The sequence below is a fragment of the Rhinoraja longicauda genome, chromosome 38 (genome assembly GCF_053455715.1).
Source record: "Rhinoraja longicauda isolate Sanriku21f chromosome 38, sRhiLon1.1, whole genome shotgun sequence".
NCBI lineage: Eukaryota > Metazoa > Chordata > Chondrichthyes > Rajiformes > Arhynchobatidae > Rhinoraja > Rhinoraja longicauda.
Genome location: NC_135990.1, coordinates 2,210,856 through 2,355,034, shown reverse-complemented (window position 1 = coordinate 2,355,034; position 144,179 = coordinate 2,210,856). Strand labels below are relative to the sequence as shown.

At 44.9% G+C, this 144,179-nt stretch overlaps 1 protein-coding gene across 4 annotated transcripts; it reads left to right on the top strand.

The window, feature by feature from the left end:
• Positions 1-80,150: 80,150 nt before the first annotated feature.
• Positions 80,151-137,945, top strand: c38h15orf39 (chromosome 38 C15orf39 homolog). Of its 4 annotated transcripts, XM_078429886.1 has the most exons (4): positions 125,393-125,506; positions 129,238-132,871; positions 135,378-135,415; positions 135,537-135,697. In XM_078429886.1, exons 2-4 carry the CDS (start codon positions 129,274-129,276, stop codon positions 135,558-135,560), a joined length of 3,660 nt encoding a protein of 1,219 aa, XP_078286012.1. In that variant the 5' UTR covers positions 125,393-125,506; positions 129,238-129,273; the 3' UTR covers positions 135,561-135,697. The 4 variants fall into 4 exon arrangements, with proteins under 4 accessions (XP_078286011.1, XP_078286010.1, XP_078286012.1 ...); XM_078429885.1 differs by lacking the exons at positions 125,393-125,506; positions 135,378-135,415 and adding an exon at positions 80,151-80,191 and having other exon boundaries at positions 135,537-137,945; XM_078429884.1 differs by lacking the exons at positions 125,393-125,506; positions 135,378-135,415 and adding an exon at positions 112,668-112,807 and having other exon boundaries at positions 135,537-137,945.
• The last annotated feature ends 6,234 nt before the right edge of the window (positions 137,946-144,179 follow it).

Below are 144,179 nucleotides of genomic sequence, written 5' to 3'. Positions count from 1 at the left end.
AGAAGAGTGGGAAGACAGAGGATTGGGACTCTTTTAAAGAGCAACAAAAGTTAACTAAAAAGGCAATACGAGGAGAAAAGATGAGGTACGAGGGTAAACTAGCCAATAATATAAAGGAGGATAGCAAAAGTTTTTTTAGGTACGTGAAGAGGAAAAAAATAGTCAAGGCAAATGTGGGTCCCTTGAAGACAGAAGCAGGGGAATTTATTATGGGGAACAAAGAAATGGCAGACGAGTTAAACCGTTACTTTGGATCTGTCTTCACTGAGGAAGATACACACAATCTCCCAAATGTTCTAGGGGCTGGAGAACCTAGGGTGATGGAGGAACTGAAGGAAATCCACATTAGGCAGGAAATGGTTTTGGGTAGACTGATGGGACTGAAGGCTGATAAATCCCCAGGGCCTGATGGTCTGCATCCCAGAGTACTTAAGGAGGTGGCTCTAGAAATAGTGGAAGCATTGGAGATCATTTTTCAATGTTCTATAGATTCAGGATCAGTTCCTGTGGATTGGAGAATAGCAAATGTTATCCCACTTTTTAAGAAAGGAGGGAGAGAGAAAACGGGTAATTATAGACCAGTTAGTCTGACATCAGTGGTGGGGAAAATGCTGGAGTCAATTATAAAAGACGAAATTGCTGAGCATTTGGATAGCAGTAACGGGATCGTTCCGAGTCAGCATGGATTTACGAAGGGGAAATCATGCTTGACAAATCTACTGGAATTTTTTGAGGATGTAACTAGGAAAATTGACAAGGGAGAGTCAGTGGATGTGGTGTACCTCGACTTTCAGAAAGCCTTCGACAAGGTCCCACATAGGAGATTAGTGGGCAAAATTAGGGCACATGGTGTTGGGGGTAGGGTACTGACATGGATAGAAAATTGGTTAACAGACAGAAAGCAAAGAGTGGGGATAAATGGGTCCCTTTCGGAATGGCAGGCAGTGACCAGTGGGGTACCGCAAGGTTCGGTGCTGGGACCCCAGCTATTTACGATATACATTAATGACTTAGACGAAGGGATTAAAAGTACCATTAGCAAATTTGCAGATGATACTAAGTTGGGGGGTAGTGTGAATTGTGAGGAAGATGCAATAAGGCTGCAGGGTGACCTGGACAGGTTGTGTGAGTGGGCGGATACATGGCAGATGCAGTTTAATGTAGATAAGTGTGAGGTTATTCACTTTGGAAGTAAGAATAGAAAGGCAGATTATTATCTGAATGGTGTCAAGTTAGGAGGAGGGGGAGTTCAACGAGATCTGGGTGTCCTAGTGCATCAGTCAATGAAAGGAAGCATGCAGGTTCAGCAGGCAGTGAAGAAAGCCAATGGAATGTTGGCCTTCGTAACAAGAGGAGTTGAGTATAGGAGCAAAGAGGTCCTTCTACAGTTGTACCGGGCCCTGGTGAGACCGCACCTGGAGTACTGTGTGCAGTTTTGGTCTCCAAATTTGAGGAAGGATATTCTTGCTATGGAGGGCGTGCAGCGTAGGTTCACTAGATTAATTCCCGGAATGGCGGGACTGTCGTATGTTGAAAGGCTGGAGCGATTGGGCTTGTATACACTGGAATTTAGAAGGATGAGGGGGGATCTTATTGAAACATATAAGATAATTAGGGGATTGGACACATTAGAGGCAGATAACATGTTCCCAATGTTGGGGGAGTCCAGAACAAGGGGCCACAGTTTGAGAATAAGGGGTAGGCCATTTAGAACGGAGATGAGGAAGAACTTTTTCAGTCAGAGGGTGGTGAAGGTGTGGAATTCTCTGCCTCAGAAGGCAGTGGAGGCCAGTTCGTTGGATGCTTTCAAGAGAGAGCTGGATAGAGCTCTTAAGGATAGCGGAGTGAGGGGGTATGGGGAGAAGGCAGGAACGGGGTACTGATTGATAGTGATCAGCCATGATCGCATTGAATGGCGGTGCTGGCTCGAAGGGCTGAATGGCCTACTCCTGCACCTATTGTCTATTGTCTATTGTCTATTGTCTAAATCCTCTTTGAGTGACAAAATGTAAATTGTCGTCTGTATTTCTGTAATTCTCATTTACTAGTTAAAATCATTCAAATTCAACCCTATCGTAACTTAAAACATTAATATTGGGCATAGCAAAGACTTCAAGTAAGACCTCAGGAAAAAAAACTGCAGATCCAGGTATAAATTGAAGGTAGACAAAAAATGCTGGAGTCATTCTGGAATAGTTACTCCAGCATTTTTTGTCTCCGTTCAAGTAAGACCTTAATATAAACCTTGATATAACCCCCCTTCCCCGCCCCCCGGCCCACCTGTACTCACACCTCCTCCCTCCTCCCTATCCCCCTCCACCCACTTTCCTTCCTCTGACTTCACAATCTGCAACTCTTTGATCCTTTTGTCTCACACCTATTTCAAATCTCCAGCCTTTGTTCCAACCATCTGCCTATTGAAACTCCCCTTGTCTGTGTGCACCTTTTACCTGCCACACTACAGTCCTGAGTGTGTGTGTGTGTGTGTGTGTATATGTGCTAGTCAAGAAGCACATCTGCGCCCTCCTTCCTCGCAACATGGACCCACTACAGTTCACATACCGTCCGAACAGGTCCACGGGTGATGCGGTCTTCCAGGTTCTACACACCGCTCTCTCTCATCTGGACAGCCAGGGGGGCCATGTGAGGATGCTGTTCATTGACTTTAGTTCAGCATTCAACACAATAGTCCCCAGCAGACTGGTTGAGAAGCTGATGGAACTGGGGCTTAGCACCCCTCTGTGTGCCTGGGTCCTGGACTTTCTCATTGCCAGGCCCCAAGTGGTCAGGATGGGGGAACACACATCTAGCTCCCTCACCCTGAACATAGGATCCCCCCAGGGCTGCGTCCTTAGCCCCCTACTGTACTCCCTGTACACACATGACTGTGGGGCCAGGTTCAGCTCAAACTCCATCATCAAGTTTGCTGATGACACTGTGGTGGTGGGCCGGATCTCCAACAACGATGAGAAGGCCTACCGGGAGGAGGTGGCTGATCTGGCACTCTGGTGTCAGGACAATAGCCTCCTCTTGAATGTCACTAAAACAAAGGAGCTGATTGTGGACTTCAGAAGGGCTAAACATCCAAGGACGTACACGCCACTGGAGATAGATGGGTCTACTGTGGATAGGGTGAGCAGTTTTAAATACTTGGGAGTCCGCATCACAGAGGATCTGACGTGGGCAACGCACATTGCCGCACTGGTGGGTAAGGCTAAGCAGCGCCTTTACCACCTTAGACAACTGAGGAAATTCAGAGTGTCTCTGAGGATCCTTCATTGCTTCTACTCTGGGGCTGTAGAGAGCATCCTGTACGGCAACATTACAGTCTGGTTTGGGAACAGCTCTGCCCAGGACAGGATGGCCCTGCAGAGAGTAGTGCGTTCGGCAGAACGCACCATGGGAACTACACTCGTCCCCCTGCAGGACCTATACATCAGGAGGTGCAGATCCAGAGCAAGCAAGATCATGAGGGACCCCTGCCACCCCAGTAACGGACTGTTCCAGATGCTACGATCAGGCAAACGCCTCCGCTGTCACGCTGTGAAAACGGAGAGGATGAGACGGAGCTTCTTCCCACAGGCCATCAGGACTGTCAACTTTTATAACCCCAGAGACTAAATTTTTGTCGACACTAATTAACTTTATTTATATGCTGTAACTGTAATTCTTTTTGTGCACAACCCGCAGGCATTGCCACTTTCATTTCACTGCACATCGTGTATGTGTATGTGACAAATAAACTTGACTTGACTTGACTTGACATAGAATATAGAAATATAAACATTTGTGTGTGTGTGTGTGTGTGTGTGTGCGTGTTTGTCTGTTTGTGTCTGCATGTGCAGGTGTGTGTTTTTGTGTGTGTGTGTGTGTGTGTGTGTGTGTGTGTGTGTGTGTGTGTGTGTGTGTGTGTGTGGGTATAGGTGTGTGTGGGTATGTGTGTGGGTATAGGTGTGTGTGTGTGTGTGGGTATAGGTGTGTGTGGGTATGTGTGTGGGTATAGGTGTGTGTGTGTGTGTGGGTATAGGTGTGTGTTTGTGTGCGTGTTTGTGTGCGTGTGTGTGTATATGTGTGTGTGTGGGTATAGGTGTGTGTGTGGGTATGTGTGTCTGTGTGTGTGGGTATGTGCTTGTGTTTGCGTGTGCAGGTGTGTGTTTGTGTCTGCGTGTGCAGGTGTGTGTTTGTGTGTGCAGGTGTGTGTTTGTGTGTGTGTGTGCATGCGTGTATGTGTGTGCGTGCGTGTGTGTCCATGTGCGTTTCTGTGCGTCTACGACCTGGGCAAACGTGACCTGTGTGTCTGTGGCTACTGAACGTGAACTGTCTTGTTTGCACTAGGGACTTAGGCTTCATTTTGTTTTACACTCTATTGTCTATTTGATTTATTGAATATTTGTTGTTTATTATATATTACCTGTTGTGTACTGTGTCTACAAACCTGTTGTGCGGCTGCAAGTAAGAATTTCATCACTCTATTTCGGTAACATGAGAAATGAAATGCTCCTGGCTCGAGTGTCCACATATTTATTATTCAATGTACATTTGTACATGAAGTACTTGTGTGAGAAAGAGCTGTAAATCAAGCCTACAAGACAGGGCATTAATATTAATAAATTACTTACAGTTCGTGTAAATGCTGTATAACATTATTTAACAACACAGTAAAAGCCACCTCCCAAGTAAACACTTTCACCGTCCATTATTCTGTGTACAGTATTCTGATTGTACCGGTGTTACAAGCGGTGGTGAGACCAAACGTAGACTGGGCGATCATTTCGCTGAACACCTTCACTCAGTCCGCCTGGACCTACCTGGTCTCCCGGTTGCTAAACACTTTAATTCCACTTCCCATTCCCACACTGACCTTACTGTCCTAGAAAAAAAACCTGCAGATGCTGGTTTAAATCGAAGGTAGACACAAAATGCTGGAGTAACTTAGCGGGACAGGCAGCATCTCTAGAGAGAAGGCATTGGTGACGTTTCGGGCCAAAACGCTTCTTCAGACTGTTCTAGGTCTCCTCCATTGTCAGAGTGGAGCTAATTGCAAATTGGAGGAACAGCATCTCATATTTCACTTGGGCAGCTTACAGCCCAGTGGTATGAATATTGATTTTTCCAGCTTCAAGTAGCCCCAGCATTCCCTCTGTCTCTCCATCCCTCCCCCACCCAAGTCGTACCAGCTTCAAAGTCGTCTTGTCGAGTCTCATTGTCCGGGCGGCCGCCATTGGTGGAGCGGGAGCACGTGGCCGCTGGCTGGGTGAGGTCACGTGGGGCGCGGGGCGGTGACGTCACCTTGTCCCGTATTTGGACGGGAAGTTGGCAACCCTACTAACACGGGACAAGGGCGGTCCCGTACAGGACAAACCAATTTAGCCCAAAATGCGGGAAGTCCCGGCTAATACGGGACAGTTGGCAACCCTGCATCCACTCTATACATGAAACCTATTAATTGTTCGTGTTATCAGGTTGGTTGAAGTTCTGTTTTACCCTGAGCTCACACCATGATTTTGAAGGACTGACATGACACAAGCTATGTTGTGGCTCACTCAAAAAGACATAAAGTGATGGAGTAACCTAGCGGGTCAGGCAGCATCTGTGGAGAACATGGATAGGTGATGTTTCACAGAGTGCTGGAGTAACTCAGCGGGTCAGGCAGCATCTGTGGAGAACATGGATAGGTGACGTTTCACAGAGTGCTGGAGTAACTCAGTGGGTCAGGCAGCATCTCTGGAGAACATGGATAGGTGACGTTTCACAGAGTGCTGGAGTAACTCAGCGGGTCAGACAGAATTTCTGGAGATCATGGACAGGATAGATGACGTTTCGGGTCGGGACCCTTCTTCAGACCGGGTTTAATTAGCCCAGCTGAAAGTACTCTGATGTTAAAGTAACGATCACAAGTAGTATGATAACTCATTTTTAAAGTGATAATTCACTTTGTTAGGTACAGGCTTTCAGTCTTGGTGAGATTTATCCGAGTGCATATTTTTCCTTAAAAAGCCTAACTCACAACACGCATTCTAATCCCTCTGTATTTACAACAGTTTTGATCAATTAATCTGAGCAAGGCTGGGATACAACTGGCAGCGGGGGAGAATTCTCCAGTGCATATATAATAGGTTGTGCCATAAAACAGATGGCCTTGAATGTCGTGAACACCTTTCCACTTTCAAAACAAGTTGATAATGGAGGGCCTTTCATCAAAAGCTGACACTGTGCATTAAATAGGCAGCAGCTCAGTAGATCTGTCCTTTATCAATGTCTGTGTCAACATAGACAGAATTAAGGCCTTTGTCTCCTTGAAAAATCCTTATCAGTGCCCCTTTAAGAGTCAAATCCAGTTCAAGCAGCAGCTCTCTAAAGGGTGCCATTGTGTAAAGGAAGTTTTAATTCCTTCGAAGGAAAGTTTCACAAATTAATATCGTGTTCAACTCAGCGGGACAGTCGGCATCTCTGCAGAGAAGGAACGGGTGATGTTTAGGATCGAGAGCCGAAACGTCACCCATTCCTTCTCTCCAGAAATGCTGCATGTCCTGCTGAGTTACTCCAGAATTTCGTGTCTATCTTTGGTGTAAACCAAGTCTGAAGAAGGGTTTCGGCCCGAAACGTCACCCATTCCTTCTCCCAAGAGATGCTGCCTGTCCTGCTGAGTTACTCCAGCATTGTGTGTCTATCTGCAGTTCCTTCCTACACTTAATTACACTTAATTCCTTCTTTTATAGCCAATAGACAATAGGTGCGGGAGGAGGCCATTCGGCCCTTCGAGCCAGCACCGCCATTCAATGTGATCATGGCTGATCATTCTCAATCAGTACCCCGTTCCTGCCTTCTCCCCATACCCCCTGACTCCACTATCCTTAAGAGCTCCATCTAGCTCTCTCTTGAATGCATTCAGAGAATTGGCCTCCACTGCCTTCTGAGGCAGAGAATTCCACAGATTCACAACTCTCTGACTGAAAAAGTTTTTCCTCATCTCCGTTCTAAATGGCCTACCCCTTATTCTTAAACTGTGGCCCCCTGGTTCTGGACTCCCCCAACATTGGGAACATGTTTCCTGCCTCTAACGTGTCCAACCCCTTAATAATCTTATACGTTTTGTGTCTATGGATTTTAAATATGCTGCATTCCTCTTCATCTTGTAGTCAGACGAAGCATTGATGTACGTTTAAAAAAACTCCCTGTTCGCTGCACTTCACTGTGTGGTAATGTTGGATCAAAATTAATTTAAAAATGCAAAAAAGGTGGTGGGAATGTTAGAACAAGATATGTGGCTTGTGACAGGAAGGCAAGTATGTGCAATTCAGTGATAAATTTCATCAGTCTGAAGAAGGGTCTTGTGAGAGACAGGATGATTAAACCACCAGAGACAGGATGGTTAATACTTGAAGGAATGGAGGGAGGGGGGGGGGGGGGGGGGAACTGAGGGTCTTGTGAGAGACAGGATGATTAAACCCAGAGACAAGATGATAAAAATTTAACACTGCCTTTGTTAAGACACTGAGAGAATGATTGTGGACAGAGATAAGCTACACAATCAGCCACAATCTTAAGAAGGTGTCAACGAGGCAGGAAAGGGTTAAAATGAGTCATGTAGATAGCTACTGCGCTTGCTTAATGAGGTAAATGAATATTGCAAATACGCCCCTGATCCTGAAACTGCTAATTACCATTACCCTGGGCAGTACAGAAGATTGTGCACCTCAGCGCTCTGATTGGAAGGAGCACGAAGGGGAGGGGGATCCAACGAAGGGGAGGGAAATTCAAAGAAATAATATTGTATAAAAAGAAGACACTGTCTGTGTCTCAGTGTGTCTCGATTTGGAGAGGAGCCCGGCTCTGCAGACTCGTAAATAAATATTTCTTGTTACCACGACTTTGTCTCTGGCATCGTGATTGTGAGCACCAAAGTTACATCTCACAAGTCTGAAGAAGGGTCTCGACCCGAAACGTCACCCATTCCTTCTCTCCTAAGATGCTGCCTGACCTGCTGAGTTACTCCAGCATCTTGTGTCTACCAGTGATAAACAATGGGGATAATGCAAGGGTAGAGGTGGAAAGTAGAATGTTTGTACAGAATTACCAAAGGAACGTTGATTAAACGTTCAGTAGGACGGCGCGGTGGCGCAGCGGTAGAGTTGCTGCCTTACAGCACCAGAGACCCGGGTTCGATTCTAACTACGGGTGCTGTCTGTGCGGAGTTTGCACGCTCTCCCTGTGACCAGTAGGGTTTCCTCCGGGTGCTCCGGTTTCCTCCCACACTTCAAAGACGTGCAGGTTTGCAGGTTAATTGGCTTCTGCAAATTGTCCCTAGTGTATGTAGGATAGAACTACCGTACAGGGGGATCGCTGGTTATCACTGACTCGGTGGGCCGAAGGGCCTGTTTCCACGCTGTATCTTTAAAAATTGAAGGAAAGATATGAACTAAACATTGGAGGAAACACTCAATGTTTGTTGCAACATACTCAATGGACTTTGGAAAGCAGCAAGCCAGCTGTCTGGCCTGGAGTTATCTAGCCAGGGCTTCCGATGTGGCAGAGAATTCCTTTAAATACCAAGAGAAAACAGCAAGCCAGCACAAGGTGCTTCCTGATCTACAGAGAATGTCCCACAAAGGTCGTAGACTGGAGCTCGAAGCAATAATTGACATCAATAGAAGCAAACACGGGTGATAAGGGATTGATCACATCCTTACAGCAGGAAGGGTTAGGTTAACTGACACTCGATCATTCTCAGAGGTTTCCTGCCCAACTTTGCCCTGGAAAAGTTTGCTCTTGCAATCTACTCTGTACAAGATGTAGGAAGGAACTGCAGATGCTGGTTTACACCAAAGACAGACACAAAATGCTGGAGTAACTCAGCGGGACAGGCAGCATCTCTGGAGAGAAGGAATGGGTGGCGTTTCGGGTTGAGACCCTTCTTCAGACTGAGTCAAGGGAGAGGGAGATAAGAGATATGTGGAAGGGTAAGATAGACAATAGACAATAGACGCAGGAGGAGGCCATTCGGCCCTTCGAGCCAGCACCGCCATTCAATGTGATCATGGCTGATCATTCTCAATCAGTAAGATGTGAAAATGAAGGATCAAACCAGACGATGATCAGCTAACAATGATCCTTCTTCATTTCCTTGATTAACATCTGCTTTGATCTGTCGTTTTCACACCTTACCCTTCCATGTCTCTAGTCTCCCTCTCCCCGGACTCTCAGTCTGAAGAAGGGTCTCGACCTGAAACGTCACCTATTCCTACTCTCCAGAAATGCTACCTGTCCCGCTGAGTTACTCCAGCATCTACACTGTGCAAGGCCCAGTTTTGTGTAATGCCTTCCCATGTCAGAGCTCAGGTATTTACCATAGAAGACTCTGTTTTTTTTGTGTTTTCAGGCAGTCGAATGGTTAATGGACTCCATAGTGTGGTTGCTCACACCTAATCTGGGTCCCAGTCAGAAAAGCTTGAGATCAGATGTGAAAGTCATTGGTGTAGTGTTGGTCCTTCAGCCCAAATAGTCCATGTCAACCAAGATGCTCCAACTGCGCTAGTCCCACCTTTTAGTTTCCTTTAGTTTATTATTATCACGTACCATCTCAACAGACTGAGAGCTGGTGCTGGTCGTTGTAAAGTGACTCTCAAGAAGTGGGGTTATATAGACACTGAAAACATCATCTGCATCTGTGGCACTGAACCACAAACCATGGAGCACCTATTGAGATGTCCTCTATTGGAGCACCAATGCAAAGCTGATATATACCAGTGGTATGAACATTGACCTCTCCAACTTTAGATAGTTCCTCTGACCCTCTCTTCCTCTCCCCCTTCCCAGATCCCTCTATCTTCCTGTCTCCACCTATATCCTTCCTTTGTCCCGCCCCCCTGACATCAGTCCGAAGAAGGGTCTCGACCCGAAACGTCACCCATTCCTTCTCTCCTGAGATGCTGCCTGACCTGCTGAGTTACTCCAGCATTTTGTGAATAAATACCTTCGATTTGTACCAGCATCTGAAGTTATTTTCTTATACTAAAATATATATCTATATATATATAGAAAACTAAACTGATATATATACATATACAAATATACATTCACACACACATATATATATATATATATGTATGTGTGTGCGTGCGCGCGTGTGTGTGTCTGTGTGTGTGTATGTGCGCGCGTGTGTGTCTGTGTCCGTATGTTTGTGGGTCTGTGTGTGTGTGTGTGTGCGTGCTTGTGTCTCTGTGTGTGTATGTGCGCGCATGTGTGTGCGCCTGTGTCCGTATGTTTGTGGGTCTGTGTGTGTGTGTGTGTGTGTGTGTATGTGCGCTCGTGTGTGTGTCTGTGTCTGTATGTTTGTGGGTCTGTGTGTGTGTGTGTGCGCGCGTGTGTGTGTCTGTATGTGTGTATGTGCGCGCGTGTGTGTCTGTGTCCGTATGTTTGTGGGTCTATGTGTGTGTGTGCGTGCTTGTGTCTCTGTGTGTGTATGTGCGCGCGCGTGTGTGTGCCTGTGTCTATGTTTGTGGGTCTGTGTGTGTGTGTGTGTGTGTGTGTGTGTGTGTGTGTGTGTGTGTGTGCGTGCGCGCGTGTGTGTGTCTGTGTCTGTATGTTTGTGGGTCTGTGTGTGTGTGTGTGTGTGTGTGTGTGTGTGTGTGTGTGTGTGTGCGCGCGCGCGTGTGTGTGTCTGTGTCTGTATGTTTGTGGGTCTGTGTGTGTGTGTGCGCGCGTGTATGTGTCCGTGTGTGTATGTGCGCGCGTGTTTGTGTGTCTGTGTCCGTATGTTTGTGGGTCTGTGTGTGTGTGTGTGTATGTTATATTATATATCATCAGTGTATTTTGATTATGGACGTGTTGTGCTGCAACCAGTAAAAATTGGACTGTTCTGTTGTCGGTCGGTGCACATGGCAGTAAAACACTCTTGACATGTCCCTTGGCATTATCAAGAGAAACTGTACTGACAATGATCAATTGAGGATTATGACCCTTCTGACCCAAGAACTGATTAAAAAAACAACCATAAATTCCACCGAAACCCCATCAAGATTGTGATGATAGTAAAAGAAACATAAAGCCAACAATGATTTAATCAAGTCACGCCATCCACTTGGGCAACTACAGTGCAGGAAGGAACTGCAGGTGCTGGTTTAAACCAAAGATACACACAAAACGCTGGAGTAACTCAGCGGGACAAGGCAGCATCTCTAGAGAGAAGGAATGGGTGACGTTTTGGATCGAGCCCCTTCTTCAGACTAGCTGTAAGCAGGATGGAACCCGGGTCTCTGGTGCTGTAAGGCAGCAATTCCACCGCTGCGCCACCGTGCCGCACGTACACTAAATACACACAGCTGTGCAGGAACCATAGACAATTAATATGCCAATACTGCAAATAATTAGGATGGTGAATGTGTAGGGAGGAAACTGCAGATGCTTGTTTACACTGAAGATAGACACAAAAAGCTGGAGTAGCTCAGCGGGACGGGCAGCATCTCTGGAGAGAAGTGACGTTTCGGGTCGAGACCTTCCTTCAGAGAGAGAAACTAGAGATATGGAAGCGTGCAAAGGTTACATTCTCTTTGTAGATTTCCACATCTCTAGTTTCCCTCTCCCCTGACTCTCAGTCTGAAGGTAAGGTCTCGGCCCGAAAGGGCACCCATTCCTTCTCTCCAGAGATGCTGCCTGTCCCGCTGAGTTACTCCAGAATTTTGTGTCTATCCATGGAAGGTGAATGTCATTTTTGTGTCATATCATATCATCATCATATTTCGGCCCACCAAGTCCGTGCCGCCCAGTGATCCCCGTACATTAACACTATCCTACACCCACTAGGAACAATTTTTTACATTTACCCAGCCAATTAACCTACACACCTGTACGTCTTTGGAGTGTGGGAGGAAACCGAAGATCTCGGAGAAAACCCACGCAGGTCACGGGGAGAACGTACAAACTCCTTACAGTACAGCACCCGTAGTCAGGATCGAACCTGAGTCTCCGGCGCTGCATTCGCTGTAAAGCAGCAACTCTACCGCTGTGCTACCGTGCCGCCCTTTTGTAGCCCAGATGACCTCATGTGTTTCTAACTTCCACATTGAGTGAGTTGGTCGCATCATGGTACAGCAGGCAATGAGTTGGTACAGCAGGCAGTGAAGAAAGCCAATGGAATGTTGGCCTTCATAACAAGAGGAGTTGAGTATAGGAGCAAAGAGGTCCTTCTGCAGTTGTATAGGGCCCTAGTGAGACCGCACCTGGAGTACTGTGTGCAGTTTTGGTCTCCAAATTTGAGGACGGATATTCTTGCTATTGAGGGCGTGCAGCGTAGGTTTACTAGGTTAATTCCCGGAATGGCGGGACTATCATATGTTGAAAGACTGGAGCGACTAGGCTTGTATACACTGGAATTTAAAAGGATGAGAGGAGATCTTATCGAAACGTATAAGATTATTAAGGGGTTGGACACGTTAGAAGCAGGAAACATGTTCCCAATGTTGGGGGAGTCCAGAACAAGGGGCCACAGTTTAAGAATAAGGGGTAGACCATTTAGAACTGAGATGAGGAAAAACTTTTTCAGTCAGAGAGTTGTAAATCTGTGGAATTCTCTGCCTCAGAAGGCAGTGGAGGCCAATTCTCTGAATGCATTCAAGAGAGAGCTAGATAGAGCTCTTAAGGATAGCGGAGTCAGGGGGTATGGGGAGAAGGCAGGAACGGGGTACTGATTGAGAATGATCAGCAATGATCACATTGAATGGCGGTGCTGGCTCGAAGGGCCGAATGGCCTCCTCCTGCACCTATTGTCTATTGTCTATTGTCTATTATCATAAGTAGAATTTTACTTAAGTTGGTTTAATCGTCCTGACATGTGCTTCAATGTTGCCCCCTCTGGGATGTGTGCATCTAATTCGCAAAGTTCAACGCTCTCTTTTGAAAGAGAAACAAATTGGCCTCAGGATCTGCTTTGTGCTTTTTTCTGGGTGGATCCCACAATTAATATTTCCATGCCAAACTAAATGTAATGATCTCACCCTCCCTCGCTTCAAGGCAAAAATAACATCTCATATGTAGAACCACTGGCCGGCACGGTGGTGCAGCGGTAGAGTTGCTGCCTCACAGAGCCAGAGACTCCGGGTCGATCCTGACCACGGGTGCTGTCTGCACGGAGTTTGTACGTTCTCCCTGTGACCGCGTGGGTTTCCTCCGGGTGCTCCGGTTTCCTCCCACATCCTAAAGACACGCAGGTTTGTAGGTTAATTCACAAAATGCTGGAGTAACTCAGCAGGTCAGGCAGCATCTCGGGAGAGAAGGAATGGGTGACGTTTCGGGTCGAGACCCTTCTTCAGACTACAGGTTTGTAGGTTAAGTGGCTTCGGTTGTAAATTGTCCCTAGCGTGTGTAGGATCACTGGTCGGCGTTGTCGAGGATCACTGGTCGGCGTGGACTCGAAGGGCCTGTTTCCGCGCTTTAACTCTAACCTTAACTAAACCTTTTGGATGAGATTTGGCTTCAAGGCGTGAGTAGTGATATTTCAAGTTATAATTTCACCTTGATGATACTTTTACTGAGGAGAAACTCCTTCGCCCGAGTACATTTCACTGGTTTATTACCATCAAACTGGTTTACTTCTAAAACCAACTACACAAAAGATATGTCACAGTGGCGCAGCGGGTAGAGCTGCTGCCTCACAACGCCAGTGACTCAGGTTCCATCCTGACCTCAGGCACTGTCCGCTTGGAGTTTGCCCTTTAGTTTTAGAATCCTCTGCGCTTGAAAAAAACCGTGAACCCTCACTTATTCCATGTCCCTCATGATCTTGTAGGTCATAGGTGATAGGAGCAGAATTCGGCCATTCGCTGGGCCCAGCAGTATGAACATTGACTTCTCTAAGTATAAGAAAATAACTGCAGATGCTGGTACAAATCGAAGGTATTTATTCACAAAATGCTGGAGTAACTCAGCGGGTCAGGCAGCATCTCTGTCCCTCTCTTCCCCTTCCCAGTTCTCCCACTGTCTTCCTGTCTCAAGTCAAGTCAAGTCAAGTCAAATTTATTTGTCACATACACATACACGATGTGCAGTGAAATGAAAGTGGCAATGCCTGCGGATTGTGCACAAAAAAAGAATTACAGTTAGAGCATATAAATAAAGTTAATAAGTTACTATAGTGTAGACAAAAATGTAGTCTCTGGGGTTATAAAAGTTGACAGTCCTGATGGCCTGTGGGAAGAAACTCCGTCTCATCCTCTCCGTTTTCACAGCGTGACAGCGGAGGCGTTTGCCTGATCGTAGCAGCTGGAACAGTCCGTTACTGGGGTGGCAGGGGTCCCTCATAATCTTGCTTGCTCTGGATCTGCACCTCCTGATGTATAGGTCCTGCAGGGGGGGCGAGTGTAGTTCCCATGGTGCGTTCAGCCGAACGCAGTACTCTCTGCAGGGCCATCCTGTCCTGGGCAGAGCTGTTCCCAAACCAGACTGTAATGTTGCCGGACAGGATGCTCTCTACAGCCCCAGAGTAGAAGCAATGAAGGATCCTCAGAGACACTCTGAATTTCCTCAGTTGTCTAAGGTGGTAAAGGCGCTGCTTTACCTTACCCACCAGTGCGGCAATGTGTGTTGCCCATGTCAGATCCTCTGTGATTCGGACTCCACCTATATCCATTCTTTGTCCCGCCCCCCCCCTAACATCAGTCTGAAGAAGGGTCTCGACCCGAAACGTCACCCATTCCTTCTCTCCAGAGATGCTGCCTGACCCACTGAGTTACTCCAGCATTTTGTGATACCTTCGATTTGTACCAGCATCTGCAGTTATTTTCCTACACAATCATGGTTGATCTGTCTCTCCCTCCCAACCCCATTCTCCTGCCTTCTCCCCGTAACCCCATGACACCCGTATTTAATCAAGAATCTATCTATCTCTGACTTAAGATCTTGTGCACCTCAAAAAGGTCACAAGACACCACCTGCCACAACATTTCTCAAGAACGATAATCATTTCCCCAACAAAGGCCCATTGACTGGAGGCCAGTTTTCTGTGTCGGAAGCTGAAGGGTGTGACCAGAATTTCTTCACTGGAATGGTAGGGTGTGGACTTGAACCTGAATTACTGGATTGTACAGACAAAGCCTTGCTTTGCAACTTGCAAAATGTGGGGATGATACAGATTTATATCAGTCAATAGTGCAGATCCCATGGTAAACCTGGCAGAAGCCTAGCAAGAAAAGACACAAAGTGCTGGAGTAACTCAGCGGGCCAGGCAACATCTCTGGACAATATGGACAGGTGAATATTTCAGGTGGGGATCCTTCTTCAGACTGATTGTAGGGGTGGGGGTGGGGGAGAAAGCTGGAGGAGAGGAGGGACTGGACAAAGCCTGGCAGGTAATATGTTGATACAGGTGAGGGGGAGGGGGGAGGTCTGATCGGCAAACAATAGACAATAGGTGCAGGAGGAGGCCATTCGGCCCTTCGAGCCAGCACCACCATTCAATGTGATCATGGCTGATCATTCTCAATCAGTACCCCGCCAACAGTGGTCGAATGGCATACATGAAAAGGCAGAAGGCGTGAAACAAAAAGATTGAAAAGTTGTGAATTGTGAAGCTAGAGGAAGGAATGCAGGTGGTAGGGAAGGGGAGGAATAGATGTGAGTCCAGGTGTGACACAGGGAATGAGGGAGGGTTTGGGGGGAGAAGGGAGAGAGGCAGGGTTTTGTAGTTACCTAAAATTGGAAAATTCAATGCTCATACCATTGGATTGTAAGCTTCCCACAGCTTACAGTTGTTCATCCTTGCCCTGTGAGCATACACTTCCGAATCAGAAGACATTGGAGGCAACTGTTCCCACAGGGGACAACATCTTTCCTCTCACAGGGAGACCATAACTGAACATCTATACACTAAAACTCTCGTTTGTTAGTTTGTTTGTTCCTGACCCACAGCCAAAACGGTGCACGACAGCACGACAATTTTAGGCCCACCTTACTCACCATCGTCCCTTTGGTGCTAATGGAAGAAGTTTCATTGAAATCGGTGTTATATTTTTAAAGTTATTCACATTTTAATGTTTGCATCTATCTCCTAGGGAGGATGGGGGGGATGGATGGATGGAGGGAGGGAGGGAGGGAGGGAGGGGGTGTATGGAGGGGGAGGAGGGAGGATAAGGGGGGTTGAGGGGGATGCAGTGGGGGGAGGGGGGAGGAGGGAGAGGGGGGGAGGGGAGAGAAGGGAGGGTGGAGGGGAACGGTGGGGGCGAAAGGGTGCTGCACCAATGCAGGAGAGGTTTAGGCCCAACTATGTCTTAATGTGAACCGCTGTCTCACCTGGAAGGTCTGCTGCGATACTACCCATGTATTTTCCCTTGCCGTGGTACTTCAAAGTTTGGTTTAGCCCTCTAAATTTCCACTGTTTTCTTTTCCCGCTTTCATTGGCAAAATTAAACGAGTGGGAGTGCAAAGGATTATACTCCAAGGGAGCTTTTATGTATCGGAGTAGAGATAAAGTGCCTAAAAGCAGAGATCGGCTTGTTGGTTTTGGCCTCCTGAAGCCCTGTGATCTTTTGTTTGCTTTTACATACAATGAAATATTTCTAAAATGTGGTCACTGTGATAATTGTTGGAAAAGTTAGATCACTCCTTGCACAACAACCTCCCACGCACACCGCCACGTACTAATCCGGTAATAAATCAGACTAAGTGAAAGATATTGACCAGGACACATGAATAATAACCCATTCCCTCTCTCCTAGATGCTGCCTGACCTGCTGAGTTACTCCAGCATTTTGTGATACCTTTGAATAATTTCCCCTGTTCTTCAAAGAAAATTCATGGGATTTGTAAATAGTATCTTCAAAGGATACTATGTCTGAAGAAGGGTCTCGTCCCGAAACGTCACCCATTCCTTCTCTCCAGAGATGCTGCCTGTCCCGCTGAGTTACTCCAGCTTTTAGTCAAGTCAAGTCAAGTCAAGTCAAGTCAATTTTATTTGTATAGCACATTTAAAAACAACCCACATTGACCAAAGTGCTGTACATCAGTTCAGGTACTAAGAAACGAACATACAATGACACACAAACATAACAGCACATACATAAACAGTTCACAGCGCCCCCTCAGAGGGCCTCAAACGCTAGGGAGTAGAAATTGGTTTTGAAGCTGGACTTAAAGGAGTCGATGGAGGGGGCAGTTCTGATGGGGAGAGGGATGCTGTTCCACTAAGGATTCTTCAAAGGATTACAGCTTTTACAACTGCCTGACCAATAGGGCTCTTGGGTTGATATCTTACCTGAAAGACAGCATTTGAGACATTCTAGCACTACCTCAGCAGTGAAGAAGGGTCCCGACCTGAAACGTCACCTATCCAGGGGCCCAATGTTTGAAGAAGAATGTTCTGGCATTGGAGAAGGCCCAGAGGAATTTTGCAAATAATGATCCTCAGAATGACTGAGTTAACGTGAGAGGAGTATTTGATACCTCTGGGCATGTGCTCACTAGAGCTTAGAAGGATAAGGTAGGACCTCATTGAAACTTACCGAATAATGAAAGGCCTAGGTCTGGACCAGAGGGCACAGCCTCGGAACAAAAGGACATACCTTTAGGATGGAGATGAGGAGGAATCCCTTTAGCTGGAGGGTGGTGAATCTGTGGAATTCTTTGCCACAGATGACTGTGGAGGCCAAGTCATTGGGTATTTTTAAAGCAGAGATTAATAAGCTCTTTAGTAAGGGCGTCAAAGGTTACAGAAAGAAGGCAGGAGAATGGGGTTGAGAAGAAAAAATAGATCAGCCTTGATCGAATGGTGGAGCAGTCTCGATTGGCTGAATGGTGTAATCCTGCTCCTATGACATATGGTCTTATGTTTTCCAGAGATACCTCCAGCACGTTGACTTTCTCCAGCACTTCTTATCTTTTTTGTAAACCACAGATTGGACAAAAGGTGCAGGAGGAGGCCATTCGGCCCTTCGAGCCAGCACCGCTATTCAATATGATCATGGCTGATCATCCACAATCAGGACCCTGTTTCTCCCCATATCCCTTGATTCTGTTAGCCCGCAGAGCTAAATCTAACTCCCTCTTGAAAACATTACATCAGGTCTGTCACACAGTGACACAACCCATAGCTGGCAAGGCCATGAGGAAGGGAGGACAGAAAATACTCTCAAAGATCTGGGTGGTATTGCAAACATGTAGTTATCAAGTATTAGCCAAGAGGAAAGAACACACTGTTCCCACATCCTACTACATTTTTGTAAAGGAATTTACATTTTGTGTTCATTCACGAGACGTGGGCATGACAGGCAAGGCCAAAATGGATTGCCTATGACTGACTGACTCTGGAAGATGATGCCTCGAAGGGCTGAATAAAGGTAGAACATGTAGGAAACACTCAGCATGTCGGGCAGCATTGGGACAGAGGAATAGTTAATAACGTGCGACGACTCCCTCGTGAGATGAGGAGGAATATCTTTAGCCAGAGGGTGGTGAATCTGTGGAATTCATTGCCACAGACGGCTATTGAGGCCAAGTCTTTGGTATTTTTAAAGTGGAGATTGACAGATTCTGGATTAGTTCGGGTGTCAAAGGTTACAGGGAGAAGGCAGGAGAATGGGGCTGAGAGGGAAAGATAGATCAACCATGATTGAATGGTGGAGAAGTATCGATGGGCCGAATGGCCTTCTTCTGTTCCTATGACTTATGAATGTTTGAACTTTTGAGATGGTCAGAAACGTTTCCACATGCGAGAGGCAACTAAGAGCAGTGGGCACTGGTTTAAGGCAAGGTTTAGAGAATGGTTAGGCTGTGGACCAAATGTAGGTCAATAGACAATAGACAATAGGTGCAGGAGGAGGCCATTCGGCCCTTCGAGCCAGCACCGCCATTCAATGTGATCATGGTTGATCATTCTCAATCAGTACCCTGTTCCTACCTTCTCCCCAAACCCCCTGACTCCTTAAGAGCTCTATCCAGCTCTCTCTTGAATGCATTCAGAGAATTGGCCTCCACTGCCTTCTGAGGCAGAGAATTCCACAGATTCACAACTCTCTGACTGAAAAAGTTTTTCCTCATCTCAATTCTAAATGGCCTACCCCTTATTCTTAAACTGTGGCCCCTTGTTCTGGACTCCCCCAACATTGGGAACATGTTTCCTGCCTCTAACGTCTTTTAATAATCTTAATAATAATTATTAATCTTAATAATAATTATACATTTCGATAAGATCTCCTCTCATCCTTCTAAATTCCAGTGTATACCAGCCTAGTCGATCCAGTCTTTCAACATACGACAGTCCCGCCATTCCGGGAATTAACCTAGTAAATCTACGCTGCACGCCCTCAATAGCAAGAATATCCTTCCTCAAATTTGGAGACCAAAACTGCACACAGTACTCCAGGTGCGGTCTCACTAGGGCCCTGTACAACTGCAGAAGGACCTCTTTGCTCCTATACTCAACTCCTCTTGTTATGAAGGCCAACATACCATTGGCTTTCTTCACTGCCTGCTGTACCTGCATGCTTCCTTTCAGTGACTGATGCACTAGGACACCCAGATCTCGTTGTACGTCCCCTTTTCCTAACTTGACACCATTCAGATAATACCACCACATCCACGTCTCCACCACACCCTGCCCCCCATGTCCAGCAGCGGAAGGATCCTAGACTGTGGTCCTCCCCCACAGTGCCTTGGCGTTGGCTGCACCGAGCTTCAGTGCGTCCCTCAGCACGTACTCCTGCCTTCTGCAGCGGGCCCAGTCAGCAACATTCCCTGCTGAGCTACTCCAGCACTTTGTGATTTTTGCTCAAGGTTTAAGCATCTGCAGTTTCTTCTGTCTAGGGTTGGTATAGATAAGTTCATGTGATAGGAGCAGAATTAGGTCATTCGCCCCATCAAGTCTACTCCACCATTCAATCATGGCTGATCTATTTCTCCCTCCTAACCCCATTCTCCTGCCTTCTCCCCATCACCCCTGATGCCCCAGATAGATATCTATCTGATGGTCAGCACAGACATGGTGAGTCAAAGGACTTGTTTCTATGTTAGATACAAGTGCTTTGTTTTTGATTTTCATTCTTGAACAGTTGCTGACTTTGTGGTGAATTCAGGGTAAGGAGTTCTCGGCCTTTGACTCAGCAGCCTTGCAGAATGTCCAATTTACTCTGGTGTGTGGGTTAGTGATGCTGCCAAACCATACTTGGCAAGTTACTGAATGGAAAACGAAGATAGATACAAAGACCTGGAGTAACTCAGCCGGTCAGACAGCATCTCTGGAGAAAAGGAATAGGTGACGTTTCGGGTTGAGACCCTTCTTCAGACCCTTCAGTTTAAACCAGCATCTGCAGTTCCTTCCTACACAGGTTACTCAATGGACACTTTAAGCCATCAGTGAGAAGGCCTTTGAAGGCCAATATAGCTGAATCCATCCTTCTTGAGTTTGTATATAATGCCTTGGTCAGTCACAAAAAGCTGGAGTAACTCAGCAGGTCAGGCAGCATCTCGGGAGAGAAGGAATGGGTGACGTTTCGGGTCGAGACCCTTCTTCAGACTGAAGAAGAGATTGTCTGAAGAAGAGATTGACTGATTGACCAATTGATTGAAAGATACAGCATGGAAACAGATCCTACAACCCGCTGAGTTCACACCGACCATCGATCACCCGATCACACTAGTTCCGTGTTATCCACCTTTCCCATCCACTCCCTACACACTAGGAGCAGTTTACAGAGGGCCAATTAACGTACAAACCTGCACGTCTTTAGGATGTGGGGGGAAACTGGAGCATTTGGAGGAAAAACTTTTTCAGTCAGAGAGTTGTAAATCTGTGGAATTCTCTGCCTCCGAAGGCAGTGGAGGCCAAGTCTCTGAATGCATTCAAGAGAGAGTTAGATGGAGCTCTTAAAGATAGCGGAGTCAGGAGGTATGGGGAGAAGGCAGGAACGGGGTACTGATTGAGAATGATCAGCCATGATCACAGTGAATGGTGGTGCTGGCTCGAAGGGCCGAATGGCCTCCTCCTGCACCTATTGTCTGTTGTCTATTGAAACCCACGCAGTCACAGGGTTAACATGCAAACTCCACACAAACAGCAGCCAAGATGGGGAATGAACCTGGGTCTCTGGCGCTGTGAGGCAGTAGCTCTCCGAGCAGCACCACTGTGAAATTAACAAACAGTTTCATAATTTTCCATGGAGAAAGTTTCTTTTTGTCATCTCCTCGCTAACATTGCAGGATGGAGAAATTTGTTTCAAAATATTTTCTTTATTTTAATCATGAAATTAAATAAAGAACCACCCTCAACAATGGACAGTAACAAGATCCAAGAAAGTCGCTCTTGATTATAGTGCAGTTGTCAACATCAACGACCTATAAATAAGATTTATAAGAATGGCAATCTATTTGGCCTGAAATAAATAAGGAAAAACGCACAACAACCTAAATACATATAACACTGTTTTTAGATTAAAAAAGCTGGAGTAACTCAGCGGGACTGAAGAAAGGTCTCAACCCGAAACGCCACCCATTCCTTCTCTCCAGAGATGCTGCCTTTCCTGCTGAGTTACTCCAGTATTTTCTGTCTACGGTTTAAACCAGCATCTGCAGTTCCTTCCTACATAATAATGTTTTTAATATGTTATTGGTCGGACTACTCTACAGTCAGTCTTATCAGTCCATGATCTCTTCAAATGTTCTATTCGCCCTGAAGCTACAGAACTGGTTTTTGGTCTGTAGGTTATCGCAACTGATCAATCAAAAACAATTCTGTTTTATTTTCTGCTTTATTCACATGACTCTTTCCGATCATCGTGTTGGCGAACAAACTTTGTAAACCAACCTGCCATTGCTTCGGGTCACAGCTTAAGGATAAGGTGGATGTCTTTTAGGACCGAGATGAGAAAACATTTCTTCACACAGAGAGTGGTGAGTCTGTGGAATTCTCTGCCACAGAAGGTAGTTGAGGCCAGTTCATTGGCTATATTTAAGAGGGAGTTAGATGTAACCCTTTTTGCTAAAGGGATCAGGCGGTATGGAGAGAAGGCAGGTACAGGTTACTGAGCTGGATGATCAGCCATGATCATATTGAATGGCGGTGCGGGCTCGAAGGGCCGAATGGCCTACTCCTGCACCTATTTTCTATGTTTCCATGCTTGGGTTTAGGCATCTACCTCCCACTAAAATGAGCTTGATGCCATAAATACCAAGAGCCCACCTTTTTGACTATGCCTTCGATTAGCAGTGGTGGTTTATACTTTGGCAGGCAGTGAAGAAAGCCAATGGAATGTTGGCCTTCATAACAAGAGGAGTTGAGTATAGGAGCAAAGAGGTCCTTCTGCAGTTGTACAGGGCCCTAGTGAGACCGCACCTGGAGTACTGTGTGCAGTTTTGGTCTCCAAATTTAAGGAAGGATATCCTTGCTATTGAGGGTGTGCAGCCTAGGTTTACTAGGTTAATTCCCGGAATGGCGGGACTGTCATATGTTGAAAGACTGGAACGACTAGGCTTGAATACACTGGAATTTACAAGGATGAGAGGAGATCTTATCGAAACGTATAAGATTATTAAGGGTTGGACACGTTAGAGGCAGGACACATGTTTCCAATGTTGGGGGAGTCCAGAACAAGGGGCCACAGTTTAAGAATAAGGGGTAGGCCATTTAGAACTGAGATAAGGAAAAACTTTTTCAGTCAGAGAGTTGTGAATCTGTGGAATTCTCTGCTTCAGAAGGCAGTGGAGGCCAATTCTCTGAATGCATTCAAGAGAGAGCTAGATAGAGCTCTTAAGGATAGCGGAGTCAGGGGGTATGGGGAGAAGGCAGGAACGGGGTACTGATTGAGAATGATCAGCCATGATCACATTGAATGGTGGTGCTGGCTCAAAGGGCCGAATGGCCTCCTCCTGCACCTATTGTCTATTGTCTATTGTCAGACCACGTCAGTGATTGATAACACTCGGATGATGTGCCCCAGAATAGTTTTCAAGAGAGAGTTAGATTTAGCTCTTGGGGCTAACGGAATCAAGGGATATGGGGAGAAAGCAGGAACAGGGTACTGATTTTGGATGATCAGCCATGATCATATTGAATGGCTGTGCTGGTTCGAAGGGCCGAATGGCCTACTCCTTCACCTATTTTCTATGTTTCTAATATGTTTGCTATGTTACAAGGCGGTTTTTAAATAGAAATTGATGTTACGATACCATAACAATAATGCAGCTTTTTGAAATAATTGATTAGTCATTTAGATTTTTTTAGATTTTAGATTTAGAGATACTGCGCAGAAACAGGCCCTTTGGCCCACCGGGTCCACGCCGCCCAGCGATCCCCGCACATTAACACTATCCTACACCCACTAGGGACAATCTTTACATTTGCCCAGCCAATTAACCTACAAACCTGCACGTCTTTGGAGTGTGGGAGGAAACCAAAGATCTCGGAGAAAACCCACGCAGGTCACGGGGAGAACGTACAAACTTCGTACAGACGGCGCCCGTAGTCAGGATCGAACCTGAGTCTCCGGCGCTGCATTCGCTGTAAGGCAGCAACTCTACCGCTGCGCCACCGTGACCGCCGTACTTTATCGGCATGTACTTTTCCCCCAGTTTGACCTGATGACTCTCCAACCCAGTAGTGAATGCATCAACTATACCTGAACCTGATGCCAAGAATGACTTCTGTTGGGCTGAGGAGGTGGGATGGGATTAGGATGGTGTGGGTAGGGAGGGTCAATGGAGGAAGCAACCTCTGCCTTCTTGCTTCTGTTTGCTTTACCTGCTCATCAGATTTGGGATCGTGGTGTTTCAATGATCCAGTTATCAACGTGGGTACAAGATGAATGCATCAATAAGCCCTTTCACACCCATTTTTTTAACGTTGGTTTCGGTAAACCTCGCTGAAGTGAAACCAATGTACCTATTGAGTTTAACTGAGCATGGAACTATTTTATTGAAGACGTCTGTCTTTCTGTCTGTAATTCTGTCTGACTGATCTGCATGGGTGACTGGAATGTTCCCAATAGATAGATTGGTGTGCAATGGCACAGAACACTTCTGCATTCTTCTATGATAAGCTGAGATGAGGAAAAAGATCATTTCACAGATTAATATCAATCTCAGGTACATTCATATTCTCAGCACACCATTTAATGGTATTTGATGAAGAGATTTAGGACAGAAGGGCATTGTGAGGCTTGTAAACGAGAGGTTAGTCATTGAAATCGCTGCTCCAATTAAGATTTTAATTCTGTCAGTCTGAAGAAGGATCTCAACCCGAAACGTCGCCCATTCCTTCTCTCCAGAGATGCTGCCTGACCCGCAGAGTTGCTCCAGCATTTTGTGTCCATCTTAACAATCTCATTGTTCCGTTCTTGGTACGTATGACAATTAAATACTCGTTGACTCATCCCTAATTCTTGAAGTAGGAACACTGTCGACGTTTAAACAGAGGATAGAGAGATGCCTCACGGAAAATTGTGCAGAGGGATGGGATATACCAGGATCGCCACTGGTGGGACACTTGGGCATTTAGCTTGGGCAGCTTGCAGCCCAGCAGTATGAACATTGACTTCTCCAACTTTAGATAGTTTCTCTATCCCTCTCTTCCCCTCCCCCTTCCCAGATCTCCCTCTATCTTCCTGTCTCCACCTATATCCTTCCTTTGTCCCGCCCCCCTGACATCAGTCTGAAGAAGGATCTCAACCCGAAACGTCACCCATTCCTTCTCTCACAAGATGCTGCCTGACCTGCTGAGTTACTCCAGCATTTTGTGAATCACATACAATATGAATCTCTGAGGATAGTTCCTCACTAGTCCAAACTCCTCTCACTCATTGAGGGTTATTTTGATCATGTAACATTGTTGAGCAGGTGATGGCAACCAAGGACTTTCACTGTACCCAGGTAAGCTGGGCGGTACAGTGGTGCAGCGGTAGAGATACTGCCTTACAACACAGGGTTGATCCTTCCCATGTTAACTGGGGTTGCACTGGGCAAGTCATTGCAGATTGTGGTAGAGTACATGTCCGTTACTATTAGACAATAGACAATAGGTGCAGGAGGAGGCCATTCGGCCCTTTGAGCCAGCACCACCATTCAATGTGATCATGGCTGATCATTCTCAATCAGTACCCCGTTCCTGCCTTCTCCCCATACCCCCTGACTCCGCTATCCTTGAGAGCTCCATCTAGCTCTCTCTTGAATGCATTCAGAGAATTGGCCTCCACTGCCTTCTGAGGCAGAGAATTCCACAGATTCACAACTCTCTGACTGAAAAAGTTTTTCCTCATCTCCGTTCTAAATGGCCGGCCCCTTATTCTTAAACTGTGGCCCCTTGTTCTGGACTCAGGGCAGCACGGTGGCACAGCGGTAGAGTTGTTGGCTCACCACGCCAGAGTTGATGGATGAATCAGTGCGTCACACAGCGTACGGTTGGGGAAAGGATTGTTCATATCTTGGGTTGAGACCCTGCATCAGTGCTGAGAATACCTGCGTATCATCCTCCAGCATCTCTCTCCCGCTTCACCCTCTCCTCCCCAGGTTCCATCTGCCGTTCTCTCCTTTCACCCACCTGCCTCTGCCTCCCCACATCACCCATCCCATCTGCCCATCACCCCTTGCTCCCTCCTTCATCCCTCACCCCTCCACCCCATCACTTGCCATCCCGTGTCACTCTTGCCCCTCCCCCAGTTATACCAGCCATCTTCCCTCTCTATTCTCATTCCTGATCGGGCTTCCAAATGTTTACAATTATTTTCGCCAGATGCTGCTCAGCTCATTGAGTTTCCTCCAGCAGGTCGTTTGTTTATTGCTACAGATTCTTGATCGGCGCGGGCAAGCTGGGCCTGTTTCCACGCTGCATGACTCTATGAACACATGACTCCAAGTCAAGCCTAATGACTAACAATTGATTGATGCCATCACAAGGAACTGCAGGTGCTGGAATCTTGAGTAAAGCCCAAAGTGCTGGAGTAACACGGCGGGTCAGGCATGATCTCTGGAGGGGATGGACAGGTGGAGTTTCGGGTCTTGAATCCCAGTGTGACCCACGTACGAAGAATAAATGTTGACGTTGGGAAAAGTAGCACAGTGTTCAGTTAAACGTTCTGCACAATGAATAATCCTAATCAACCAAGGTCTACAAGTGATATTTCATTATGTTCCCATGCCCAATTGAAACAATAACACCATTGTTCATAAAACCTACACTCCCTCCTTCGTTTGGACCCAGATGTCAAAATACTGTCTAAACTCTATTTTCTACATAAGTTATATCCAGGCTGAATGGAATGAGTAAAGGTGCCCAACTGATTACAAGATAAAACAACGTGAACAATTCATTCACTGCAAAACCTCTTCCAGCACCACAATGCTCCATTAGAAAAGAGTTTCCAAATAGGAAGGATTAGCCCCAGCTCCATTACACAGCATTTAACTAAATAAAACCAGATTAAACGGACTTATCTGAGATTTACTACAGAACGATTGTGGCAATGGAATTCTCCAGCCAAGGAAAGAATCTGTTAGCTGGAGACATGAGAGACTGCAGCTGCTGAACTCAAAAACTAACCGGCGGGGAGGGGAAACGAGGAACTGTAGACGCGGGTTTACAACAAAAAAAAGACACAAAAGTGCTGGAGTAACTCCAGTCTGAAGAAAGGTCGTGACCTGAAACGTCACCCATCCATGTTCTCCTAACTGTTGGAGGAACTCAGTGTGCCAGGCAGCATCTGTGGTGGGAAATGGACAGAAACTATTAACTGTAGGAGTTATAGTCATGGAGTCATACAGTGTGGAAACAGGCCCTTCGGACCAACTCGCCCTTTGCTGACCAAAATGTCCCATCAGCACTAGTCCCGCCTGCCAGCCTATGTCCCTTATCCCACTAAACCTTTCCTGTCCAACCGTTTTTAAAATGTTGTTCTGGTGCCTGCCTCAGCTACCTCTGTTCCGGCTGCTTGTTCCATGCGTTCAGTTGCAGTTTTGGTCTCCAAATTTGAGGAAGGATATTCTTGCTATTGAGGGTGTGCAGCGTAGGTTTACTAGGTTAATTCCCGGAATGGCGGGACTGTCATATGTTGAAAGACTGGAGCAACCAGGCTTGTATACACTGGAATTTAGAAGGATGAGAGGGGATCTTATCGAAACATGAAGATTCTCGACCCGAAACGTCACCCATTCCTTCTCTCCCGAGATGCTGCCCGAACTGCTGAGTTACTCCAGCACTTTATGAATAAATACCTTCGATTATTAAGGGGTTGGACACGTTGGAGGCAGGAAACATGTTCCCAATGTTGGGGGTCCAGAACCAGGGGCCACAGTTTAAGAATAAGGGGTAGGCCATTTAGAACTATTTCAGTCAGAGAGTTGTAAATCTGTGGAATTCTCTGCCTCAGAAGGCAGTGGAGACCAATTCTCTGAATGCATTCAAGAGAGAGCTAGTTAGAGCTCTTAAGGATAGCGGAGTCAGGGGGTATGGGGAGAAGGCAGGAACGGGGTACTGATTGAGAATGATCAGCCATGATCACATTGAATGGTGGTGCTGGCATGAAGGGCCGAATGGCCTCCTCCTGCACCTATTGTCTATTGTTCAGCACCTTCTGTGTGAAAGGTTGTTGCTAAGGTTGCTATTAAATCCCTGTTGCCAGCTCCCAAGTCAGCAAATCCAATGCTGCCAATCCTACTCTAGCTTCTTCAGCCAATCCTTCAACGTTCATTGTCTCCACACCCCGCCACTAATCCTCTCTCATTTACACCGCCCCTTACACCCTCGCTCCCAGCAATACCTCTTGACTTCCGTAAGAAGGAACTCCAGATGCTGGTTTAAACCGAGGATAGACACAAAATGCTGGATTAACTCAGCGGGCCAGGCAGCGACTCTGGAGAGAAGGAATGGGTGACGTTTCGGGTCGAGTCCCTTCTTCAGACCGAAGACTCCCCGATCCGAAACGTCACCCATGCTTTCTCTCCAGAGATGCTGCCTGTCCCGCTGAGTTACTCCAGCATTTTGTGTCTATCCTCGTGAATTCTGTTTGTTATCAGAGCAGGAAGCTCATGGTCCAACGAATACAGCTGAAATGGTCGGGGGATTGCATCAGGTAGAAATAGTTGGAAGAGGAAATGTAAGAAGGGTGTGCAGTTGGGCGTGTTACACAACAATAGATTGGAACATCTCACTTTTATGTGTGAACCACATAAATATTATTTTCCCACCAATTTCCTGCCTTGCCCAATCTATTCTTGGTTGCCACAGGCAGATTTCCCATTTCACAATGATAATGAGAACATAATTAACGCTTGGCGATGAAGGGCCGCGGAAGGAAGGTTGGGTCGTTTGCCCTGCGTTCGTGGCACCGGATCACGTGAGATTGGGGCGTTGAGGGAAGTCGGTGACTGGGGATGTGGGTGGTGTTGTGAACAAGTGGCCTTTTGCTTCTGGGTGTAAAATGGTGCATGGGCAATTGTGGCAATGGAATTCTCCAGCCAAAGAAAGAATCTGTTGGCTGGACACATGAGAGACTGCAGCTGCTGAACTCAAAAACTAACTGGTGGGGAGGAGAAACAAGGAACTGGAGATGCCGGTTTACAGAAGAAAACGACACAAAAGTTCTGGAGTAAGTCCAGTCTGAAGAAAGTGTAAGCAAATAACTGCAGATGCTGGTACAAATCGAAGGTATTTATTTCACAAAATGCTGGAGTAACTCAGCAGGTCAGGCAGCATCTCAGGAGAGAAGGCATGGGTGACGTTTCGGGTCGAGACTCTCCAAGGTAAGTGAAGCTGGTGTTGAAAACTAGAGACCCTAGGTCTAACATGAACATGAAGGTTAAAACAATTTGAAGGATGCATCGTGCACATGAAGAGTAGTTGGTATCTGGAATACACTGCCAGAGGATGTGGTGAAGACAATGGCAGTAAATACATTTAAGAAGCATCGAGTCATAGAGTCGTCTAGCATGGAAACATGTTCTTCAGCCACCTGGTCCTTGCCAACCATACTTGGCTAGTCCCCTTTGCCTGCTTTTGGCCCATATCCCTCTAACCCTATCCATATATCTGTCCAAATATCTTATAAAAGTCATAATTGTATCTGCTTCTGTGCATTTGTACAGGTACTTGAATGATCAGGGTATAAAGGAAACGGAACTAGTACAGGGAAGTGGGATTAGAAGGGCATGATGGTCAGCAGTAACTTGGGTTGCCAACTGTCCCGTATTAGCCGGGACATCCCGTAGTTTGGGCTAAATTGGTTTTACCCCATACGGGACCGCCCTTGTCCCGTATTAGTAGGGTTGCCAACTTCCTCACTCCCAAATAAGGGACAAAGGGTGATGTCACCGCCCCGCGCCCCACGTGACCTCGCCCAGCCAGCGGCCACGTGCTCCCGCTCCACTAATGGCGGCCGAGTTTCGAGTCAAGACCTTTCTTCAGACTGAGAGTCAGGGGAGAGGGAGACATAGAGATATGGAAGGGTAAGGTGTGAAAACGACAGGTCAAAGGGGACGATGATCAAGGAAAATGTAGAATGTAGAATTATCTCCTCTATCAATGCATTTCATAACATAGAAACAAGGAAATGCAGGCTCTAGTTGACAAAAACAAGACGCAATGTACTGGAATAATTCAGCGGGTGAGGCAGCATCTCTGTACATCATGGATAGGTAGTTTTCAGGTTGGGACCCTTTTTCTGACTGACCAGCCTGAAGAAGGGACCCAACATGAAATGTCACCTGTCCATGTTCTCAAGACCCGCTGAGTTACTCCAGCACTCTCGGTCTCGTTTTTATGCATTTCATAATGCAGAAATAATCTAGCTTTCCATCAACATCTTTCTATCAGCAAAAGTTTCCATTTATTTCCTTTTCAAGTGCTTATCTACACCTACATTGGTGTAGATATGCACGTAGCTGGTCATAAAGATGGGCATCTTGCAAGTAAAAAGAAATGAACCACATTTATTTTAAGATGAGGGTCAAACAAAAGAAAGTGTAAAGAAGTATGTGCAAACAACTTCACAGCGACAAAACACAATCTACTTTAAAAATAACAATGTGCACAGAAATTTGAGACTTGTTCAGAATCTCTAGACAACATAACATGTGTCTCCATGTTCGACCACAGTCACGAAGGTAGTAGTAATGTAGTCATATCCATATATGAATATGTGTGGTTGGTTGATATCCTCCGCCAAGCTAGCAAAGGTCACAGTGGTTTTGGAGAACATAAGAACACAAGAAACTAGGAGCAGGAGTAGGTCACCTGATTCTGCAAAGCTGCCCTGTGATTCAATATATTCGTGGCTGTGAAGGAACTGCAGATGCTGGTTTACACCGAAGACAGATACAAAATGCTAGAGTAACTCAGCGGGACAGGCAACATCTCTGGAGAGAAGGAATGGGTGACGTTTCGGGTCAAGACCCTTCTTGAGACTGAGGTTCTATCCTGACCTCAACTCCTGTATCTTATCTCCATAATCCTCACTCACCTTCACTATCAATGTTTATCCATCTCCACCTTAAACATCTCCAATGATCTCGCTCCAGGGGCAGGGAATTGCAGAGGTTCACTGCCCCCTGAGGGCAGTAACATCTGCACACCTCAGTTTAAAGTGGCCAGCCCCTTAGCTCGTAACTATGTCCCCTCGTTCATGACAGATGCATCATCTCCACGTCTACCATGTCAAGTTTTCTTAGGATCTGTAGAAATAAGTAACTGCAGGTACAATGCTGGTTCCTTGCAGACCAAGGAACTGCAGATGGCCACAAGTGGTTGGAGGAACTCAGCGAGTCGGGCAGAGTCTCTGGACAATATGGATAGGCGATGTTTGGGGTTGGTCATATGGTCACTAAAAATATCCATCTCCCTCCTAAAAGAACGTCCTTTTAATTCTGAGGCTATGACCTCTAGTCCTAGACTCTCCCACTAGTGGAAACATCCTTGGGACCCATTATTCAGGGTTGAAGAAAGGTTGGGACCCTTCTTCAGTCAGATTGGCACCTGATTTTAAATATATATATATTTTAAAAAGAGAAATGGCCAGAACAATAAATTGGATTGCAGCTTTTGACTTTTATATCCAGTTGGGGGAGGGAATTGTGTGAGAATCGCATTCCCTTGCTGTGAGTCATCCTGTTAGTGAAAATGAACTCATCTTTCCTGGTTGTCTGGTTTTATAAGAAAACCAAAGCACCTGGAGAAACCTGTTAATGAAAAAAAAAACAACGGAAGAGGTGCATTAATTGGAGAAGTACTTTAACCCACAATGAAGCAAGGTTCTACAAAGCTCTATGGTCGATTCACAGTCAAGAAACTGTGGGTGAGTTTGTAGGTGAATTAAGAAAATTATTAGACAACAGTAATTACAGCAACACAGCCCCACAGATACAAAGGAGCAGCCTAGTGTGTGGAATCTACAAGGACCACAGTCAGAGGCTGTTGTCATCTGAAGCAAACCTAATGGAATGTTGGCCTTCATAACAAGAGGAGTTGAGTATAGGAGCAAAGAGGTCCTTCTGCAGTTGTACAGGGCCCTAGTGAGACCGCACCTGGAGTACTGTGTGCAGTTTTGGTCTCCAAATTTGAGGAAGGATATTCTAGCTATTGAGGGCGTGCAGCGTAGGTTTACTAGGTTAATTCCCGGAATGGCGGGACTGTCATATGTTGAAAGACTGAAGCGACTAGGTTTGTATACACTGGAATTTAGAAGGATGAGAGGGGATCTTATCGAAACGTATAAAATTATTAAGGGATTGGACACGTTAGAAGCAGGAAACATGTTCCCAATGTTGGGGGAGTCCAGAACCAGGGGCCACAGTTTAAGAATAAGGGGTAGGCCATTTAGAACAGAGATGAGGAAAAACTTTTTGAGTCAGAGAGTTGTGAATCTGTGGAATTCTCTGCCTCAGAGGGCAGTGGAGGCCAATTCTCTGAATACAATCAAGAGAGAGCTAGATAGAGCTCTTAAGGATAGCAGAGTCAGGGGATATGGGGAGAAGGCAGGAACAGGGTACTGATTGAGAATGATCAGCCATGATCACATTGAATGGCGGTGCTGGCTCGAAGGGCCGAATGACCTTCTCCTGCACCTATTTTCTATTGTCTTTTGTCTAATCTTTGAGAAGATAGACACAAAATGCTGGAGTAACTCAGCGGGACAGGCAGCATCACTAGATAGAAGGAATGGGTGACGTTTCGGGTTGAGACCTTTCTTCGGACCCGAAATGTCTCAACCCGAAACATCACCCATTCTTCCTATCCAGAGATGTTGCCTGTCCCGCTGAGTTACTCCAGCATTTTGTATCTATCTTCGGTTTAAACCAGCATCTGCAGTTCCTTCCTACGACTAATCTTTGAGAATGCACCAAGTCTTGCTCAAATAGTGGAATTGGCAAGTAAAATCATGCAGGACTTGTGAGCTAACCGGCCTGGGTTCGATCCTGACTACGGGTGCTGTCTGTACAGAATTTCTACGTTCTCCCTGTGACCACGTGGGTTTCCTCCGAGTGCTTCGGTTTCCTCTCACACTCCAAAGACGTGCAGGTTTGTAGTTTAATTGGCTTCTATAAATTATCCTTTGAGTGTAGGATGATTCAGCCACTCTACCACTGCACCGATGCTGGAGGACGTTGGTGGGTCACGTAGAGTCTGTGGAGGGAATGCACTGATAATGTATCAGGTCAGGACCCCTCTTCAAACCGATGGAGAAAGGGAGAGAAAGCTGTAAAAGAAAGGTAGGGGTGGGGCCAAGGCCTTGCAAACACTCTGAAGAAGGGTCTCGACCCGAAACGTCCCCCATTCCTTCTCTCCAGAGATGCTGCCTGACCCGCTGAGTTACTCCAGCATTCTGTGTCTATCTTGCAAACACTACATGGATACAGATGAGGGGAAGTGATTGGCAGACGGGTGGACTGTGACAAAGGCTACAGGTGTGAAGGAGACAATAGGGGGCCAGGTAAGGAAAGAAGAGGAGGGGTGAAATGTAAAACCGCAGGGAGGGATACGGGTGGACAGGGACGGGGAGAGTGGAGGAGGAACTGATTGTTGTCTGTGCAGTGAAGCATCTCGACCCGAAACGTTACCCATTCCTTCTCTGCAGAGATGCTGCCTGTCCCGTTGGGTTACTCCAGCATTTCGTGTCTATCTTTTGACTTACAAGGAACTCTGTATATCATATAGTTACGAACAGGATTCTGTGCAAGTTATGGTGGAAACTTATGGTGCAATGAAATCTATACATCTCACGATCAGGGGCTGATGCATGTAGTGTACAGCACACCACAGAGTCAGGAACAAATGTGGAAGATAGAAACACAAGAAACTATAGATGCTGGAAATTAATAGTGCAAAAGGAACTCAGAGGGATAGGCAGCATCTGTGGAGGGAATGAACAGACGATATTTTGGGTCAGGACCCTTCTTCAGATTCAAATGTGAAAGATATCAGTACATGACAGAGTACAATGCTCAAAGAATACAACAAGACATAATCAGGATAGACACAAAAGCTGGAGTAACTCAGCGAGACAGGCAGCATCTCTGGATAGAAGGAAGGAATGGGTGACGTTTTGGGTCGAGACCCTTCTTCTGAAGGAGGGTCTCGACCCGAAACATCACCCATTCCTTCTCTCCAGAGATGCTGCCTGTGTCGCTGTGTTACTCCAGCTTTTTGTGTCTATTTTCGGTTTAAACTAGCATCTGCAGTTCCTTCTTAGGTATGCATAGAATTTCTTCTCTCCAGAGATGCTGCCCGTCCCACTGAGTTACTCCAGCATGATTGTGGACTTTAGAAGGGCTCAACATCCAAGGACACACACGCTACTGGAGATAAATGGGTCGATTGTGGATAGGGTGAGCAGTTTTAAATACTTGGGAGTCCACATCACAGAGGATCTGACATGGGCAACGCACATTGCCGCACTGGTGGGCAAGGCAAAGCAGCGCCTTTACCACCTTAGACAGCTGAGGAAATTCAGAGTGTCTCTGAGGATCCTTCATTGCTTCTACTCTGGGGCTGTAGAGAGCATCCTGTCCGGCAACATTACAGTCTGCTTTGGGAACAGCTCTGCCCAGGACAGGATGGCCCTGCAGAGAGTAGTGCGTTCGGCAGAACGCACCATGGGAACTACACTCGCCCCCCTGCAGGACCTATACATCAGGAGGTGTAGATCCAGAGCAAGCAAGATTATGAGGGACCCCTGCCACCCCAGCAACGGACTGTTCCAGATGCTACGATCAGGCAAACGCCTCCGCTGTCACGCTGTGAAAACGGAGAGGATGAGACGGAGTTTCTTCCCACAGGCCATCAGGACTGTTAACTTTTATAACTCCAGGGACTAAATTTTGTCTTCTCTGTATTAACTGTATTAACTTTAATTTATATGCTGTAACTGTAATTCTTTTTTGTGCACAATCCGCAGGCATTGCCACTTTCATTTCACTGCACATCGTGTATGTGTATGTGACAAATAAAATTGACTTGACTTCACTTCACTTCACTTCACTTCACTTGACTATGTTGTGTCTATCTTTTGACTTACAAGGAACTCTGTATATTATATCATTACGAACAGGATTCTGTGCAAGTTAGGTATGCATAGAATTCTTAGGTATGCAAATTCCGTACATGATGTGATCAGGGATGGACCTGAATTGTTTTGTTTACATGATAGGATGAGGGGCAGTTTTGATTGATTAAAAGATACAACGTGGAAGCAGGCCCTTCAGTTCAATGAGTGCACGCTGACCATCCATTACCCGTCCACATTAGTTCTATCTTATCCCACATTCTCATCCATCCCGATACATTAGGGGTATTTTACACAGGCCAATTAACTTACAAGCCTACGCATTAAGTTTAGTTTAGTTTACAGATACAGCATCGAGCCGTCCCTTCAGCCCACCGAGTCCACACCGACCAGCGATCACCCACACACTAGTTCTACCCGACACACTGGGGACGATTTACAGAGGGCCAATTAACCTACAAAACCGCATGTCTTTGGGAAGTGGGAGTAAACCGGAGCACCCGGAGTAAAACCACGGGGTCACGGGGAGAACATGGAAACTCCACGTAGTCAGGATGGAACCCAGGTCTCTGGCGCTGTGAGGCAGCAGCTCTACCCACTGCGTCAGTGTGCAAGGTGTCCTGCGTATGAAGTGGTCAGGAATAGACAATAGACAATACACAATAGACAATAGGTGCAGGAGGAGGCCATTCGGCCCTTCGAGCCAGCACCGCCATTCAATGTGATCATGGCTGATCATTCTCAATCAGTACCCCGTTCCTGCCTTCCCCCCATACCCCCTGACTCCGCTATCCTTAAGAGCTCTATCTAGCTCTCTCTTGAATGCATTCAGAGAATTGGCCTCCACTGCCTTCTGAGGCAGAGAATTCCACAGATTCACCACTCTCTGACTGAAAAAGTTTCTCCTCATCTCAGTTCTAAATGGCCTACCCCTTATTCTTAAACTGTGGCCCCTTGTTCTGGACTCCCGCAACATTGGGAACATGTTTCCTGCCTCTAACGTGTCCAACCCCTTAATAATCTTATACGTTTCGATAAGATCTTCTCTCATCCTTCTAAATTCCAATTGACAAGCATTTTGGACGGGGTGCAGTCAGGAGGCTGAGAGGGGTGGGATTGTGAAGGTCACTCACCACCACTCCATTCTCTCGTTCGTTGGGCCTTGCCCCAATTCCCGTTGGAATTCTCTGCCTCAGAAGGCAGTGGAGGCCAATTTTCTGAATGCATTCAAGAGAGAGCTAGATAGAGCTCTTAAGGATACCGGAGTCAGGGGGTATGGGGAGAAGGCAGGAACGGGGTACTGATTGAGAATGATCAGCCATGATCACATAGAATGGCGGTGCTGGCTCGGAGGGCCGAATGGCCTACTCCTGCACCTATTGTCTATTGCCAGTAACTTAGCATCAATTTAAAATGTGTGCAAGATTGTACGTTTGACATGGTTAGGATCTGATGTACAAATAATTCTGTGCTCAACTTTATCATGAACCACCATGAATGAGTGCGGCACGGTGGCGCAGCGGTAGAGTTGCTGCCTCACAGCGCCAGGGACCCGGGTTCAATCCTGACTATGGGTGCTTTCGGTACGGAGTTTATACATTCTTCCTGTGACCTGCGTGGGTTTTCTCCAGGTGCTCTGGTTTCCACCAACACTACAAAGACGTGCAGGTTTGTAGGTTAATTGGCTTTGGTGAAATTGTAAATTGTCCCCAGTGTGTGTGTGGGATAGTATTAGTGTATGGGGTTCACTGGTCTGCATGGACTTGGTGGACCAAAGGGCCTGTTTACATGCTGTATCTCTATAAACTAAACTAAACTAAACTATACCAAGCCTGAAGAAGAGACTTGACCCAAAACGTCACCTATTCCTTCTCTCCAGCGATGCTGCCTGCCCGCTGAGTTACATCAACATTTTGTGTCTATCTGTGATTTAAACCAACATCTGCGGTTCCTTCCCACACAATGTGATCCTACTCCTACCTCCCACACACATTTCCCAGCAGATTGTTGACTCATTCTATTTGTTTAAGACAATTCTTTAAATGAAGTTATTTGTTACAGGTTCCTGCCTGTTAGCCTCACGACAGAGGCCATTTCCTCAAACCACTTTCATTCAGAAGCTTTATGTGTCGGCATCCCATGTTCAACCACTTGGTGAAATATACCCCTCTGGTGTGAAGGGCACTGGATGACTGAACAGTGCAGACAGGAAAATGAGAAGGGGCAACAGCTTAGCAAATTACTATTAATTTCCCAATCTCGTTGTACCCCTGGGTACAATGACAATAAAGATATATTGTATTGTATTATGGAGCAAAGGTTGACTGAATTGCATAGGAATCAGATCACAACAATATACTTTGAGTAGTGCCTAGGGGTTGCCAACTTCCTCACTCCCAAATAAGGGACAAAGGGTGATGTCACCGCCCCGCGCCCCACGTGACCTCACCCAGCCAGTGGCCACGTGCTCCCGCTCTACCAATGGCGGCCGCCCAGGCCAGGGGGAGTGTTGCTATGCAACCTCCGTTAGGCGGTGCCCGGGCCTACACTGTCCGGGCCTACATCGCTGTCCGGGCCTAATAAGGGGCAAGAGCGGTCCCGTAGGGGACAAACCAATTTAGCTCAAAATACGGGACGTCCCGGCTAATACGGGACAGTTGGCAACTCAAGTCGTGTCTTAAAGGAAAAAGTGAAAGCTGAGAACCAGAATGACTTAGGGGGGAAAGAGTTGTGGTTTAGCTCGGGGAAACAGAACACAGATTGGGTGACTTTACTCCAGTAAAGTTACTTTACTTTACTTTACTGTGGACTTTGAGACTTTAGTCTAAAGTTTAATAACCTTAGTGACCAAGCCTTTAGTGAGGAGGTCCATTCAGTCTACAAAGATGATCCTGAGTTTCCAATTGCCAATTACTTTATTTTTTCCATTCCACCCCTCTCTGTGTTTGGTCTCTTACACAGCTCCAACCAAACCCAATGTAAGCTGGAGGAGCAGCTTCCAATCTTCCTACCAAGCACGTCGCCACCCTGAGGAGTTAACGCTGAGCGCAACAATTTCAGGTAACTTACATTTCCGCTTTGACCAGCTCTGATGACCCCTGCTCTCTCCCTCACTGCTGCCTGACACACTGAACTTTCCACATTGCTCTCTAAATAGATTTGTTGCATCTGCAAGATTTGGCGTCTCACAATTTCAGTATTGGTTGTAACTTTTTTTTCTTGCGCGGTCACGGGAAGAACATACAAACTCCGTACAGACAGCACCCATGGTCAGGATCGAACCCGAGTCTCTGGCGCTGTAAGGCAGCAACTCTACCGCTGCACCACCGTGCCACACTCAGTTATCTTCCTTCGTTTGTATTTACCCTTTCTTTTACTCTATCTTTCCTCACTAACCTATAACTTGCTCAACTACCGGTCATTGTGAGAACCCTGGCACTTGCCCAATCCAACCCTCCCCCAAACTCTGCAACTTAAAACTCATTTGTTTACCCAGTTCTGATAAAAAGATCTTTGACCTGAAATATTGACTGTTTTCTTCCCACAAATACTGTCTGAGTGCTTCCAACATTACACATGTTCCACATTTCTAGCATTTGCTGTTTATTTAATTTTCTCAGATTGGATTTAGAGGATGCCAATCTATATTTGGCATGATGATTTATATTTAATTCTATTTTAAGTTATCTGTCTATTTCTCAATCCCATAGTAGTTCAGCCATCGTTTCACTGTTTTTATAGATACAATCAACAGTTCTTGAGCAATGACCATTATTATCATGACTGTTTTTATAAACTCTGTTAGCTAAATAAGATTTCAAGGTTTTGATTGCTCAATTTCCACCTAACAAATTTTGCAAAGCCTTCTCGATGATGTAATCCCATGGATTGCTAACATTTTAACAATGTCACTTCCAATGCCTTGTTTTTAGCTTAAAGGATTCATGTGATTTATTTAAACCATATAGTCAAGTCAAGTCAAGTCAAATTTATTTGTCACATACACATACACGATGTGCAGTGAAATGAAAGTGGCAATGCCTGCGGGTTGTGCACAAAAAGAATTTCCAAGTTCCACACATTTCCAAGTTTTGGATTCCTTTACAACGTAACCAACCCACTCCACATTCCATTAGAAGACAGACAGAAACAGCTGGAGTAACTCAGCCAGTCAGGCAGCCTCTCTGGAAAGAAGGAATGGGCGGAGCCCACAATGATCCATTGTTGGCTGTGGGAAAGGTGATTACGAGTTATACAGACACTGAAACTCAACAGGACAACAGTGAAACTAGGATGAAGACTAGAAAGGAAAGCTCTTCAGCGGGTAGTCCATAGAGCTCAGAGGACCATCGGAACACAGCTACCAGCCTTGGAGGGCATCTACAACACACGATGCCTCAGAAAAGCCACCAGCATTCACAAAAACTCTTCACACCCCTGCAACAGTCTGTTCGAACTTCTACCATCGGGCAGACGATACAAGGCCTTCTACGCCCGCACCTCCAGACTCAGGAACAGCTTCATCCCCAGGGCCATAGCTGCTATGAACCGGTGCTGCTGAGCCGGATGGTCACATCGCACAGTGATCCGGCACAGATCTACTTGCACTTTATACTGTTTTAAAACTGTTACAATTTGTTTCATTGGGTTGTTTAAATTAATACTGACTAGCTAATTAATTTATTGCATTGTATGGAAGTCGCATTCCCAATCTCGTTGTACCCCTGTACAATGACAATAAAGATATATTGTATTGTATTGTATTGTATTGTATTGTATTGTATTGTAGAGTGGGGGAGGGACATAGAGAGAGGAGATGCAATGTTTACTTGAAGTTAGAGAGTTAAATCCCAAGGTTGCTGGCTTGGGGGAGGTTGCTGATTAGTTTGTTTGTTGTACTGTGGAGATGTCACAGAGATAATGTTGGTACAATCTTTTCAGTTCTTTGAACTGGCCACAATAGATAGTCCATTGTGACTGGCTCTATCTGGCTCCTTCATTTCCCCTGGGGTTGACACACGGTGAAGAACATGGCCACTGTGTCTCTGACTACCTTCTACCTCCGTCTCTCAGCACGCACAACCACCTATTTTGTGTCATTCGGTACGGTAGCGCAGCGGTAGAGTTGCTGCTTTACAGCGAATGCAGCGCCGGAGACTCAGGTTCGATCCTGACTACGGGTGCTGCACTGTAAGGAGTTTGTACGTTCTCCCCGTGACCTGCGTGGGTTTTCTCCGAGATCTTTGGTTTCCTCCCACACTCCAAAGACGTACAGGTATGTAGGTTAATTGGCTGGGTAAATGTAAAAAATTGTCCCTAGTGGGTGTAGGATAGTGTTAATGTGCGGGGATCGCTGGGCGGCACGGACTTGGTGGGCCGAAAAGGCCTGTTTCCAGCTGTATATATATGATATATGATATTCCCTCCCCACCTGTTATCGTCATTCCCCTCATTCCAACCCTCTCACAAATCTCTACCTTAAAACGCAAGCTTGATTTCCTCTCCCTGTTGTAAAGTCATTCACCTGAAACATTAACACAGATTCTTTCTTCCTGGTTGTTGCCTGACTTGCCAAGTATTTCTAGCATTTCGTGTTTTAATTTCAGAATTCCAGCGTCTGCGGGTTTTAGGTTTTTTTTTTAGATTTAGAGATACAGCGCGGAAACAGGCCCTTCGGCCCACCGAGTCCGCGCCGCCCAGCGATCCCCGCACATTAACACTATCCTACACACACTAGGGACAATTTTTACATTTACCCAGTCAATTAACCTACAAACCTGCACGTCTTTGGAGTGTGGGAGGAAACCGAAGATCTCGGAGAAAACTCACGCAGGTCACGGGGAGAACGTACAAACTCTGTACAGATGGCGCCCGTAGTCAGGATCGAACCTGAGTCTCCGGCGCTGCATTCGCTGTAAGGCAGCAACTCTACCGCTGCGCCACCGTGACCGCCTTTGGACCAGAGTGTGCAGCTGGATTGGAGACGTGTTCAACACTCCAGTGCTGGATTCACTTTTGTCCTCGGTGTTTGCCAATGACTTGAGTCTGGGCACTGGGGGCACAACTGCAAACTCCAGGGCAGGTGGTAAAAAGAACATTCAGACGGAGAAACGGAGATTACCAGATGGCAGTGGCAAATACTGATTGAGAAGAGGAATAGAATAAGTTCAAAACAAAACCGCCCTTGTCCCGTACTAGTAGGGTTGCCAACTTCCTCACTCCCAAAGAAGGGGCAAAGGGTGACGTCACCGCCCCGCGCCCCACGAACTGGTAGGGTTGCCAACTTCCTCACTCCCAAAGAAGGGGCAAAGGGTGACGTCACCGCCATGCGCCCCACGTGACCTCACCCAGCCAGCGGCCACGTGCTCCCGCTCCACCAATGGCGGCCGCCATTGGTGGAGCGGCAGCACGTGGCCGCTGGCTGGGTGAGGTCACGTGGGGCGCGGGTCGGTGACGTCACCTTGTCCCGCATTTGGGAGTGAGGAAGTTGGCAACCCTACCAGTAGAAGCCAATTTCAATTGGCAATTATCCCTCCAGCCACTTCCACTTGCATCTTAATGTTCTTCCGCCATTGAATGCCAGAGGGAATACTCTGAGACTGCCTGTGCTGAAATGGGGTCAGTGCACCGGAGGTATGAGCTTGGGCTAAGGAATAAGAAGTCCAGTTGAGCCCTGTTAGTTTAGACTAGTGGGTTACAGATCTTAGAAACAAAATGCTGGAGTAACTCAGCAGGTCAGGCAGCATCTCCGGAGAGAAGGAATGGGTGACATTTCGGGTCGAGACCCTTCTTGAAACCAGAAATGTCACCCATTCCTTCTCTCCGGAGACGCTGCCTGCCCCACTGAGTTACTCCAGCTTTTTGTTTCTATCTTCGGTGTAAACCAGCATCTGTAGTTCCTTCCTGCTCAATAGAATAAGCTCCACAGGACATTCTGTTGGAACGCTGTTCCACGGGTGCACTGGAGGGGACAGAATGTACCCCACGCCCAGGGCACCTCGTCTTGTGGTCCACCAAAGCCAATTTCAGAGAAGGATTACAGCACTGAACAAATTTATCACAGGCAACCCAAACAAGTGTTCACCCTTCGATAAACTATTTGTTATATTGGTGATTATTAATTTTGTTTTAAAGGGTTGTGATAGGCAGATAACTGACTGCAAGAGTATCTGTGGAACACATGCACAGAGTGTCCCTTTGGTCTCAGACCATCCTTATTGTTGTAGCCACCGTCTGCACAATGCCAGCAGATGGAGATGGGCTACCATGACTAGGGTAGCTGTGACGATGTTGGCCGGCATAGGTGAGTTGGGTCGAAGGGCATGTTTGCACACTGTATCAATCTGTGACTCTATGCCTCTATCTATGACTCAATGACAGACACACAGAGGCCTCGTCAGTGGAAACTGTTGACTCACGTTTTACAACAGTGCAATAACGCCCCGCATTACAACTGCACTCTGGTCAGCTTGGAATTTCATCAGTTCCTGTGAAGTCTGGCAAAATCTGAAGGCATAAATAATCCCTCGAACAAGGTAAGTCCAAATAGTTCAAAGTAGTTTGACGGATTTAGCAGTTCAGTAATGTTTAGAGATACAGAGTGGAAGCAGGCCCTTCGGCCCACTGATTCCATGCTGACCATCAATCACCCATTCACACTAGTTCTATGTCAAACACACTTCCATATCCACTCCCTACACACTCGGGGCAATTTACAGAAGCCAATTAACCTACAAACCTGAAGGTCTTTGGGATGTGTGAGGAAACCGGAGCACCCGGAGGAACCCCACGTGGTCAGAGGGGGAACGTGCAAACTCCACATGGAAAGGACTCGAAGTTGGGATCGAACCCGGGTCTCAGGCCTTGAACTGAAATGTCACCTATTCCTTTTCTCCAGAGATGCTGCCTGACCCGCTGAGACAGCATTTTGTGTCTACCTTCGGTATAAACCACTCATTACAGAGACAGAAAGAAATAATAGCCTCCCAATAGCATTGTTGACCCTCTGCTGTAAGTATGCCCAAATACTGCAGTCTCTCGTGTCTCCGTTATTCAGGAAGGCCAAAGTGCAAGAAAGACTCGAAGGTGGTGGTGTGTAATGGTGGTACTTTAAGCGAGGCAGAGATCAGATTAGGGAAGAGATTAGATTGCAAGGCTTAACTAGCTGGTGCAAAGATGTTTGTAAAGCAAGCCCTGCAGGAAACAAAATGGACTATAAAATGAGAGGTGTCATTTTATTACGCCTATTAACAGAGTAAATGGAGAAATGGCTTTCTGAGAAAATAAAGCCCCAGCTGCCAGACGGACAGTTGCAACTCCAGCAGGGATCAAACAAAGATCAAAGACATACAAAGTGGGTGGGAAGGTTCGTGGAAAGGTTCTTCCGGACCAACACCTTTGACCACAAGTCCATCTGGCAGTGGTCAGCACGGAACGACCTGCAGGCACTGCAGGGGAATGACTCCATGGATCCTGTGGCGTGGTTCCCAGAGCAGACTGCCCAGCTTGTCTGGCAAAATGCCTCATCGCCAGAACTCACCAACAAGCACCAAGACCTGGCTTGGCTGGCGGTGAGGGGAGCCCTCCCAGTCAGATCCTTCCTGCACTGCTGGAACCTCACTACCAGCGCACGCTGCCCTCGGGACGGCTGCTATGGAGAGGAGACGGTGGCCCACATCTTCACAGAGTGTGGATTTGCACAGAGAGTCTGGAGAGGTCTGCAGGGGTCCCTGTCACGATTTAATCCGAGCAGCTCCGTCACAAAGGACTCTGTGATCTACGGACTGTTCCCAGGGACGCATTCGGAGACTGACATCGAGTGCTGCTGGAAGGTCATCAACTCGGTGAAAGACGCTCTTTGGTCTGCCCGATCCTTGTTGACCTCCCAGCGGAGCGAGCTGTCCGTGGGGGAATGTTGCCGACTGGCCCACTGCAGACTGCAGGAGTACGTGCTGAGGGATGCACTGAAGCTTGGTGCAGCCAACGCCAAGGCTCTGTGGGGGAGGACCACAGTCTAGGGTCCTTCCGCTGCTGGACATGGGGGGCAGGGTGTGGTGGAGAGAGACGCCCCTCCAAATAAGGGATTCTGTGTAAATGTCTGTAAATTTGGAAGTGAATAACTGTATTGAAAGGGTAACCTCCGGAAATGTCGGATTAATTGAATAAAATATTTTTTGATTAAAAAAAAATAAAAAAAAATACAAAGTGGGTGGGAAATGTCGTGTGAATTGGGTGGGGTGGGGGTATCTGGGAAAGAGAGGTGGGTGCAGGACAAAGCCTGGTAAGTGATAGGTGGATACAGGTGAGGGGGGAGTTAGATTGGCAGATGCGTGGAGTAAATGGCAAAGGGGACAAAATGGTATCCCCTTTATCCGGCGGTCACGGTGGCGCAGCGGTAGAGTTGCTGCCTTACAGTGAATGCAGTGCCGGAGACTCAGGTTCGATCCTGACTACGGGCGCCGTCTGTACGGAGTTTGTACGTTCTCCCCGTGACCTGCGTGGGTTTTCTCCGAGAGCTTCGGTTTCCTCCCACACTCCAAAGACGTGCAGGTACGTAGGTTAATTGGCTGGGCAAATGTAAAAATTGTCCCTAGTGTGTGTAGGATAGTGTTAGTGTGCAGGGATCGCTGGGCGGCGCGGACCCGGTGGGCCGAAGGGCCTGTTTCTGCGCTGTATCTCTAAATCTAAAATCTAAAATCTAAATCCCTCCGAACCCCATTCTCCTGCCTTCTTCCTATAACCTTTGATGCGCTAACTCAGCAAGAACCTATCAATCTCCTCTTTAAAAATACCCAATGAATTGGCCTCCACAATGGCATCCCTGGCAATGAACTTCACAGGTCCACCACCCTCTGGCTAAAGAAATTACTACTCATCTCCATACTGAACATATATCCTTTATACTGAGGCTGTGCCCTCTGGTTCAATATAGTACATAAAACAAATCAAAGCCCCAAGACCCCAAACTACCCAGGCAGTTTGTAGATCGGAGATTAGTTGGAGTTTGCAGTGTTCAGTCTGAAGAAGGGCCTCGACCCAAAACGTCACCCATTCCTTCTCTCCAGAGATGCTGCCTGTCCCGCTGAGTTACACCAGCATTATTTGTCTCTCTTTGGTTTAAACCAGCATCTGCAGTTCCTTCCTATAAGTTCAATAGCCTGATGGTCGTTGGGAAGAAGATGTTCCTGAACCTGGACGTTACAGTTTTCAGAATTTGTATCCATTCTTCCCGATGGTTGAAGTGAAAGGAGAGCGTGGCTCTAGAAGAAAAGGGTCAGGACTCTTCTTCATTAGATGACAAATGGAATAAATTGGTCAGAGGACAACAGCAGATTACATACGTGTAATGTGTCTTCAACGTGATCAGATTTGCAGTCAGCGCCAGGAGGTCACTTAACAGCAGAGATTTGCTCCATAGCCACACCTGGAGATGTTCAGGGCAGAAAACCAAAAGTCTAAGCAGGGAATTTGATGTTACAGAACGTTTTGAAGAGGGAATAGTGGATTAACAATGGAAATCCAGAGTGTAGATAGCTGAAATGCAACTTTGGTACGCTGGACAATAAACTGAACTCAACTCAACTGAAAAATAATGTCCAGAGGGGAGAGATCAAGAAAATGGAGATGCAAAAGACCAACATTGGAGCATCAATAGTCAATAGTCAATAGTCGTTTATTTGTTACATACACATAAATGTGTAGTAAAATGAAACATTACTCGCAGTTGAACAATAAGACCAATAAGATTAATCAATAAAAATGCAATAACACATACAATCACAACTAACACCAAACAAAAAGAAACATCCATCACAGTGAGTCTCCTCCAGTCCCTCCTCACTGTGATGGAAGGCCAAAATGTCTTTTTCTCTTCCCTGCCGTCTTGTCCCGCGGTCAGGCTGTTGGATTTGCCACGTCGGGGCGGTCGGGGCTCCCGATATTGAAGCCCCCGCTGGGCGGTGAAAGGTCAACGGCCTATTTCAGGCCGCGCCGGACGGTGAAAGGTCCGCGGCGGGCCGACCCAAGCCCCGCGATTCGGGGCGGGCGAACACGCTGCCTCTGCCGTTGCCGGAGCTCCCGATGTCGGCCCCAATCCAGGGGTCTGCGGGCTTCCGACGTCCACGCAGCCCGCGCCGGAGCCTCCGGAGACGAGTCGCAGCCGCGCCCGCAACATCCGCAGGCAGCCAGCGCCGCAGGTGGTGAGTCCGCGCCGCGGGCTCTGCGAACCAGAGCCCCAGGTGTTCCCAGGTGAATGGCCGGTGGTAGGCCGCAACGGGAACGGAGACACGACACAGAACAAAGGTCACGTCTCCGTTCTGGAGAGAGAATGTTACAGTTCCCGTTCCCTCCCCCCCCCCAAAACATAACATACAACACTACATCATATTAAACTACAATTCAGACAAAAACAACAAAAAACACAAAAGACAGACGGACTGCAGGCAAGCCGCAGCTGCGACTGAGGAGCAGCCCAATCACCCCTAGACCAGTGGATGCAATATAAAGACAGCCATGAGTTACTTTTCTAAATGCTTCCAAACACTCCTTTGTAATATTCTGACCTCAGCTCCCTGACATGGTGACGCATAACTAACTTCTGTTCAATTATTTTTTATTTTGTTCATTGATATGCATCATGTTTTGTACAACATCTCAAAACAAACTCACTTGTTATTTTAAGTCTTTGACCATGTAGGTTGGGGTGACCTGTGTGGAAATAACATTCTTGTAGTTTTTGTAAACCTGTTACATTAGAAGCCTGAGAAGGTTCGTCTTTCCATGGGGTTAGTGAACCTCCTCCACTCCATCTCACCCACCAGAGTCTCCCAGGATGCATCTGAAAGTTGGCCACATCCAAACATGGCTTCCAAGCAAGTTGCTAACTTAGCAACCATCTGCCCATCCATCTAGGGTTGCCAACTGTCCCGTATTAGCCGGGACATCCCGTATTTTGGGCTAAATTAGTTTGTCCCGTACGGGACCGCCCTTGTCCCGTATTAGTAAGGTTGCCAACTTCCTCACTCCCAAAGAAGGGACAAAGGGTGACGTCACCGCTCCGCGCCCCACGTGTCCTCACCCAGCTGTCAAATCGCCTGGAGTGATTTTAACCTGTAATTTTAACCTCCTGGAACAAGTACGTCCTCTTTAAGAGGTAGAAACAAGGGACTGCAGATGCTGAGTTTTTCATCTGAAAAGAAGGTCCCAACCCGAAACGCCACCTGTCCATGTTCTCCAGAGACGTTGCCTGACCAGCTGGATTTTAATTTTTTTATTTTAATTTTTTTTAATATCAAAAAAATACTTTATTCAAATAATAAATATCATTTACAAAACATATTTTTAAACAAGCCCATCCGACATTTCCGGAGGTTACATTCGATACAGAATGAGGGCGACGTTGGGCACGTCTTTACCCCCCGTTGTCTGCCGACTTGTGCATTGTGGCTCGTTGCACCCGGTCCATCGCCGACCCCCAGATGAAGCGGAAGACGGCCCGGGTGATCCCCTTGGCGTAGGAGGGAGGGACGGGCCACACTTGCGCCAAGTACAGCAGCCCCGAGAGCACCTCACACCTGATGACCAGGTTTTTCCCCGTGATGGAGAGGGAGTGCTGCTTCCACAGCTCCAGCTTCTTCCCCACCCTGGCTATCCGCTCCAGCCAATTTTTGTTACATGCCTCAGCCTTCCCGAACCAGATCCCCAGCACCTTCAGGAAGTCAGGCTTGATGGTGAAGGGGATGGAAGATCGGTCGGGCCAGTTGCCAAAGAGCATGGCCTCGCTCTTCCTGCGGTTTACCCTGGCCCCCGTGGCCGACTCAAACTGGTCGCAGACGCTGATCAGTCTGCGGACCGACCCTGGAACCGAGCAGAAGACGGCGACATCGTCCATGTACAGGGAGGCCTTGACCTGAGTGCCCCCACTGCCTGGCAATGTCACTCCTCTTATGCTCGCATCCTTCCTGATGGATTCGGCAAAGGGTTCAATGCAACAGACGAACAAGACAGGGGAGAGAGGGCAACCCTGCCTGACTCCAGACCTGACGGGGAAGCTGTCTGATTCCCACCCATTAATTTGGACTGCACTACAGATATCGGTGTAGAGCAGTTGTATCCACTTCCTGATTCCCTCCCCAAAGCCCATTTTGGAGAGCACGTCCCTCATGTACGTGTGCGATATCCTGTCGAAGGCCTTCTCCTGGTCCAAGCTGACCAGGCAGGCATCCACCCGTCTGTCCTGCACGTAGGCAATGGTATCTCTCAGCAGCACCAGGCTGTCTGAGATTTTCCTGCCAGGTACAGCACAGGTTTGGTCCGGGTGGATCACCTGTCCCAGAGCAGACTTGACCCGGTTGGCGATGGCCTTAGACAGGATCTTGTAGTCTACATTTAACAATGTGATGGGTCTCCAATTCCTTATGTCATTCATCTCCCCCTTCTGCTTGTAGATCAGGGTGATGCTGCCCTTCCTCATAGAGTCTGACATGCTGCCGGCTAGAAGTATGTCATTGTACACTTCCAGCAGGTCCGGGCCCACTCAGTTCCACAGAGCCGAGTACAACTCTGCCGGTAAGCCATCGCCTCCGGGAGTTTTACTCGAGTCAAAGGAACGGATGGAGCCAGTCAGCTCCTCCAGGGTCAGTGGTTGGTCCAGACTCTCCCGCTTGCTGTCGTCCAAGACTTCCGTGATGGAGGACAGGAAGTTCTGGGAGGCGGTGCTGTCTGTGGTCTTTTTATCGTACAGATCCTTATAAAAGGATCTGCAGATCTTGAGCATGTCTGTCTGCGAGGATGTTACCGAGCCGTCCTCCTCCCTAAGGCTGTTGATCACAGAGCTCCCCCTGTGAACCTTATGGAAGAAGAAACGTGAGCACGTCTCATCCTGCTCAACATGGCGGACCCTGGACCGGAAGATGATCTTGGAGGATTCAGAGGTAAAGAGCCGAGCTTGCCGGCCCTTCAACTCTCTCAGTTCCTCCCTCACATCCACCCCTCTCCTCTGCAGAAGGAGCAGTTGCTGCAAATCTGTCTGGAGTTGACACAAATCCCTCTTACCCTGTCTTGCTCTCTGAACACCTTTGGAGACGAAGAACTTCTTGATGTTCTCCTTTGTTGCCTCCCAACAGAGTGTTGGGGAGTCAAAGAGGGGCCTCACAGTTCTCCAACATGCATAGTCCCTCTGAATTTTTTTACTTAAAAAAAAAAAAAAAATTATATCAAAAAATACTTTATTCAAATAATAAATATCATTCACAAAACATATTCTTAAACAAGCCCATCCGACATTTCCGGAGGTTACATTTGGTACAGACATTCACTTAGACATTTACTTACATTTAGATATTTACCCAGTATCCCTTATTTGGAGGGGCGTCTCTCTCCACCACACCCTGCCCCCCATGTCCAGCAGCGGAAGGACCCTAGACTGTGGTCCTCCCCCACAGGGCCTTAGCGTTGGCTCTGAATTACTCCAGCACTTTGTGCCAACACCGTGTCGTGCAGTGATGCTCCACGCTGAGGTCAGCTCGTCAGGCTACTTGGCTACAGACACTCCAAAACTTACACGAGGGTTTCGTTCTGTAAACGTTTACATAAGTCAGATTTTACGTAAATTGGAATTTCCATCCCCATCCCATCTGGAATAACTCACATAAATGCTTTAAATATATAATAGATACATGATGAGATACTAGATTATCTTTTGTAGCTTGTTTTTTTTCCCCTTTAGCAGGCTTTCTCGAGAGAGAGAGAGAGAGAGAGAGAGAGAGAGAGAGAGAGAGAGAGAGAGAGAGAGAGAGAGAGAGAGAGAGAGAGAGAGAGAGAGAGGGTGCTAACTGATAAGAGAGACAAGCCCAGACTAGCTGCGTCTGACTAATGCCTTTAGGAATGTGTCCTCTTTGATGTACAATGCAGAACTAACTGATAAGAGAGACAAGCCCAGACTAGCTGCATATGGGGACCGTGACTAATGTCTTTAGGAATGTGTCTTCCCGGTTCTTCTTCACCTGACTATCAACTCACTGCTCTTGATCTACACAGTAGTGCTAACTGATAAGAGAGACAATCCCAGACTTGTCGGGAAGGTGCTAACTGACTACAGCATTTTGACTACAGCTTGCAGCCCAGTGGTATGAACATTGACTTCTCCAACTTTAGATAGTTCCTCTGTCCCTCTCTTCCCCTCCCCCTTCCCAGATCTCCCACTGTCTTCCTGTCTCCACCTATATCCTTCCTTTGTCCCGCCCCCCTGACATCAGTCTGAAGAAGGGTCTGGACCCGAAAAAACGCCCATTCCTTCTCTCCTGAGTTGCTGCCTGACCTGCTGAGTTACTCCAGCATTTTGTGAATAAACAGCATTTTGGGGTCATGATTAATGCCTTTAGAAATGTGTCTTTTTGATCTATACAGTATAAAACATCCGGTCCAGATGATACAAAGCTGGGTGGTAGTGTGAACTGTGAGGAAGATGCTATGAGGTTGCAGGGTGACTTGGACAGGTTGTGTGAGTGGACTGATGCATGGCAGACGCAGTTTAATGTGGATAAGTGTGAGGTTATCCACTTTGGTGGTAAGAATAGGAAGGCAGAGTATTATCTGAATGGTGTCAAGTTAGGAAAAGGGGACATACAACGAGATCTGGGTGTCCTAGTGCATCAGTCACTGAAAGGAAGCATGCAGGTACAGCAGGCAGTGAAGAAAGCCAATGGAATGTTGGCCTTCATAACAAGAGGAGTTGAGTATAGGAACAAAGAGGTCCTTCTGCAGTTGTACAGGGCCCTAGTGAGACCACACCTGGAGTACTGTGTGCAGTTTTGGTCTCCAAATTTGAGGAAGGATATTCTTGCTATTGAGGGCGTGCAGCATAGGTTTACTAGGTTAATTCCCGGGGAATGGTGGGACTGTTAATTCCCCGAATGGCGGGACTTGTTGAAAGACTGGAGCGACTAGGCTTGTATACACTGGAATTTAGAAGGATGAGAGGGGATCTTATCGAAACGTATAAGATTATTAAGGGGTTGGACACGTTAGAGGCAGGAAACATGTTCCCAATGTTGGGGGAGTCCAGAACAAGGGGCCACAGTTTAAGAATAAGGGTAGGCCATTTAGAACGGAGATGAGGAAAAACTTTTTCAGTCAGAGAGTTGTGAATCTGTGGAATTCTCTGCCTCAGAAGGCAGTGGAGGCCAATTCTCTGAATGCATTCAAGAGACAGTTAGATAGTGCTCTTAAGGATAGCGGAGTCAGGGGGTATGGGGAGAAGGCAGGAACAGGATACTGATTGATCACATTGAATGACGGTGCTCGCTCGAAGGGCCGAATAGCCTCCTCCAGCACCTATTGTCTATTAAAACATCCGGTCCAGTCTTTGTTCTTTGGAGTGATAGCTCGTGAGAGTAAAGTGCTTGTTGCCTACTTGACTCAAGTATCCCCGACACTCCCGCCAGCTGATATAGTGAACCTTGTGTTGGTTTACCGAACCCATTGTGTGTTGTCTGTTTTAAGAAGAAGCGAGCTTTAACACACTGAGATTACACAAAAAACTGGAGTAACTCAACGGGACAGGCAGCATCTCTGGAGAGAAGGAATGGGTGACGTTTCGGGTCGAGACCCTTCTTCAGACCAGTTAGGGAAAAGGGAAACGAGAGATGCAGACGATGGTGTAGAGAGACGAAGATCAATAAATGAAGGATATGCAAAAATGTAACAATGGTAAAGGAAACAGGCCATTGTTAGCTATTTGTTGGGTGAGAACGAGAAACTGGTGAGACTTGGGTGGGGGAGGGATGGAGAGAGAGGGAATGTTGGGGTTACTTAAAGTTAGAGAAATCAAAATCCATACCACTGGACTGTAAGCTGCCCAATTGAAATATGAGATGCTGTTGTTGCTACCCGCTGAGATTACTAACTGTCTCTGCAACGACCAGCTCTGTTCAGTGCACTTTCTGCAGCACGCGGACTTCTAGATAACCACTGCCATTGCTGGATCATTGAATTCTCCAATTTTAGGTAACTAAGCACCAAACATGCCCCCCCCCCCCCCTCCCCCGTGCCCCACCTGGATGCACATATTTTTCCCACAAATTCCCCCCCCCCCCCCCCCCCTTCCACTCCTTCCTCTGGTCTCACATCTTTCCCTCTCGACTTTACATCCCTGGCCTCTGACCGCCAATCAGCAAATCAAACTCCCATCACCTGTATCCACCTATCACTTGCGTAGGAAGTATAAGACAATAACTGCAGATGCTGGTACAAATCGAAGGTATTTATTCACAAAATGCTGGAGTAACTCAGCAGGTCAGGCAGCATCTCAGGAGAGAAGGAATGGGTGACGTTTCGGGTCGAGACCCTTCCTCTTGCGTAGGAAGGAACTGCAGATCCTGGTTTACACTGAAGATGGACACAAAATGCAGGAGTAACTCAGCGGGACAGGCAGCATCTCTGGAGAGAAGGAATGAGTGACGTTTCACTCTGAAGAAGGGTCTCGACCCGAAACGTTGCCCATTCCTTCCATCCAGAGTTGCTGCCTGTCCTGCTGAGTTACTCCTGTGTTTTGTGTCTACCTTCCACCTATCACTTCCACCTATCACGTGCCCCCCCACCCCTCTCTTCCAGTTTTTCCCTCCTTGCTACAATCTGTCTGAAGAAGAGGCCTGACCCGAAATGTGGCCTATCCATGTTCTCCAGAGTTGCTCCCTGACCCACTGAGGTACACCAGCACTTTGTGTCTTTTTTACAGAAAATGTATTGACTGCACAATAAACCAAATGACGAGCTGACAGTTTGGCTACACTCTGAATTGGGAAACGCTTTTTCTTGCATTATTGTTGTAACCCAACTGAGTCAACTATTATAAAATGATTTGCATTGATATAAAATGTTTAAAAAACAATGCAAAGATTTGCATGAAAATTAGACTGGCTGGAGCATTGTGACTCGTTGAGGTGAATCTCGCTCGCTGAGGCCCAATTGTTCAACTGTTTAAACCTCAGTACACATCAGACTTCCACACCCGTTTCCTGTTATTCTGAGTCTGTGGGGAGCTGAGTGGCTGAGCTTTATCTTGCTGGAGAATTACCACTGAGATCCCTCAGCAGGTCATAACTGGAGACACAAGAAGCTGCCGGTAGTTGAGGCAGGTATTATAACTTCAAATAAAAGACACTTGGACAGTTACACAGATAGGAAAGGTTTAGAGAGTTAGGGGGCCAAAAGCAGACAAATGGGACTGGCTTAGATGGGCATCTTGGTTGGCATGGACAAGTTGGGACGAAGGGATTAATGCCATACTCTAACAAATTACAGATGCTAGAATCTTGAGCAAAACACAAAGTGTTGGAGGGACTCAAGGGGTCAGACAGCCCCTGGGCAGGGAATGGACAATGTTTCTGGTCTGGAGCCTTCTTCAGACGTGTCCAGACCTGAAGTGAGGTCAGAACTGGAGTTGGATCAAACACCGCATGTAGTTCAATGGAGATCCAGGATCTGCAGATTATGACAAAGGAGCAGGTGCTTTTTCTCATTATTCCGAAGGACATTTGTGTAGGTCATTCACCCCATTGAGTCCACACCAATTCATAGCGGAATCCTTTCTCACGCCAATTTTCCCTGTCACCTATTCTCTCCACATTCTCATCAACCTCTGCCAGATTCTGCCACTTACCCACACACTAGAAGCAATTTGCTGGAACCGCTGGATTGCATGAAGATTAAGTCGTACTAAACCTTGGTTTCACGTCTCTTTGTTCAACACGTCAGTTGATACCATAATGAGCTAATGGGGACAACATTCTATTGTCTTGGTTCCCATTCTCTGGCTTTTCTCATGCATTCATGAAGCAGACATCTTTGTTTACTGCACTTCTCCAAGGTCACCCTGGTTTTAATTCTATCAGAGACATTCTCCTCCCCACTGTCATAGCACCTTAACAAATTTGTTTCCTGAAGACAGGCACAGAAAGCCAAAGAAAACTCAGCGGGTCAGACAGCATCTCTGGAGAAAAGGAATAGGCGACATTTCGGGAAACGTCACCCATTCCTTCTCTCCAGAGATGCTGCCTGTCCCGCTGAGTTACTCCAGCTTTTTAGAAACATAGAAACATAGAAAATAGGTGCAGGAGTAGGCCATTCGGCCCTTCGAGCCTCCACCGCCATTCAATATGATCATGGCTGATCATCCAACTCAGTGCCACTGTATGTTTCTTTTATTTTTCCTAAACAGATGTGCAGCACTTTGGTCAACGTGGGTTGTTTTTAAATGTGCTATACAAATAAAATTGACTTGACTTGACTTGACTTGAGTATCCCGTACCTGCCTTCTCTCCATACCCCCTGATCCCTTTAGCCACAAGGGCCACATCTAACTCCCTCTTAAATATAGCCAATGAACTGGCCTCAACTACCTTCTGTGGCAGAGAATTCCACAGATTCACCACTCTCTGTGTGAAAAAAAACGTTCTCATCTCGGTCCTAAAAGACTTCCCTCTTATCCTTAAACTGTGACTTTGTGTCTATGTTCAGTTTAAACCGGCATCTGCAGTTCCTTCCTACACAAGTTTGTTTTCCATCTCCTTCCACGTACAATATATCGCTTCATCTGGCTTCACATTTCACCTTCTTCCATCTTCGTCCATTTATCTCACATGTTTTTTCTTTTCACCATTGATCTTTGTCAAACCATCTGCCATTCAAAACCCCCCATCTCCTGCATCCACCTATCTTTCACCAGGCTTTGTCCCACCATCACCCTCTTTTCCAGCTTTCTCCTCCCTTCAACAACCAGAATGAAGAAGGGTCCCATCACGAGATGAGGCCTATGCATGTCCTCCAGAGATGCTGCTTGACCCGTTGAGTTACTCCAGCACTTTATTTCTTTTTTTTGTAAACTTGCAGTTGCAGTTCCTTATGTCTAAGTCTCTTTAGTCTTCTACCAAATTCTGGCAAAAGGTCTTTGACCTGAAATGTTAATTCTGTTCCTCATTCCTTAGCTTAATTTAGTTTAGAGATACACCGTGGAAACAAGCCTGTTGGCCCACCGAGTCCATGCCAACCAGCGATCACCCCGTACAGATCTATCCTACACACTAGGGACAATTTACAGAAGCCCATGAACCTACATAGAAACATAGAAACATAGAAAATAGGTGCAGGAGTAGGCCATTCGGCCCTTCGAGCCTGCACCGCCATTCAATATGATCATGGCTGATCATCCAGCTCAGTATCCCGTACCTGCCTTCTCTCCATACCCCCTGATCCCTTTAGCCACAAGGGCCACATCTAACTCCCTCTTAAATATAGCCAATGAACTGGCCTCAACTACCTTCTGTGGCAGAGAATTCCACAGATTCACCACTCTCTGTGTGAAAATAAACTTTCCCATCTCGGTCCTAAAAGACTTCCCCCTTATCCTTAAACTGTGACCCCTTGTTCTGGACTTCCCCAACATCGGGAACAATCTTCCTGCATCTAGCCTGTCCAACCCCTTAAGAATTTTGTACGTTCCTATAAGATCCCCCCTCAATCTTCTAAATTCCAGCGAGTATAAGCCGAGTCCATCCAGACTTTCTTCATATGAAAGTCCTGCCATCCCAGGAATCAATCTGGTGAACCTTCTCTGTACTCCCTCTATGGCAAGAATGTCTTTCCTCAGATTAGGAGACCAAAACTGTACGCAATACTCCAGGTGTGATCTCACCAAAGCCCTGTACAACTGCGGCAGAACCTCCCTGCTCCTATACTCAAATCCCCTCGCTATGAATGCCAACATACCATTCGCTTTCTTCACTGCCTATGTCTAAGTCTCTTTAGTCTTCTACCAAATTCTGGCAAAAGGTCTTTGACCTGAAATGTTAATTCTGTTCCTCATTCCATAGCTTAGTTTAGTTTAGAGATACACCGTGGAAACAAGCCTGTTGGCCCACCGAGTCCGTGCCACCCAGCGATCACCCCGTACAGATCTATCCTACACACTAGGGACAATTTACAGAAGCCAATGAACCTACAAACCTGCACATCTTTGGATTGGGAGGAAACCAGAGCACCCGGAGAAAACCCACGCTGTCATAGGCAGAACATACGAATTATCTACAGACAGCACCCGTAGTCAGGATCGAACCTGGGTCTCTAGCGCTGTGAGGCAGACACCCTACCAGGGTGCCACTTTCCCGCCCCAGATGTGGCCTGACCTGTTGAGTGTTTTCAGCATTTCACAATAATTTAGATTAGTTTAAGTTTAATGTGGACCTTAGCCTCAAAATACATGTCCACACACAAGTATTGTCTTTGCACGATGATTGAAGTTTTTGCAGTGAATATGACATAAACCAAACCTTTGCCAATTTGACCTGCAGATTATTGCTCTTCTCTGGTAGTAATAAAATGTAACACCACAGTGGGGAAGATTGACAATATTGGGGTGGTAGGGGAGGGGGGTGGGAAACCAGTCACAGCACAGAAACAAGCCCCTCGGCCTAACGTCCATGCCAACCAAGATGTCCTATCTAAGCTAGTCCCATTTGCCTGCATTTGGTCCAAATCCTCTAAACTTTTCTTATCCATGGGCCTGTCCACCTGTCTTAAATGTTGTTATTGTAACTGCTTCAACTACTTTCTCTGGCAGCTCATTCCATATACCCACCATCCTCTGAGTGAAAACGTCGCCCCTCAGGTTCCTACTAAATCTTTCCCCTCTCACCTTAAACCTGTGTCCTCTGGTTCTTGATTCCTCTACCCTGAGTAAAAGACTGTGCGTGCACCCTATCTATTCCCCTCATGATTATATACTGTAATGAGATTTGGTTTATTGTGGACGCACTGGTTAACATGAGAGGTCTGCATGCCACCAAGTAGCAGATTCAAGATGGAGATGCATTTTCATGGGCATGAAAGAGGGTCCTTCCTCTACAGTCCTTCTTAATTGTCTGAGTCAAAGGCATTTGTGGTGTCAAGCAAGGCCAGGTGTCTATCATTCTGCACTTTGTATTTCTCCTGGAGTTAACACAAGAGTCAAGAGTTCAACAGTTCAACAGTTCAACAGAGCTTTATTTGTCATTCGGTACCAATACAATACAATACAATACAATATATCTTTATTGTCATTGTACCCAGGGGTACAACGAGATTGGGAATGCGCCTCCCATACGATGCAATAATTTAAGTAATTAACAGCAACCCAACGAAACGAAACAATTGTAACAGGTTTTTTTTAGACAGGGTAAAGTGCAAGTTGATCTATGCGTTGTGACCATCCGGCTCAGCAGGACCGGTTCATAGCAGCTATGGCCCTGGGGATGAAGCTGTTCCTGAGTCTGGAGGTGCGGGCGTAGAAGGCCTTGTATCGTCTGCCCGATGGAAGGAGTTCGAACAGACTGTTGCAGGGATGTGAAGAGTCTTTGTGGATGCTGAACGAAACTACATAGCAGTCACACAAAAAAGAACACAAGACACATGACCCCAACACAAACGTCCATCACAGTGATTCCAAACACCCCCTCACTGTGATGGAGGCAACAAAACTTCCACTCTCTTCCCCACGCTCACGGACAGACAGCTCGTCCCCGACTGACCCGCACAGTCCCCGCAAGGGGATGGAAGTCCCCGCGGCCGAGTCGCACCGGGCGCTGAGACGTCTCGCGGCCGAACCGGGCGATGGAAGGCCCCGCGACCGAGCCGTGCGCAGCTAAGTCCAGCGGCCGAGCCGCACCGCGCGATGGAAGGCCCCGCGGCCGAGCCGCACCCCGCGCCGTGAGGAAGAGACCTAAAAGAGAAAGGTTTCCCCTACCCACACCACCACCCCCCACACATACACAACCAAAAAAAAATAAAAACCATCCCAACACCGACACACAACAAAACAAAAAGGAAAAAAGACGAACAGACTGCTAGCGAGCCGCAGCCGTTAGGCGCCGCCACTTCCGCATTTGTTTATAAGTTCATAAATTCAAAGGTTTCAAAGGTATTTTATTGTCACATGTACCAATTAAGGTATAGGAGTGATATGCAAATGACCATACAGCCATACAAAAAAAAAGCAACAAGACACAGAACTACATAAAAGTTAACATAAACATCCACCACAGCGGATTCCTCACATTCCTCACTGTGATGGAAGGCAATAAAGTCCAATATACTTCCTCTTTATTCTTCCATGTCAGGGCGGTCGAACTATCCGTCAGGGCGATCGAAGGTCCCTCGTCGGGGCGATCGAAACTCCCGCGTCAGGGCGGTCAGGATGATAGGAGCAGAATTAGGCTACTCGGCCCATCAAGTCTACTCTGCCATTCAATAGTGGATGGTCTACCTTTCCCCACTTAATCCCATTCTCCTGCCTTCTCCCCATAACCCCTGACACCCGCAGTAATCAAGAATCTTCCCTGCCTTAAATATATCCATTTACTTCATTGTTATATGTACTGAAAATGGAATAATGAAATTCTTACTTGCAGCATTACAGGTCTGTACACACAGATCTGTAAACACAGTAGTCATAGTGATGATATAGGAATTTATGGAAATGATATGAAAATTGGGCGAGTTTGTAGTACAGTTAACTTGCGAGCATCCATAACAAAGTAAATGATGGGAAAAGGGGCCAACATAGTGAAGGTTACTTAAAGGTCACTTTAGGAGAGGCAATAAATAGATTGAGGAAGTGTTTAGAATGCAAAACGAAGCTAGCTGGAGTAAAGGTAAATAGTGTGTGGGAAGGAACTGCAGATGCTGGTTTATACTGAAGACAGACACAAAGTGCTGGAGTAACTCAGCGGGCCAGGCAGCATCTCTGGAGAAAAAGGATGGGTGACGTTTCAGGTCGGGACACTTGTTCCGACGGGTTCAGATAAACATATCATATCATATCATATCATATCATATCATATATATACAGCCGGAAACAGGCCTTTTCGGCCCACCAAGTCCGTGCCGCCCAGCGATCCCCGCACATTAACACTATCCTACACCCACTAGGGACAATTTTTACATTTACCCAGCCAATTAACCTACATACCTGTACGTCTTTGGAGTTTTAGGATGTTTGTAAACGATGCTGAGGGCAATAAATCTGACCATGAAAAAGGAGGAGTTACTTTATAACCCCCATTTGCGGGACAAATGGAAAATAGTTTTCAACAGGAAGAGAGGTCCTTGCTATCAGAAGCTTAGCGGTCCAGCAGAGATGAAGCATGGATCAATGATTATAAAGAGATCTTCACTACTGGTGAAGTAAAACCTGCAAGGAACCAATTCATCATGAACTATAAGATGTTGTAAGTAATTTCAGCCCTGACAGTCTGAAGAAAGGTCTCGACCCGAAACGTCACCCATTCCTTCTCTCCTGAGATGCTGCCTAACCTGCTGAGTTACTCCAGCATTTTGTGAATAAATACCTTCGAGTGTAACCCATAATATACTGTTCAGGCCTGAATAAACCGCACTGTTGCTCTGCGAGATTATCTTTGTTTTCTGACCCGGTCTGAATCTTAATTAGGAGCATTCCTGAACTCCACATGAAAGCCAGACTCAAAGTACAGGTCAAAACACACAAATCCCACCAACAGTGAAGGTCTCGGTCACTGTTTCTCGAACAACCTTTCACTGCCCACATCACTGCCTCTTGTGTCACTCAGTCTCCACCCATTACTGACATTCCCTTTCTTCACTCCACCCCTCCCCCTTTTCTCGACCTTAAAACGCATGCTTTGTATCCCAGTGCTAATGTAAGATCATTGTCCTGGGACATTAACCCTGATCCCTTCTTCGTGGTTGCTGCTTGACTTGCCGAGTATTTCTAGCGTTTTGTGGTTTTATTTCAGAGTTCCAGCGTCTGCGGGTTTTGCCTTTGGACCAGAGTGTGCAGCTGGATTGGGGACGTGTTCCAGTGCTGGATTCACTTTTGCACTCGGCGTGTGCCAACGACCTGAGTCTGGGCACTGGGGGGCACAACTGCAAACTCCAGGGCAGGTGGTAAAAAGACCATTCGGCCGGAGACACTGAGATTACCAGTTGGAGGAGGTAAATTCCGGTGGAGAATTGCGTGCGAGAATCTGTGTGTATGTGTTGCTGTGGGCGCACAAAGTGGATGACAGTTTTTATTTTTCTCACTCTACTGGTCCTCCTATTCACATACAAAGCCCTAAATGGGCTTGCCCCCCCCCCCCCCCCCCCCATATCAAAAATCTTCTCACCCACCACTCTATCTCCAGGTCCCTCAGGTCGGCCGACTTGGGGCTACTGACTATCCCGCGGTCTAGGCTTAAGCTCAGGGGTGACCGCGCTTTTGCGGTTGCAGCTCCGAGACTGTGGAACAGCATCCCTCTCCCCATCAGAACTGCCCCCTCCATCGACTCCTTTAAGTCCAGGCTCAAAACCTATTTCTACTCCCTAGCGTTTGAGGCCCTCTGAGGGGGCGCTGTGAACTGTTTATGTATGTGCTGTTATGTTTGTGTGCCATTGTATGTTCGTCCTTAGTACCTGAACTGATGTACAGCACTTTGGTCAACGTGGGTTGTCTTTAAATGTGCTAGACAAATAAAATTGATTTGACTCGACTTGACTACTGTTATTTTATTGTTAATTTTTATCTTGTACATTTGAGCTCCGCTCAGGCAGTTTGCCTGAATTTTGTTGCATGCACCATCACAATGGCAGTGAAGAAATTTGAATTCGAATTTGAGAAGAGGAATAAAATAAGTTGCACAGGATGAAGTCTGTTGCAACACTGTTCCACGGGTGCTCTGGGGGGAGGTGGGGACAGAATGTCCCAGGGCACCTTGTGTTGTGGTCAACCAATGCCAATTTCAGAGAAGGATTACAGCACTCAACAAATTTATCACAGGCAACTCAAACAAGTGTCCACCCTTCGATAAACAAAACGAGTGTTGATTTCTTGATTAGGAACTCAATTGAAAGCTCTGTGACAGGCAGATAACCCAGTTCTGCAGATTCCACATCTATTTGTGCAACACATCACCAACCACCATCTGCACAACGGCAGCAGATTGGAGTCAGGGCATCATGACTCAGACACACAGAGGGTTCATTGTTGGGAACTGCTGACTCACGTTTAACACCAGTGCAATAGCGCACCGCACTTCTCTGGTCAGCTTATAATGTCATCCGTTAATATATATCTGTGGAATAGGTCAAGAAATCATAACCCTCTGGGCTCATTCTAACACAAAACCAGAACACTAGGTACGTTTAATGCACGGGCCATAAAGTGGCCACACCACATCAAGGCCTGCTTGAGTAAGAGGCCACAGAGCAGAGTAATTTCCAACATATTCCGCCCAACATAATGCTTAGAGTAGAGTCTAGACCTAACCAATGGCTTGTTATACCAGTGCGACAAGCACAAGATCTCACGGCATGGAATTTAACTGGACACTCTGGTTTACTCCCACATTCCAAAGACATGCAGGTTTGTAGGTTAATTGTCCCTTGTGTGTAGGTTAGAACTATGGGTGGTTGCTGGGCGGCGTTAGGTTTGCCAATTTCCTCACTCCCAAATACGGGACAAGGTGATGTCACTGCCCCGCGCCCCACGTGACCTCACCACGTCTGGCCCGGGCGGCCGCCATTGGTGGAGCGGGAGCACGTGGCCGCTGGCTGGGTGAGATCACGTGGTGTGCGGTGCGGTGATGTCACCTTTTGTCCCTTATTTGGGAGTGAGGAAGTTGGCAACCCTACTAATACGGGACAAGGGCGGTCCCGTATGGGACAAACTAATTTAGCCCAAAATACGGGATGTCCTGGCTAATACGGGACAGTTGGCAACCCTGGTCGGCATGGACTCGGTGGGTTGAAGATCCTGTTTTCATGTTGTATCACTAAAGTAAACTACACTGAACTATACCCAGTCTATCAGGCAGCATCTTGGGTGGGGACCCATCTATAGATTCCGAGCCTCCACTGTCACTGTTGATTTCATCCCACAGCGGACTCTCCATTCCAGCCTCGATCCACCACTGGCCAAGAGATTCAAAGGTCTGTACGCAATGGAAAGACACCAAGGTCTCCCATGCAGACAGTGCTCCCACTGAAGTTGAGAAAAGTTGGTCAAAAGTTATCTTTGTCCCAGATTCACAACTCCATATCTCGCATTAGTTGAATAGGGATCGTGTTACACAGCCAGTTAAAGCAAACTCGTAGCAACAAAGTATTTTATCTGAAAGCTTGGTAAAAGGTCCTAGTTTACCTTCCTGCAACCATGCTCAGAGGTTTACTGAGAATTGTTAGTCAGCAGTAGTAGTAGAGCCACTGCCTCACAACCTCGGAGTTTGATCCTGACCTCGGGAGCTATCTGTGCCATGTTTGTCAAGTCAAGTTTATTTGTCACACACACATAAATGTGCAGTGAAATGAAAGATTACCCACAGTCCAACAACAAGAGCAATAAAAATATGCAATAACACACACAATCAAACAAAAAAAAACATCCATCACAGTGAGTCTCCTCCAGTCACCTCCTCACTGTGATGGAAGGCCTTTATTTATATGCTGTAACTGTAATTCTTTTTGTGCACAACCCGCAGGCATTGCCACTTTCATTTCACTGCACATCGTGTATGTGTATGTGACAAATAAATTTGACTTGACTTGACTTGAAGTACATTCTCCCTCGGTTTTCCCTGGATCCTTCCGTTTCCTCCCACATCCCAAAGATGTGCGGTTGTGCAGGTTAATTGGCCTCTGTAAATTGGCGCATGTGTGTTGGACGTGGTAGCATGGGAGCTGGGACATCTCCTACCATCTCCCACCCACCCTGTCTGCCTGCTCCTCTCACCTCCTTCACACATTCACCTCCCATCCCTCCCTACCATTTTATCCCACCGATTCCCCCTCCCCAGCCACCTACGCCCATCCCTCCCACTCTACAATTCATTCCTCCTCTTCTCTCCTCGTCTGACACCCATTTTTTGGGGATGTAGGCGGAATCCGGAGCGCCCGAAGGAGATGCAAATGGTCACGGCGAGAATTTGCAAACCACACACAGACAGCACCTGAGGTCAGGATTGAACCCGAGTCTCAGGCGCTGTGAGTCATCAGTTTTACCTGCTGCACCAGTCTGCCGCCCATGTTGATTCAGTGTCGCTTTTTGCAGGCGTAGCCCAGCAAACAGAGCTTCCAGCACTTTGCGATTTACATTCGAGATCAGGGTTTGGTGGTTATTAGGAATGCAGGCAGGCGGGTGGACCGATAATATATAGATAGGCAGAAAGGAATATAAATAATTTCACAATAAGTCCTTTCAACTCAACTGATAAAGAGATGAGATAGAAACCAGTTAACTGGTCTATACATCTGCTTCCGGTCTCTCCATTGTTCTAGCTACTCTTATCTGACTCGTAGTCCTATCTGGCAATTACCTTGTGACTTTATCAATTGACACAAAGCCAGTTTTAACCCATGAACTATTGACCATCCATTTACATCACATTGACCACACTGCTGTGGGCTCCAATGCCACCAACATACCTTCACACCTTTCGAGACCTTGACCATGCACCATCATTTTCCCAACAGATAGCACCCAAGGTCAAGATTGAACCCAGGTCTCCAGTGCCGTGAGGTAGCAACTCTACCGCTGCACCACCCTAACTCTATGGAGCTTAGGATTTACTCTGAGGGACAATCTTTCCGAGTAGATGAACCAGGTCTCTAACATGACTTCCAATTAGCATTTTATCTTGGTATCACAGGAGGATGACGGGTGATCTTATAGAGGTGTATAAAATCATGAGAGGAATAGATCGGGCAGATGCACAGAGTCTCTTGCCCAGAGTAGGGGAATTGAGGACCAGAGGACATAGATTTAAGGTGAAGGGGGAAAGATTTAATAGGAATCTGAGGGGTAACTTTTTCACACAGAGGGTGGTGGGTGTATGGAACAAGCTGCCAGAGGAGGTAGTTGAGGCAGGGACTATCCCAACATTTAAGAAATAGACGGATACATGGATAGGCCAGGTTTGGAGGGATATGGACCAAATGTGAGCAGGTGGGACTAATGTAGCTGGGACACGTTGGCCGGTGTGGGCAAGTTGGGCCGAAGGGCCTGTTTCCACACTGTATCACTCTATAACTCTATGACACAGAAATAAGCCTTGCTGCTCACCTCGCCCATGCCGACCATGGAGAAGGTGGAGACCACCATTGCAAACGGAATTTTGGCCAGCTCCACAGGTTTTTTTGCAGGTGATACAACGGACGGCAGGAGAGATGGGGAGACCTCCCACAAAGGGACATTAACGTTCTGATTAACATTAACGTTCTGGGCAGTGCAGCCCAGCGGTATGAACATTGACTTCTCCAACTTTAGATAGTTCCACTGTCCCTCTCTTCCCCTCCTCCTTCCCAGTTCTCCCTCTATCTTCCTGTCTCCACCTATATCCTTCCTTTGTCCTGCCCTCCTGACATCAGTCCGAAGAAGGGTCTCGACCCGAAACGTCATCCATTCCTTCTCTCCTGAGATGCTGCCTGACCTGCTGAGTTACTCCAGCATTTTGTGAAACTAACGTTCTGATCAGTAAACCGTATAGAACATAAAATAGAACAACACAGAACAGAAACAAGCCCTTCAGCTAGGGTTGCCAACTTCCTCCCTCCCAAAGAAGGGACAAAGGGTGACGTCACCGCCCCGCGCCCCACGTGACCTCACCCAGCCAGCGGCCACGTGCTCCCGCTCCACCAATGGCGGCCGCCATTGGTGGAGCGGGAGCACGTGGCCGCTAGCTGGATGAGGTCACGTGAGGCGCGGGGCGGTGACGTCACCCTTTGTCCCTTCTTTGGGAGGGAGGAAGTTGGCAACCGTACTAATACGGGACAAGGGTGGTCCCGGAGGGGACAAACTAATTTAGCCCAAAATACGGGATGTCCCGGCTAATACGGGACAGTTGGCAACCCTACCTTCAGTTCACAACACCCGTGCCATGAGAGACACAAAAGGCTGGAGTAACTCAGCAGGACAGGCAGCAGATGCCAATTTAAAATGCACGTCTGCCTGCACATTGCCCATGTCCCTTCATTCCCTCCCTGTTCGTGACCCTGTCTAAACACTTCCTGAACAATGTTACTGCATCTCCTTCCACCACTTCCCTTAGGCACCACGTTCCAGAAATCTACCACCCTCTGTGTAAAAAAAACACGCCTCGTAACTCCCTTTAAACTTTTATTGCCTTAAAGCGTTGCCCCCTCGTATTTAAATAGTATAAGAAAATAACTGCAGATAGATGCTGGTACAAATCGAAGGTATTTATTCACAAAATGCTGGAGTAACTCAGCAGGTCAGGCAGCATCTCGGGAGAGAAGGAATGGATGACGTTTCGGGTCGAGACCCTTCTTCAGCTTTTTATCCGGGTTGTTGCGGAGTGAGTGGAGGGCGACTAGGCTTGTATACACTGGAATTTAGAAAGATGAGAGGAGATCTTATCGAAACGTATAAGATTATTAAGGGGTTGGAAACATGTTCCCAATGTTGGGGGAGTCCAGAACAAGGGACCACAGTTTAAGAATAAGGGATAGGCCATTTAGAACTGAGATGAAGAAAACCTTTTTCAGTCAGAGAGTTGTGAATCTGTGGAATTCTCTGCCTCAGAAGGCAGTGGAGGCCAATTCTCTGAATGCATTCAAGGGAGAGCTAGATAGAGCTCTTAAGGATAGCGGAGTCAGGGGGTATGGGGAGAAGGCAGGAACGGGGTACTGATTGAGAATGATCAGCCATGATCACATTGAATGGCGGTGCTGGCTCGAAGGGCCGAATGGCCTTCTCCTGCACCTATTGTCTATTGTCTATTGTCTGCACGTTCAGGAGGGGAGAGGTTAGAGTTAGTCAGGGGAGTGGAGAAGATGAGGCAGTTAATGTCACGCCGGCAGTTGGAGATAAAAAGTTCTAGTGAGGGAAGGGTCTCGACCCGAAACGTCACCCATTCCTTCTCTCCCGAGATGCTGCCTGACCTGCTGAGTTACTCCAGCATTTTGTGAATAAATGCCCCCTAGTATTTAATATTTCCACTCTAGAAAAATACCCTGACAGTCCATCCTGTCTATCTCTCCTAATTTTATTATCTTCTATCAAGTCTCCCCTGCACCTCTGATGCTCCAGAGAAAACAGAGAAAGCCTCTTAAAAACCACTATCATATCTGCCTCCACCAATACTGGCAATATTGGCAATATATTCCATTCACACACCAAAGTCTTTGTGGAAAATTTCCCTTGCACATCTTCTTTAAACTTAGCTCATCTCATTGTAAGGCTTTGCCCTCTGTGACAATAATTCGGGAAGATTGTTCCCGATGTTGGGGGAGTCCAGAACCAGGGGTCACAGCTTAAGGATAAGGGGGAAGTCTTTTGGAACCGAGATGAGAAAACATTTCTTCACACAGAGAGTGGTGAGTCTGTGGAATTCTCTGCCACAGAAGGTAGTTGAGACCAGTTCATCGGCTATATTTAAGAGGGAGTTAGATGTGGCCCTTGTGGCTAAAGGGATCAGGGGGTATGGAGAGAAGGCAGGTACAGGTTACTGAGCTGGATGATCAGCCATGATCATACTGAATGGCGGTGCAGGCTCGAAGGGCCGAATGGCCTACTCCTGCACCTATTTTCTATGTTTCTCTGTTTCTATTCAGGCCAAAGCAGAGATTTTGAGCATAGGGCGCCAGGAGCTGCCTGTGACAGCGTGGGTTTTCTCCGGGTGCTCTGGTTTCCTCCCAATCCAAAGATGTGCAGGTTTGTAGGTTCATTGGCTTCTGTAAATTGTCCCTAGTGTGTAGGATAGATCTGTACGGGGTGATCGCTGGTTGGCACGGACTCGGTGGGCCAACAGGCTTGTTTCCATGGTGTATCTCTAAACTAAACTAAGCTATGGAATGAGGAACAGAATTAACATTTCAGGTCAAAGACCTTTTGCCAGAATTTGGTAGAAGACTAAAGAGACTTAGACATAGGCAGTGAAGAAAGCGAATGGTATGTTGGCATTCATAGCGAGGGGATTTGAGTATAGGAGCAGGGAGGTTCTGCCGCAGTTGTACAGGGCTTTGGTGAGATCACACCTGGAGTATTGCGTACAGTTTTGGTCTCCTAATCTGAGGAAAGACATTCTTGCCATAGAGGGAGTACAGAGAAGGTTCACCAGATTGATTCCTGGGATGGCAGGACTTTCATATGAAGAAAGTCTGGATAGACTCGGCTTATACTCGCTGGAATTTAGAAGATTGAGGGGGGATCTTATAGGAACGTACAAAATTCTTAAGGGGTTGGACAGGCTAGATGCAGGAAGATTGTTCCCGATGTTGGGGAAGTCCAGAACAAGGGGTCACAGTTTAAGGATAAGGGGGAAGTCTTTTAGGACCGAGATGGGAAAGTTTATTTTCACACAGAGAGTGGTGAATCTGTGGAATTCTCTGCCACAGAAGGTAGTTGTGGCCAGTTCATCGGCTATATTTAAGAGGGAGTTAGATGTGGCCCTTTTAGCTAAAGGGATCAGGGGGTATGGAGAGAAGGCAGGTACAGGTTACTGAGCTGGATGATCTGCCATGATCATATTGAATGGCGGTGCAGGCTCGAATGGCTGAATGGCCTACTCCTGCACCTATTTTCTATGTTTCTATGTTTCTTACTCAACTCGACTTGACCTAACATGATTGATAGAATTGCCAAATTACCAAAGAGATAGCAGCGGTGGCTGTTCTGACAGGTTTCGGCATTTGGAGCCAGAAGATAAGATAGTTGTCCAACTGGCAATCTTATCAGGACAATGGGCCTTGGGGTTATTGGCTTCCAAGCACACATGGAACGAGAGATAACGGCCTCAAAACTGCTGACTCATCAAACAAGATAAGCTGGAGAGACAGCTCTTTCTCAGGATGTAGGCCTACAACTCATCAACTAAACATTCGGACATCTCAGGATTTGCCAACTACCCTGTTGTATACAGAAGGTGAAGGCAAGAAATACACAGACACTAAAGGGCATAAAGTGCTGGGGTAGCTCAGCGGGTCTGGCAGCATCTCTGGATTTAGATTTTTTAGATTTAGAGATACAGCGCAGAAACAGGCCCTTCGGCCCACCGGGTCCGCGCCGCCCAGCAATCCCCGCACATTAACACTATCCTACACCCACTAGGGACAATTTTTACATTTGCCCAGCCAATTAACCTACAAACCTGTACGTCTTTGGAGTGTGGGAGGAAACCGAAGATCTCGGAGAAAACCCACGCAGGTCACGAGGAGAACGTACAAACTCCATACAGACGGCACCCGTAGTCAGGATCGAACCTGAGTCTCCGGCGCTGCATTCGCCGTAAGGCAGCAACTCTACCGCTGCGCCACCGTGCTATAGACAGATGATATTTCAGATCGGGACCACTGAAAAGGCACCAATTCATGTTGTCCAGAGATGCTGCCTGACCTGCTGAGTTACCCCAGTCTTGTGTCAACCAGCATCTGCAGTTCATTGGTTTTTTGAAAATTATGTTGTTGAAACTGGAGAGCTTGAGCAACAACACAAGGATAAAGGATGGGCTGGGATTGCTTTCTCTGGAACGAAAGGAGGCGAATGGACAACCATGTAGACCTATGTAAAACCACAAGGAGCATAGATAAGATGGATGGCCACTGGTTTTCTCTTCAGGTAGGGAAGTCTAAAACTAGAGGGCATAGAATTAATATACGAGGGGAAAGATTTAAAGGGGACCCAAAAGACAACTTTTTCATACAGATGGTGATATATGGAATGAGCTGCCAAAGGGAGTGATAGAGGTGGGTAAAATCATAATATTTAAACAGTGCTTGGCCAGGTACATGGATAGGAAATGTGAGGGATTCAGTCTGAAGAAGGGTCTCGACCCATAAAGTCACCCATTCCTTCTCTCCAGAGATGCTGCCTGACCCGTTGAGTTACTCCAGCATTTTGTGTCTACCTTAATGTTGAGAGGGATATGGGCCAAATGTCACCTCCGGGAGTACTCTGGGATGCAGACCATCAGGCCCTTGGGATTTACCTGCCTTCAGTCCCAACAGTTTACCTAACACCATTTTTTGACTAATGTGCATTCCCTTCAGCTCCTCCCTCCCACTGGATCCTCAGTCCCCTAGTATTTCCGGGAGATTGTTTGTGTCTTCCTTACTGAAGACAGAACCAAAGTACTTGTTTAACGGTTCTGCCATTTCCTTTGTTTTCCATTATAAATTCACCTGTCTCTGACTGTAAGGGACCTACATTCGTCTTCACTAATCTTTTCCTTTTTACATACCTAAAGAAACTGTTACAGTCAGATTTTATATTCCCCGCAAGCTTTCTTTCATGCTCTTTATTCCCCCTCTTAATTAACCCCTTTGTCCTCCTCTGTTGAGTTCTAAGTTTCTCCCAGTCCTCTGGTTTGCTGCTTCTCTGGCCAATTTATATGTCTCTTCCTTGGATTTAACACTATCCTTGACTTCCCTCGTCAGCCATGGTTGAACCGCCTTCCCATTTTAATTTTTTCGGCAGACAGGGATGAACAATTTCTGGACTTCATCCATGCGGTCTTTTAATCTTTGCCATTGCATCTCCACTGTCAACCCTTCAAGTATAATTTGCCAGTCTATCCTCGCCAATTCCAATCTCATACCTTCAAAGTCTCCTTTCTTTAAGTTCGGGACCCTAGTCTCTGAATTAACCGTGTCACTCTCCATCCTAATGTGGAATTTCACCATATTATGGTCACAGTTGCCCAAGGGGCCTTGCACAACAAGATTGCTAACTATTCCTTCCCCATTACACAATACACAGTCTAGGATGGCCTGCCCTCTAGTCGGTTCCTCCACATATTAGTTTAAAAACCCATCCCGTATACATTCCAGGACTTACCAAAAATAGACACAAAATGCTGGAGTAACTCAGCGGGACAGACAGCGTATGTGGAGGGAAGGAATGGGTGACCTTTTGGGTCGAGACCCTTCTTCAGACTGAAAGTCACGGGAAAGGGAAACACGAGGTATAGACGGTAATGTAGAGAGATAATGAGAACAAATGAATGAAAGATGTGCAAAAATGTAACAATGATAAAGGAAACAGGCCAATGGGTAACAGTTACCTGGTCATAGGAGCAGAATTAGGCCATTCGGCCCATCAAGTCTACTCTGCAATTCAATCATGGCCGACCGATCATTCCCTCCTAACCTCATTCTCCTGCCTTCACCCCATAATCCCTAACACCCGCACTAATCAATAATCTTTCTATCTCTGCCTTAGAAATACCCATTGACTTGGCCTCCACAGCTGTCTGAGGTTTCCGTGCTGTATGAGTCCACCAGATAGGAAGGTGCATACAGTAACATGCTAACCCGTTATTTACATCGCTATTTTCTTCCCTCGCTTGTTAGAGTTACATTCTCAGCGTTCTTGCCACACCCATTGACAAGACTGTGCCTGTCAGCGACAGCCCAGGGCAGTCCTGTACCTGCCAACAATGTACTTGGCGTGAGGCCAGCTGAGCCTTGCGAACCCTACCCAACTTACTGGGCGCCATTCGGAACTGCAGATGCTGGAATCCGCGGCAAAGCACAAAGTGCTGGAGTAATTCAGCGGTCAGGCAGCGTCTGTAGCGGGAATGGACAAGCTGGAGAAAAGTCCCGCCTGGCCATTTCCACCACGGATGCTGCCTGACCCACTGAGTTGTCCAGCAGGTTGCGTTTTGCTAATCACAAGACGGCAGGCAGTAGAAAATAAATAGCCACGTTGAAGATAAATTCTGGTATTTATCAGCAAATTATCATTCATTGCCAATTTTCGAGGCCTTGGATGCTGTAAGCCTGATAGTTGTAGGGTGACCTTACCGGATAACACCACTTATCCATGTTCTCCAGAGATGCTGCCGAGTTACTCTAGCACTTTGTGTCTTTCTTTGTAAGCCAATATCTGCAGTTCCATGTTTCTACGGATAACGAAGAATGATTAGTGCGGGTGTCAGGGGTCATGGGGAGAAGGCAGGAAAATGGGCATTAGGAGGAGGGAGAGTCAGTCAGCACCTCAGGAAGTGTGAAGTGTGATTATCTATATGTAGATAGATACAATGGGTGGGCATGGACGTCTTGGGCCGACCAAAGGGCCTGTTTCTGTGCTTTATAATGTCTACAGTAGACATTCTCAGCTTTTAGTGGGAGATATTAGTAGACCGAAGATAGACACAAAATACTGGAGTAACTCAGCGGGACAGGCAGCATCTCTGGAGAGAAGGAATGGGTGACGTTTCGGGTCGAGACCCTTCTTCAGACTGAAAGTCACGGGAAAGGGAAACACGAGGTATAGACGGTAATGTAGAGAGATAATGAGAACAAATGAATGAAAGATATGCAAAAATGTAACAATGATAAAGGAAACAGGCCAATGGGTAACAGCTACCTGGTCATAGGAGCAGAATTAGGCCATTCGGCCCATCAAGTCTACTCTGCAATTCAATCATGGCCGACCGATCATTCCCTCCTAACCTCATTCTCCTGCCTTCACCCCATAATCCCCGACACCCGCACCAATCAATAATCTTTCTATCTCTGCCTTAGAAATACCCATTGACTTGGCCTCCACAGCTGTCTGAGGTTTCCGTGCTGTATGAGTCCACCAGATAGGAAGGTGCATACAGTAACATGCTGACCCGATATTTACATCGCTATTTTCTTCCCTCGCTTGTTAGAGTTACATTCTCAGCGTTCTTGCCACACCCATTGACAAGACTGTGCCTGTCAGCGACAGCCCAGGGCAGTCCTGTACCTGCCAACAATGTACTTGGCGTGAGGCCAGCTGAGCCTTGCGAACCCTACCCAACTTACTGGGCGCCATTCGGAACTGCAGATGCTGGAATCCGCGGCAAAGCACAAAGTGCTGGAGTAATTTAGCGGTCAGGCAGCGTCTGTAGCGGGAATGGACACGCTGGAGAAAAGTCCGGCCTGGCCATTTCCACCATGGATGCTGCCTGACCCACTGAGTTGTCCAGCAGGTTGCGTTTTGCTAATCACAAGACGGCAGGCAGTAGAAAATAAATAGCCACGTTGAAGATAAATTCTGGTATTTATCAGCAAATTATCATTCGTTGCCAATTTTCGAGGCCTTGGATGCTGTAAGCCTGATAGTTGTAGGGTGACCTTACCGGATAACACCACTTATCCATGTTCTCCAGAGATGCTGCCGAGTTACTCTAGCACTTTGTGTCTTTCTTTGTAAGCCAATATCTGCAGTTCCATGTTTCTACGGATAACGTAGAATGATTAGTACGGGTGTCAGGGGTCATGGGGAGAAGGCAGGAAAATGGGCATTAGGAGGAGGGAGAGAGTCAGTCAGCATCTCAGGAAGTGTGAAGTGTGATTATCTATATGTAGATAGATACAATGGGTGGGCATGGACGTCTTGGGCCGACCAAAAGGCCTGTTTCTGTGCTTTATAATGTCTACAGTAGACATTCTCAGCTTTTAGTGAGAGATGTTAGTAGACCGAAGATAGACACAAAATGCTGGAGTAACTCAGCGGGTCAGGCAGCATCTCTGGAGAGAAGGAATGGGTGACGTTTCGGGTCGAGTCCCTTCTTCAGACAGCGGGCAAAGTAGTGTAATGCAGTGGGTAGTGTTAGAAGACCAATGGGCAAGGAAGAGCAACGTCTGAAGAAGGGTCTCGACCCGAAACGTCACCCATTCCTTGTCTCCCGAGATGCTGCCTGACCTGCTGAGTTACTCCAGCATTTTGTGAATAAATGTTTCCCTTTCAACCCTTGGTATCACAAAATACTGGAGTCACTCAGTGGGTCAGGCAGCATCTCTGGAGCAAAGGAATGTGTTTGAGTCTGAAGAAGGGACTCGGGTCTTGACCCGAAACGTCACCCATTGCTTCTCTCCAGAGATGCTGCCTGACCTGCTGAGTGACTCCAGCATTTTGTGTTTACCTTCGATTTGTACCAGCATCTGCAGTTATTTTCCTACACCTCTTCAACCCATGATCATTTGTTCTAGTTCTAGTTGCTGAAGCTTCTTTATTTGCCTATAAAAACCCGTCTCCTGCATTGGAAAGGCAGTATGTGTGAAAGGGTGATTGATGGGCGAGTGGCATGGGTTGCTTTGTGGAATGGTTCATTCCTCTGCCTTGCACCTGGTGCGTGTGGGACTGGGACTGGGACTGGGTTGTGCAAACCATGGCACGCTGACATCACGGGCTTTTTCATCACATCGCATTTGGTTGCAAGTATAAAATGCACTGCAGAAGCCAGAAGTTAAGCGAGATTTGCAAGGAAAATGATCTTCTGGCTGCATTTGAATGATCCAGACCACAGTGGCTCATGATTAAGGCAACTTGTGCACATTTAAAGGAGGAACCCACCCTTCCTGGTCTCCCTCTGTAAGGGAGAGGGGCTGATTTGCGTCAGTTTCAGTCAGCCCCAGCTACTTTGCTGGAAGGAAATCTCTTGACTTGTGGCTTCGATCTTGCTGTGTGTGCAAAATGCCTCAAAGAAATGCAGTCTGAAGAAGGGTCTCGACCCGAAGCGTCACCCATTCCTTCTCTCCTGAGATGCTGCCTGACCTGCTGAGTTACTCCAGCATTTTTGTGAATAAACACCTTCGATTTGTAACAGCATCTGCAGTTATTTTCTTATACAACTAACTCTTGATTATTTTCGCCTGTGGCGTCAGATGTCATTTTCTTTGGACGTTGCGACCGACTTAATAAACTCTCTCGTTTCCTCGCCTGGCTGGTGTAATGTGCATCGAAGTGGATCACTCCATGCTTTCAAACAAAGATGAAAACTTTTAACATGTTTGCTGGACTGCCTTTGGAAAGGTCGGTACAAGTTACATTATGTTGATCACTAATTTTCCTTTTCTTCAGAGTTCATTTTGAGATTATTAATATGGCATGATTTTTCTCCAGTTGAACGAGCGAAGTAAATCTTGGTAGTACGTGAAAGAGCTACTTCGCAGTTCACCCTACTAGTGCTAAACCCTTCCTAGTTTCATTGTCTAGCCCGAAAATGACCTGCTGAAAAGGGCTGTAGGGTTTTTACAGTCTGATTTAAGACGCAGTTTACAGCTGGAAAATGATAACTATGGATCAACATTATTTTCTGTTTTGATGGTAAGATCAATTGATTAGTTCTTTACATTAGTTCTCCAGCTAATGTTAATTCGTAACTGGTATTTTGTTCTGATAACTCCACAACTTGCAAAGCTGTGCTTGAACCAAGAATTAGTACATTTCCGTTTTGTGTATTGAACCCTGTCTAGGCTGTCTAAAGAAAGGTCCTGACCTGAAAGGTATCTACCCATTCCATCCACGGGTGCAGTCTGACCCACTAAGTACCTCCAGCAATAGAAACAAGCAACTGCATTAATGTTATTGATATTTTACTGATTATATGCTTCGTGGTCACCTTACCCTCAGCTAACAATGAACCATTCTTTATGAGCAGTGCCTGCTTTGATCTGTTGTTTTCACACCTTACCCTACCATATCTCTAGTCTCCCCCTCCCCTGACTCTCAGTCCGACGAAGGGTCACGACCCGAAACGTCACCCATTCCTTCTCTCCAGAGATGCTGCCTGACCTGCTGAGTTACTCCAGCATTTTGTGTCTATCTTTGGTGTAAACCAGCATCTGCAGTTCCTGCCTACACAACTTCATTACTGGTTCAAAGATGAGGACACAAAGTCCTGGAGCAACTCAGTGGGTCAGGCAGCATCTCTGGGGAATATGGATGGGGACCCTTCTTCAGACTGAAGTTCTTCCAGCACATTGTGTTTTGCTCAAGATTCAAGTATCTCCATTGTCTTGCGTCTCCAGTCTAAACTTGCTTTGGCCATTGCCAATCAATTCAGTGAATAATTCAGGAGAAGGAAGTAGTTATATCTCCTTCTTTAAGATGACATCTTTCATTATAAACAAAGGATTTACATGTACCTCATAAGGTAATTATCTGCATAATTAAAAAATATGTATTGGTTTCATCCCATCCAAAAATCAATGAAGAATGTTTGTTAAAGAATCACGCCCTAAATTCTGCCAAGTTTGCTCAGGTTAAAGCATTAATTGTTCAACAACTTCAGGGCAGAGACAGAAGACACTGTGAAATGGATGGTCTTCATGTTTCAGCACTCTGCTGCCCGCTCAGCCACTGAAAGGCATACTAGATCATAAGTGATAGGAGCAGAAATAGGCCAAATGGACCAGCAAGTCTACTCCGCCATTCAATCATGGCTGATCTATCTCTCCCTCCATTCTCCTGCCTTCTCCCCATAACCTCATACTTGCTATGTTATAGACACGAAGAACTGCCGATGCTGGAATCATGAGCAAAACAAAAAAGTTCTAGGCGTCTAGAAGTTCTAGAATTCAATGGGTCAGGCAGCATCTCTGGAGGAAACAGTTAGGTGACGTTTCAGGTCTTGAAGAATGGTCCCAAATCAAAACATCGCCATGTTAAAGTTCGTTTCTTAAAACAGACAACACAAACAGTTAAAGGTAAACCAAGCGAAGCTTTAATTATCGTCAGACGAGAGTGGGGGGGACTAGTGCAAAGGGTGTAGACAATAGGTGCAGGAGTTGGCCATTCAGCCCTTCGAGCCAGTGCCGCCATTCACTGTGATCATGGCCGATCATGCACAATCAGTACCCCGTTCCTGCCTTCTCCCCATATCCCCTGACTCCGCTGTCATTAAGAGCTCTATCTAACTCTCTTGTACAACCATACTCAGCACTCCCCGTGTTTCCACTCAAAGATACAGTATTTTCGCAGCATTGTTATACAGAATTTGCTGCAAGAATGTTTAACGCAACATTTCCTTCAAATCAATAACAAATTGTATCGAACACAATATACTTGTCACCCTACAGTCATGAAATATTCCACACAATAAGTCATTAGTCGAAGGTAAGGATCCGTATCATACCACAGAAGGTCTTGTTTACACACTCCCACAAGTAGTTAACAGTTAACCACATCCTAATTTCAGCGAAAGCATTGTCCATCGTCTTTCCCAGGCATTCTTCCCAGGCATAACAGGATATACTATCAGAGCCTGGCATAAAAGCTTTAGGAATCACATAGTTGCATCCTGCCTGGTGCAATATTGCAAACATCAGCTATTCAGGACCCAAAGTTCAGGCTCATCCTGTTCATTCATTCTACAATTTTATTATTTCTGTGGTTTCCAAGGATTGTAAGTTTCAGTTATCAGACACATCCTTACGAGCAATTAGCATTCCTCCACTTTCAACAATATAGAAGCCCCAAAAGCATACAAGCAGGTTTGCAGACAATGGTCAAGCATCCCATCATGCAAAGTTAATAGCCATTAGCTCTTTCAGCCTATCCATTCCCTTCACAGATGCTGCCTGACCTGCTGAGTTACTCAAGCACTTTATGTTTTCCTCTCTGTTGCAATGTTTGCAATGTTGAAACTAAGCAAACACTGTGAATTGTTACACCAACTGATTACAAAAGCAAGCCTACTTTTAAAATGTGATACCAGTTAAATATTGCCAAACTCTTTTGCACTGAAACATTAGCACACAACCGTCCTCTTATTTGTTCATCTATGAATTGTTGTTGGAGGTATTAAAAAAAGGGAAATTAAAACTTTAACTTATTTCTTTTCATCAACCCAATGTCTTTTCCATTATTTACAACTTGTGGTGATTAATTTAACATTACATTTCACCTATTTTGATTTGTAGTTATCTCCCAGTCTTTGCTCTATTTATTTCTCACTCTTATTTGATTAGAGATACTAACTTTAGCTCTAACCATTCCCAATCTCGTTGTACCCCTGGGTACAATGACAATAAAGATATATTGTATTGTATAGTTCCAGAACTCTAACTCTTAATTATGCACTGTAATCAACTTGCAAGGGATAGGAGCAGAATTAGGCCATTCGGTCCATCAAGTCTACTCCGTCCAATCATGGCTGGTCTACCTCTCCCTCCTACCCCATTCTCCTGCCTTCTCCCGAGAATCCCTGACACCCGTACTAAGCAATATGACATGTAAAACAACTTGGAAGGATGACGCTAACGGGAACTGATAGCAGGTTACAACATTATAAGAAGCACAGTTAGGGTAGAGAGAGGTAAACTCTTCCCCACAGCAGAGGTGCTTATAACTGGAATTAATGTTAGGTGTAAGAGAGGGAATAAGGAAGTATCTTTTCGTCTGGAGAATGGTTGGAGTTTGGAATAAATTGGCTGAGGTGGTTGTGGAGGTAGAAACTCCTGAAACATTAACTTGCTAATGTACTGATGACTACAAACAAAGTGCTGGTCAATGGGAGATTGGTACTCGATGCCGCCTAGGCAAGGCCACCAGCATAACCAGTCTGAAGAAAGGTTTCGACCCGAAACGTCACCTATTCCTTTTGTCCAGAGATTCTGCCTGACCCGTTGTGTTACTCCAGCTTTTTGTGTCTATCTCCAGCATAACCAAGGACCAGACTCAGCCCCGGTCACTCCCTCTTCTCCCCTCTCCCATCACGCAATAGGTACAGAAGTTTGAAAATGCAGACCTCCAGATTCAGGGACAGTTTCTTCCCAGCCGGCAACCGAATCTGCAAAGCATACATTAATCAGTTTATTCACAAAATGCTGGAGTAACTCAGCAGGTCAGGCAGCATCTCGGGAGAGAAGGAATGGGTGACGTTTCGGGTCGAGACCCTTCTTCAGACTGATGTCGGGGGTGGGGCAAAGGAAGGATATAGGTGGAGACAGGAAGATAGAGGGAGATCTGGGAAGGAGGAGGGGAAGGGAGGGACAGAGGAGCTATCTGAAGTTGGAGAAGTCGACGTTCATACCACCGGGCTGCAAACTGCCCAGGCGAAATATGAGGTGCTGCTCCTCCAATTTCCGGCGGGCCTCACTATGGCACTGGAGGAGGCCCATGACAGAGAGGTCAGACTGGGAATGGGAGGGGGAGTTAAAGTGCTGGGCCACCGGGAGATCAGTTTTGTTAATGCGGACCGAGCGCAGGTGTTCAGCGAAGCGATCGCCGAGCCTGCGCTTGGTTTCGCCGATATAAATAAGTTGGCATCTAGAGCAGCGGATGCAATAGATGAGGTTGGAGGAGGTGCAGGTGAACCTCATCTATTACATTAATCAGTGATGGAAATGGGGGGGTACGCAGGGGGGCGGTGTTCCCCTAGTTTTCAATTTCCAGCTGGGGTTTAATGAGTACTGCAGAAGGATTCGAGTCGTTTATCACTTTATTCAACTCAGACGAAAACGATTTGTTAACTGCCACCGTTAGCACTTGTTAACAGCCAGTAGTTAACAGGTAGTAGTTATACAATGTGTTATCAATACATCGATCCATATTCCTCAGTAAATGTGATTGTGTTTTGACCATGTATTAATGACACCGCATTCCTTTGAATAAAATTCAAGGGGGAATTTCTTAAACTCACTGTCAGGGCGACCGGACCGTGAGCACGGGCTCAGGTAAAGTCACGTGATTTTATTATTCCACGTTATTTTATTTGCTGCTGTGCCTCTCTGCCGCTGTGCCTCAGTTGTTTCAGTTAAATTAGAATGGAAGGGGTAGAAAATTAAATAAGTAGCACCAATAGTTTTTTCCAGCCTAAAGCTTGCATCCAGGTTGCCAACGTGTCTCAGAAGGGCCGAATGGCCTACTCCTGCACCTATTTTCTATGTTTCTATCTGAGGTAGACACAAAGTGCTGGAGTAACTCAGCGGCTTTGGCAGCATCTCTGGAGAAAAAGGATAGTTGACATTTCACATTGGGATTCTCGGATCTATTATGCTTTAGCCTTCGGGACCTGTCTCCCATGCAGGAACTTGTCCAATTAATTGCTAACAAAGGAATCATCTATTCTGAACTGAATCTTTGACTTAAAAGTTTAACTCTGTTTCTCTTTCCAAGATGCTGCCTGGCCTGTGGTGTGCTTCCAGTAATTTCTATATCCTTAACGAACCTTGGATTGTTTTATTTTGTTATATTGAGTTTCAATAATTCCTGGCTGATAAGGAAACATTTGGAATGATAAACCCGAGGCTATGAATTAATTGACAACTAAGCTAAAAGCCGATGCTGATAATGACAAGATAACAGCAAATAAACTGTGCTGCAGATGGGACATTAATTCATCAATACGCAGCGTTCGTGGCTAAACAGAACTGATCACAATGTTGCTGCAGTAGATTGTGGGAATAAGCAACAGGAGTAGTGGTTATTGCCCTTCCCCAGCAGCGCTGGACAATCTAGTGCTGGGCGTCCATCTTGGGCCGCTGTGCTGAGGGAGGTCCCACTGGGCTCTCAGTGATGGGGCTCCAGGATTCTGATCCGTTGCCCCGACAGCGATGTCAATGGGGGAAAAACCCGTACTCAGTTACAGCGGACAGTCGGCAATAACGGAGACCGTTCTTTCCTCCCACCTGCCCCACAACCAATACATTATAATGAGGGTTTACTCTATCGCCGAATACTAGTGATAGCAGTATTGGTAATCCTTATCCAAACTGTATTATATTGGGATGTTTTAAATGTCGCTCACTACGTTTGCAGAGTAAGTATTTCATGGTCATTTCGCTCTTGATGAGCAGGAAATTTCATCCAGTGTTCATTCAATCAAAATGACACAATCTTGGCAGATAAATGGTGGAAACCCACCCACACAGTGTGCTTGTGATTTAGTGGAGCATGTGAGGTTTCTAGTGCACAAATACATTGAATAAGTTCTTGCGAAAACGGCTGATGTCAATGGTCGAGCTGCTCACTCTCCCTAGAGAAAGCTTACTGTTCATGTACACCAGCTTCCAATGATAAATGTAAAAAGTTAATTAACAAGTCGAAATATTTAGATATTAACAATATTCCAGAAGATTCACTTTTTACCTTTGGGGATAATGATGTAGAAGAAAGGGCAGAACAATTTGGCTTAAATGGTCGGCTTTGTGTCAGAGCCTTCAGAGAATTCATGGAATCTAAAGGGAAGATAGTTTCTGCAGATTTTCAGCAGCTGGTAACGGCTGTAAATACAATTCCGGTATCAACAGCAGAATGTGAAATGAGTTTCTGCATGTCACCACAACGTGCAAGACTTCAAACTGTTCATCTCTCAACTCTTCTATTTATTAAGTTGGTGGGACCTCCTCTGTCAAAATTCAACCCCGAAGAATATGTGAGGACATGGCTTCTTAGTGGCAGAAGGCGTGCTAAAGAAATGGCATGCAGAAAGAAAGAGGAGGTGGGGAGAAATAAATGGAGATTATATACCATTATGGAACATTTTGTAATGTAAACAGAGAAAGAGAGAGAGAGAGAGATGCCAGAAAGCAGCTATGACATATAATACACAATAAACTATATTATAAATACACAATAAACAAGTTATACATTCTTGTCCTTTTACATGGGTATGACCGCACATAAAAAAATCCCCCCCTTCCTTCCCAACCTCAGCCTCACGAACCTTAGAGTACCCCTGGTCCCTAAACCCCATTTCCATCACTGTCATTAATGTTTAGATTTTGGGTGGGATTATCCCAGAAGCAAATCAAACAGCCTTCTTCAATCCTTTGCCACTTGCCTATAAGACAAACATTGCAATAATGTAAAAAAAGTGGATTATGCAAAGAATCTAACAACAACAAAATATTTGAATGCTGCGAAAATGCAAAAAGAGGAAAAGTTGCTGGTCTTAATTGTGTCTGCTATGTGACTTTGCTTCCTCATCAGATTCCAAGTTGAACAAGAAATAGCAGAACATTGAAAATCTGTGGTAAGTTTCACTTTATTCCTAAAAATTGTGCTAAATAGGTATTCTGGTGTTCGCGGCTCAAACTTCCTAAGAAATGGCTGGTGAATTTAACCGCACTAAATGCAATGGGGCAGTCACAGGATTCGAATGAAGCAAACTAGAGGAAGGGAACAGGCAGGCTATCGATCATGCACCTGCACCTCCTCCAACCTCATCTATTGCATCCGCTGCTCTAGATGTCAACTTATTTATATCGGCGAAACCAAGCGCAGGCTCGGCGATCGCTTCGCTGAACACCTGCGCTCGGTCCGCATTAACGCAACTGCTCTCCCGGTGGCCCAGCACTTTAACTCCCCCTCCCATTCCCAGTCTGACATCTCTGTCATGGGCCTCCTCCAGTGCCATAGTGAGGCCCGCCGGAAATTGGAGGAGCAGCACCTCATATTTCGCCTGGGCAGTTTGCAGCCCGGTGGTATGAACGTCGACTTCTCCAACTTCAGATAGCTCCTCTGTCCCTCCCTTCCCCTCCTCCTTCCCAGATCTCCCTCTATCTTCCTGTCTCCACCTATATCCTTCCTTTGTCCCACCCCCGACATCAGTCTGAAGAAGGGTCTCGACCCGAAACGTCACCCATTCCTTCTCTCCCGAGATGCTGCCTGACCTGCTGAGTTACTCCAGCATTTTGTGAATAAATCGATTTGTTCCAGCATCTGCAGTTATTTTCTTAGGCTATCGATCATGATTTGTAAAGGCAGACGGCTCTCATCTGACATTGCACGTAACTGCAATGGTGGCACCTAGAGGTTGATCAGCACCACGGACAGTCTCCTGCACCTATGCTTGTGCCTTAATACCTCGCCTTCAAGCAAAACATCTCAAAGCACATTTCAAAGGATATACGGCGGAGATACAGGATAAATGTGTAAGAAGGAACTGCAGATGCTGGTTTACACCAAAGATGGACATAAAATGCAGGAGTAACTCAGCGGGACATGCAACATCTCTAGAGAGAAGGAATGGGTGACGTTTCAGGTAGAGAACCTTCTTCAGACTCACGTTTCGGGTCGAGACCCTTCTTCGGACCTGAAGAAGGGTCTCGACCCGAAACGTCACCCATTCCTTCTCTCCAGAGATACTGCCTGTCCTGCTGAGTTACTCTATCATTTTGTGCCTATCTTCGGAGATGCAGTCTATTTGGCTCCATCAGTCCATGTCAGCAGTTATCCTCGTACAGAGCCTCCTCTTGCAAACTGGTTAGAGGTCAAAAGATGGCCATTCGTCCATCAAGCCGGCACCAGCTCTATTCACTGGTTTCTCTTGATCTGATCTGCTTGTATTTATGATTATACATAAAATAGAACAGTATAGAACAGGGACAGGCCCTTCAGCCCACAATGTTTGTGCTACATATGATGCCAAGTTAAAGTCACCTCATCTGCTTGTTCATGATCCATATCCCTCTATTCCCTGCACTACTGTGCTATCTGAAAGGCTCTTAAATGCCACTATTGTATCTGCCTCCACCACAATGTGTTCCACCACAATGAGTTCCACTATACACATCCCTCCATTCTGAAAAAAAAATCCCCTTGTTTCCCTTATGCTGTGTTCATCCCGTTTATTCTATGACTTCAGATTTTAATAACAAGCCTCTTATGAGGCACCTTATCAAATGCCTTTTGGAAGTCCATATTTCTGCTCTAAAAATTGTTTCCATAATGCATATTGAATATAACATGAACGATGACTTAGCCTACGTTGTTACATTACACAGGCCGAATTGATTAGCTAGCAAGAATTTGAGAACCATTTAAAAGTTACTTTAGAACTTAGCACATAGGGAAAAAAACAGCTGTTTTGGGAAAGAACAGTGTGGGAGAAAACTGTTTCCATGTTCTCCTTCCAGTAATCAGACACCATTGTCTCTAGAGAACACAGTCTGTCAGTTTCACAGTCGGTAGTAATTGAAATTGTTAAGCAATTGGTTCTATTGTCACTTGTGAATGATACATCTGTTAGACAATGTAACATACAGTCTTTAATATTCTTAGCTTTCCGTAACAATAATAAACTTATTGGTATTAATATTTTTTGAATACCCTGCACTAAAGATTGTCATTAAGAATCTGAAACTCTCTTGAATCTAACCCTTTTTTCCCCATTTAACAATGATTTTATAACATGATTTTTTATAACACGAAGTTTCATGGGAATGCAGCTGTTGAATAGTAACAGATCTACTAGATAACACATCATTGGTTCCCTCTCCACGTACATTCCTATTGCTCACATACCGAGAGATTATTTTTTAGATTTCTTAGTATGCTTTTTATCAGAATTTAGTAATGCTCTGCCTTTGTCTCTCTGTAGTCAGCCATGAGTTCACTAACAATAAAATCCTGGTGTCTGCCATATGCTCTTTACTCTTAACAAAACACTCCAGATGCTGGAATCTGGAACAAAAGTTGAAATGCTGGAAGAACTCAGCCAGTCAAGCAGCACCTGCGAAAAAGAGAAACCAGATAATGTTTCTGGTCATTGACCATTACTCAGAACTAGGGAGAGTGCGGAGAGGTGTCGGTTTTGAAAAGGAGAAATAAGGAACTGCAGGTGCTGGTTTACAAAAAAGAAGACACAAAGCACTGGAGTAACTCAGCAGGCCAGGCAACCTCTGTGGAGAACACGGATAGGCGACATTACAGGTCTGAAGGGTCCTGATTCAAAACATCACCTATCCATGTTCTCCAGCGATGCTGCCTGACCCGCTGAGTTACTCCAGCATAGTGTCCTTTCAGGCACCAGTTTGAAGAAGGGTCTCGGCCCAAAACAGCCGTCTGAAGAAGGGTCTCGGCCCGAAAAGTCACCCATTCCTTCTCTCTGGAGATGCTGCTTGTTCTGAGTTACTCCAGCTTTTTGTGTCCATCTTCAGTTTAAACCAGCACCAGCACATTGTGTCCTTGTCAGTTGTGAAACCAGCACTGAATGGGGAAGGATCTTGTTGGCTGACTGTGAGTTCTACCAGCAACGCTGGTTTTGCTTATTATTGATCTTTCCATGAGCTTTAGCTTTAATCTCCCTACCCTTCTTTATCAAATGCACATTGTTTGTAACTGAATCATCACCACTTTAAAAGTTTTCCGTTGTTGAATTACAAATTTGCTTGCCAACTTTTAATTCCAGTTTCCTCGGGCCTTATTTGAAATTGGCCTTATTCCAATAAAGATTTTTGCCTTGGAGCATAGCTGTTTGAAACCATAAGATGATACGAGCGTTGTTTGCTCGATGTTCCACAAATGACACAAAGTGCTGGTGTAACTCAGTGCTCAGTAACACAGGTTACTCAAAACTCAGGCAGCATCTGGGGAGAACATGAATAGGTGGTGTCTGACGAAGGGTCATCTATCCATGTTTTCCAGGGATATTGCCTGACCCGCTGAGTTACCCCAGCACTATGTGTCGTTTTTGTAAACCAGCATCTGCGGTCCCTTGTTTCTGCTTTTTTGGCCTCTTAATCGTGTTGTCTGTTTAATCCTTTATCGAAGTATTGTCGGTAGGTTTGTTTCCCGCTGGTTAGGCACAGGGAAAATAAACCGAGTTCACAGGATCTGATAGCTCCTGGCGCCCTATGCTCAAAATCTCTGCTTTGGCCTGAATAGAAACATAGAAAATAGGTGCAGGAGTAGGCCATTCGGCCCTTCGAGCCTGCACCGCCATTCAGTATGATCATGGCTGATCATCCAGCTCAGTAACCTGTACCTGCCTTTTCTCCATACCCACTGATCCCTTTAGCCACAAGGGCCACATCTAACTCCCTCTTAAATATAGCCGATGAACTGGTCTCAACTACCTTCTGTGGCAGAGAATTCCACAGACTCACCACTCTCTGTGTGAAGAAATGTTTTCTCACCTTGGTCCTAAAAGACTTCCCCCTTATCCTTAAGCTGTGACCCCTGGTTCTGGACTTCCATAGGATCAGCTTCATCCGTAGTCCCCCCCAAACTTGCAGTGACACGGCCTGTTAATCTTACTGCTCGGATTACCACATGACCAGTCCGCATTCTAACATGTACCCAGCCCCTGCAGAATACAGTCGAGCAAAGCTTTCAGGAGTAGAGGTACAGAATTTACGCAGAAAAACAAACTTTAATAGGTTATTTTTTAAAATCAGACGTTTTACATGTTCCCGAGCAGAGAACACTTGTTTAAAGCCACGTTAAAACTCGAACTTTGAAGGATACAAGATGGTGCTGGAAACGTGATGACTCTTGAGTACTGCCTCAGTGTAATCTACTATTATTGCACTCTTGTACTTAAATATGCTTGTGTATAGTAAGATCTTTACTGAACTGTATGCAAAAAAAAGGAATTTCACTGTGACTGAGTACATGTTACAATAAAGTACCATTGCACCATTGAAAAAGAAACAAATGGAAGTTACGTGAGCTTAATGAGGAGAGGAAATCGGTTCCTATCAGCTTTCTACCATGATTCCCGAGATCTTCTATAGCAATGCCACAATTTCTCTCAAAGGTTTATGTTGAGAAGTTACCTGTATATATGGCAGCAAATGGACATCCTATCAGCCTTCATCAGAGGAACCGATGGTCAGCTCAATGTGGCGTGTCAAGAATTCCCACAGTCAAGAGCGTTTTATTGTCGTATGTATCGACACGGAACAATGAAAGGAGTACTTGAGACAGCACACAGTTTGTATTCACAGTACTTAATACATTATATAATAAACGGACCACAAAATAAGTTCAATTAATAAAATAAGCAATATTGTGCAATGCAAAGCAAAACAACGCCCAAAGTCCCTGGTGCAACCCAGACAGTTGGTAATTTGGAGTTCAGTTGGAGCTCGGAGTGTTCAATAACCTAATGGTTGTTGGGAAGAAGCTGTTCCTCGACCTGGATGTCACCGCTACAGACTGCTACACTTTCTTTCCGAAGGTTTTTATTCACAAAATGCTGGAGTAACTCAGCAGCAGGTCAGGCAGCATCTCGGGAGAGAAGGAATGGGTGACGTTTCGGGTCGAGACCCTTCTTCAGACTGATGTCAGGGGGACGGGACACTTTCTTTCCGATGGCAGAAATGAAATGAGAGCGTGGCCAGGGTGGTGTGGGTCTCTGATGATGCTGGCTGCCTTTTTGAGGCAGCGCCTCCTGTAGATCCCTTCGATGGTGGGGAGGTCAGTGCCCGTGTACCACCACTTTTGTAATCGCCTTCATTCCTGGGGGTTCGAGCCAAACCAGGCCGTGATGCAACCAGTCAATATGCTCCCCAATGTACACCCGTGGCAGTTCAAGAGAATATTCGTCAACATCTCTTCAATCTTCTAAGGAAGTCGAGCATTGATGGGCTTTCTTTACGGACGCATCAATGTGCTGGGTCCAGAGCAGATCAGCCTCGCTTACCCTTCAGAGGAAAAAGAGCAGATGTCCCAGACTTCAAAGAAATCTAAACTAGTGTACAACTTGAAATAGGGAAGATTTCACTCAGAAGATTATTTGGATCAACAACACTGGAGGAAAATAAAGAAAGCAATATATGTCAGAAAGTTGTGGCTTATAGATATAACCATTTATGAAGCACATGTGGTATCACCTCGCTAACATCCATTTTCTGTGTTGTTGGGTTCACTTGTGCTATAAGAATTTGGCAAACACGGCAGAGAGCTGCCATCTTGGCTCGTCTACACATTCACTGACCACATTCACACAACAACCATAAATGGCCATAGCCATATTCTGACCTGGACACCACCACAGCTTCAGAAGCAGTCTTTGCCACTCTGGCTTGTTTATCCATTTTATAAACTTGTCCTTCTGCCAATAGACAGGAGTAGGCCATTCGGCCCTTCGAGCCAGCACCTCCATTCACCGTGATCATGGCTGATCATGCACAATCAGTACCCCATTCCTGCCTTCTCCCCATACCCCCTGACTCTGCTATCTTTAAGAGCTCTATCTAGCTCTCTCTTGAAAGAATCCAGAGAATTGGCCTCCACTGTCTTCTGAGGCAGAGAATTCCACAGATTTACAAACTCTCTGACTGAAAATGTTTTTCCTCTTATCCGTTCATACTGGCCAACCTTCCTAATCTTTGGTGCGTCTTTTTATTTCGCTGGAAATACCTTCCAAAGCATTTTCAACCTCGCAAGTTTGCAAAAGTGACAAATAAAATGAAGGAAATGTAGTAATGGAACTGCATTGCAAAAAGGATACAATTTTGTATTTGTAACTTCTGCTTTAAGTATAAGAATGGTGTTGACCAAGTGAACTATTTCTGGAGTCAGCCAGTATTTCAGTTTTCAGTTCACTTGCTGCTGTTTAATAATAATAATAATAATGTATTACATTTATATAGCGCTTTTCATACACTCAAAGACGCTTTACAGGGATTTAAAGAACATAGGGAAGTGAATAAATAGATAGATAAATAAGTAAACGAACAGAGAAAGGAGACAGAAGGTGAGATGACCTTCAGTGGTTGAAGGCAGTGCTGAACAGGTGAGACTTCAGTGATGTTTTGAATGTGGTGAGTGAGGAGGAGTCTCTGACGGTTTGGGGTAGTGAGTTCCATAGGGTGGGAGCAGCGATGGAGAAAGCCCTGTCCCCCCAGGATCTGAGTTTAGGGGTTTTTATTACAAATGTACAATTATGATAGTTACTACGTCATTGGAGGTGAGTCACAAAAGAACCGCCATTGCTTTTCAAAGTATTTCGACAAGGAGGCCATGTGTGAGTGTCTCTCTGAAACATGCAGGCATGATTGGTACAAGATAAAACCTGTAGTTCCTCGGCTGTTGATCCTAAGACACAGCTTTGTATCTCGCCTCTGGGTTGGAGAAATGTAAATACGTAAGTATACCTTGACTCAAATGTGAGCATCAATAATGGTAAACACGAAAATAGTAGATTGTCTAAATAATGTTACTTTGCCATGGAAGGAGACTTGCTGCCCTTGTCAACGTTGGCCTGTATTTGGGAACTAGTCCCTACAAGAGCATGGCTGGCCCTTTGGTGAACCATTGGGAGCATTGCAATGAGAAATGAGCTGTAAATGTTGGCCTCAACAGCAATGCCCACATTTCAAGGCCAGATAAATAATCCACATCCTAACTGTGGCTTCCCACTCCGGGGATAAAGACATCGGCATTAAATGATAATCATGTATTCTGCCCCTCAATAATTGGATGAGATTTTTTATTATGGTCAGTAAAATGTGCAAATTAAGGAAAGTACAACAACAGACCCTGGAGTGTAATGCAGAGGGAATTATAATAAAGGGGATTATGAACATTCATTGACGAAGGGTTCCAACTCAAAATGCCATCCATTCATTCCCTCCACAGGTGCTGCCAGATTCATAGTGGCATGGTATTAAGTAAGACACAAAGTGCTGGAAGAACTCAGCAGGTCAGACAGCATCTGTGTAAGGAATGGGCCCCGTCACATTGTTTTTTACTCAAAATGCCAGCATCTGATGTTTCCTGTATTTCCTCTATGTCCATTCAAGCAGGAGTTATTACAGTGGCCCCTCAAGCCAAGATCAATGCTAGGCTGGTTATAACCTCGGCTCCATCTTGCCACCCGGTAACCTTTAATCTACCTACCTCTGTGTAAAAGACATTCAAAGACTCTGCTTTTGTCTTCGTGTACGAGAGTTCCAAAGATTCACTGAAGATAGACACAAAATGCTGGAGTAACTCAGCGGGACAGGCAGCTTCTCCGGATAGAAGGAATGGGTGATGTTTCAGGTTGAGACCCTTCTTCAGACTGAGAGTCAGGGGAAATAGAAACAATTAAAATAGAGAAGTTCCGAAGAGATCTTGAAGTTGGATATGGACAGAATCTAGAATTAGGGGTCACTGCCTAAAAATAATGCGTTGTCCAGAAATAGAAACAAGAGATATAGACGGTGATGTAGAGAGATATAGGGGAGAGGGAGACACCGAGATAAGGAAGTGTAAGGTTTGAGAATGAAGTGGATGCAGATCCAGGAAAATGTAGAATAGATCATCGTTAGCTAAGAGAAGGTGACTACGAAGCATACAGAGATAGAATGTAATCAAGGGGACAGGCAGACTGGTTGGAGAACTAGGAATGGGGAGGAGGAGGGGTGGAGAGAGAGGGAAAGCAAGGGTCATGATGTTAGATAAGTCAATATTCATACCTTCACAATCCTTCAAGAGAGAAAACACAATCTCACCTATAATTTAAATGGACAACGCATTATTTTTTAGGCAGTGACCCCTAATTCTAGATTCTGTCCATATCCAACTTCAAGATCTCTTAGGAACTTCTCTATTTTAATTGTTCTCACTCACCCTTCCAAACTCCAGCAGCTGCAAGCCTAGCCTGTCTAACCTTTCCTCATAAGAAAACCTACACGTGCAAGAGTCAAGAGTTTTATTGTCATAGGTACCAAACCGGAACAATGAAATTCTTACTTGCAGCAGCACAACAGAATATGTGAACATGGTAGTATAAAATAATAACTGCAGATGCTGGTACAAATCGAAGGTATTTATTCACAAAATGCTGGAGTAACTCAGCAGGTCAGGCAGCATCTCAGGAGAGAAGGAATGGGTGACGTTTCGGGTCGAGACCCTTCTTCAGGCTGAAGAAAAGTCTCGACCCGAAACGTCACCCATTCCTTCTATCCCGAGATGCTGCCTGACCTGCTGAGTTACTCCAGCATTTTGTGAATAAATACCTGCGATGTGAACATAGTACCCTGTAAAACCAATAATAATTTTTTTAAGTTCAATATAAGTTCAAAAGTACAAAAAAACCCAGACTAATAAATAGACAATAATAGTGCACAATAATGTCCCCCAAGTCTATTTAGTTTGGAGGCTATTTGGATGTTGTAGTGTTTAATAGCTGATGATAGTGCGGAAGAAGCTGTTCCTGAACCTGCACGTTACAATTAAACAGGAGTTTAATTTTATCCAGGCAGCATTATCATATCATATCATATCATATATATACAGCCGGAAACAGGCCTTTTCGGCCCTCCAAGTCCGTGCCGCCCAGCGATCCCCGCACATTAACACTATCCTACACCCACTAGGGACAATTTTTACATTTACCCAGCCAATTAACCTACATACCTGTACGTCTTTGGAGTGTGGGAGGAAACCGAAGATCTCGGAGAAAACCCACGCAGGTCACGGGGAGAACGTACAAACTCCTTACAGTGCAGCACCCGTAGTCAGGATCGAACCTGAGTCTCCGGCGCTGCATTCGCTGTAAGGCAGCAACTCTACCGCTGTGCTACCGTGCCGCCTTCTTACAAGCATTGTTGTAAAAACAAGGAACCACAGATGTTGCTTTACATAAAACGATGCAAATGCTGGAGTAACTCAACGGGTCAGGCAGCATCTCTGGAGAATATGAATCGGTTACGTTTTGGGTGGTCACATGTCTATACCCCAAAACGCCACCTATCCATGTTCTCCAGAGATGCTGTCTAACCTGCTGAATTACTCCAGCACTTTGTTCCCTTCAGCATTCTGGTAAACCTCCATGACCTTTCATTTCTTGTTTATTGTCACGTGTACCGAGGTGCAGTGAAAAGCATTTGTTGAATGCTAACCAGTGTATGCGGAAAGACAATACATGATTACAATCGAACCATTCACAGATACATGACATTTTACCTAGTTGTCCTTTTAGATTTTTTTTTAGATTTAGAGATACAGCGCAGAAACAGGCCCTTTGGCCCACCGGGTCCGCACCGCCCAGCGATCCCCGCACACTAACACTATCCTACATCCACCAGGGACAATTTTTACATTTGCCCAGCCAATTAACCTACAAACCTGTACGTCTTTGGAGTGTGGGAGGAAACCGAAGATCTTGGAGAAAACCCACGCAGGTCACGGGGAGAACGTACAAACTCCGTACAGACGGCGCCCGTAGTCAGGATCGTACCTGAATCTCCGGCGCTGCATTCGCTGTAAGGCAGCAACTCTACTGCTGCGCCACCGTGCCGCAGTTACTGCAGTACAATAGTGGCGCAAGCATCTTGCATTTCATAAGCCAGCTCTGGACAAGGTGCAAAGTGGAAGTGGGCAGGAGGGCAGCTAACGATTATGCTTTGAGTCTCCCCAACAGGAAATGCAAGGGGACGAATGGGCAGTAACTGATTGATGGCCATCACTTAAGCAATTATTCAGAACACAATGGGGGCAACAAAAGCTATACAATGAAAAGACACTAGACAATAGACAATAGAAAATAGGTGCAGGAGAAGGCCTTTCGAGAAGACTTGTGCAAGAATAGCCTGGTGAACATTCCTGAACTGAAACCTGAACTTATTCTTGGGAAGAGAACAGAAAGGCACAAATGAGTTAGCTTGAGTTCAAATTGCAGATGATGAAGATTTACATTCCATTCAATCCGACAATTCAGACATTTTATAATTGAGGCATAGGATTAGCAAAGAATGAAAGAGAGAACAACATAACTGTTTAGGTATTTTGATAGGTATTTAGGTCTGAAGAAGGGTCTCGACCCGAAACGTCACCCATTCCTTCTCTCCCTAGATGCTGCCTGACCTGCTGAGTTACTCCAGCATTTTGTGAATAAATACCTTCGATTTGTACCAGCATCTGCAGTTATTTTCTTATACTAGGTATTTTGATTCCTTTCTGGGAACCTCAAAGTACTTTATAGTCAATTAAGTACTTTTTAAGTGGAGGTCACAGTAGTACAAGGAACACAAGAACCTCCTCATGTGGTCCAGGCATCTCACTGGTCTTTAATTCTGTGGAATCCGTGGTACAGATAGCAACTGGGTCTGCAGCCAGATTAGCAATCCCTCATTTACCCGCAAATTCACTGTGGCCTTCGGTAGCTGTGAAAGATGCAGAAATACCTTTACCAGCTGGTAATAATAAACACACATACAAAGTGCTGGAGTAACTCAGTGGGTCAGGCAGCATCTATGGTGGACATGGATTGGTGGCATTTGGGATTGGGATGCTTCTTCAAACTGAACAGTAGGTGCCATTTTGGGTTGGGCCCATTCTTCAGACTCGACGATGGGTGACATTTTGGGTTGGGACGCTTCTTCACTCGCACTAGGTGACGTTTCAGATTGGAACGTTTCTGCAGACTCGACAGGTGACATTTCAGGTTAGGATCCTTCTTCAGACAGGACAGACATCTGCAGTTCCTTGTGTAACCAGCTCATAAGATGGGCATTAATTTTAAATGTTATAAAACACTCACATGGGTCTGTGCCCAAGTCAATTGGGGACCTAACCTTGAGTCCACTGCATGGAACCTGTGCTCACATTAACACAAAAGCCATGCTTTGCACACACATACTAGATCGCCCTTTCAGTGGTGGGAGGGAGGGAAGCATGATCACCTCAAGGGTGCAAAGCCCAGCATCTTCAATCACGTTTTGGAGATGAGGTACAATGCTTCCACTAGTGTACAGTGGGTCAGTTAATATCTCGTAAGTAATCCGAAGGAAACTGTGTATGATCAGCCACCTCTGATCCTCACATACCTGCCTCCGGTCACTATTCAAGCATAACAAAGCTTCACTTTGATTCAGTAATGCTCAATTATTAACCACATCCCTCATTTGGTCATTAGTATCGGACAGGACTGTTATCAGTTCTCACATTTATTCTGGTGACCATCGGATCCCTCACCTTAACTGCATTCCTGAAGAGGTTAAAACAATCCTCTTATTTTCTGGCTGTGACTGTTCCATAGTCTGCTTATCGACACGTTAAGTGAACCTTTCTTATGTATCCTAACCTGTTTTGACAGGTCCTTGCTTACATCCACGTTTTAATGACCATGGAGGTACCTCTGTTATGATCCTTTGACCTATGACGAAGAGAGGTTATCCTCGAGAGAGTTCAAGCACACTACTTTGTGTTTTTGAACTGCTGAACTAAAAAGCACAAAAAAGCTGGCTGCACTTTAATTCCCTCTTCACATCATTCTCTGTGGTCATTCCCTCTTGTACCCTCTCCCAGAAAGAACAAAAGCTTGAACGAACATACCACCAGATTCAGAAACAGCTTCTTCCCTGCTGTTAAGAGACGACAGAAACGGTTCTCTCATAAGCTAAGGATGTAATCCCGATCTCTCAACCTACCTCAGTGTGGCCCTTACACTTTTTTTAATCTGCACTTTCTCTATAGCTGTATGACTGCAACACTACATTCTACACTCTGGTTATTTTTCTCTTTGTACTACATGTTGCATTGGTGCATGGCTTCATGTACGGTATAATTTGACTAAATAGCATGCAAAGTTTTTCACTGTATTTTGGTACAAGGACGATAAACTAATAACAATAAAATCTAACTTATAGTGGGAAGTACAATAATCCAGCAAGCTCAGGACTTTGGTTGAGCCAGGAGTCGAGGAGACCTGGAGTCTTCGACAATAATTCTATTGAAATTGCAACACACAGTTAATTTATATAAAACATTTTGCAGTGAAGTGTTTCAAGTGAGTATGGGAACAGAACTGGTGAACCTGGGAGGGTTGGAGTACAATGGGGGACCTTTATGCGGCCTTTGTAAGCGCCCTTTATGTGGCAACTATTTGCATGCCTTGGGTATGCAAGCAAAGAATTTCACTGTGACTCGTCACATGTGACAATAAAGTATTCAATTATCATTCCAGGGAAGTACAGGAAGACAGGGCCTAAGTGAATGAAGGGGAGTGCAAGAATTAGGACCCCCGTGAATGAAATGGAGCATGTGAATCATTGTCCTGGTGTGTGAAATGCAGAGCAGTGTTGGAAACCTAGCGAATGAACAAGTGCTCAGGAACTGGGGCTCCATGGGTAAAGGGAGTGGTGAAACGGGACGTCGGTGTATAAAAAGGGACCACAGGAATCAAGGCCCTGGCATACGGAAGGGAGAATGGGAACTGGATCACAACATGTTAATGGGAGTGTGTAGGAAGGAACTGCAGAAGCTGGCTTAAACCAAAGATGGACACAAAATTCTGGAGTAACTCAGCGGGACAGGCAGCATCTCTGGAGAGAAGGAATGGGTGACGTTTCGGGAGACCCGAAACGTCACCCATTCCTTCTCTCCAGTGTTAGTGGGAGCTCCTGGATTAGGAGGGTCTTGACCCTAAATATCATATATCATAAATATACTGAAGCAACCTATTCCCACATCAAAGGTTTTTAATTCACAAAATGCTGGAGTAACTCAGCAGGTCAGGCAGCATCTCGGGAGAGAAGGAATGGGTGACGTTTCGGGTCGAGACCCTTCTTCAGACTGATGTCAGGGGGGCGGGACAAAGGAAGGATATAGGTGGAGACAGGAAGATAGAGGGAGATCTGGGAAGGAGGAGGGGACGGGAGGGACAGAGGAACTATCTAAAGTTGTGAGAAGTCGATGTTCATACCACTGGGCTGCAAACTGCCCAGGCGAAATATAAGGTGCTGTTCCTCCAATTTCCGGTGGGCCTCACTATGGCACTGGAGGAGGCCCATGACAGAAAGGTCAGACTTGGAATGGGAGGGGGAGTTGAAGTGCTCGGCCACCGGGAGATCAGTTTGATTAATGCGGACTGAGCGCAGGTGTTCAGCGAAGCGATCGCTGAGCCTGCGCTTGGTTTCGCCGATGTAAATAAGTTGACATCTAGAGGGGATGTATTCCCACGTCCCCTCTTAGTACTACTGAATGGAATGCCACTCAGACTTGTATACTGTTTTCTCTTTAATTACCATACACCATGCACACCACCAATAAACCATTATAAAATAAATGCCATTCAGGAGTAACAAAGGTACACACAAGGCTATTAAAATGCATGATTCTTACTGATCTAATTCATTTACTACTGTTGGTAGATCGTCGATTTAAACCTTTATTACCCTCTTCCAATTGTTTTATTGCCTTGGTTATACTTCCCTAATAAACTCATCCGATTAATATTACTTCCCTTCTGTGAGAGATACATTTGCATCTCACACCTTCCCCTGAGGAATTTTGTCTCACACACCCACTTGTGGTACAAAGCATGCCATGTTGATTTGAGAGCTGCTTAACTCATCACCTGTGTAGGAAAGAACTGCAGATGCTGGTTAAAACCAAAGATAGACACAAGGTGCTGGAGTAACTCAGCGGGACAGGCAGCATCTCTGGAGAAGAGGCATAGGTGACGTTTTGGGTCAAGACCCTTCTTCAGACCGGGAGTCAGGGGAAAGGAAAACGAGAAATATAGACGGTGATGTCGAGAGATACGAACAAATGAATGAAAGATTTGCAAAAAAGTACCGATGATAAAGAAATCAGGCCATTGTTAGCTGTGGGCCTAGGTGAGAACGAGTACAGACAATGAGACTCAACAAGACGACTTTGAAGCTGGTACAACTTGGGTGGGGGAGGGATGGAGAAAGGGAATGCAAGGTTTATTTGCAGTTAGAAAAATCAATATTCATACCCCTGGGTTGTAAGCTGCCCAAGCGAAATACGAGATGCTGTTCCTCCAATTTACACCTATAATGGTATTTCGTCAGTGGCGCACATTTTTGTCTTAGAAATGATGAGTCAGCATCAGGCTTACTTTTCTTATCACAAAGAGTCACAAGTCCACTGAATATCAACAATAAATCTTGTATAATTAGTGGTTATCCAAAAAACAACTCTTAACTCAATCAGTGTGTTTCGTTAAACAATTAAATAGACTGTTGCACAATGAAGTGTTTCAATTAAAGCAAATAGTTAATACATTACTTGGTCTTGTTATAACCATCTTTGGCCCCATTGTTCCCCATTGCGATCATACTGATATGATATCTGCACTTGTAGGTTACATATGCAATTTTAAAAGATACGTTTTAAATTCAACTGAATGCAATGATTGCATTATACAAAGGTGCAGCACGTAATATAGTCATTGGTGGACAATATGGTCCAAACCCTTTGGCACTGCACATCAAGGATGGGCTTGAGGGCAGGGGGAAACACTTCATGTGCAAATGCTGGTTTAAACCAAAGACCGAAGATAGACACAAAATGCTAGAGTAACTGAAGAAGTGTCTCATCCCGAAACGTCACCCATTACTTCTCTCCAGAGATGCTGCCTGTCCAGCTGAGTTACTCTAGCATTTAGTGTCTATCTTCGGGAAGTACTTCATGATGCTTGTCTAGGCTGTTATTTGCTTTTGCCACTGATTATTGTAGTAGTCAAATCCATGTTGCATCCAGCAATCCATACTGGATTGTATGGATTCTCTCATCACCTCAATGCTAAATGGGTACCCCTTTATTCTGAGGTCATGCCTCTCAAGATGAATAGTTTAGTTTTTGTTTAGTTTAGGGGTACAACATAGAAAAAGGCCCTTCAGCCCTCCGAGTCTGCACCAACCAGCGATCCCCACACATTAACACTATCCTACACACACTAGGGACAATTTACACTTAAACCAAGCCAATTAACCTACAAACCTGCACGTCTTTGGAGTGTGGGAGGAAACCGAACATCTCAGGGAAAACCCACGCAGGTCACGGGGAGAACGTACAAACTACGTACAGACAAGCACCCGTAGTCAGGATCGAACCCGGATCTACTGGCGTTGTAAGGCAGCAACTCTACTGCTGCACCACCGTGCCGAATGCAAAATAATCATGTTGTGAATACTAAACTGGAAAGGGTACAAAAGAGATTCACGAGGATGTTAACAGGTCTGGAAGATTTGAGTTACAAAGAAAGGGTAGATAGGCTGGGTCTTCTTTCCCTGGAGAGTGAGAGAGGCTGAGGGTTGAATTTATAGAGGTTTCTAAAATCATGAAGGCAAATGGAAGATGGATATCCACAGTCTTTTCCCCATGGTCTAGGAGAGGCATAGGGTTAAGGTGAGTGGGCAACTTTTTCCCCTCGGGACCTGAGAGGCAACCTTTCCCACTCGGAGGGTGGTGTATTTACGGAACGAGCTGCCAGAGGAAGCGGAGGAGATGGGAAAATCAGGACATTTAAAAGACACTTAGAACGGTACATAGGTAGGAAGGTTCTCAAGGAGTATTGGCCAGAAGCACACAAATGGGTCTAGCTCATTTGGGCAACTTGGTCAGTATGGACGAGTTGGACGGAATGTCCTGCTTAATAGCTCTATGATGCCATGACCACTTAAACGATCAAGCCCTGGGAACCACTGGGGTAATCTATCTGCTCCTCTGACATTTAGTAGCTTCTGTGTGCTTCCATCACATGGCACACCTTTGAATATTTTGTTGTTTGCCTAGTAATCTCTTCCCATGATACAGTTTAGAAAACAGAGTATCTGTTTCATGAGTCTGGGGATTGGAATAGTCAGAACTAATTAGAAATCGTTACAACACAATGAGGCCAAGGTCGTCTTGTTTCTCACGTACAATCCTTGCATAACAATATAGAGGTCGCTGTAGCCATTATAAATGTACACTTTGTACAAAAGGAAACCTTTATAAAATCTGCATTTTAGTTTAAACGCTGCAATTTAATATATCATACGGATTGTTTTTCCAATGTAGTTGTTGCTGGTCGCAAGCAATATAGCAATTCCTGTTGTAAATAGGTTGGTGGAGGAGAAGGAAGGGGATTTGTGATGACCATTTGTACACTCACATTTTACGAAATGCGCTGTAATTAATTTTTTTAATCTTGATTGATTGGTTGAAAGACACAACATGGAAACAGGGCCTTCGACCCACTGTGTCCACGCTGACCATTGATCACCCGCTCACACTAGTTCTATGTTATCCTCCTTTTTACAATCACTCCCTACACACGAGGGGCAATTTACAGAGGCCAATTAACCTACAAAACCCGTGCATCTTTGGGATTTAGAGGAAACTGGAGAAAAACATTTTCATGGATTAATTGTGAATTTATCCCTTTCAAATCTAAACAGAGTCCTCTATTCTGGAAAAATACAGTGACCTTGGTTATCATTATCTAGTCTCCTGCTCAGAGTAGGTGACTCGAGGACCAGAGAACATAGGTTTAAGGTGAAGGGGGAAAGATTTAACAGGAATCTGAGGGGTAATTTTTTCACACAAAGGGTGGTGGGTGTATGGAACAAGCTGCAAGAGGAGGTAGTTGAGGCTGGGACTATCCCAACTTTTAAGGAACATTTGGACAGGTACATGGATAGGACAGGCTTGGAGTGATATGGACCAAATGCAGGCAGGTGGGACTAGTGTAGTTGGGACATGTTGGCTGGTGTGGGCAAGTTGGGCCGAAGGGCCTGTTTCCACTCTGTATCATTCTTTGACTCTATGACCATGTTACTTCCCAGCCATCTCTTTAATTGTGTATTTTTATGTATTTGCTTTTCTTAATCCAATTCCTCCACCCGTCAATCATTCTACTTGATTCCTAACATTTCCTTTTGAAAACTTAGGTTAGAGATACAGCATGTAAACAGGGCCTTCGGCCCACCATCGATCACCTGTTCACCCTAGTTCTACCCTACACCACATTCTCATCCACTCCCTGCACACCAGGGGCAATTTACAGAGGCCAATTAACCTACAAACCCGCACATCTTTGGGATGTGGGAGGAAGACCCTAGGAGGCAGGGAGAACGTGCAAACTCTACACAGACAGCATCCGAGGTCAGGATCAAACCCGGGCCTCTGGCGCTGTGAGACAGCGGCTCTACCAGCTTTGCCACTGTGCTGCCCAGGACAAAAACAATTGCCTTTCTCCAATCTCTGAGCTTTTGGTATAGTCATTGGTTTCTACAATTTTTTAATTTGATTACTTTCAAATGCATCTTCCTTGCCTTTCGATACTAACTATATCATCACTATAATTAAGGGGTGGCACAGTGGTAGAGTTGCTGCCTTACAGCACCAGAGGCCCAGGTTCGCTCCTGACCAAGGGTGCTGCCTCTACAGAGTTTGGACATTTTCCCTGTGACTGCATGGGTTTTCTCTGGGTGCTCCGGTTTCCTCCCACAGTCCAAAGATGTGCGGGTTTATAGGTTAATTGGCGTATGTAAAATTGCCCCCAAAAAAGTTTTAAAAACTGTAACCTGAGCACATATCTAAGAGCCTCAGCTGGCCCATCAATGCCACCTGGATATCGGAGTAGATTTGTGCTCAGGTGTCGGAGTGAACTTCAATGATCTGAAGAAGGGTCTCGACCCGAAACGTCACCCATTCCTTCTCTCCCGAGATGCTGCCTGACCTGCTGAGTTACTCCAGAATTTAGTGAATAAATACCTTCAATGATCTTTGAAATCATAGCTAGGCTACTTGCAAAATGCCTCAAAGAAATGCATTCTGAAGAAGGGTCTCGACCCGAAACGTCGCCCATTCCTTCTCTCCCAGATGTTGCCTGACCTGCTGAGTTATTCCAGCATTTTGTGATACCTTCGATTTGTACCAGCATCTGCAGTTTTTTTCCTACACAACTTGCAGGCATCTGTGGTCCTTTCTCAGTGGTATGCTAGGTTATTTTGTGAAATCTTTCACATCGTCATATCTGTGTTAAAGTTTCATTCTTGAGTATGCCACTGGATTAAAAACCATAAATAAAAGGAACGACCTGAATCAACATTGCGGTCAGGAAAACATTTCTGAAAATCTCCTCCTAATTGCTGAGGAATTAACAATGGTTGCCCAGGAAACAGAAATACAATGTGGAAAATATATCAGCTGAATATTCATAGCATTGAACCTTTTTCTATGTAAAAAGGTCTTGTGCACAAGGCAGCGTTGGGTTTAACCATATCGGGAGGAAGAGACTAGCCAGGGAAAGATGGGTCCACTGGGTAACCTATGTGTGGAGCCAAGTGATGTGAGTAAAGCTCAAAATTAATACTTTCAACGAGAAGTACATGGGTCTGTCTGAAGAAGGATCTCAACCCGAAACATCATCCATTCCTTCTATCCAGAGATGCTGACTGTCCCGCTGAGTTACTCCAGCATTTTGTGGTGTCTATCTTTGGTGTAAACCCGCATCTGCAGTTCCTTCATACACAGGACACGGGAGATGAGTTCAGAGAGGGGACATGTGGATAGTCTGGAACAGGTCACTATTAAGGAGAAGGAGATGGTGAATGTCATGGGATGCATTAGAGTAATAAATCTCCAGGGCCAGATAAGATTCTTAGTTTGCAATGGCAAACAAGGGAGGAAATAGCTGGGGCCCTGTCAAAGATTTCTGTTTCTTTGTTAGCCACAGGCAAGATGCTAGATAATTAAAGGATAGCTAATGGTGTTTGTTTATTTAAGTAGGGCAGCAGATTGCAGTTAAGGGTATAGGTAGGAACATTAGTGGACAACATCCTAAGGGATAGGAATTATGTATGTATGGCAAATCAGAGGCTGATCAGGGATAGTGAGCATGTCTTTATGTGGGGAAGTACCCACCTCTCTACTTCGAGTATTTTGAGGAGACTGATGAAGGCAGAGTGGTAGACATTGTCTCCATGGGCTTTGGCGAGGCTGATTCATTGATTCCATGATACATTATGGTCTCATGTACCTGCCTACGGTGAAATGCGTTGTTTTGCATACAACCTGGTGGAATCATACAGCAGACTGACTGCACGGAGCAAAGAGGTCCTTCTACAGTTGTACCGGGCCCTGGTGAGACCGCATCTGGAATACTGTGTGCAGTTTTGGTCTCCAAATTTGAGGAAGGATATTCTTGCTATGGAGGGCGTGCAGCGTAGGTTTACTAGGTTAATTCCCGGAATGGCGGGACTGTCGTATGTTGAAAGGCTGGAGCGATTGGGCTTGTATACACTGGAATTTAGAAGGATGAGGGGGGATCTTATTGAAACATATAAGATAATTAGGGGATTGGACACATTAGAGGCAGGAAACATGTTCCTAATGTTGGGGGAGTCCAGAACAAGGGGCCACAGTTTAAGAATAAGGGGTAGGCCATTTAGAACGGAGATGAGGAAGAACTTTTTCAGTCAGAGAGTGGTGAAGGTGTGGAATTCTCTGCCTCAGAAGGCAGTGGAGGCCAGTTCATTGGATGCTTTCAAGAGAGAGCTGGATAGAGCTCTTAAGGAGGTATGGGGAGAAGGCAGGAACGGGGTACTGATTGAGAGTGATCAGCCATGATCGCATTGAATGGCGGTGCTGGCTCGAAGGGCTGAATGGCCTACTCCTGCACCTATTGTCTATTGTCTATTGTCTATTGTCTATTGTCACGTGGGTGGTACACAAGAGTCGCTACTTATCTGGCACCGACAAAGTTACAAAAAGTTCATCATTTGTATCTTCTGCTCGCAGCGGCGAACTAGGCCTGCCACAGCACGTGACCACAATCGGCCCCCTGCCAGGCCCCCCTTCCTTTTCGGTAGCCTCCTCTGCCAGGTCCCCCCTTTGTTCTCAGCGGCCTCCCGCCAGATAGCTTGTGGCGACACAAGGTCCCCCCTCCTTGCTCTTGGTGGTCCACCGCGCTCTCGACGATCCACTTAGCTCTCGACAAATCCACATTGCTCTCGGATCCCTCCTCGCTCGCGGTCCCGTCGACACCGGTGGCTCGGGACAGAGTTGGGAGTCTGCGATGGGCGAGACGGGCTGTTGGCGGTTCCTCCCTAGTCGGTCCGCAACGGGCGAGCCTCGTCCGCTGGTGGGCTTGGCTGCTGCTTGTCGGTACACTCCCCACGCACTACTTAGCTGCACGGATCATGTTTGTAAAGAGAAAAGCGGAGGGCCTAAGCACTCAGCCCTATGGTGTACCTGTGTTGATGGTCAGTGAGGAGTTGGTACCACTCTATACTGATTGAGGTCTGCCGATGAGGAACTCAAGCATCAAGTTACAAAGGGACGTACAGAGGCCCAGGTCTTAGAGCTTGTGATAAGTTTGGAAGGGATGATTCTGTTGAATGCCAAGTTTTAGTCGATGAACAGTAACCTGACGTATGTGTTTCTGTTATCCGGATAGTTCAGTGCAAAGGGGAGACCCTGTTCCCCCTTATTTTTCTTTCCCCCCCCCACCCTTTTGTTGTTTTAATTTTCGCCGTGTTTTATTTATATATTTGATAGCATCAATATGGAAGAGACATTCTCAATCTCATTGTACTTGTACAATGACAATAAAAGATATTGTATTGTATTGTAGTGAAATCGCATCAGCTGTTAATCTGTTATGGCAATAGACTAAAGGAATCTAGATCATTTCTGAGGCAAGAGTTGTTATGTGCCATTACCAACCTCGATGCATCTCATGACGGTGGATCTAAGTGCTACCAGACACTGGTCATCGAGGCATGACACCATGTCCTTTTTTTTTAATCAAAAAATACTTTATTCAAGAATATCAGTAAAATACACACCTTCTTGAGAACCTCAGACCGCAGAAGTGAGAGGTTGAAGATGTCCTTGAATACTCCAGCCAGTTAGTCTGCACTGTTCTTTAGCACTTGGCCAGGTACACGATTTGGGCCAAACGCTTTGCATAGATTTAAATTCTTTTGTGATGGATATTCACTATTCAGGTGCAAACAGCTTATTGCTGACTCATTATCAAGTTCCAAAGGTTTTTTAAACACAGCAGCAGACATTGTCCTACATTCAAAGTGCTTGTTGGTAATTAAGATAAGCTTCTGACCAGTACAGTTTGCTCATCAGCTTGACATTATCAGGAGAAACAATACTGACTTTGACTTCCTTAAGTGTATGACCCTCCTGTTCCGCAAACTGATAAATGGGAATCATGGGGTCCACAGTAACCTTATCGAGATTGTGATAAGGCCCACATTGACTTGGTTGGATCATGCCTTTATCAATGTGGCCTTTATCAATGTGGTTGCAAACCAGCACACAGAAATAATTTCAACTAGTAGAAACCGGTGTAAATGTTAGAAGACAATAATAATAATAATAATTCATTTATTTTATATAGCGCCTTATCACATGCTCAAAGCGCTTTACAAAAACAATTAACATAGAAACAAACAGACAAACTATCCTGACGGAAAAGTTTGACGTACAATGAGGATGAACTAGAAGATACAGAGAAAAGATACAGAATGCACTTCTCAGCCTCTGTCCTCAATAGACAACACTTCCGTCTGCAAATCATTGGTATATCCTTCTAGTATTAAGTATTTTAGTTTAGCGATACAGCGTGGAAACAGGCCCTTTCAAATATAGTGTCATTTCGATGTAGTGAGGGAACTTGTCGAAACATTACAGATAGGGCTTAATTCACAAGTTATCGGAGTAGAATTAGGCCATGTGGCTCATCGAGTCCACTCCGTCATTCAATCATGGCTGATCTCTGCCTCCTAATCCCATTTTCCTAAAGAAGGAAAGAGACAGGAACAATGAGCAAAACAAAAGAGCTGAAAGAACTCAGCAGGTCAGGAAATTGACAGGTGACGTTTCGGGTCAGGATCCTTCTTCAGACTCGCACTACCTTGATAAGACTGGTCCTTACACTCACAACCAACAGAAACTTTAACCAAACACTGATGCAACTGCAGCTGTTAAATTAAAAACAAGAAACATATCTCTAAGAACGGTCTGATCTTTTCCACGGCATATCTGACTGTCAAATAAACCAAATGATATCATCTCAAAACATAGACATGAACCATACGGATTGAAATTAAAGCTAAATGATAAAATGACTGCAGGAAACATAGCAGCTGACTTTATGGGAGTATATATTTTGTAGATTGCACGAACAAACACATTGTAACTATTCAGACATTCAAGCGCTGCTCTAGATGTCAACTTATTTACATCGGCGAAACCAAGTGCAGGCTCGGCGATCGCTTCGCTCAACACCTGCGCTCGGTCCGTGTTGGCCAAACTGATCTCCCGGTGGCCGAGCACTTCAACTCCCCCTCCCATTCCCAGTCTGACCTTTCTGTCATGGGCCTCATCCAGTGCCATAGTGAGGCCCACCGGAAATTGGAGGAACAGCACCTCATATTTCGCCTGGGCAGCTTGCAGCCCAGTGGTATGAACATCAACTTCTCCAACTTTAGATAGTTCCTCTGTCCCTCCCTTCCCCTCCTCCTTCCCAGATCTCCCTCTATCTTCCTGTCTCCACCTATATCCTTCCTTTGCCCCGCCCCTCTGACATCAGTCTGAAGAAGGGTCTCGACCCGAAACGTCACCCATTCCTTCTCTCCTGAGATGCTGCCTGACCTGCTGAGTTACTCCAGCATTTTGTGAATAAATACCTTCGATTTGTACCAGCATCTGCAGTTATTTTCTTATACTAACTGTGTAGCATGTGTACTCTTAGGCATTCCTCAGTTAGCAGTCCTGGCATTCCTCAGCAGTCCTTAGATCCCATTCCATATTTGGTCCTTAGACTTAGATCCCATTCCATATTTGGTCCTTAGACTTAATGGTAACTATTTAGGCATTCCTTCCTTCGATATGTTCTCTTAGGCATTCCTACTTTGATAACCTTTGACTTGGGCATTTCTTGTGCACCATTAGATCTTTGCCTTGTCATATTTGGATGAAAGATAATGGTGGCAAGAGAAGAGGAGACATGTGTCTTGGGAGGATGGATGGTCTAGAATAGAAAACAAGGGTGGCGGAATGTGAAGAGATAAAGAGTATTAAGATAATGGTGGCAGACCAGACAGGAGGACTACAAAGAAATGAATTATTATAGAATAGGAATGTGGATGTGAGATAAGGTAAAGAAGATAAGTTTGGAAGAATTCTATAAAAACAGGCTGTCCGGTGTACTAAGTGGGCAGTCAGGCGGTTGATTTCCTGATTGTTATAGCCGTTGTTTGCAAATAAAGGCTTTTAACTTCTTGAAGAATTCTCCGTGTCGCCTGTCTTAATTTCGAAGCTGAAGAAAACCACGACAACTTCAGCAATGTAATCTCCTTTAAGAAGCAATTATTTTAGTGATGTTGGTTGGGGATAAACCCAGTCAAAACAAAACAAATTGTTGTACGACCGCACAAATCTCAATCATCATATAATTGGAGAGCAAAATGCCTGACAATTATTGTAATTTGATCCTTTCAGAAAAGTCCCAGCACCCAGCAACAGATTCATAGAAGCAGGAGATGCAACACTTGTCCCTTTCCTTCCCCCCTCGACTCCATTCAAGGACCCAAATAGTCTTTCCAGGTTAGGCAGAGAGGTTCACCTGCACCTCCTCCAACCTCCTCTATTGTATCTGCTATTCCAGATGTCAACTTCTCTACATCAGCGAGACCAAACACAGGCTCGGCGATCGTTTCGCTCAACACCTTCGCTCAGTCGGCCTTAACCAACCTGATCTCCCGGTGGCTCAGCACTTCAACTCCTCCTCCCACTCCCAATCTCACCTTTCTGTCATGGGCCTCCTCCATTGTCATAGTGAGGCCCACTGCAAATTGGAGAAACAGCATCTCATGTTTCACTTGGGCAGTTTACACCCCAGCGGTATGAACATTGACTTCTCTAACTTCAGATAGTTCCTCTGTCCCTTTCTTTCCCCTCCCCTTCCCAGTTCTCCCACTGTCTTCCTGTCTCCAACTACATCCTATCTTTGACCCTCCCCAGACATCTGTCTGAAGAAGTGTCTCGACCCTAAACGTCACCCATTCCTTCTCTCCTGAGATGCTGCCTGACCCACTTAGTTACTCCAGCATTTTGTGTCTAGCAACAGGTTCATGTGAGCAAGTAAAAGTAACAATAGAAATAGAAGGAAGTTATGTTATTATAAATTACACACATTTTACTAGATTATCATCCATCTTCCCCAAAACTGATAAAAGATTATTGGAACTAGGAGAAGACTAGAGATTTCAAGATGTCGGAATTTGCTGTACTTATTATTAACATCTTCATTGGCACACAAAGTATGATTATTTTGTTGCCGTGTTGACGGATAGCTCTCTGGATACAGAAACAGCAGAATATTAAATGACCAGACAAACTCTGCAATGAAGAGCAAGGATTTGCCTTTTACAATATATGTTGACATATGAGATGTCTAACTGATCTCACTGTGGAGGTTTCAATGAGGGTCAGTTAACATGCACATGTATTAATTTAGTGTCATCAATGGTACTGATGACTGGTTTCAATATGGTTTAAATTATCCTTGCAAATTAAACTTGTGTCGGTCTCAACCTGAAACGCCACCCATTCCTTCTATCCAGAGATGCTGCCTGTCCTGCTGAGTTACTCCAGCATTTTGTGTCTATCTTCACCTGGATTTTTTTTTTCTGCTTGTGATTTAAATGAAGAAAGTCATTTGCTAATGAAGTACTGATACCTTTGGTTCAAAGGCAATGCCATCTGCATACAAACAACAATGAATTATATCAGATATGTCAATCTCGTGAATATCCAATTTCCTATTAGTTGGAACTGAAAAACAGATTTTGATTCATCTTTAATATGTAAGTGGTTGCAAGTTAATCTTACCTGGTTTTGGTCTTTTGCTCACACATACCTCTGCCAAAAGCAGCACTTCTGCCAATTAATTTAGTCCTGCCTCTGGCTTGCTTCCCATGCTCGACCTAACTATCCTCCATCTTCTTCAGCTTTTACAGCTGCACGATTACATTAATTCAACCAGCTTACAAAATGGCCGGACCACAACCTCAGATGTTAATTCTGCTTTCTACTTTCACACCTTTTTCTAATCATCCTCAAGATTCAGTTGCTTTTCAACAGTCCATTGTTTCCAAAAGCTAATCATATGCTTTCCGAGTATCAATGTCTGCTGCAACTCTTTTCACACAATGTTCTCCCTTGTTCCTTGATAATTTGCCATAACAACACAAGGTTTTCCATCCAAGTTATATAAACATCTTGATAAGGAATTATTCATGTTCCATGTTTTGGTAGCCTAAATATTTTGTCTTTCTGTAAGTTATGTCCTTGTTACAATCTAATTGGAGCCGAACATAATCAGTACCCATATCTTTTCATTTTAATTTGGATGGAATTTTGACTTCTATTCATATCAACAATTTTGGATAGCATTATGCAATGTTCCAATGCAGTAGCACAAATTCAAGGATAATCTTTCTTTCTGTTCTTGACAATACAGAACAGAAAATCCATACCAGGGATGAAGTTCCATTTCTATGTCGGCATCGTTTGGCATTTTGGCCTTCATCAGTCAGAGTATTGAGTATAGAATTTGGGAGGTCATATTGCAGTTGTATAAGATGTTGGTGAGACAGCATTTAGAATATCGTCTTCAGTTCTGGGCACCATGTTATAGGAAACATATTGTCAAGCTTGAAAGGGTTCAGAAAAGATTTACAAGGATGTTGCCAGGACTAGAGGGTGTGAGCTATAGGGAGAGGTTGAGTAGGCAGGGTCTCTATTCCATGGAGCGCAGAAGGATGAGGGGGGATCTTATAGAGGTGTACAAAATCATGAGAGGAATAGATCGGGTAGATGCAAAGTCTCTTGCCTAGAGTAGGGGAATCAAGGACCAGAGGACATAGGTTCAAGGTGACGGGGAAAATGATTTAATAGGAATCCGAGGGGTATCCTTTTCACACAAAGGGTGGTGGGTGTATGGAACAACCTGCCAGAGGAGCTAGTTCAGGCCGGGACCTTCCCATCGTTTAAGAGACAGTTAGAGAGGTACATGGATAGGATAGGTTTGGAGGGATATGGACCAAGCGCAGGCAAGTGGGACTAGTGTAGCTGGGATATGTTGGCCAGTGTGGGCAAATTGGGCCAAAGGGCCTGTTTTAACACTGTATCACTCTATCACTCCATCTCCAGTATGCATAAAACATAATAGATACTGAACCTATTAAAAAGTGATATTGTTCTATTTAAGATTAAGCAAACCCAGTTGCATTAAAGGATTTACATTCTTTTAGCATCATTCATATCCTCTGAACATCTCAAAGTTCTTTAAAGCTAGTCAATAACTATTTTTTTTAATATTAACAATTGCTGTAATGATAAATAAACATGACAGCCAATTGCACAGAGCAAACGGGAATGGATCTATATTTGGATGTTCTTTGTAGTTTTGTGGCACAGAATCCCAAGCAATGACCATCTTCAGCAAGACAGTCTTACCACCTATCCTTGACATTCAATGGCACTACCTTCATCAAGTTCACCATCATCAATATCTTGGGCATCAGCACATAAATGCTATGGCTGCAACAGGAAGTCAGAGGCTGGATATCCTCCAAGAAGTGAATCATCTCCAGTCTGAAGAAAGGTCTCGACCCGAAACGTCACCCATTCCTTCTCTCCTGAGATGCTGCCTGACCTGCTGAGTTACTCCAGCATTTTGTGAATAAATACCTTCGATTTGTACCGGCATCTGCAGTTATTTTCTTACACTACCTGTTACACCAAGGTATTTCCACCAACTCGGTGAAAGACGTTCTTTGGTCAGCCCGAGCTTTGTTGACCTCCCAGCGGAGCGAGCTGTCTGTCGGGGAATGTTGCCGACTGGCCCGCTGCAGACTGCAGGAGTACGTGCTGAGGGACGCACTGAAGCTTGGTGCAGCCAACGCCAAGGATCTGTGGGGGAGGACCACAGTCTAAGGTCCTTCCGCTGCTGGACATGGGGTGCAGGGTGTGGTGGCGACGCCCCTCCAAATAAGGGATTCTGTGTAAATTTGGAAATGAATATCTGCATTGAATGTGTAACGTCCGGAAATGTTGGATGGGGTTTTTGAAAAGAAGATGTTTTGTAAATATTTATTACTTGAATAAAGTATTTTTTGATATAAAAGTTTCCACCATGCACAAATCAGGTGTGATGGAGTACATTGCATATGCATGGGTGTGTTGCAGCACAGACAAGTAACAAGCTCAACACCATTCTAACTTCAAGCAACCCTTGCATCTTCTCTCTCTCTCGCTCTGTCCCTCCCCCACCCTAGTTATGCTATACTTTCACTGTCGTCCTGGTGAGTTTCATTATCTGTATAACTCGTTTTCACCTAGCCCACAGCTAACGATGGCCTGTTTATTTATCTTTATTACTTTTTTGCATTTTTAAAATTTCATTTGTCCATATTTTTCATTTTCCCCTGACTTTCAGTCTGAAGAAATGTCTCAACCTGAAACGTCACGTATTCCTTTTCTCAAGAGATGCTGTCTGACCCACCTCTTCCAACCTCATCTATTGTATCCGCTGCTCCAGATGTCAACTTATTTACATCGGCGAAACCAAACGCAGGCTCGGCGATCGCTTCGCTCAACACCTGCGCTCGGTCCGCGTTAACCCATCTGATCTCCCGGTGGCCGAGCACTTTAACTCCCCCTCCCATTCCCAGTCTGACCTTTCTGTCATGGGCCTCCTCCAGTGCCATAGTGAGGCTCACCGGAAATTGGAGGAACAGCACCTAATTTTTCGCCTGGGCAGCTTGCAGCCCAGTGGTATGAACATCGACTTCTCCAACTTTAGATAGTTCCTCTGTCCCTCTCTTCCCCTCCCCCTTCCCAGATCTCCCTCTATCTTCCTGTCTCCACCTATATCCTTCCTTTGTCCCGCCCCCCTGACATCAGTCTGAAGAAGGGTCTCGACCCGAAACGTTGCCCATTCCTTCTCTCCCCGAGATGCTGCCTGACCTGCTGAGTTACTCCAGCATTTTGTGAATAAATACCTTCGATTTGTACCAGCATCCGGTTATTTTCTTATACTGTCTGACCCACTGAGTTACTCCAGCTTTTTGTGTCTATTTCCAAGCAGTTCGCTTCATGGGCACCTCGCCAACCACTCAAAACTCATTCTCTCCACTCCTGGCACAATGAGAACGATATATGATTACAAAATGCCTTGCAATGTTCACCTAGATTACTCCAACAGCATCTTCCAAATCTGCAACCTCGACCATCATGGAGGACAAAGGCAGTAGTTGATTAGAAGCATCACTACTTGCAGGATTCACCTCCAGGTCACACACCATCCTGACCTGGAAAAATATCCAGCCCTTCATCTCTGGCTTTACATCCTGGAACTCATTACCTAACAGCACTGTGGGAGTAACTTCACCAGAGGAACTGGAGAAATTCAAAAGGCTGATCACACTATCTTCTCGTAGACAATAAATCTTGGCTTTGCTGAAGTCAGCCAGATTCCACAATAATAAAGAGTTGTTAAACAGGATGCTATGAGAACTTGGAGAGGTCCTTGTGAACTTAATGCTTTGCATTTTACTCAGCCCACTGCACTATATTTCTCTTAAATTGGATCCTGTATTAAACCAGTGTGCCAGTGTGCTGCATCCCTACATACATGTACATCCTGCTATCATTGAGGGGAAAGCACAAGGGAGTCATAATGAACCAAGAGCTGATGAGACATACATTAGTTTTTGAAGTTTCATGATGTCTCCATGTCATCATGAAATGTGCCTCATAGCTTCTGAAGAAGGGTCTCGACCCGAAACATCACCCATTCCTTCTCTCCTGAGACGCTGCCTGACCTGCTGAGTTACTCCAGCATTTTGTGAATCAATACCTTTGATTTGTACCAGCATCTGCAGTTATTTTCTTACACTATCTTATCCACCCATTGTTCATTGAAAATACTGTCTGGCTGTGTTGCCAGGTTTCTTTACACTTGTAAAGCCATGGGTGTTGAAGTATTGTTTGAAAGACAATTGGCAAAGTACTGTGAGATGTTGCAACTGACCTTTATGACTTTCAATCCACTAAAAGGGCCTGACCAAAACATCACCTATCCACGTTGTCCAAAGATACTGCATGACCCACTGAGTTACTCCAGCACTTTGTATCTTCAAATGTAAAAAGTAAGCCAATTGTTAAAAAATATGCTTTCCCTACTTGTACCTTAAAATTTTGAATGTGGAAAGTATTAGTATTCAATTACAATACTTTTAATCAGACTGAAGAAGAGTCTCGACCCGAAACGTCACCCATTCCTTCTCTCCCGAGATGCTGCCTGACCAGCTGAGTTACTCCAGCATTTTGTGTCTACCTTCAATTTAAACCAGCATCTGCAGGGTTTTTTTCCCTACACCAATAAAAACTGGTACATTACATCCGATTTCTCCTTGTGAAGTTAACGATCAGTTCTTTAGTCGTGTTGATGTTGAGTGAGAGCTTGTTGTTATGGTCTCACTTATTTCACTCAAGGCCATTCAAACATCAATATTAGATTCCCAACGATAGACACAAAACAAGTTCTCCTTTCCCCTGACCAGTCTGAGGAAGGGTCTCGGCCCGAAATGTGACCCAAAACAATTTTCTCTCCAGAAATGCTGCCTGTCCCACTGAGTTACTCCAGCATTTTGTGAATATCTTCAATTTAAACCAGCATCTGCAGTTCCATCCTACACATTAAATTCCCAATGGTCGGTTAAGAAAGTTGAATCATGATTCTTGAATAAGTTTACTGGCCAAGTATGTGCATATACAAGGAATGTGCCTTGGTGCTCCGCTCACAAATGACAACACAAAGATACAGTTAACAATTAAGAATAAAGCATAAACACATCAAAACAATAAGGATACAACATTACAGTCTAAATATGTGGGTGAAAATAAACCAGAGCAAAAAAGAGACTACAGACTTTGGTTATTGAGTAGAATTACTACTTGTGGAAAAAAAGCTGTTTTTATGTCTGGCTGTGGCTGCTTTGACAGTCCAGAGTCGCCTTCCAGATGTAAGTGCTTCAAAGATTTTGTGGCCAGGGTGAGAAGGGTCAGAGATGATCTTGCCCGCTCGCTTCCTGGCCCTTGCAGTGAACAGTTCATCAATGGGTGGGAAGGTTGCAGCCAACAACTTTCTCAGCTTATCGAACGATCCGTTGCAGCCTCGTGCTTGGTGGACTTGGTTCTTCTGTAATTACGTTGACTTGGTTCTTCTGCAATTATGTTCTTTATGCACCATTATTGCTTCATCCTAATCATAGACTCAATAGTGGTTTTGGTACATAGCTGATATAATTCAAATAAACACAATGTTCCCCAGAAGTATGTTAATATTTGAATGGGATTCCCAAGATTGTTTAGAGAAAAAATTGTTTTGGTGTTTACCTACATTTTGGCTGTGTTCTGCTGAGCAAACAAGTTAGTGAACAGATTTTAAAAATGCCCAAAGTCTAAAATCAACCACCAACCACCACAGTTCTTTGAACCTTTTCAGCGAGATCGTAAGTTTGAAGTGCTGCCTTCTGCATTTTTATTTAGTGCGGCTATCAATACATACAGCGGTCACCTTAATGAGATAACCATTTTAAACCAAAGTTTGTCATATAACCAGACAGATACAATAGCACACAAGTAGGTAATTGTTAATCTGAAAGGTCACATGCTATCTTGCAAGGACATAAGCATATTCTGAGAACATATATCTATATCTATCATTTTATTTTGTACATGTTAAAATACATCAATTAAAAAACAAAATAAACAACAACAAAAGTTACTCCAGCATTTTGTGTCAAACTTCAAAGGAACTGCAGATGCTGGTTTAAACTGAAGATAGACACAAAAAGCTGGGGTAACTCAGCGGGGACAGGCAGCATCTGTGGAGAGAAGGAATGGGTGATGTTTCAGGTCGAGACTCTTCTGCAGACTGAGAGCCAGGGGAATGGGAAAACAAGAGATATAGACAGTGATGTAGTGAGATACAAGGTCATAAGGGATAGGGGTAGAACTAGGCCATTTGGCCCATCAAGTCTACTCCGCCATTCAATCATGGCTGATCTATTTCACCCTCCTAACCCCATTTTCCTGCTTTCTCGCCGTAACCTCTGACACCCGCACTGATCAGGAACAAATGAATGAAAGATTTGCAAAAAGGCAACGATGAAAAAGGACAGGTCATTGCGAGTCTGAAGAAGGGTCTCGATCGCAAAACGTCACCCATTCCTTCTCTCTGGAGATGCTGCCTGTCCCGCTGAGATACTCCGGCATTTAGTGTCTGTCCTCAGTGACAAACCAGCATCTGCAGTTCCTTCCTACACAGGCCATTCGTTGTTGGATGTTTGCTGGGTGAGAATGAGTCCTTTCCTCCAGAAATGCTGTCTGACACACCCGAGTTACTCCAGCTCTTTGTGTGGAAAGGTAATGGACCATTCTACAGTGCCTTTGAGCATTGCCAGCTTTGATCTGTCATTTTCACACCTTACCCTGGGGTTTATTTAATGGTGCCCCGCCCCTTCAGAGCACGCCCCCAGTGAGAGCCACGCCCCCAGTGAGCCACGCCCCTCCAGTGAGAACCACGCCCCCACAACACCCATCTCACCATTGGTCCTTTCCACAGAGCCCCGCCCCGGAAGAGCCACGCCCCCCCAAGTGAGAGCAACGCCCCCGCAACACCCCTCCCACCATTGGTCCTGTGCACAGAGCCTCGCCCCATAGCCAGGTCCTCCCAGTGGGAGCCACGCCCCTCTTCGCTACTTCGCCCACCATTGGTTCTTTCCACGGAGCCACGCCCCCTCCCACCAGAGCCACGTCCCCCGGTGGGAGCCACGTCCCTCTGCGCTACCCCGCCCACCATTGGCCCTTTCCAATGAGCCCCGCCCCTCCGGCGTGCCCCGCCTCTCTCCAACTGCCACCTCAGCACGTGACCGCGCGCGGCGCCCAGGTGCGGCCCGGCCCGGCCCTTCGCGCCACATCGCCGCTTGCCATTCACAAAACAAACCGACAACAACGGCGCAGGGAGCTCGGCGGCGTTCATCGTGGGAAAGAGGAGGAGGAGGAGGAGGATGTGTCTCGGGAGCAGCGAGTTGTGGTGAGACTTCACCCCCCCCCCCCCCCCCCCCTCACTGTGGGTTGGGGGGGAAGCCGGGCCGCGAACCCTGAACGTCGCCGGTAACTTGGGCTCCAACTCTTGCCAGGAGTCCGCCGGCACTCACTGTCTTGTCTGTGCCTCCTCTCCCCGGCCGCTCTGCTCTGCTCTACTCTGCACCGCACACCGTGCACTCCTCTCACCGCAGGCGCTCACTCCAGCAGCACCAACTGCCCCGTCCCATTGCATTGCTCTTATATCACTGCCACGCTTTGCAGAATCTTATTACTACCTTTGATTCTCTCGTTGCTCTTGTATCACTGGTGCAAGTCTTTGCAGAATCTTATTACTACCTTTGATTCTCTCGTTGCTCTTGTATCACTGGTGCAAGTCTTTGCAGAATCTTATTACTACCTTTGATGATTGATTCTCTCCATGCCCTTTTATAAGACTACAAGTCTTTGCAGAATTGTGCTCCACTTGATTCTCTGGTTACTGCTCTGGAATATTATACTTTATTGGTACAGGATTGTAGTTCTAGAAGGATTGTAGTTATAGAATATTATCACACTTGATTATTTCATTTCTGTTGTAGGATTATAGGTCTCTAGAATATTATTACCCTTAATGCTCCGATTACTGTTGTAGAATATTATCACACTGATTATTTCATTTCTGTTGTAGGATTATAGGTCTCTAGAATATTATTACCCTTAATGCTCCGATTACTGTTGTAGAATATTATCACACTGATTATTTCATTTCTGTTGTAGGATTATAGGTCTTTGTAGAATATTATCATCCTTAATTCTCCGATTACTGTTATCATACTTGATTGTTTCATTCCTGTTGGATTGTAGGTCTTTGCAGAATATCATCACCCTTGATTCTCTTGATTACCGTTACTGTTAATTACTGTTAAAGAATATTCTTATACTTCTTTCATTGTTGTTATAGGATTGTGGGTCTTTGTCGAATTTTATTACCCTTAATTCTCTGATTACTGTCTTAATACTTGGTTGTTTCATAGTTACAGGATTGTAGGTCTTTCTAGAATATAACTACCCTTAATTCCCTGATTGCATTTATAGAATATTATTATACTTGGTTGTTTCATTGTTACACGATTGTAGGTCTTTCTAGAATATAACTACCCTTAATTCCCTGATTGCATTTATAGAATATTATTATACTTGGTTGTTTCATTGCTGTTATAGGATTGTAGGTCTTTGTCGAAAGCTAATATCCTTAATTCTGTGAATGTTGTTATTGGATTGCAAGTATTGTTATACTTCATTGTTTGTGTAGATCTTTACAGAATGTTGTTCCTTTTGATTCTCTGACTGCTGTTATCGGTTTGCAAGTCTGTAGAATTGTGTTGTATTCATTCTTATTCTCGCTATAAGGAGTGTTGTTTTATTCACGAAGATAGACACAAAATACTGGAGTAACTCAGCGGGACAGGCAGCATCTCTGGAGAGAAGGAATGGGTGACATTTCGGGTCGAGGCCCTTTTTTCAGACTGGTTATTTTATTCACTCTTTCTTCCCCAATTCTTTGCCTTTCTCATATCTCTTATTTAAAGGTCAACTTCCACTCCCACAGCCTGTCTCTTCATTCCTTCCCTCCGCATTGTGGGGGTCCTCTCCCGTTAGGGGGCTAGAGATACAAGAGACGTCAAATGCTGGGATCTGGAGAAATAAGCGGTCTGTTGGAAGATCTGAGTCGAACACCATCCTCATTCCCACTGGCCCCTTTTAACCTCGTATGGTTTCTCTCACCGACCTTTTTCTCCCCGATCCCCCCACCCCAAACAAATAAACCCGTTCTGATAGATCTCTCTGATGTCTGGCTCTCATTAGTTTTTCACTGAAGTAGTCCAACTGGTTCTGCATTGTGAGATGTTTTTTGGCAGTGCTTCAGTTCAGTTTATGACATGTTTCTGTGCAATATTAAACGTGGCAGTTACTGAGTGCAAATGCAAACAAACACTGCAGATGCTGGATAACTAAAAGTAGAAATTGCTGGGCTAGTTTACTTCATAAATAGTTACAAATACTTACAATGTTTTAATGCATTCGTAATGATCAGATTTTAACTCTTATTAAATGTCATATATAACACTGGAACGTTTGCTATTGCTGAAAGTTCTGGCGTCAGGCGGCACCTATCGGAAGTGTACACAGTTACTGGATGCGTTGGTTTTCCTGGCTCTTGCACCGACCGCATTTCTCTGTCGAGCCGGCTCCTGCCATTCGCGTTACCGCTTAAATATAAACACACCCCTTCAGAGACACGTCAATATATATTTTGCTTGGGCAGCTAACACCCCAGCGATAATGGATATGACTTCTCTAACTTGCTTTCCCTCTCTCCCTGTCTCTCCTTATCCTTGTTCTGATTAAATTTTACTGATTGTCACCCTCCGGTCAGCTAACAATGATTAATTCTACGTTGTATTTGATCGACATCCCCTTTGATCTCTCATTTTCACACCTCACCCTTCCATATCTCTAGTGTCCCTCTCTCCTGATTTCTCAGTCTGAAGAAGGGTCTCGACCTGAAACGTCACCAATTCCTTCTCTCCAGAGATGTTGCCTGGCCCGCTGAGTTACTACCGCATTTTGTGTCTTATCGTCAATACAAGAGCCAAGTCTTCACCTGCAGACATCCTTAAAGAATCCCAGACACCACCTAGCTCCTCCTCGGGTAGCACGTGCTTGAAGTTGGGTAAAGTCATTATTGTGAGGTCCCTTCTCTTCTCTCTCCTCCCAAGATCCATAATTAAGTGAAGTAAAGAAACACGATGCTGGAGTTGTAAGGGCTAACATTACGAATGCAGCAATGTGGGTTTTATTGCAGGAGTGTAAAAGCTCCAGCTGGGATTATTCCTGGGGCATCCTGTTGTCAGCATGGAAGCGTGGTTTATGGCTGATCGTATCCTCTGATATCAGCAACTGGCCTCAAAGCTTTGAAGTGTTAAGAAGAACATCTTGCCATATGGACTGCCCTTTGTTCCCAAGAAAGAACAGATCACGATGGACACGACAGACACGGAGGTCCCGAAAGACACATAAAGATTTATAGGACATTGTAAACTTGCCATATAAGGCAGCGATGGAAAAATACTGGCACATGTATTTAGGGTATAAAAGGTGTGTAAATGTAAGCTTTCGGAGAGAGAGACTACACTAGCTTCCTGAGCGTTTCTGAACGCTCCGGTATCTAGGCTCTCCCACCTGGGTGAGTAGAATAAAGAGGTTAAACGATTTTGGTTTAAGAAGATAACTGCAGATGCTGGTACAAATCGAAGGTTTTTATTCACAAAATGCTGGAGTAACTCAGCAGGTCAGGCAGCATCTCGGGAGAGAAGGAATGGGTGATGTTTCGGGTCGAGACCCTTCTTCAGACTGAAGAAGGGTCTCGACCCGAAACGTCACCCATTCCTTCTCTCCCGAGATGCTGCCTGACCTGCTGAGTTACTCCAGCATTTTGTGAATAAAAACGATTTTGGTTGTCTGACTATTCTGTTAATAGGTCACGAACTACAACAGAGTAACTCAGGAGGTCAGGTCTTATCCCCAGAGAACATGGATAGTTGATGTTTTGGCTCAGGACCCTTCTTCAGACTGATACTTCAGATAGAATTATGTTGCAGAGAAGCTTATCAAATAATTTCAGTTTTAAATATACATAGGCTGTATGTAGTTGAAGTTTAGAATGGGAGGTTGAAAATCCATGTACCAAGACTGTGAATTTTAGGTTTTCCTGAGAAAGCATTTTAACCACAAGAAACAAAATAAAAAAAATTTACGACTTGCAGTGAAATGTACTTGGTATATCAGAATCAGAATTACCTTTATTGTCATCCAAAAAAAAACAAGTCTTTTGGACGCGATTTCGTCACCCACAGTCCAACAGTAAGAGCAATAAAATAGCAATTACACAACCACAATCCAACACAAAAAAAAAGAAACATTCATCACAGTGAGTCTCCTCCAGTCACCTCCTCACTGTGATACTTATGAATACAGTAGTCAGAAGCATGGGTAGCATACAGTCCCAACAATATGAACATGTAATTCTTCAATTTTAGGTAACCTCTAACCACCTGCGCCTGTTAAAGTTTGTTTCTTAAAACAGACAACAGCACAAACAGTTAAAGGTAAACCAGGCAAAGCTTTAATTATCGTCAGACGGGATTGGGGGGACTAATGCAGCATTTTCGCAGCATTTTTATACAGAATTTGCTGCAAGAATGTTTAACAACATTTCCATCAAATCAATCACAAATTGTATCTTGCACAATATACTTGTCACTCTACTGTCATAAAATGTTTCACACAAAGTCATTAGTCAAAGGTAGGGATCCTTATTATACTACAGAAGGTCATGTTTGCACAATTCCACAAGTAGTCAGCAGTTAACCACATCCTAATCTCAGCGGAAACATTCTTATCATTCCCAGACGTCTTCCCCAGGCTTCAGAGGCTGGTGTACAAGATTTAGGAGTTGCATCCTGCCAGGTGCAATATTGCAAACATCAGCTATTCAGAGTTCAGGCTGATCCTTTTTATTCATTCTACCATTTTATTATTTCTGTGGTTTCCACGAATTGTAAGTTTCAGTTACCAGACACATCCTCATGAGCAATTAGCATTTCCCCGCTCTCAACAATATAGAAGCTCCAAAAGCATAGAAGCAGGTTTGCAGAAAATAGTCAAGTATCCCATCATGCAAAGTTAATAGCCATTAGCTCTTTCACCCTCACCTGTGCTCACTTATTACCTGCTTCACTTTGTCCTGCCTCTCCCCTCTCCCAGCCTCCCCCACCCCACCCTGCCTACAACCAGCCTGAAGAAAGGTCCTGACTTGCAATGTCACCTATCCATGTTCTCCAGAGATGCTGTCAGACCTGCTGAGTTACTCCAACACTCTGAAACGTCACTGTTAAAGTTTGGTTCTTAAAACAGACAACAACACAAACAGTTAAAGGTAAACCAAGCAAAGGTTTAATTATTGTCAGATGTGATTGGGGGGGAGGGGGAGGGGGGACTAGTGCAGAGGGTGTATAACCATACTCAGCACTCCCCCTGCTCCACTCAAAAATACAGCATTTTCACATCATTTTTATACAGAATTTGCAGCCAGGATGTTTAACACAACATTTCCTTCAAATCAATCACAAATTGTATACCTCACTCTATTGTCATAAAATGTTTCACACAAAGTCATTAGTCAAAGGTAGGGATCCTTATTATACCACAGAAGGTCATGTTTGGACAATTCCACAAGTAGTCAGCAGTTAAGCACATCCTAATCTCAGCGGAAACATTGTTCTTATCATTCCCAGATGTCCTCCCCAGGCAAAAGGGATGTACTATCAGTGTACAAGATTTAGGAGTTGTGTCCTGCCAGGTGCAATATTGCAAACATCAGCTCTTCAGAGTTCAGGCTTTTTATTCATTCTACCATTTTGTTATGGTCAAGCATCCTATCATGCCAAGTTAATAACCATTGACTCTTTCAGTCACCTATCCATGTTCTCCAGAGATGTTACCTGACCCGCTGAGTTACTCCAGCACTCTGTGAAACGTCACCTATCCATGTTCTCCACAGATGCTACCTGACCCGCTGAGTTACTCTATCACTTTGCATCCTACCTTGTAGTATTTGCTTGTACTGTTGACTTGTGGCTTGTTACAGGTCAGTACCGCTGCCATTTAAAAAAAAACTTTTAAAAAGACCAGACAGTTTTGCATAAAGAAAGATTTCCATTGTCTTTTCCATTGATTCCTGGAGGCATATGATGGATCTTATTTCCCTGTTGAAGAATGTTCCTGCACATGTAAAGTTGTGTTGTCGGGGTGCCTTTGAGCAGTTACATCTTAGAAAATATTTTTTTGAACTGCAGTCATAGTCAGGCTGGTATGCAGTTTGGATACAATATGATTCTGAAAATGAGATGAATCAAAACAAATGTGGAAACACTCAGCAGGTCAGGAAGCATTTGTGGCAAAAGTTAAGAATAGATGATCAGTGACTATCATAACTAGAAAATGCTAAGTTTGGTATATCTGATCTATCTGGATAGCATGCAAAACAAAGCTTTACACTGTACGTCAGTACAAGTGACATAATAAACTCAAACCTGATATTTTTAAGTAAAGACAGATGCAGTAGACAAGTCTTGTGAATATATCCATGCAAAGGAAGATGTGTGATGAATATAAATCTGTTTGCTTGAATAATGTCGTGGCTCTTTTGTATCTACCTGAGGTGACAGCTTGGTTCAACTTTACACTTGGAAGTTAACACCAACAGTGCTGTGGTTGAGTTTTGTTTGAGATTATGTGCCTTAACCCTGGATTGTGAATTGAAGTGACAATCATAATAAATTGTCATTTTTTTAGCCAACTTTGCTATCCAGTGCTGAAACAGCTTCGGTGAATATATATACTTTTAACACTTCTATTCCTGCACTCAATTACAGCTACTTCATAACTATATAGGTAGTTTGCATTTTCATTGCCAAAATGTTGTGGCTGTTTAGTGATGAACTCCAGTTTTAAGTCTGCCGCAGTAATAGAAAAGCTCAAAGTGCTGAAGTAACTGAGCAGGTCAGGCAGCCTCTGTGGAGCGAATGGATAGGCAACATTACAGGTCGGGACCCTTCGCGCGATGTGCAGTGTGAAGCATTTAAAAATACGTTGGAAATGTATTCATGTCGGTTGGAAGGTTTGAAACAAACAATATGCAAGGGTCTTGACCCGAAACGTCAGCCATTCCTTCTCCAGAGATGCTGCCTGTCCCGCTCCTATAACTTGTGAACTTTGATATTGAACCACACAAGAGATATGTGAACATGTGTCCAGAAGCTTGGTTGAAGAGTGAGATTTTGAGGCAATTTACAGAAGGAATTCCAACTAACAAACGAAAAGGTTAAAACCACAGCTGCTCATGGTGGAGCCATTAAAATGAAGGATCCACATGAGGCTTTAGGAGTCAAGGGTGGTTGCAGAATGTTGTCAGAGCAAGGCCCTGAGGAATATGAAGGGAGAGAATTATTTTAATTCCAAGATTAGTGCCAACGTGGGATAACAAGTACAGGAATCGTGGTTGAATAGAACAGTGTGAGTTTGGATATTGCCACCCAGGTTTGGATATTCCATCTTCTAGTCACAAAATGAATGTAGGCTATAAATATTAGTATGTGTATTGAGTACAGGGTGTTCTGCACAGACCCTGTATTCAGCACAAGTATTCCTTGGGGAGATCACAAGATTATATACTTGCTGCAATAGCTGGATATATTTGACGTCATGGTCCCATGATACCACATGCAGTGTGTGTTTATACCCAGTCTATTGAGATAAAGGCACCAGGCATCAGAGGCATAGAAGACATAAAGCGCTGGGCATAGCAGGAGAGGCAGCATCTCTGGAAGACATGAATAGGCAATGTTTTGGGTCGAGACTGTTCTTCAGACTACCTTAACTGACGGAGGTTGGAAGCAAAGGCATGCCCTTTCCTCTCCAGTGCTCCTCTACTGCAGTGGATATCATAGCTCCCCAGGATATCGTGGCCCCCCAGTATGTGTTTATGGAAGGCAAGATGTTAGACTTCCAAAAAAGATTTGTTTGTCGTGACCTAGTGCTGGATTTCTCCTTTTAATTATTTATTAAGTTTTCTTTTTGAAAGTTGTCGTTGAATCTTTTTGCCACCACCCTCTCATTTTGCACTCAGGCTTGGAGTAACACCCAACGGGCAATAATGCTGGAAAGTAGAACATTGTGAGTTCTGGAATAACAACAGAAAATACTGGAAATACCCCCACAGGTCAGGCAGTAGTTGGGGAGAGGAAGAAAGAGAGACGGTAAATATTTTTCCGGTTAAAAGGACAAAAAGTGCAAGAGTAACTTTGGGTCAGATAGCATCTCTGGAGAACATGGATAGGTGACCATTCAGATTAAGACCCTTCTGTCTGTACTACCTGGCCTGCTGATTTACTCCAGTACTTTGTGTCCTTTGTGTAAACTAGCAGTTGCAGTTCCTTGTTCCTATGTTTTAGTCTTTCAGAAGAATCGGACAAGCTCAGAAAACAAACATGATCTAGGAAGGGTTCCAACCGTAAACATTGTTCCTTCCACAGATGCTGCCTGACCCATTGAGTTCCTCCAGCATTTTGTGTTTTGCTCAATATTCCAACACCTGTGCTGCTGCTTTAATTTCCACCTCCAGTTTAAATTCCTTTTGGAGGATCAAGAACCAAGAATGAGCATGGGCTAGAGAATAAAGCAAATATCTATGAGGAGGGGGGGGGGGGGGGGAAGAGAGAGAACAAGAAAATCCAGATGACACGGTGGGGTTGGTGTTAGCTCATTGAATGTTAAAGGTTTGCTAATTGCAGCTGCTTTGCCCAGAGGAGATGTAAATAATAGGTGGTGTCCAAGAACAGGAAAATGAAAAACAAAGGAACTGTGAAGTACAGGACAATAGTGATAAGAATCTGCAATAAAGGAGACAATGGACACGTGTTGCTGGGGTAACTCAGCGGCTCAGGCAGCATTCCTGGAGAATAAGTATAGGGGACGTTTGTAGGGCACAGAAAGCTGGCAGAGAGGAGGCAAGGATAAAGCTTGCAGGTAATGGGTGAGTACCTTCTGTTTTTTCATCTCTAGTTTTGTGCGACCATCTCCCTAGCACGCCCCTTGCCTGTGTTCACCTGTAATCTGCCATGCTTTGTTTTGCCCTGCTCCTCCTCTCGTCCAGCTTTCTTTCTCCCCAGAGATGCTGCCTGACCTGCTGAGGTACTCCAGCATTTTGTGTCCTTTTTTGTAAACCAGCATCTGCACTCCTTTGTTTCTGCACTAAAGGAGAATGGTTGATTAAAAACAGCCAGCCAGGCTGGCAATATATGCATGAGTTGATTACCTTTTATTGGAGCTGGCTAGTACTGACTTAAACAGGAAAAGCTAGTCATCAGCAACCTGCAATTAGTTTGTAGAGAAGGGACCCTCACCGAAACATCATCTATCCATGTCTTTCAGAAATGCTATGTGACTTGCTGAGTTACTCCAACATAACTTAAATTCATCAGATTCATAACACAATGTGTCATGGTCATGTGAGTAGTCTGTTTGCAAAGCTCTCCTTTTACTTAACTGATTCCCGCTTTCAATGTATAAGTTGGTGCCTCATGTGTACGTACTCTGTGGTCCACTGTCTTATGCTGTAATACTTGGTCTGATCGTGTTTAATACATAGTAGGGTTGTCAACTGTATGTGAAAATATAATTTTACTATACTTGGGTACACGTGACACTAAAGTCACATTGTACCTTTGAAAGAAAAGATATTCTGATACTGCTTCTTGTTTTGAATTAATGGCTGCTAGTTCCACATTTATTTTACATCCCCTGAATAATCCCTAACAATGTAATCGGGTAGGCCCTGAAGTCTGGAGGTTCCTTGTTGTGCTTCATTGCTGTGAAGATCTCCCTCTATCTTCCTGTCTCCACCTATATCCTTCCTTTGTCCCACCCACCTGACATCAGTCTGAAGAAGGGTCTCGACCCGAAACGTCGCCCATTCCTTCTCTCATGAGATGCTGCCTGACCTGCTGAGTTCTCCAGCATTTTGTGAAATAAATACAAGGTTTGGTGAGACATCTGACATGTGGAACCATTAGGTAGGTTTAACCTTCCACATCATCAGCAACCTCTTGAAATGTTCTCTTGGAGGTAACCACTCTTTACTGGAAGTCTTTGTGGTAATTCCATTCTCATCAGGAGAACAAGTTCATATCACATGGAACCACACGGAACTGCAGGTGCTGGAACTATGAGCGAAACAGTTTGACAAGGATTTTATCATCCCACGTTGATGGTTAGGCAGGAGTGGAGATATTGGGGCAGGTGATGCAAGGCTTTCAAGATTCTCTTAAAATAGATAGGAGATATCAGCAGAAAAGTTCTGTTAAATGTTTATTCCGCGCTTTCAGACAACAAACCACATTAGACACCTTAAGAAAGTAACAATACCTTTTTATTCACTATGCTGGTGTGGGAGAGCAACCCGAGTGTGACTACATTACTCTATCCATCGTGGTTCCACACAAAGATCCAATCCAAAGCCCTGCTTATTTATACCGGGGGGGGGGGGGGGGGGGGGGGGGGGGGGGGGGAGGGAGAGGTCCCATACCTCTTTCACCAGCACCCTTGAAACAAAGCCCCTCGTGTTACCACATGCCCCTCTGCACTTATACGCTTAATACTTTCTGGCACCAATTCTTGTCTGGATCAAACTTACTTAACAATGGGGCTCATATCTTTTTAGTCACACCTTGGATCTGTTTCTTTTGTCATGCACAACATCGCAGTTTCAGCTATTTGCAGCATTTTACCTTGTTTCCACACATTTCTTGCCTGAGTCATTCCTCTGCAGTTCCAAAACTCTTTCAGTTCAGGAAGTGGAATTTCAGCATTTGAGCAACTGAAGACAAATTAACTAAAATGCAGGATGATTAAGAGCCCACAATTTGAGGATAACAATTTTAAAATGAAGGTGCTGTTAGACCACGGGCCAGTAAGATCGAGTTGAAGGGTTGTTGAGGCATGTAAGAATTATGTATATGTATGAATAGTATAAGAAAATAACTGCTGATGCTGGTACAAATCGAAGGTATTTATTCACAAAATGCTGGAGTAACTCAGCAGGTCAGGCAGCATCTCAGGAGAGAAGGAATGGGTGACGTTTTGGGTCGAGACCCTTCTTCAAACTGATGTCAGGGGGGCGGGACAAAGGAAGGATATAGGTGGAGACAGGAAGATAGAGGGAGATCTGGGAAGGAGGAGGGGGAGAGAGGGACAGAGGAACTATCTAAAGTTGGAGAAGTCGATGTTCATACCACTGGGCTGCAAGCTGCCCAGGTGAAATATATGTATGAATATTGGCTTCTCTAACTTCAGGCTACCCTTGCTTTCTCTCTCCATCCCTCTCCCTTCCCAGTTCTCTGACCAGTCTGACTTTCCCCGGTGTGGGACGAATAAAGGAATATATTATTTGTTGTCACCTTCTCCGAGCTAACATTGATCTATTCTACATTTTCCTTGAACTGCATCTCTTTTGATGTCTTGACTTCGCACATTTTACCCATCCTTGTCTCTGTGTCTCCCTCTCCCCTGACTCAACACTCTGAAGAAGGGGCTCGACACCAAACGTCACCCATTCCTTCTCTCCAGTGATGCTGCCTGTCCTGCTGAGTTACTCCAGCATTTTGTGCCCATGTAAAATTATGACAGGGATAATAAAATGTAACACAAAGTGGCTTCTGTTTGTTTCAATCAGTGGCAGTTAATTCCTTTCTTTGTCCATCACCTCCCCTCCCATAGATTTTGCAGTTTGGCACCCCATTACAATTATGAAGATGCAGAGAGAATTGTGCTAATACAATACAATACAATACAATACAATACAATATATCTTTATTGCCATTGTACCCAGGGGTACAACGAGATTGGGAATGCGCCTCCCATACAATGCAATAATTTAAGTAATTAACAGCAACCCAACGAAACGAAACAATTGTAACAATAATAAACATGGTATTTTAATTGCTTTTATCACTTCATTCATTTTATATTGAACAGTTGATTTAATCCCAATAATCAGGGTGCCAAATTGGGAAATACTGGCATTTACCCATGGGTTTTCATCCAAATTAACATTTGTGTTGAATCGACTGTGTGTCTTCATTTCTGTGAAAGCAGTCTTTATGAATATTGGCATCAACCAAAATGGTGAATGTAGACCTCTTTCAAATTAATATAACTTTGAAATAACTTCAGTGACTGTTTGTTAAAATTCAGCGAGTGGACTTCATTCTTTGCCGAGTTTTGTGGTAATTGCAGCATTTTCTGTGTACTTTTATGTGTGGAGAGGTTTGAGGTAATTACAGAATTTCGTCTGTGTATATATGTGAGAGGGGAGAAGAGGGAGGGAACCAGCCCCAGCAAAAAATGTGGCAGACACAATAGCATTGCTTAAGCGTTTAGATAGGAACATGAATATAAAGGGAATAGAGGGATATGCATCATATGTAGGCAAATGAAATTAGTTTATCTTGGCATCATGTTCTGCACAGACATTTTGAGCTAAAAGGCCTGTTCCTGCACTGAAATGTTCTAAGTTCTGAGCTGTGCACCTGGCAAGCATTGAAAGTTAAACATGATCTTACTGTTACTAGTGCTCCAAGATTAAAACCTGTCGCTTCAACTCAATTGAATGCGTGGAGAAAACATTCAAATTATACTCTTTGCTATGTCATGGATATATATATATATATATATATATATAACATTATCTTGCACGTGTAAATTGCTTGTTGGTACACGATTGAACCACTGTAGTTAGATTAATAGTGATCGGTAGATTAAAATATTTGCAATCTCTTGATAGCTGCTCTTCAAAAAGCATACTTGGCAGCTGGTTATTGGCTGATTATGCAGTGATTGTCACGAGTCTGTTTCCTTTGCCAAATAGGCAACACACAGCACCAGAGCGTTTCCACTTGTTATTGCCTCAGCAGCACTGCACACAGGATGTAGGTCGTGTCCCTTTTAGTTTCCAATGAACTGGTGTTTGTATCTGACTTTGAATTGTGGAATTAATGATGGACCATGTCGGTAGAGAACAATGATGGTACGTGTAGCATATTTTAATTGTTTCTGCTGTTGTGACGACTTTTAATATGCACTATTAACAGCTTAGAGATTCTAATTCAGCAACATATTTACTAAAGGTTGTTATAAGTAGGGGAAGATCAAAGGATGCAAAATGTATCGTACATATCCAAGATTTAAGTAGCTGTGTATTCAGTTTCAAGCTGTATATCATATTCTGGAGTATTTGTTAATAAATGGTGGATATCATTGTGTGTTTTGTAACTTGGCTAGAATCTATTATGTGGGAGGAGAAACTTATGCACATGATTTAATGTTATCTGCTGCTCAGTGTACGTTTTATGATTAAGTGCCTTTGTAGTTGGAAGTCACTGCTTTTGGTTGCTGATGAGAATTAATCCTCTTTAGCCCAACAATAATTCTTGAATAAACTTAAGAATTCTTCAAACAAACTGATAGAATAAATCCCACAGTTGTTTCTCGAGATGGTGCAACTGAAAACCATCAACTTCACCCCGTTAATCATCAGGTGGTCATTTCCTTCTATAGTAAAAGGACATTGTGGAAAGCCCGAGTGAAGGTCTTTGGTAATTCTGCCACCTGGCGGTGGTTAGAAAACCCCACATGTTTAAAAATGCATCACAGCATGATCACAGAAAATCCTTCTGTACACAAGTCAATTGTCGTACAACATCTGAGGTGACAGTGGAGATCTTTTTATTTTTATACTGCCATTATTGTTGAACAATTACACTCCCCTTGATAAAGATATCTTGAATCTTGAATGTATATAAACACATGGTAAAACGACGAACTTTTGTAAGGTGGTGAATCAGTCTTTCAATTTGAGATCCTGAACAGGGATCGATTGAGTGCTGGCAAAGCCCCTTCAAACTGTGGGATCTTGCTGTGTATTGCAGGGGAGGGGGATGTGGGGCGTCCGACTGATTCTGGGGGACGGGGAGGGTGCTAGACCAACGCAGGAGGGTTTTGGAGCTGATTGGGGTTATGGTTCAAATGCAAGGATTATTTGAGTATAATCTGAGTGGGATCTTGCTGTGCATGGCAGGGGAGGGGGATGTGGGGGGCTGACTGATTCTGGGGGATGGGGAGGGTGCTAGACCCATGCGGGAGGGTTTTGGAGCTGATTGGGGTTATGGTTCAAATGCAAGGATTATTTGAGTATAATCTGAGTGGGATCTTGCTGTGCATGGCAGGGGAGGGGGATGTGGGGGGGGGCTGGCTGATTATGGGGGATGGGGAGGGTGCTAGACCCATGCGGGAGGGTTTTGGAGCTGATTGGGGTTATGGTTCAAATGCAAGGATTATTTGAGTATAATCTGAGTGGGATCTTGCTGTGCATGGCAGGGGAGGGGGATGTGGGGAGGGGCTGGCTGATTATGGGGGATGGGGAGGGTGCTAGACCCATGCGGGAGGGTTTTGGAGCTGATTGGGGTTATGGTTCAAATGCAAGGATTATTTGAGTATAATCTGAGTGGGATCTTGCTGTGCATGGCAGGGGAGGGGGATGTGGGGGGGCTGACTGATTCTGGAGGTCAACAAAGAAACTGACAAGTTACTTAAGAACCTTTAGTAACAACGGGACCAACGGGTCCACTTGGTCTAGTGTATAATAAAAACAGGTGGCGTGACTGATAGCCCCTGTAACTTGTTTAAGATTAGGGTTTTTAGCAATGTTTAGTCTTTGCAAATAATCTAGCTCCAAAGAGTTTTACAATGCATAGTTTTCATGGGCATTAAATGATTTTCCAAATCCAATCTCTGGCCACACATCGATATTTAGGTTTTCTAATTGTAAAATAGGCATTTGAATCAGAGAAGAAAAGTGTTTTTTGAATTTTGCTTCCAAATAAGTTTTTGACATGCCTGAAATGTGCTAGTACGGATAATTTCTGTTTTCTGGCTTCAATGTAAATTGTGCATTGGATACATGTCTGCATGATGCTAATTAATTTCAACCCAGTTGAGCAGTCCATTAAATGTGACTCCAGAGTAACGCATTCCTATGAGGTATCAGATAAGCATTTCTGTTCACTGGCATGGGCCTCCTCCAGTGCCATAGTGAGGCCCGCCGGAAATTGGAGGAGCAGCACCTCATATTTCGCCTGGGCAGTTTGCGGCCCGGTGGTATGAACGTCGACTTCTCCAACTTCAGATAGCTCCTCTGTCCCTCCCTTCCCCTCCTCCTTCCCAGATCTCCCTCTATCTTCCTGTCTCCACCTATATCCTTCCTTTGTCCCACCCCCGACATCAGTCTGAAGAAGGGTCTCGACCCGAAACGTCACCCATTCCTTCTCTCCCGAGATGCTGCCTGACCTGCTGAGTTACTCCAGCATTTTGTGAATAAATCTGTTCACTGGCATGTATTCAGGTTGAAATACGTGATACTTTTGCACAAGACCCTTTATTACAAAATATAGTTCAGAGCTTTATAGTGCTTTAAAAAAAACACTATTATATCTCATCTAATAGTGATTGATTATTCACGAATAGAATAATAATTCTAATAGGTGTATACAATGTAATTTGTGAGTTTCCCAAAATTGGGCACCTGAACACTTCAAAATACCTCAAGTTTAGTTTAGTTCAGAGTTTCAGCGCGGAAACAGGCCCTTCGGCCCACCGAGTCCGCACCGACCAGCGATCCCCGCAATATTAACGCTATCCTACACACACTAGGGACAATTTTACACTTGTACCAAACCAATTAACCTACAAACCTGTACGTCTTTGGAGAGTGGGAGGAAACCGAAGATCTCAGAGAAAACCCATGTGGCCACAGAGAGAACGAACAAACTCCTTGCAGACAGCGCCTGTAGTCTGGATCGAACCTGTGTCTCTGGCGCTGCAAGCGCTGTAAGGTAGCAACTACCGCTGCGTCAACTTGCACTTTTGATTAGTTCCCTTCAATTCTGTGACTGCAATTATACAAGGTTGTGTTAAAGTTGATTCTATAGACAGACAACAATACCATAAAGTGGTAAAACATTAGAGTCTTTATCACGACAGTGGGAGTGAGAGAGCTACAACTAGTATGCTTGCACACTAGCAGTCACTCGAGGACCCCACTCACTCACAGAGTGTTTCAGCAGCACATTTATACACCAAATACAATAGGTTTTACAAGTGATCACAAAACCAGATACCCCACACGGGTGGTCTTGCAAGAGGATAGGAGTTTGATTAATCATCACCCACTATGACTGACCATGTCCAAAGTCATTAGTTCAGTCTACTAACATAAACACATCTTCCTGGTGCTCAGCTTTATGGTGGTTGTAAAGGGGCTCATTCTACTCTTTGCTCTTCCTTAGTATCCGTTCCCTTTCCTTTGTAATTCAACAACATCCCCTTGTTAATCACAAGCTGGCAACTACACAGAGATAGCCTTGCAGGCATCTGAGGTATGCAATCTAATTTAGTGATAGTTCATCTTCCTGTAGCATTTGGTCACATACACCTTAACCCTGAATCCCCTTCCTCCTTTACAGTTGTCCTCAAACTATGAATTCAATAATTTCAGAGAATCGGCTCGTCTTTTATCTCTCTCATTTCCAGCGTTATTTTTTAGTTATCTTAATTTCTAATGTTGCATTGATTATATCTGCGCATACATTCACCAACTAACTTCCAGTTGGCACAGTGGCATGTGTTCTGCATTTATTTTAACCATGATATAATGTTGCTTGGTGTTTTTAATGTTCTTTCTCTCTTTTTGTTTTGGTTAAGACCTTTTACTGGAGCAGATAAAAGCCGACAAGGATCATGATGGCCAATAAAAGAAATCTTGAATGCATGGATTCTTTCATTTGTAGCAAGATACCTCGACTGGACAACGAACCCAATGAATTATCAGGAGAGATTTGTAAACCCAGCCCGTTCCCCAATTATGCACAAGAAAACTCCCTTAAATACACTGGATCTTATTTAGCATATCATCTTAGAAATCGAGATGGAACCGACACCTCGGGAATCTGGAGTCAGGCGCGACCCTATTTACAAAGCACGAGTAATCTCTCTGCCCAGTCGCGAGCTACTGATGATGCTCATCTTGGCAACCGTTTGAATCAGACTGAACTCGACATTCCACCCACAACGTTTCAGCGATCTGCAAATGAGAAAGATAAACTTGATTTGGTCAAGGACCTGATGAATGTCCGGTCAAAGTGGGTCACTTTTGTTGAACGACAAAAGAACTTGAGGAATGCTCCGACCCTCTCGGGCTTACTCTGCCCAGCTGCCGCTGGGAAACGTGTCTTAATGGCGTCTACGTTACCTGCAGTCCATAACTGCGGAAATGTAGCATTTCCACAACCTGTATATAGAAGTAGCATCTGCAGCGGGGTTGGTTGCTCTTTGGAAAATTCGGCAGATCATTTTCACCGACGAGGACGGGAAACTGAATGGAGAATGACAACTCCGGTTACTTCAAGCTGTTTAATTGCAAATAATGATCAATTGATGCACACTCAGCAGTATGGTAATCCTGTTTTGAAAAATAAATCATTGCCTCATGGACCTAGCAGTGCACAGCCTAGTTCTACAGACAGAATCTCCAAAGAAACTGGAAGCCTAGCCGGACTACGGTCATCCCTGTGCCAAGGATATGGTGCGTACAGTAGGAATATTCTTCAAGATCCCAGATATTCTATGCTACAATATGGAAACATGCCAAGCCAGGCATCTATGCACAGCCTCCATAACTTCCAAAAACCTCCTTTACACCCATATTCAACAAGCGAAGGGCAACAGCTGCAGCCACCGTTCTACGGTGAGAAGTTGTCACCTCCAAAGTTTCCAATGCCAATTCAGCCAAAAGTTGTTCACTCGCAAAACACTATTTTAAATCAGCAAAATCCCTACTCATTGCAGCATCCACATGGCTACAGAGCACAGATAAGTAGTTGCCCATACACCTCAACTCAAGGCACAGGTGGGCGGATACCTGTAGCAACGTCCACGTTTGTAGGTCAGCTAAGCTCAGGAAACCCTTACCAACAGCACTCTGAATCTCTCAGGTATCCTGTTCATTCCCCTCCAGTGCAGAAAGGCATCCCCCTGACAGGTCCTTTGATTCATCCGGGTTTGGAATCCGGGACACAACCGGGACAGCTGGAGTTACAAAGCCCCTCTCGAAAAAGTGCTCCCCCATTTCACCACGATCCAACAAACGGAAAACTGCCTTCATCGGATATCCTGCACTTCAGGCCGCATGTTATTGTTGAAACACAAACAGATAAACGATGTTACGATTCATTAAATTCTCTTTCCAATAAGGAATATATTGGCCAGCATCAGCTGATCAGCAAACACAGTGCCTTTCAACCAGTACTCTCTGGAAAACATTTGAAGGGGGCATTCGAGAGACCAGCTGTCTCCCCTGCAGATCAAAGACCAAAGGACATTTATATGCATGAACGGCACCCAAGCATTGATAGTTCACCTATTAGTAATCATGGTATTTTAACTTTCAGTAAAAAGAATGAAATTGTTAATAACAAGCTAGTGGACTCTGGACTGGGTGACTCTCCAAAGAGTTACAATATTAGTCCAAACAGAAGAGTATTGGAGCTTAATTTCCAATCTCCCTCCTCTTCAAGGGAAGACGAGAGACTGTCTGCTTCTTCCCCGCCTATGCCTGTTATTAATAATGTGTTCAGTTTGGCACCTTACAGATCTTATCTGGAAGCCACAGGCCTGTTTTTCTCAAGGTGTCAGAAATGTCAGTCAGATTCCAATAAATCTTTACACTGTTCATGTTCTTCAGAAAACAAAACTAAGCATTTTAGCTATGCTGGGGTCATGAACCCCGACTTATTTAAGCAACCCCCTGTACAACTTTCAATGGGCACCAGTGAATTACAGTGCAAAGACGCTGAATTACAGCAAAGCAACCCCTCCAACTGCACAGGGGTCACTAGCAACGAAGGCCTATCAGGAATACATCTAAGGAAAGCAGAAAATGAGAAGAATTCCATAGACATACAGCGACAAGACATTAACTTGTCTCCTAACCTCAGGATTCAAAATGTTGCGCATCAATCGAGCAGCAGCTCTACAGCAAGCCAAGAATTTGACCATAGCGCTGGAAAGCTTGGTGAGATGACCAAAACAGATGCCGAATCAGCCTTAGACCTCAGCATTAAGAATAAACATCAACCTATGGATGTCGCTCAACAACAGTTCTCAGCTTCCTGCGGATCTGAGGAAGAACAAGAATGTGGTGAAGAAATGAAAGAAGAAGAGAAAGTAAGTCCTGGAGAGTCCACGAGTAATGCGGAAGGACCACAAAGAAAAGTGGATGACACTCCGTTAACACTGCCTTCAGGTTCTAGCGAGTCCAGAGAGGAATTGAGGAACGAGGAAGTATCAAATGAAAAGCAGCAAAATACTGCAGAATCTGAGAGTCATAAGAGGAAACCAGAAGCGGAAGCACAATCTGATATCGATGTGCAAACAGCAGTTAAAACCTCTGTCGCGAGCAGTGTAGTTAATCATAGTGCCCTCATGTTGGATCTGAATAAATATAAAATACTGAGACCAGCCTATTTTGCAGTGGATGGACCCAATCCTACTCATCCAGAAAGAGAGACTATTGATGCTACAAAATTGAATTTACTTGGGTCGATTAATCCATTGAGATTGTTTCTGAGACCTCTGAAGTTAATCATGCCCAATGAGCCCAAATCGCCACTGAGTCCTGTTCCGGAAGTTAAGAAGCCTCCTTGTGAAATCAAGCCCAGTGTTCCCAGTAATGAAGAATCAATCCCCAACGAGAATGACAGTGACGTTTACTTTCTGAGTCTTCATCGGTCCCTGTGTGACATGATTGCTCGCTCTATGGAGGAAACCTCTGAAGAGGTTTTGCGTGCATGTTTACAGGACATTGAAATGCAGAACCGTGGCCAGGAAAATCCTAAATTGAAATCTTCACTAAAGTCTAAGAATACTACGAGAAACAGTGAGGAAGTAGAGATGTCAAAATCACAGGAGATTTGGCTCCGCTACGGGCATGTTCAACCAACCATGCAGAAACTGCTTTCTCATCTGGAGACCTACCGTTTCACCAGGGAGTGCCCATTTCCCCATGTAATAAGGGCAGGTGCGGTCTTTATTCCAATATATTTAGTGAAGGAGAAACTCTTTCCGAGCCTCAAGGGAGCGATGATTGATCAAGTTTTTCAGGAGCACAAAATAGAACTGCGACCGACAACTCTTTCGGAGGAGAAGAAGCTACAAAGTGAGTTGAAACTAGAACGATGTTCCTCGAGACTGATCAAGCTGCTCTCCCTTAAGCAACTGCCTGAAATCTATCCAGACTTGTTGAATGTTCTGTGGCATTCTTGTGCAAAGCTTCGTCTTGGTAAGTCCCCTTGCAGTTTTGCACTCTCTTGGGTGAGAACTGTTTCTCAGGCAAGTCTAATGACTCTTTATGGTTATTAAGTTTTTAGCTTCAATTTTTTTTAAAACATCTGAAATCGTCCAAATCACATGGTTCTACTGTAATTTCATAATAACCTATTAACATATTATATCTTACTATCACTTGCAAACTTCCAATCGCTCTTTATAATATCAGTTTGAAGAAGGGTCCTGACCCAAACAGTCGCCTATCCATGTTCTCCAGAGATGCTGCCTGACCCGCTGAGTTACTCCAGCACTTTGTGTGTTTTTGCTCACGATCCCAGCATTTGCAGTTCTTTTTGTCCACTGTTTATTTCTTTCACTCTTTTCACACATTGTAATCTCCCAATTATCCCATGTGCCTGCATCAAGATCGTAATGATTAGTTAATTGGCATGCTAAATAATTGCAACTCTCACAACACACATTTTTACTACTCTTTCTATTAAATTGCTGCAGGTTGGGTCTTGTACAATAAATATATTTAACCCCAAACTCCTAATTGAAATAAACTAATCTTCTAACTTTTCTTTTGGTGCAGAGTATTCTAACAATTGTCATTTGACTATGGAATCTGGAACTGGGACTCTGGAAAATATCCCAAGTAAAAGTTTTTTACCCATGTAAATGTCCCCTCCTGTACTTTAAAAGCCTAATTCATCCTTATTACATGGGTTATTTCTGAAAATACAGTACTAACAGTTAACCCTGGCTTATCCAGTTCTGTTCTCCAATTTTTAGTTGCTACTTTGGATAGAAGAGAGTGAAATTGGCTTTGGCATGGTTTAAGCAAAATTGGTAATTTTTTTGGAAGCAGAGGTGATAAATAATGAAAAAGGTGATATATTTGGATGTTTGCAAGCTCAATGTTAGGTGTTGGTCTGTTACAGTTAAAAGATGAAATCCAAAACTAAAGCCCAAATTGTGCGTGTGAATTTCTTGATGTTGCGAGCTTTTTCTCTAGTCTTGTTTTATCAGCAGTTAATGACTACATCCTCCAGTCATCAATTTCGCTGTTCTGTTCATAGTCCATGTATGAGCAGGGGGCAAAAGCCCTAGAGAATGTAACATGAGATCCTCTCCAGGCGATCAGGGCGATTCACCCCTAGAACTGGGCATTCCTCTGGAAATGACTCTTTATGGTTATTAAGCTTTTAGCTTCAAAATTTTTAAAAAACAGCTGAAGAACTTCATTCAGTTAGAAAGAAGCATTGTAGCCCTGCTTTCACAAGACCTTTGATGCCTATGCCATAAGTTTCATCCTTTGAAGAAAATTAAAGCTTGATTCAATGCAGTAGTGTTTATCTGCTTTCAGGAATAGGCAGACTGGATATGTGAAGCATGTTATTCTGGCTGGGACGAGGTGATGGGCAACAGCCTAGAATGAGGGGGTCACAGTATGACAATATAGAGCTAAGACATTTAGGATTGAGATCAGAGATTTCATGTAGAAGATGGTCAACCTGTTGAATTTTCTACCACAGGACTGTGGAGTTGAATATTCATAGACACCAGAGGCATCAGGGGCTAGGGCGAGAGTGCGGGATATGTTATTGGGAATCAGTCATTGAACTGTGGAGCAGACTCACGACTGAATGCTCATCTCCATTCTTGGTTGCTACAAGCGAGCAATATTTAGTAAAAAACACTTCTTGTCTTGTCACAGAGGTATAATGTAAATTTTCCATCCAGAATCAAGATATGAAATGTTTTGACCAACTTTGAATACATGGCCTTTAAGTATCCACATATAATCAAATGGAGTAAGTTGCTTATTAGTATTGCATGTATTTTGAGTTCCTATCCTGAGCATTTATTGCCTGTAATGATGAATGACTGTTCATTATTTACCATTGCAAACCATATTCTTGGACGCCATATTTTTTTTTAAATGTCAGTTGCTAAATTGTGAATTTTGAGTATTTTCTATAATGTGAACTATAAAACAGTGGGAAAGGAATGACTACTTTGATGACAAAACATTGTTGTTGATCTGAACTGAAGCATTAAAAACGAAGATGTGATTGGAGTTGACATAAAGTTTACCTCCTCTGAATATAAGATCTAAAATTTAAATGTTTAAAAGATTTAAACAATTATAACCCTGTACATATTTAACTTTCTGTTTAAGACACTTAATGGTCTTATGTGTTGCGTATTCCTTTACGAAAGCTTAATGTCAAATTCAAATTTTGAAAGTTTGGATCATTTTAGTCTTGACTGAAACCCAGCAGTGCAGATTAATCTCTAAGCCTTATTGTTACAAATTGTACCTCCATCTCTGCAAGAGAGAAAAATCTTATCATTTTACCAAATAATAAAAGTTTCAAATCTTTTGGAGAAAAAAATAATATTAGATGTAGCTGGGAATTTAAAAAATCTAATTTAAAACCTACTTAAAATATATATTAGGCATAATTAATAATCTACCTAAAGATCGCTGTAAATGAATTTTTTTCTTGCAGATCTACCTACACATGTTGGTCTAGATGCTCCAGTGCAGGTATCTTTTAACCAGTGTTTTGAATCCTGTAGCACTTTTATTTGGTTTAATTTCTTTATTAAATAATGATTTAATTAGCTTATCTGAAATGCTAATTGTATACAATTCCTGTCTTTTGTAGGTGTCCAAAACGATGACGAGCTGAAGAAGATTGCCGTCACTCCAAATCCAGCTGGCAAGAGTGGTCATAAAGACCAGCAAACAGATTCTGGTTCTGGTGGGAAGAAGAAAAAAGTAAAAAGCAGACCTCCAGTTAAAAACCCTTCTTCCAATGAAGAAAAGCCTGAAGATGGCATTACCGTACCCAGACTTGGTGTAAAACTGAGGAAAAGGCTACGAAATGATAAAGTTTCCTCGTGTGTAAATTCCAACCCTGTATGTATTAATTCAGCAAGTAGTTCATCGTCTGCAAACAATGTTAACTCATCATCCGTTGATCATTCAGAAAAATCTTGCCCCACAGAACCTGAGCAAAATCCTTGTGCAGTGGAATTGTCCAAGGACCCTCGGCCAACTCCACGGAAACTATGCAGGGGTACCAAAGAGATCTTGGAGGAGAGGGTGAGAAATACTTTTGGAAAAAGGGACAGTGCTTTGGTAGTTAAGTTGAACAGAGTGGTCATTAAAAATGACAGTAATGGAACAGATATTCCCCGCCCTGTGATGGTTAAAGAACCCCAAACGGTGGCAAAGAAAAATCCAGCTGCACTAAGACTGACGAGGAGCACGTCCAAAGTTCACCTGCTCCATGGCTCGATCGTGCGACTAAAGTTTCATAAACCAGTAAAAACTACTCCCTGCAGAAACATAATATTGAGACCAATCACCACGAGAAAGCCTTTATTGACTCGTAACTCACAACGGCTGGATCAGAAGAAAGGTTTGAGACCTCTAAGCTTAAGAAATCATCAGGAAAATAAGTACCCAAATTTAGTGGGTAAACATATCAGGCATCTGTATGAGGAAAATGATAAATCTGAGTCTTGGTACAAAGGTGTCGTACTCAGAATACATGAAAAGCACGAGAATCCTTTAAAGACTGTGTATGAAATTAAATATGAGACAGAACCTGATTGGAAATACTACCTTGAACTCTTGCAAGATTATGAAAAGGGATGGCTGAGAGTTGATGACTGACTTTAAAAGAAAAACGTAAGAATTCTGAATAGTTGAGATGACCACTGTGGGAAGTAAAGCAAACTTCAGCATGTGATTAGTAGAAATTCTACATTTTGTAAGCAAGTCTCAGTGGGGTTTTAGTTTACTAGCAAGAAATGATACCTCTGCAACAGTTAATTCCAAAATGGCAAAATAATGTGTGATGATTTTTTTTATACAATTCAAATGTTGGTGGGACAATAGGGCGAACAACATTCCTATGATATCAATCGGGGTTGAAAATATACACATTCCAAACTTAAATTAAGGAAAGGGTTCAAAATTCCAAGTGCATACAAGTAAAATTAATTTAAGCTGAAGGGTCCCAACCTGAAACATCGCTTAGCCATGTTTTTATGAGATGCTGCCTGTCCCATTGAGCTCCTCCAGCACCCTGTCTTTTGTAAACCAGCATCTGCAATTACTTGTTTTTCCTCTTCCAAACCTACTTGTTGCATATTGGGTTTTCCCTGCAATCAGTTCTCCTCCTGTTGAAAGTACTGATTTGTTCTGGGGCACAGCTAGCAAGTGCTAGCAACCTGCTGTACGTTCCTTTGATGCATTCACCTAATTTCTCAATGGGTGCTGTGATATCTATACAACTAGCTTGCAGTCTAGCTATAGTTTACCATTGGTATGAACACACACACACACACTTGTGCATGCACACCAACCTACCAAATGGGAGTTGCCAGGAATCCTAATTTAATCCATTGTTACCTGGGGTGATAGAGGTCTATTTCAGTCCCTGCACCATATTTCTACAGAAACTTGGTTAATTAATGGGTAGAATATCAAAAATATTTGTGCCAGTCATTTTACTGTGTCTATTTCTCAGAGTTCAGTTCAACAATGTGGAATACAAATTTGTTTATAAACTTTTGATAGTAGAGAAGCATTTGTAAACTTTTTTGTAACCTCCCTTCTAAAATTTAAGTGAACACTTTCGAGTTGTTTGGGTTGTGGTAATATGGACAGAGTTTTACAAGTTACGCTCCAGTACATAGAGTACTTGCTGTAAATGTGGTTCCCTTTTCCTCTCATCAAAAAATAACTGCATACTGTACATCATGGAGGCAATTGTGCTCATCTCTGATTATTGCTGCTGCATAAACGAAGAATTTGTGGCATTGATAACATGTAGCATAGTTACACTGTGTTTTCTATTTTTTTGTAATACCTTAGTTTTGTACCTTGGTAAGTTAAAATGAAATTGAAATAGTGTGCCTAAATATGAATGATGGTTTGAAAAGCCTGTGTTGTTACAAACTACTTTGAGTTAAGTACTTTTGTATAAAGATCTTAAAATATTGAAATGTGTGGTTCTTTTGAATATATTTACATGACGTTGAGGTGAATTAAAATACACGTTGATGCAAATGCAACTCCAAAAATGGTGCCTGTGGATGAACATTTAGTTTAGCGATACAGCGCGGAAACAGACCCTTCAGCCTACCGGGTCTGTGCCAACCAGCGATCCCCTCACATTAACATCATCCTACACACACTAGGGACAATTTTTACATTTGCCCGGCCAATTAACCTACAAACCTGTACGTCTGGAGCGTGGGAGGAAACCGAAGATCTCGGAGAAAACCCACACAGGTCACGGGGAGAATGTACAAACTCAATACAGACAGCACCCGTAGTCGGGATCAAACCCGGGTCTCCGGCGCTGCATTTGCTGTAAGGCAGCAACTCTACCGCTACGCCACCGTGCTGCCCCATTGCCAAAACTCTATCTTAAGTGCCGGTAATCAATATGTGGAGCCCTGCACTACAGCCTGGAGTTTCAGAAGTCCCCACAGAATGGTATCATTGACTCTTACCATGGTGAAGATGTTGACACTTAACATTGTAGAGAATGCTGTGATTGACCCTTAAGATGGTGTTGAAGAATCTTAAGATGCGAAGGAATCTCACTCTCTGCTGCTGAGAATGATGTTCGTCCAGAAGAAAACAAAAGGATAGAACAATAAAGATCACTCAATAGAACACATGGTGTCGAGATATTACGGTATCTTTCTTGGAAGCATGGATGTGATCACCCACAAGATGGGAATTAAATTGAAATGAGAAACATCTGCCTTTTACGGTTGAAATAAGTAAACAAAGCCCAAAACATCAGCTTTTTTTTGCATCATTTCAGGTTATTCAGAGCAGCTGAAAGCCTATTGTCTAGTTTTCTAACAAGGCTGTGCCAGTTGTGTGCATGAGGTCTTGGCACATAAGGTGAGTGATGCCACTACAACACATGAGACCCAAGGCAATGGGTTAGGAGATACCAAGAAAGCAGACCTACATCTTTTTCAATAACGATCCACTTGCCGCCATGTTACCTCGTGAGTGTTGGCCCCATGACGTTGGCAAAGATTTATATTCTGCTTCAGGTTGAAATCTTTATTCTGCTGACCCTCAACGAGAAAACCAACTTCTGAGCATGTTATAATGTGAAAGCGTATGGGCCAGTGTATACAGCATCACTCCAAAGTGTATAGATTCCATTCACCCAGCCAACAATTCTACAGCTGACTGTTATACTAGTTCTTACTGCCATGGCACAATTTTCATGTTGCCAAGTATTTTCCAGCTAGCTCCGGCACAGGTAAATATGAGAAACGAGCAGCAATTGTTCATTAGGGTGTTTCCAATGAATTGCTGTAGTACCTTTCCAAACTATCCACAATAATAAAGAACTTGTATTGAGTGGTATTTATGTTCATTCGTCACTTTCTAACCGCAGGCAACATGCACACCAGCTTTCTGTTACGGTTCTCTTTCCAGACTTGCCACCTGCCATAATTCAAGCACTTGGCCTCTTTCTACAAGTTTTAAGTTACACTGGTGTCTCTTGCTACATTATCCATTCTTTGCTTCGGGCTGAAATGTCGGCGCAACAGAAGAAATCATTAAATGCAATATACTTGATGTGGACACTGCATTTAGTCACCGTCTGACAAAGGGAACAGTACATTAACAACTCCCACAGCCGTGGAACAATGGTGTGGGTTCTCTTACTCTTGGACTAATCCTTTTCTACGAGCTTTCTTGACACTCGAGTCTTGGAAGAAAACCATCAGTGCAAATGTTTGAAGGCACAATACAAGATGGAGGTGCCCAGATCTACCTCAACCACCTTGCTGTGTTCAGAGCCTCTCCAGTTCGATGGAGGAGTTCCAATAGACAATAGGTGCAGGAGGAGGCCAATTGGCCCTTCGAGCCAGCACCGCCATTCAACGTGATCATGGCTGATCATTCTCAATAAGTACCCCGTTCCTGCCTTCTCCCCATACCCCCTGACTCCGCTATCCTTAAGAGCTCTATCTAGCTCTCTCTTGAATGCATTCGGAGAATTGGCCTCCACTGCCTTCTGAGGCAGAGAATTCCACAGATTCACAACTCTCTTGACTGAAAAGGTTTTTCCTCATCTCCATTCTAAATGGCCTACCCCTTATTCTTAAACTGTGGCCCCTGGTTCTGGACTCCCCCAACATTGGGAACATGTTTCCTGCCTCTAACGTGTCCAATCCCTTAATAATCTTATATGTTTCGATAAGATCCCCTCTCATCCTTCTAAATTCCAGCGTATACAAGCCTAGTCGCTCCAGTTGGTGGTGGAGCTGGTGCTGTTGGCATGTTCTTCTGACACCTTGCTCTGCAGTATTACCCTATTTGTTTAACCTCCCTTCTTGTGCTCAACAATTGCTTTACCAGTCTTCAATTCAACCTGGACGACACTGACGATAAATGCTTCTAGACCATAAGACATGGAGCAGAATGAAGCTATTTGCTTTAAGCCATGTTTCCATGTTTCTACTTGGCTCTTTGAGTCAGTGCCACCATTTGATCGTGGCTGATCTATTTTTCTTTCTCAACCCCGTTCTCCTGCCTTCTCCCTGTTACTCTTGACATCCTTACTAATCAAGAAGACTACCTTCCAGTTGCTGGCATCCCTGAAGCTACCAAGGTGGATGTTCTGTAGAGAGATCCATGCTGTTGCAGTCTCAATGCTGCAGCATTGAAACTCGATCTCTGCTTATCTGCAGGAACAGTACTATGTTGAACTCGCTGAAGTGAACTGAAGAAACAAAGGTTGAAGTTGCCTTATCACTGATGAAATGGGACTATTTATTACACCATGGCGAAGATGAATGAACATTAGTAACAAATGTTAGTAGCATTTTCCATAAACCACATGATTCAATGACACAGAAAATTGGGCTTGCCTTGTTCTTTGTCCAATTCTGATTACCTTCAACTCCATTTATGTTGTATATCAAAATTTCGAACTTGCTCAACTAATGTTGGCAACACGAGAAACTAAAGATGCTGGAATCTTGAACAAAACAAAGTGCTGGAGGGAACCCAGCGAGACAGGCGGCATCTGTGGAGGCAATGGACAAACGGTGTTTCGGGTCTCCTGAGAGTCGGGAAGAGAGAAACTAGAGATATGGAAGGTTACAAAGGTTATATTCTCTTTGTACCTTTCCATATCTCTAGTTTTCCTCTACCCTGACTCTCAGTCTGAAGGGTCTCGACCCGAAACGTCGTCCATTCCTTCTCTCCAAAGATGATGCCTGTCCTGCTGAGTTACTCCAGCTATTTGTGTCTATCCTGATGGTTGTACTCAATGCACTGACCGATGAAGGCAAGCATACCATACACCTGCTTTACCACTCCATCTACTTGTGTTGCCACTTTAAGGGAGCTCAGGATTTGGACCCCAAGATCCCTCTGAACATCAATGCTGTTTCTGCCATTAACTTCACTTTTTCCTTACGTTTGACAAGCCAAGGTGCAACACCTCACACTTGCCCAGATTAAACACCATCTACTATTTCTCCGCCCATATCGGTAACTGATCTATACCCTGCTGTATCCTTTGACAGCCTTCTTCACTGTCTACAATCATCTGCAAACTTAATAACCAACCCATCTACATTTTTGTCCAAGTAGTACAGAAATATCACAAACAACAGCTCCCTGCAGCACACCACTGGGCACAGACCTCCAGACTGAACTCTGGCTTATTAGTACATCCCAGACTGACCTTACTATCCTCCGTGTTATTCTCCCTGGTGAACACTGATACAAAATAATCGTGTGGTACCTCACTTACATTCTCAGACTCCAAGCATAAATTTCTCCTTTATTCTCAAGTGGTCTGTAATACTTTTGTTTTTGAGGTAAGTATAAAATTCCTAGGGATTTGAGGTAAGTATAAAATTCCTAGGGATACTCTACAAATTGAGAGGGAGAAGGGAAAATCGGAAGTGTCAGCAGTATTACAGTATAGCAAAGGGGATTACAGAGGCATGAGGCAGGAGATGGCCAGAATTGACTGGAAGGAGGCCCTAGCAGGGAAGACGGTGGAACAGCAATGGCAGGTATTCCTGGGAATAATGCAGAAGTTGCAGGATCAATTTATCCTGAGGAGGAAAGATTCCAAGGGGAGTAAGAGGCACCCGTGGCTGACAAGGGAAGTCAAGGACAGCATCAAAATAAAAGGGAAGAAGTACAACAAAGCAAAGAAGAGTGGGAAGCCAGAGGATTGGGACTCTTAAAGAGCAACAGAAGATAATTAAGAAGGCAATACGGGGAGAAAAGATGAGGTACGAGGGTAAACTAGCCAATAATATAAAGGAGGATAGTAAAAGCTTTTTTAGGTATGTAAAGAGGAAAAAAATAGTCGAGGCAAATGTGGGTCCCTTGAAGACAGAAGCGGGGGAATTTATTATGGGGAACAAGGAAATGGCAGACAAGTTGAACCGGTACTTTGGATCTGTCTTCACTAAGGAAGATACAAGCAATCTCCCAGATGTTCTAGTGGCCAGAGATCCTAGGGTGACGGAGGAACTGAAGGAAATCCACATTAGGCAGGAAATGGTGTTGGGTAGACTGATGGGACTGAAGGCTGATAAATCCCCAGGGCCTGATGGTCTGCATCCCAGAGTACTTAAGGAGGTGGCGCTAGAAATTGTGGATGCATTGGTGATCATTTTCCAATGTTGTTTAGATTCAGGATCAGTTCCTGTGGATTGGAGGGTAGCTAATGTTGTCCCACTTTTTAAGAAAGGAGGGAGAGAGAAAACGGGAAATTATAGACCAGTTAGTCTGACATCAGTGGTGGGGAAGATGCTGGAGTCAATTATAAAAGACGAAATTGCGGAGCATTTGGATAGTAGTAGCAGGATTGTTCCGAGTCAGCATGGATTTACGAAGGGAAAATCATGCTTGACTAATCTTCTGGAATTCTTTGAGGATGTAACTAGGGAAATTGACAGGGGAGAGCCAGTGGATGTGATGTACCTTGACTTTCAGAAAGCCTTCGACAAGGTCCCACATAGGAGATTAGTGGGCAAAATTAGAGCACATGGTATTGGAGGTAGGGTACTGACATGGATAGATTATTGGTTGACAGATAAAAAGCAAAGAGTGGGGATAAATGGGTCCCTTTCAGAATGGCAGGCAGTAACTAGTGGGGTACCGCAAGGCTCGGTGCTGGGACCGCAGCTATTTACAATATACATTAATGACTTGGATGAAGGGATTAAAAGTACCATCAGCAAATTTGCAGATGATACAAAGCTGGGTGGTAGTGTGAACTATGAGGAAGATGCTATGAGGTTGCAGGGTGACTTGGACAGGTAGTGTGAGTGGACTGATGCATGGCAGATGCAGTTTAATGTGGATAAGTGTGAGGTTATCCACTTTGGTGGTAAGAATAGGAAGACAGAGTATTATCTGAATGGTGTCAAGTTAGGATTAGGGGACGTACAATGAGATCTGGGTGTCCTAGTGCATCAGTCACTGAAAGGAAGCATGCAGGTACAGCAGGCAGTGAAGAAAGCCAATGGAATGTTGACCTTCATAACAAGAGGAGTTGAGTATAGGAGCAAAGAGGTCCTTCTGCAGTTGTACAGGGCCCTAGTGAGACCACACCTGGAGTACTGTGTGCAGTTTTGGTCTCCAAATTTGAGGAAGGATATTCTTGCTATTGAGGACATGCAGCGTAGGTTTACTAGGTTAATTCCCGGAATGGCGGGACTATCATGTTGAAAGACTGGAGCGACTGGGCTTGTATACACTGGAATTTAGAAGGATGAGAGGAGATCTTATCGAAATGTATAAGATTATTAAGGGGTTGGACACGTTAGAGGCAGGAAACATGTTCCCAATGTTGGGGGAGTCCAGAACAAGGGGCCACAGTTTAAGAATAAGGGGTAGGCCATTTAGAACGGAGATGAGGAAAAACTTTGTCAGTCAGAGAGTTGTGAATCTGTGCAATTCTCTGCCTCAGAAGGCAGTGGAGGCCAATTCTCTGAAAGCATTCAAGAGAGAGCTAGATCGAGCTCTTAAGGATAGCAGAGTATGGGGTACTGATTGAGAATGTTCAGCCATGATCACATTGAATGGCGGTGCTGGCTCGAAGGGCCGAATGGCCTCCTCCTGCAACTATTGTCTATTGTCTATTCTCTTTAATCGGACATGCCAATGACATTTCATGGCCTGGCCTCCTAATTCCCCGTTCGAGTTCTTCCCTGCTTTTTTTCCATTCCTCAAAGGGCCTGTCTGACCTCATCTTCCTTTTTGTCTTTAATCACAC

Coding starts and splice junctions, on each gene's coding strand:
- c38h15orf39 (XM_078429885.1), top strand. CDS start 129,274: ATGATGGCCAATAAAAGAAATCTTGAATGCATGGATTCTTTCATTTGT. Junction 132,872..135,536: donor TTGTGCAAAGCTTCGTCTTG/GTAAGTCCCCTT, acceptor TGTCTTTTGTAG/GTGTCCAAAACGATGACGAG.